Source organism: Oncorhynchus keta, chromosome 12 (assembly GCF_023373465.1).
Source record: "Oncorhynchus keta strain PuntledgeMale-10-30-2019 chromosome 12, Oket_V2, whole genome shotgun sequence".
Classification (NCBI taxonomy): domain Eukaryota; kingdom Metazoa; phylum Chordata; class Actinopteri; order Salmoniformes; family Salmonidae; genus Oncorhynchus; species Oncorhynchus keta.
Genome location: NC_068432.1, coordinates 10,978,009 through 11,101,341, shown reverse-complemented (window position 1 = coordinate 11,101,341; position 123,333 = coordinate 10,978,009). Strand labels below are relative to the sequence as shown.

At 44.1% G+C, this 123,333-nt stretch overlaps 4 protein-coding genes across 4 annotated transcripts; all 4 read right to left on the bottom strand.

Moving 5' to 3' along the window:
- Positions 1-28,123: 28,123 nt before the first annotated feature.
- LOC127906532 (uncharacterized) lies at positions 28,124-29,764 on the bottom strand. Its single transcript, XM_052458754.1, has 2 exons — positions 29,120-29,764; positions 28,124-28,924 (listed from the first exon to the last, which is right to left on the bottom strand). Exon 2 carries the CDS (start codon positions 28,877-28,879, stop codon positions 28,130-28,132), a length of 750 nt encoding a protein of 249 aa, XP_052314714.1. The 5' UTR covers positions 28,880-28,924; positions 29,120-29,764; the 3' UTR covers positions 28,124-28,129.
- A 16,393-nt stretch (positions 29,765-46,157) lies between these two features.
- On the bottom strand, positions 46,158-91,976 carry LOC118390970 (exocyst complex component 3-like). The gene is made up of 13 exons (XM_035781851.2): positions 91,840-91,976; positions 73,900-74,372; positions 72,956-73,176; positions 69,543-70,266; positions 68,989-69,103; positions 68,721-68,831; positions 68,421-68,521; positions 68,199-68,309; positions 67,793-67,928; positions 67,481-67,603; positions 67,166-67,321; positions 50,385-50,506; positions 46,158-47,972 (listed from the first exon to the last, which is right to left on the bottom strand). Exons 2-13 carry the CDS (start codon positions 74,343-74,345, stop codon positions 47,654-47,656), a joined length of 2,685 nt encoding a protein of 894 aa, XP_035637744.1. The 5' UTR covers positions 74,346-74,372; positions 91,840-91,976; the 3' UTR covers positions 46,158-47,653.
- A 4,792-nt stretch (positions 91,977-96,768) lies between these two features.
- On the bottom strand, positions 96,769-102,753 carry LOC118390969 (protein phosphatase 1 regulatory subunit 14A-like). Its single transcript, XM_035781850.2, has 4 exons — positions 102,486-102,753; positions 101,242-101,322; positions 101,083-101,115; positions 96,769-97,304 (listed from the first exon to the last, which is right to left on the bottom strand). Exons 1-4 carry the CDS (start codon positions 102,750-102,752, stop codon positions 97,134-97,136), a joined length of 552 nt encoding a protein of 183 aa, XP_035637743.2. The 5' UTR covers position 102,753; the 3' UTR covers positions 96,769-97,133.
- Positions 102,754-104,886: 2,133 nt separating this feature from the next.
- Positions 104,887-112,166, bottom strand: LOC118390968 (delta-like protein B). The gene is made up of 7 exons (XM_035781849.2): positions 111,551-112,166; positions 111,211-111,450; positions 111,047-111,104; positions 110,669-110,926; positions 109,510-109,871; positions 108,938-109,154; positions 104,887-106,437 (listed from the first exon to the last, which is right to left on the bottom strand). Exons 1-7 carry the CDS (start codon positions 111,599-111,601, stop codon positions 105,716-105,718), a joined length of 1,908 nt encoding a protein of 635 aa, XP_035637742.1. The 5' UTR covers positions 111,602-112,166; the 3' UTR covers positions 104,887-105,715.
- Between the last annotated feature and the right edge of the window lie 11,167 nt (positions 112,167-123,333).

The window sequence follows — 123,333 nt, the reverse complement described above, 5'->3', positions numbered from 1 at the left end:
GTTGTTTATACCTTATGTTACTGATTAGTGTCTTGTAATGAGCAATGATCACTAAAGTGCCCTCCCTCAAATCTACCAAAGACACAGGATGGGAATATGTCTGTATGTAATATTGTATGTGGACAAGTATTATGTCAATACGGAGGGTGGCAATAGCAGCCGGAAGGTTGCTGGTTCTAGCCAGCGATTCAAAAAAAAGGGAATTGAACTGATAGCGGTGCTGATGTCCAGCCTGACCACATTAAACAGACATAGGATATGTTGCGTACATTTGTATCCCTCTATTTAGTATGATATGTTATGTTAAATTACGAATGCATGACTGGTTACTTAAAGTGATGCTCCAGTGATTTTGTATAATTTTAGCCAGTAGTTTTGAAAGTAGTGCTCACGAGTCAAAACGGGTCATAGAAAATTGTGCACAATTGTGTACCACTTTATCCATTTCATATGTTACCTCCTGCACGTTTTTTTTGCAATTCTTATGATATGTTACTAATTCCAATTCATACAAGAATTTGTAAGTGCTTAAAATCCCGGACTGCATCTTTTCTTAATTAAGACATAAACAAAATGATGATATTGTACGATGGATCAGGTAAGAAGTATTTGTATAATATTTTACCACCACTATTCCATTCATAACGTAAGGTAACATATTATACTAAATGAAGGGATACAAATGTACATCCCAAATCCTACGAATTGCCTTGAGGCCAGGTTGTGGTATATGATCCCAGGTACAAACCTATGCCATTGTGCCCTTGAGCAAGGCACTTAAACCTAAATTGCTCTCCATCCAGCGGTGCTGCGCCGCGGCTGACCCTATGCCAGGCTCGAGTCAAAAGTAGTGAACAGGGAATAGGGTACCATTTGGGGAGTAAACCATCTCAAAATGCAGCTTGGTCGATCAGCACATGGTCTGTCAGCATATACTAACCCATAAGTTTGGTGATATTGGTGCTAGAGCAACCAATAGGAAGATTGGGATCCTTTCCTATTCAGGTATGGGCCTTGTTCAAATACTCATAACATGCATCCTTCCTTCCTCCCTTCCTCCCTTGAGCTTATGTGAATTGGTGGAATTAATATAGTGGAAATCTTGATGTTAGATTGGTGATAAGCCATTGCCTGTTAGATCAGTGATTACTTCAAGGAAGGGCGAAAGGATGGAAGGAAGGATGTATTCAAACAGGGCCTTCCTCTAACCAGCAGGTGCCCAAGCCTGTAGTGCTTCACAGTTTCCAGCAGATGGTAGCAGTGTGTTGCTTTTACTTTCTACTGCCAGAGAACCAAGTACCCTCTGACTGGCTGTCCCATCATTTCTGGGCATGTATTCACAAAGCTTCTTAGAGTATGAGTGCTGATCTAGGATACATTTCCCCTTTTAGATCCAAATTAATAAGATTGTATGGGCATGGAGGACCTTCATATTGTGATGTCAGATCTATAGCTTGTGGTGTAAATGGCTCTGTCTGTTGTGTGACCTGTCATCTCTGTCATGTTGTCTGAAAATGTTGATTATAGATGTTTACATCTGGGATTAGGGGAGGGTTTGACCAGAAGGCTTTCCTTGGCTCATCACCCTCTAGCAACTCCTTGTGGTGGGCCGGGCACCTTCAAGCTGACTTCGGGCATAAGTCGAACGATGTTTCCTCCGACACATTCGTGCGGCTGGCTTCCGGGTTAAGCGAGCAGAGTGTTAAGAAGCCATATGGATTGGCGGGTCATGATTTGGAGGATGCATGTCTCGACCTTCACCTCTCCTGAGCCCGTTGGGGAGTTGCAGCGATGAGACAAGATCGTAACTACCAATTGGTATATGAAATTGGGGAGAAAAATGGGGTAAAATCCATTTACATGTAACAGTGTTGCTTCTGTCCTGGGCTTGAACCAGGGACCCTCTGAACACATCGACATCTGCCTCCCATGAAGCATTGTTACCTATGGCTCCACAAAAGTAAAGGCACTTGCAGAGCAAGGGAAACAATTACTTCAAGGTGTCAGTGAGTGAAGTGACCAATTGAAACGCTACTAGCGCGCACCGGTAACTAGCTAGCCATTTCACACCAGTTACATATAGGCTATCATAATTGATCAGCAGGAAATCCTGTGGATTTGTGGCTTTAAGTGACAATAAAAGAGAAACATAATTCTGTTCATTTGGAGGGTCATAAAAATGTTTGTTTTTTTATTAGATTTTAGGTGTATCACACTGCAAACAACTTTGGAAATAATTGATTTAGCATCCTAGCCTTTAATGTTATACTCTGCCTCTTCTAGCCTCTGGGTAGCGACAATGAGCTGTGTAATATCACTACAAGCCAGACTGGTGTAAGCATTCAGCAATGCATGCAGTCCCTCGCTGGATTAACAAATATTCACATAAATACATCTTACCATTCTTAGATAAGAGCGACAGAGAGGAAGACAGAGAGGAAAAAGGGAATGAGAGAGAGAGGGAGAAAAAACACAGAAAGGGGAATATCTTCCAGTTGCGGAGACAAAAGGAGAAGATGAGTAGGCACCCGTCTCAAAGGTCTTGTGGTCTCATTGTAAACTGTGTAAGAGCTTTGCAGTTGTGTGGAATCAGAGTATTCACCCCCAAATGGCTGTTCCGGTGCCATTTGGGACGAGGTACCAGAGGGATGAGGCGGCAGGGCCGTGTGGGGACTGGGGAGGATGTCATGTTAACAAGGTCAAACCACAACTCCCTAATGATGAAAGATGGAAGGGGGTTCACGCAGAGGTGACAGGCGTCACAGAGAAATCATACGGTCCATATCTCTCCAGGGAGAGCATGATGTCCCTGCCACATGTTTGGGACTCATTTAGCAATGAATATTATTCCGTAAAAACACCCTTCCACAGTAAATTAGCCAAATGTTCATGTTGTACGATGTACCCTCTTCTGCCTGGTAGCAACCTGGACACATGCGCTGCTGTATTTGTTTGTTTACAGCAGTAGGTCTACTACGATTCCAAGACAATTTTCCCCCTATACTATCCTAAACCCTATACTTTCCTTTCTTTTCTTATCCCATCCTATCCTTTCATATCCTATTCTATACCCTATACTCTCCTTGCTTATCCTATCCATTTGTGTCCTATCCTATCCTATGATTAGGGACTGTCTTGATGTACTGCATGTTCAACAATAATCATGTTGACTCACAATAGTGAGCTTTATCGATAAACCACAACAATACATGTAGTCTACATTTTGACAACAACAATAAAACCTGATAATGAGTCCCGGCGTTATTCATTAAGCACCAAACTGAAGACAGCGGACTCAAACAAGGAGGGGAGGGGATTATATCTGTCTGTCAATTACAGATTAAAAAGGAATACCCAGCCATGATCTGTCCAACGATGCCTCTCTACCAGACAAACTCAATGCGTGCTTCGACAAAAACAACAATGAGCCGTGCATGAGGGCCCTTGGCGACACAGGGGACTGGGTGATCTTGCTCTCCGAGGCCGACCCGAGGAAAGTTTTAAATCAGGTCAATACTCTCAAGGCCGCGGGACCGGATGTTATTCCAGGGCGCATTCTCAGAGCGTCCCCTCCGGTACTCCCTGTTCACCCATGACTGCGTGGCAGCGCACGACTCCAACACCATCATCAAGTTTGCTGAAGACATGGATGTGATAGGCCTGATCGCCAGTAACCATGAGACAGCCAACAGGGAGGAAGTCAGTGACCTGGCAGTATGGTGTCAGGAAAACAACCTCTCCCTCCACGTCAGTAAGACCAAGGAGCTGATAGTCGGGCTGCAGTGGAGTGGGTCGAGCTGTCAAGTTCCTTGTGTCCAAATCACTAAGGACTTAAAATGGTCCACACACACAGTTCTACAGCTGCACCATTGAGAGCATCTTTACTGACTGCATCACTGCTTTGTATGGCTACAGAGGGTGGTGTGGACAGCCCATTACATCACTGGGCCCAGATCCCTGCCATCTAGGACCTCTATGTCAGTCAGTGTGAAAGAAAGGCCCAGAAAATAGTTTGACTCCAGCCACCCACGCCATAGACTGTACTCTGCTTCCGTACAGCAAGCAACAAGTCTGACACCAGCAGGCTCCTGAACAGCTTCTATCCCCAAGCCATACGACTGATAAATAGCTAAGAAAATGGCTACACAGACTATCTGCATTGACCCTTCTATTTTATTTTTTACTTTTGCACTAACTCTATGCACACTCACAGGACAACACACTCACACTGACACTCCAACACACACACACACTTAATTTGCTCACACACACACACACACATTCATACTGACTCTACACACAAGAACACACACTCACATACAATCATCATATACACTGCTGCTACTCTGTTTATCATATATCTCCTGACGCCTAGTTACTTTACCCCTATACTGTACATATCTACCACTCCAGCATCCCTGCACATAACAAACTACAAATACATCCAATGAGTTTGTAGTCACAAACTTAACATAGTCATTGCATGCTACAAATATGGAACCAATGGTATATTACATATATATATGGTATTGGCACTGACCCTGGAACTGACCCTGTATATAGCTTACTTTTCTTGTGTTCTTCTTCTTTCTGTTTCTCGTGTGTCTTTGTTCTACTTCACTTTTTTTTAAGTACTACTGATATTGATTTCTGCATTGTTGGGATAGAGCTTGCAAGAAAGACGTGTACATGTGACAATAAAACATGAAACTAAGAAACAATCAGTTTTGTTTTCCGTTGTAAAATATTTTGTTAATGAATACAACCAAGTAGTAGTTCCACGTTGGCTGACTTCAGCGAGGATGCCAAAAAGTTCCATAGGTCAGCATGTCTCCACAGGAGGGGGAAGTGGCAAGCTGAGTGCATGGTGCTCTCAGCTCGGGGATCTCCGATAAGGATCACACTGGGGGTCTAATGCTGTGTGTTTACCCTTGATTCTACCTCAGGTTTGGGCTTCCTGCAACGCCTCGAGAGAGCAGGGAGCACAACCTTGCTTACGTAAATAAGGCAGGGGGAGAAAAGCACACAGAGCCAAAGGTGAGACCCTGTTGCTATATTTCAAGACAGCCACCATTGTTTGTGTTCCAGACTTCTTTCTTGTCATGTAAAGTAGCTTCCGTTCCTGGGATCGGATCGCGCCAATAAATGTGTTGTTCTGCAGAAACAGACACATTTTTTGGAGGGAGGTGAACGATAAAAACAAAACACAGTGGGGGAGGCCCCTTAGAGAACAACTGTCTTTATTTTACTCTTTGTCTAGCTATTAGCTCCATTTGTTCACAACTCTGACACTTCACCCAAAGCACCTTTAAAGTAAAAGTCACATTTAGGAGGGGTAAAAAGAGGATATCTTTCACAATACAGACATATTTGCTGTACAAGTGTAGAATATTAATTTGCCCACTATTGTCGTAGCTAAATAATCCTGCAGCAAAAAATATTTTAACGTTTAGTCCACAATGTTGCTCGATCAGCAGTTAGGCTATTAGCTGGACAAAAGTAGCGAACATGAAAAGTGCAATGTTAATATAACCATGTGCTATGATATTTTCTTAACCAAGAGGGAAGGTGGCAATTTTCAGTTGTGAAGTAAAAAATACAAATTGGATAAATGCACATGCTTTGAACTTGGCTAATGGCGATTGGCTAATGGCATACAAGCTGTGTCCACCATAAACTAAAAGTACAGGTATCATGCTCACTAACAAATTACAGTGTTCAAAATCCATATTAATAGATTCAGTTTTTGAAATAACGCTTTGTTGTTGCATTTAAAGGAATAGTCCACTCAAAACCACAAATTCCTATGATTTACATAGTTAAATAATATAAATACAGTACCATTCAACAGTTTGGACAGTTTTCTTTATTTGGACTATTTTCTACATTGTAGAATACTAGTGAAGAAATATGAAAAAACTATGAAATAACACATATGGAATCATGTAGTAACCAAAAATGTGTTAAACATCAAAATATATTTTATATTTGAGATTCTTTAAAGTAGCCACCCTTTGCCTTGATGACAGCTTTGCACACTCTTCGCATACTTGACGGGTACTGTAAATGGATGAATGTGTTCCAGACAAGTATGCCCATACCATCTATTGGCTGATCTGGAGTGCAGGTAATTGTTTTTACAAGCTTTATGAAATGTGATGGTGTGTTATCCCCTATCTCCAGTGACAGAACTATATAGCTATATAGCGTTCCTACACAATTTCCTGATTTCACAGACCGATCACATAGAAGTTAAATCATGGTTAAATCATGGTGAAAATTGTTAACATAGACTTTCACCAAATTGACAGGCGTTTCAAGAGGTCAGCATGTGGGAGAAGTCGGAGGTCAGGGATGATAGACGAGTTTCCCACTAGTAATTACCAGTTGGAGGGGTGTTCAAGTGGACTTTTCCCAGTCATATGTGGCAAATACCACCTTTCCACTTTGTTAGGAACACAGGGTAAGACCAGTTTTCAGTGAATTTATGTAAATCGGGCAGGACAATTCTCAGCAACAAAAGAGTAATCAAATTAAGATCCTACATCTGTAGTAGGAGTGTTAATCAAATGTACAAATGTACAACATTTTTTGACAACGTAATAAACCAGATCACATCAACAAACACAAATCTACTGTCATTAGGTTCCTTAGATTTAGGAAAAGGCTCTCAGACTGCTACTCTTACTTACGACTTGACAGTGACTATCACAATATCACTTTGCTTACAGGCTCACATACTATATCTTTCCTTTTAGTTCACCGTTTCAAATGTTTGGTGTGTGTGTAGAAAAACTCAAATACCCGACTAAGTGTAAAAGTGAGAACTATAGCCCCCTAGCATGGCCCATTGACTTCCCCTTATGATCTGTAATGAAAACACAGCCATTGAGGATGTCAGTTTGTCCACCCTGTTTTCCATTTAAAGGTCTGACAGCACAGTCCCTGGAGTTATAGGCCTACTCGGGCAGATTATAGGCAGACTATCACATTCAACCTGTAAAGGATCCCTTTTAGCCCATCCATCCTATTAAAAATTGACTGAAGACAGAAACAGATAACTGGGATCCATTTAGTTTGTCCAGACAAGCAAAATGCTTGTCTTCCTAGCTCCAACAGTGCAGTAGTATCTAACAATTCACAACAATACACAAATCTAAAAGTAAAAGAATGGAATAAAAAATATATACAAATATTAGGACGAGCATGTCTGAGTGGCATTGACTAAAACACAGTAGAATACAGTATAGACAATGAAATGCGTTAAACAGTATGTAAACACCATTAAAGTGACCAGTGATTCCATGTCTATGTACATAGGGCATCAGCCTCTAAGGTGCAGGGTTGAGTAACCGGGTGGTAGTTGGCTAGTGATGGCAATTTAACAGTCTGATGGTCTTGAGATTGAAGCTGTTTTTTTAGTCTCTCGGTCCCAGCTTTGATGCACCTGTACTGACCTCGCCTTCTGGATGGCCGCAGGGTGAACAGACCGTGGCTCGGGTGAATGATATCCTTAAGGATATTTTTGGCCTTCCTGTGACATTGGGTTCTGTAGGTGTCCTGGAGGGCAGGCAGTGTGCCCCCTGTGATGCGTTTTGCAGGCCGCACCACTCTCTGGAGAGCCCTGCGGTTGCGGGCAGTGCAGTTGCCGTACCAGGCGGTGATACAGCAGGCGGTGATACAGATACAAAAGTTTATTAGGTTATTAGGGGCCAAGCCAAATTTCTTCAGCCTCCTGAGGTTAAAGAGGTGCTGTTGCACCTTCTTCACCTCACTGTCTGTGTGGGTGGACCATTTAAGATTGTCAGTATTGTGTTCAACTTCTCCACTTCGGTCCCATCCATGTGAATAGGGACGTGCTCTCTCTGCTGTTTTCTGAAGTCCACGATCAGCTCCTTTGTTTTGTTGATGTTTTTTTTTGTTGTCGGTCCCTTGATTGGCGACCCTTGCCGCCGACCCAGGCCTACTAACCCCAACAAAGGGCCCACCTGGACTGAGGGGTGCCTCACGACTGAGGAAGATCAGGACCGAGGGAGAGCTCGGGACTGAGGGGAAGCTCGGGACTGAGGGGAAGCTCGGGACTGATGGTAAGCTCGGGACTGAGAGGAAGCTCAGGCAGGTTGATGGATCTGGCAGATCCTGGCTGGCTGGTGGTTCTGGCAGATCCTGGCTGACTGGCAGTTCTGGCAGATCCTGGCTGACTGGCGGATCCTAGCTGAATGGCGGATCCTGGCAGACTGGCGGATCCTGGCTGACTGAAGGATCTGGCAGATCCTGGCTGACTGGCAGTTCTGGCAGATCCTGGCTGACTGGCAGTTCTGGCAGATCCTGGCTGACTGGCGGATCCTGTCTGAATGGAGGATCCTGACTGGCGGATCTAACGGATCCTGGCAGACTGGCGGCTCTGACGGATCCTGGCTGACTGGCGGCACTGGCGGCTCCTGGCTGACTGGCGGCACTGGCGGCTCCTGGCTGACTGGCGGCACTGGCGGCTCCTGGCAGACTGGCGGCACTGGCGGCTCCTTGCAGACTGGCGGCACTGGCGGCTCCTTGTAGACTGGCGGCACTGGCGGCTCCTTGCAGACTGGCGGCACTGGCGGCACTGGCGGCTCCTTGCAGACTGGCGGCACTGGCGGTGCTGGGCAGACTGGCGGCGCTGGGCAGACGGGTGGCTCAGGCGGCGCTGGGCAGACTGGCGGCTCAGGCGGCGCTGGGCAGACAGGTAGCTCAGACGGCGCTGGGCAGACAGGTAGCTCAGACGGCGCTGGGCAGACTGGCGACTCTGATGGCACTGGGCAGAAGGGAAGCTCTGGCAACGCTGGAGAGGAAGGCTCTGGCAGCGCTGGACTGAGGAGCTCTGGCGCCTCTGGACTGAGGGGCTCTGGCGCCTCTGGACTGAGGGGCGGGAGCTCTGGCAGCGCCGGACAGGCGGGAGACTCCGGCTGCGCCGGAGAGGAGGTAGGCTCTGACGGCACTGGACAGACGGACAGCTCAGATGGCGCTGGGCAGACGGACAGCTCAGGCAACGCTGGAGAGGAGGAAGGCTCTGGCAGTGCTGGACAGAGGAGCTCTGGCGCCTTTGGACTGAGGGGCTCTGGCGCCTCAGGACTGAGGGGCGGAAGCTCTGACAGAGCCGGACAGGCGGGAGACTCCGGCTGCGCTGGAGAGGAGGAAGGCTCTGGCAGCGCTGAACAGAGGGGTGGAAACTCTGGTAGTGCCGGACAGGCGGGAGCACCTGTGTTGATGGGACAGAGAGACAGCCTGGTGCGGGGTGCCGGCACTGGTGGTACCGGGCTGGGGACACGCAGCTCAGGGCGAATGCCTTGCATACTACGCCAAATCAACTGCTCTCTTTCTTCACACTCCCCCAATTCTATTAACACCTCCTCGAGTATCTCCTCATCTCCCATCTGTTCACTCTCCTCCATTCTGTCCAATAACTCCTCGACCCTCTCAGACTCAGCCCTCAGCTTCGCCGATAGCTCCGATAACATCCATGGCTCCTTACGGTAAACAGGGGGAGTTGGCTCAGGTCTGGCTCCTGACTCTGCCACACTCTCCCTGTGGCACCGCCCAAGACATTTTTGGGGCTGCCTCTCGGGCTTCCAGCCGCTCTGCCGTGCTAGCTCCTCATAATGCTGCCTCTCTGCTTTCGCTGCCTCCAGCGCGGCTTTGAGGCGGCAATATTCCCCTGGCTCTGCCCAGGGTCCTTTCCCGTCAAGGTTCTCCAAATAGTGCAGCCTCTCCCACTGCTGCTGCCTCTGTTGCTTCTCCTGCTTCTGCTTTTGTTGCTGCTGCTGTTGCTCCTGCTGCACCTTTCGCTTCTCCTGCTGCTGCTGTTGCTGCTGCCTCTGTTTACCACGCCGCTTGGTCCTTGGTTGGTGGGTGATTCTGTAACGGTTTTCTGCCGGTGAAAGAGAGGCGGACCAAAATGCAGCGTGGTTAGTTTTGTACATCTTTAATAAAGATGAAAAAACAACAATCTACAAAACAAGAAAAGTGAAAAAAACGAAACAGTCCTATCTGGTGTCACAAACACAAAGACAGGAACAATCACCCACAAGAGACCTAAAGAATATGGCTGCCTAAATATGGTTCCCAATCAGAGACAACGATTAACACCTGCCTCTGATTGAGAACCACTCTAGGCAACCATAGACTTACCTAGAGTACTACTCTAACCACAATCCCATAACTACAAACAACCCCAGACAAAACAAACCACATAAATCCCCATGTCACACCCTGGCCTAACCAAAATAATAACGAAAACACAGAATACTAAGGCCAGGGCGTGACAGGTTGGTTGTTTGTTGTTTTTGTTCATTCATTAAAAAGAGAATGTATGCATACCACGCTGCGCCTTGGTCCGATCCTTACGACGAACGTGACAACCAGTATGAACGATGTCACAAACTGCTTTTTTTTGTTCAAGCTCTCAAGAACTGTTGTAAATATAATAATCTGTTTGCGTCTGCAAATTTATTGGCTGTCCAGTATCCAGACGACCTGTCCCCAGAGCTTCCAATACAGTTTCTTCCTGTAATGTGTTGAGGAGAGCAAATAAGGAGAATGAGAGGCTAAATTAATTATTGATAAACATGCACCTGTTAAAGAACACCCTCTGTTCTGTTAGACAAGTAACTCTTTAACCACATTATAGCAGGGGGTGTAAAGCCATAACACATAAGTTTTTCCAGTAAAAGACTATGATCAATAATGTCAAAAGCTGCACTGAAGTCAAGACAGCCCCCACAATCATTTTATCATCAATTTCTCTCAGCCAATCATCAGCCATTTGTTTAAGTGCTGTGCGTGTTGAGCGTCCTTCCCTATAAGCCTGCTGAAAGTCTGTTGTCAATTAGTTTATTGTGAAATGGCATTGTATCTGGTCAAACACCAATTCTTCCAGAAGTTGATTGGCTGATTGGTCGGTTATTGGAGCCAGTAAAGGGGACTTTACTATTCTTGAGTAGTGTAATGATTTTAGCTTCCCTCCAGGCCTGAGGGCACACCCTCACCAGTAGGCTAAAATTGAAGGAGTGGCTAATAGGAGTGGCAGTATCATTTGCTATTATCCTCAGTCGTTTTCCTTCCAGATTGTCAGACCCCGATGGCTTGTCATTGTTGATAGACAACAACAACAAAAATGCACCTCTTCCACACAGACTTTACAGAATTCAAAAGTACAATTCTTGTCTTTCATAATTTTGTCCAATATACTTGGATGTGTAGTGTCAGCATTTGTTGCTGGCATGTCATCCCTAAGTTTGCTTTTAATGCCAATGAAAAGTAATTCAAGTAATTGGCAATATCAGTGGGCTTTGTGATGATTGAGCCATCTGATTCAATGAATGATGGAGCCAAGTTGTTTTTTAAATTGAATTTAAGGTGCCCCAAAGCTTTTTACTGTCATTCATTATATAATTGATATTTTTCATAGTATAGTTTATTTTTATTTAGTTTTGTCACATGATTTCTTAATTTGCAGTATGTTTGCGAATCAGTTGGGCTGCCAGTATAACGATGTGCGCTGGGAATCGTGATGGAAATTCAGGGAGTGCATAATTTAATAAAGAAATGAAAAAAATGAGAAACACGAACAACACACAGACAGGAAACTGAAACAGAAACAATGACACCTGGGGAAGGAACCAAAGGGAGTGACATATATAGGGAAGGTAATCAAGGAGATGACGTGCAGTTGTGTGTAACGATGGTGACCGGTGTGCACCATAATGACCAGCCTGGTGACCTAGAGGCCGTAGAGGGAGCAAACGTGACAGTACCCCTTCCCCGATACGCGGCTCCAGCCGGAGGACACCGACCAAAATGACGATCCCAGGGATCAGGAGTGGACCGGTCACCTCTGCTAAGGTGGGGGAAACCTGTCAGTCTGGCTGAGACGCGGGTGCATGACGACCTAGAGCGCCGGAGAGAGAGCATACGTGACGGTACCCCCTCCCCGGCGCGTTCGGCTCCAGCCGCAGGACACCAACCAAAGGGAAGATCCCGGGGATCCAGAGCGGACCAGTCACCTCCGCCGAGGTGCTGAAACCTGACGAACTGGCTGGGGTGTGGGAGTCCGTCGAGCCCGCTGAGGCGTGGCAGCCCGTCGAGGCCGCAGATGCAGGGGAACCCCACAAACCTGTCCAAGGCCTCCCAGGTAGCTCCGGTTCAGACACCCAAACCCGACATCACCTCCAACACAATTTTTGTTTTAAATTAAAAACACCCCCTGATGCTTTCCTTTGGTGAGGCGTCATTCTATAACAATGTGTGCTGGGAGTCGAGAAGAAAGTTTAGGGAGTGTATCATTTAATAACAAATAACAAAATAAAAATAATAATAAAACAAGAAACACGAACAACGCACAGACAGGAAACTGAAACAATGACGCCTGGGGAAGGAACCAAAGGGAGTGACATATAAAGGGAAGGTAATCAAGGAGGTGATGAGTCCAGGTGAGTCTGAAAACGAGCAGGTACGCGTAATGATGGTGACAGGTGTGCGCCATAACGAAAGGGCCTGGTAACATAGAGGCCAGAAATGGAGCACACGTGACAGCCAGACTTATTTCCCATACCTTTCCCATACCTTTCCCATACCATGTGGGGTCAAAAGACATCAGGATGGCTAGCTTGGAACGTTTGAAAATGGATTTTACAGAACTGATTTTAGCATTAAAAGACACAAAAAAACAGCCAATCATTTCAGGTCTAGTACCATCGTTGGGCCACGGGTGTGAAGGATTCAGCAGACGCTGGCATTACACATCTGGATAAAAGACTACTGCAGCTCTGCTAGAGTCACTTTTATAGATAACTTTGACACCTTATAGGAAACAGAAGATACTCTTCAGCAGTGGTCCCCAAACTTTTTATAGTCCCGTACCCCTTCAAACATTCAACCTCCAGCTGCGTACCCCCTCTAGCACCAGGGCCAGCACACCCTCAAATGTTGTTTTTTTGCCATCATTGTATGCCTACCACACACACATTATGCATTTATTAAACATAAGAATGAGTGAGTTTTTGTAACAACCCGGCTCATGGGAAGTGACAAAGAGCTCTTATAGGATCAGGGCACAAATAATAATATAATAATCAATAATTTTGCTCATTATTTAACCATATTACATATAAAACCCTATTTGAAAATGGTGAATAACTCACCACAGGTTAATGAGAAGGGTGTGCTTGAAAGGATGCACATAACTCTGGTTGTATTGTAGAGAGTCTCAGTCGTAAATCATTCCCACACACAGTCTGTGCCTGTATTTAGTTTTCATGCTAGTGAGTACCGAGAATCTACTCTCATATAGGTACTTGGTTGCAAAGGACATCGGTGTCTTAACAGCACAATTTTCCAAGGCAGGATACTCTGAGTGCAGAGCAATCCAGAAATCTGACAGTGGCATCTGATTAAATAAAATGTTTAATTTCCTTTTCACTTGTTGCAATTTCGATGAAGCTCTCTTGTTCAGATATCGGTAAGTGGACTGGAGGCAGGGCATGAAAGGGATAAGGAATACAGTTGTTTGTGTCATCCGTTTTGGGAAAGTACCTGCGTAATTGCGCACCCAACTCATTCAGGTACTTCACTATATCACATTTGATATTGTCCGTAAGCTTGAGTTCATTTGCACACAAAAAAAATATACAATGATGGAAAGACCTGTGTGTTGACCTTGTTAATGCAGACAGAGAAGAGAGCCAACTTCTTAATCATAGCCTCAATTTTGTCCCACACATTGAATATAAATACGGAGAGTCCCTGTAATCCTAGATTCAGATCATTCACCCAGATAGCCCAGTCGTGTGAGAAACTCGCCATCATGCAAGCGGTCAGACAACTGAAAAAGATTGTAAAGAAACATTTAAGCTCGTCTCTCAATTAAAAAAGATGTGTCAATACCTTGCCCCTTGATAACAACCCTCCAGGCAAGCTTCAATGCCATACAACTCTCCTTCCGTGGCCTCCAATTGCTCTTAAATACAAGTAAAACTAAATGCATGCTCTTCAACCGATCGCTGCCTGCACCTGCACTGGAACGAACTACAAAAATCTCTGAAACTGGAAACACTTATCTCCCTCACTAGCTTTAATCACCAACTGTCAGAGCAGCTCACAGATTACTGCACCTGTACATAGCCCACCTATAATTTAGCCCAAACAACTACCTCTATCCCTACTATATTTATTTTATTTATTTATTTATTTTGCTCCTTTGCACCCCATTCTTTTTTATTTCTACTTTGCACATTCTTCCACTGCAAATCTACCATTCCAGTGTTTTACTGGCTATATTGTATTTACTTTGCCACCATGGCCTTTTTTTGCCTTTACCTCCCTTATCTCACCTCATTTGCTCACATCATATATAGACTTGTTTATACTGTATTATTGACTGTATGTTTGTTTTACTCCATGTGTAACTCTGTGTCATTGTATGTGTCGAACTGCTTTGCTTTATCTTGGACATGTCGCAATTGTAAATGAGAACTTGTTCTCAACTTGCCTACCTGGTTAAATAAAGGTGAAATAAATAAATAAATAAAATAACCAGTACACTTCTGTATGTTGTTAAATGGTCGCTGTCCATATCATTGCATACACGAGAGTTCAGGGGCCTTGCTTTAACAAAGTTAACAATTTTCACTGTAGCGTCCAAAACGTCTTTCAAGCTGTCAGGTATTCCCTTGGCAGCAAGAGCCTCTTGGTGGATGCTGCAGTGTACCCAACTGGCGTCGGGAGCAACTGTTTGCATGCACGTTACCATTCCACTATGTCTCCATGTCATGGCATTTGCGCCATCGGTACAGATACCAACATGGGCAGCAGCTACGTTTGGCTACATTCGGACCGTTAGTGCAATTCCTGTGAGAGAGTAATGGTTAATGTGTTTGACATTGTTTGACATTGTGTTGTTATTTCGCTGAACACTAGACGGTTTCATTTTATTTTTGGCAGTGAAACAAGACTACTCAGGCGAGGGAGAGAAAAAACTCACCCAAATATATAGCCCCGTTGGAAAAAATAAATAGACTGAAAATATGAAGGAAAAAAAATATTGAGTTGAAGTCGGAAGTTTACATACACTTAGGTTGGAGTCATTATAACTCGTTTTTCAACCACTCCACAAATTTCTTGAGATGCGTTCTGTCTCCTAGATATGAACGTACTTTGGTGCGAAAAGTGCAACTTAATCCCAGAACAACAACAAAGGACCTTGTGAAGATGCTGGAGGAAACAGGTACAAAAGTATCTATATCCACGATAAAACAAGTCCTATATCGACATAACCTGATAGGCCGCTCAGCAAGGAAGAAGCCAATGCTCCACAACCGCCACAAAAAAGTCAGACTACGCACATGGGGAAAAAGATTGTACCTTTTGGAGAAATGTCCTCTGGTCTGATGAAACCAAAATAGAACTGTTTGGCCATAATGACCATTGTTATGTTTGGAGGAAAAAGGGGGAGGCTTGCAAGACAGAAGAACACCATCCCAACTGTGAAGCATGGGGGTGGCAGCATCATGTTGTGGGGGTGCTTTGCTGCAGGAGGGACTGGTGCACTTGACAAAATAGATGGCTTCATGAGGCAGGAAAATTATGTGGATATATTGAGCAACATCTCAAGACATCAGTCAGGAAGTTAAAGCTTGGTCGCAAATTGGTCTTCCAAATGGACAATGACCCCATGCATACTTCCAAAGTTGTGACAAAATAGTTTAAAGACAACAAAGTCAAGGTATTTGGAGTGGCCATCACAAAGCCCTGACCTCAATCCTGCAGACAATGTGTGGGCAGAACATAAAAAGTGTGTACGAGCAAGGAGGCCTACAAACCTGATTCAGTTACACCAGCTCTGTCAGGAGAAATAGGCCAAAATCCACCCAACTTATTGTGGGAAGCTTGTGGAAGGCTACCCAAAACGTTTGACCCACATTAAACAATTTAAACGCTACAAAATATTAATTGAGTGTATGTACACTTCTGACCCAATGGAAATGTTATGAAAGAAATAAAAGCTGATATAAATCATTCTCTCTACTATTATTCCGACATTTCACATTCTTAAAATAAAGTGGTGATCCTAACTGACCTAAAACAGGGATTTTTACTTGGATTAAATGTCAGGAATTGCGAAAAAGGTTCATTTTATTTGTATTTGGTAAAGGTTTGTGTAAAACTTCTGACTTCAACTGTATATATATTTTTTTAAATGTGAACCACATTTTATTTGGTGTACCTGTCACGCCCTGACCTTAGTTATCTTTGTTTTCTTTATTATTTTGGTTAGGTCAGGGTGTGACAAGGGTGGTTGGTTTCGTTTTTGTATTGTCTAGGTGTTTGTTACTGTAATTTAATTATACCAATATGTTTTCATGAATTGAATTCCCTTAATCTATTTTATGAGAATTTGTAAGATTCTTGTTTGCATAAAATAGACGGAAACCAGTCCTATCAATAATAGGTAACATAATTTATTCTCGGAGCGCGCTGCCACGTTACCACGAGCAACAGTTTATATACAATAACATGACGTCATTTCATTGCTTCTAGAATGAATCTCCTCTCGACTGTGACAAAGGAACTTTAAAAGTTCATTCAAAGTTCATTCTGACCCCCTAGCACATACACAGGACACACAACACAACTAAATTAACTTTTGACCCCTCACCATTATCGATCACCACTTAGCTGACAGTTCTAGTTAACAGAAAACCTAGGAATGCACTCACTGCCTTAAAACACCCCAGAGCTAAGTTTTTGTCGGTTCGACCATAGGTTCTGCTTACTTAACCCACTCCTCTCCAGTCACACAATCCCTTCTTATGATTGTTAATCAGATATAATAAAACAGAGTATAAGTTTACTTAGTTACAGTTTCATTTAAAATGAGAACATTGTTCAGTCATTTATTCATAATATTCCTAACAGTGTTTTTGTTCTGTCTAAGTTTTTTTGTATATCTATGGGGTTTTAGTACGTCTAGGTATATGTAGGTCTATGGTGGCCTGAATTGATTCCCAATCAGAGACAGCTGTTTATTGTTGTCTCTGATTGGGGATCCTATTTAGGTTGCCATTTTCCATTTTGGTTTCGTGGGTTATTGTCTATGTGTAGTTGCCTGTCAGCACTCATGTCGCATAGCGTCATGGTCGTTTTGTTGTTTTGTTTAGTGTTCTTCGTGTAAATATAAGAAGAATGTATTCATATCACGCTGCACCTTGGTCTCCTCGTTATGACGAACGTGAAAGAATAACCCACCAAACCAGGACCAAGCATCGTGAAAAGGAGGAACAGCGCTTAATGGGGAAATGGACCTGGGAGGAGATATTAGATGGAGCAGGACCATGGACACAGCCGGGGGAGTATTGCCGTCCTAAGGAGGAGTTAAAGGCAGCGAAAGCGGAACGGCGATACTATGAGGATAAATACCGGAGAATAGAGGAACAGCGACGATATGAAGGTACACGGCTAGCACGGAAGCCCGAGAGGCAGCCCCAATAATTTTTTCGGGAGGAGCACATGAGGAGATTGGCTGAGTCAGGTAGAGACCTGAGCCAACTCCTCGTGCTTACCGTGGGGAGCGTGTAACTGGTCAGGCACCGTGTTATGCAGAGATGAGCACGGTGTCTCCAATGACGGGCCACATTCCGGAACCTCCAACGTCGGGCCACAGTCCAGAACCTCCAACGACGGGCCACAGTCCGGAACCTCCAACGACGGGCCACAGTCCGGAACCTCCAACGACGGGCCACAGTCCGGAACCTCCAACGACGGGCCACAGTCCGGAACCTCCAACGACGGGCCACAGTCCAGAACCTCCAACGACGGGCCACAGTCCGGAACCTCCAACGACGGGCCACAGTCCGGAACCTCCAACGACGGGCCACAGTCCGGAACCTCCAACGACGGGCCACAGTCCAGAACCTCCAACGACGGGCCACAGTCCAGAACCACAGCTTTCAGTCAGGCAGCTTAATTAAAGAAGATGTGTGTTACCATCCAGGCCCATGTCACAGCATGACAAATTCATTATGTACCTTTCATCACCAAAGCCATATTGGCATTTACCACACATGTTGATGAACAATTCAAACCTTTTGTTAGTGTCATTGACATATGGAAATACATATACAATATTACATTAATAAGCATTGGCTGTAAAACTTTTAGGGCAGGGTTAGGCAACCCTGGTCATGGAGTGCCGCAGAAACTTCATGTTTTTGATTTAACCAACCTGGAAGACCATTTTAAGCAATCACTGAACGAATCAATAAGCTCAGTTGGTCAGGGCTGCTTTCAGTACATAAAACATAATAGAATGTTCAGTTGAACAGAAACGGTACTGTATTGAACTGCCAGTTGAAAAATGGGGAGGGGTTGGGTTGTGGGTTCAAAATGCACCGCTGTCCTAAATATGTCACTGATTCCTTCAAGCCACACCCCCGTGCACCCACCGAATGAAGCAAACGTATCTCAAAGTCTGTTCAAGAACGTACAAGAACATTATTGAAAAACGTGTAGTTTAGTACAAAACATTCCGGAACGTCGCAAACGTTCAAGCGAACTGAAGCAAAATCTGGAGCAAAATCTTGCAGTATTTGCCGGACTCCAGGAACAGGGTTGCCTACCCCTGCTCTAGGGTCCTGTGGTGAAGCTACTGCTGTGCTAGGTATTGGGCAACAGCTTTCTTCCAGGTCCCATATTCACAAAGCGTCTCAGAGTAGGGATAGTGATCTATGTAATTGTACTCAGTGTAAAGGCAAAACTGATCCTAAAATCAGTACTCCTACTCTGGGATTCTTTGTGAATATGGGCCCTGGCCTGTCAGCATGCTGTCCGGTTAGTAATGCCAACAACAAAAACATGAATAAGAATTAGCTTAGTCAGTCAATAACTTGATTTGCCACATAAACTGAAATTAGGCGAACTATTACAATTTTATCAACCAGGAAATGGTGGAGCAATTTCTGCCTATTTTGTATTTATATGGATCCACATCAGCTACTCTTCCTAGGGTCCAGCAAAATGAAGGCAGTTATGCATATTGCACCTTTAATGGAATTTTTATAAACTTTATGAAACAGAAGAATGGCTAGCAAATAAATTATTTCACCTATGTGTCCCTTGTAGCAGCTAACTGACCCATGTTTTCAATGCAAGCCTCCACACCTAGAAGCAGGTAATCTGGAGATGCATCGTTTTCAACAATGGCCAGCACTGCCAGAGCAAGCTAGCCACAATAACAGTTAGCCAAAATAGTGGCATGTGCGGTTCTCCTTCAAAATAAAAGTACTGCATTGAAAATGATGCAAACAGATACAAATAATGGAATCGTGCCATATTTGGGCTAGATAATGCTTAACAAGTTTGGAATGTTGCTATATCAATTCAACAAAAGACATATCAGTTGACATCGCACTGTGGATGTATAAGACTTCATCATTTCATTGGAACATACTGTATGCACTGTACAGCCTAACCCCATTTCATGGACTCAATTTCCATAGGTATCAGCCTATTCAGTGAGACCCACAGAACTGTGAAGAGGTTACACACATATTAGTGTCATAACTCTTATTACAGGACTTTGAATGTGGGAAATTACCTCACTATTCAAGTTCAATTTTAAACTTTACTGTCCCAGAGGGCAAATGGTTTTGCAGAAAAGAAGCATAAAAACAGCATTGACCATATACAATCCACATGGATCACAATGACCCACAGTTATTGTGAATTCAACGATCTAGCTCGTACATCAAGTCATAGGGCTGACAGCCATCAATACAAATATGTGTGATTTTGCAAAGACGGGCCTTTTTGTGTCTCAGGATTAGATTATGTAAATAAAATGTGAATTTAGATTTTATATCATTAAGTAGAGACGAAAATAAGCTTAAAATCAAATCAAATCAAATGTATTTATATAGCCCTTCGTACATCAGCTGATATCTCAAAGTGCTGTACAGAAACCCAGCCTAAAACCCCAAACAGCAAGCAATGCAGGTGTAGAAGCACGGTGGCTAGGAAAAACTCCCTAGAAAGGCCAAAACCTAGGAAGAAACCTAGAGAGGAACCAGGCTATGTGGGGTGGTCCTCTTCTGGCTGTGCCGGGTGGAGATTATAACAGAACATGGCCAAGATGTTCAAATGTTCATAAATGACCAGCATGGTCGAATAATAATAAGGCAGAACAGTTGAAACTGGAGCAGGAATGGGGACAGCAAGGAGTCATCATGTCAGGTAGTCCTGGAGCATGGTCCTAGGGCTCAGGTCCTCCGAGAGAGAGAAAGAAAGAGAGAATTAGAGAGAGCATATGTGGGGTGGCCAGTCCTCTTCTGGCTGTGCCGGGTGGAGATTATAACAGAAAGAAAGAGAGAAGGAGAGAATTAGAGAACGCACACTTAGATTCACACAGGACACCGAATAGGACAGGAGAAGTACTCCAGATATAACAAACTGACCCTAGCCCCCCGACACATAAACTACTGCAGCATAAATACTGGAGGCTGAGACAGGAGGGGTCAGGAGACACTGTGGCCCCATCCGAGGACACCCCCGGACAGGGCCAAACAGGAAGGATATAACCCCACCCACTTTGCCAAAGCACAGCCCCCACACCACTTTTTAAAAAATAATTATTTCAATATTTTTTTATTTTTTTATTAAGCATTTCATGTCTGGATTTAGTTTTTCACTCATCTTCAATGCCCTTGCTGATGGAAGGTTCTCCTTTGTGAAGACTTACAGAAAACTTTTGACCTCTGTCATTGCCAACAAAGGGTATATAACAAAGCATTGAGATAAACTTTTGTTATTGACCAAATACTTATTTTCCACCACAATTAGCAAATAAATCCATTAAAAATCCTACAATGTGATTTTCTGGATTTTTCTCATTTTGTCTGTCATAGTTGAAGTGTACCTATGATGAAAATTACAGGCCTCTCATCTTTTTAAGTGGGAGAACTTGCACAATTGGTGGCTGACTAAATACTTTTTTGCCCCACTGTAGATGTGCATAAGCCACTTGTTACTTTTTTTGCATCTCTAAGTATTGGGTCATTACCACCACGACAAGCAAATGTGTGTTCTTGGTTACCATGGATGTGAATAGTGACAGTGGACCACATGGATGTCATGGAGGGAGATTCACATTTTGATGCCTGGAATGACAGTAAATATGGCTTGAGAAGATAATATTTATATTGTGTCATTACCAAAAAGATAATTATCCCCCCCAAATTTTTTTTTAATTATGTGTATTTAGGATACATTGTATGCTAGCTGTTCAACTGGAGTTAGCATGCTAGAATCCCTTTTATTTATGACCAAATACTGTACAAATGTCATTCACACCACACGTCATTACCACCACATAATGAACTGTGATGTTAAGGACAGAATGTGGTGGTAATGACTAAATGTATTAGATCTTACATTTTGATTTACCTTAACACCCGAAAATACACACAAATTACATATACTGTATGATCGTGGTTAGGTTGAAATTGAACACTTATTTGCTAAATAAGACTATTACATTTTGTATTATGTTAGGATGATTGAGTGATTTTGATGTCTATTTATGTGACTTGCTATGTTTATTACTGACTTGAAATATTATTATTATAGTTGTTTTCTATAAGATGCCCCCTAAATCAACCAAGGAGAGGACAAGGACATACACTATATATACAAATGTATGTGGACACTCCTTCAAATTAGTGGATTTGGCTATTTCAGCCACACCCGTTGCACACAGCCATGCAATCTCCATAGACAAACATTGGCAGTAGAATAGCCAGTACTGAAGAGCTTCAGTGACTTTCAACGTGGCACCGTCATAGGATGCCACCTTTCCATCAAGTCAGTTCATCAAGAGCTGCCCCGGTCAACTGTAAGTGCTATTATTGTGAAGTGGAAACGTCTAGGAGCAACAACGACTCAGCCGCAAAGTGGTAGGCCACACAAGCTCACAGAACGGGACCACCGAGGTAAGATTTGTCTGTCCTCGGTTGCATCACACTACCAATTTCCAAACTGCCTCTGGAAGCAATGTCAGCACAGGAACTGTTAATTTCTTGTTAAGCAATAGAGTGCATTAAGGACAAAACCTAATCTTGAGTGAGCACACACCTGTCTCGTGTGTCTGAATCCATAGAGTGCAGCCGGTGAACAGTAATTTGTTTAATGTCAACCAGTGTTTTCAACCTTGTATATGTATTTATGCCTAATGCATTAAATCCCAAATTGTTCTAAAATATGCTTTAAGTTCTTGAGGCATGTAACCTTTCTTTTTGAGGTTCTAAATGGCCTGTTTTATATCTTCAATAAAATTAAACATGTACAACTGTGACAAAATGTTTAATGGTATTTTATATTAAATGTAATTTCCACCACAATCTGCCATTACCACAACTGTACATATTTTTGAGGAAAATGTGTAATAAATTACAATTGATATTGATGATTTTTCCTATATGTGAACCTTATATGCATGTTCTTAAGATAATTCCTAAAAGAATGTAAAATATTAAGATTTTGATTTGGTAAATACATGTTTGAGTATCATTCCCTTGGAAGCTGCAGTGTACCCAAGTGGCGTCGGGAGCAACTGCTTGCACGAGCGTTACCACGCCATATGTCTCCCTGTCATGGCTTTTGCGCAGGACAGATACAATGTTGAGCAGCAGCTACGTTTGGCTACAGACATAGTGGAATTCCCGCGAGAGAGCAACAGTTAATGTGATTGGATGTTAATTATTTGACTAGGCTACCAGTATTTGAAACTGTTATTTCACTGAACAGTAGATGGTTTAAACGAGGCTGTTCAGGCGGAAAAAAAACCCTCACCCAAACGTATAGCCCCGTTGGAAAATATAAAGAAAATATAACGTTTTTAAAAATTAAATGTGACATTTTCAAAATATGTGAATCACATTTTTATTTGGAGTACCCTCGGCCACATTGCGAGTACCCCTGGTTGGGAATACCTGTTTAAGGGTATCTGTACTTTACTATTTATATTTTGTGACAATTTTTACTTTTACTTCACTGCAATCCTAATCTGGCGGACTGACTAAACACAAATGCTTTGTTTGTAAATTGTTTGAGTGTGCCCCTGATTAAATAAAAAACAAGAAAATTATGCTGTCTGGTTAGCTTAATATAAGGAATTTGAAATGAAATTTGAAACTTTGACTTTTGATACTTATATATATTTTAGCAGTTACATTTTAAACCAAATACTTTTAAACTTTTACTTAAATTGTTTTATTGGGTGACCTTCACATTCACTTGAATAATTTTTCTATTAAGGATGACAATTGGGTGCTTTTTCCACCACTGCAGCACTCAACCTACATAATGCATAGTGCATTTAATATCATTTTTTTATTACTGAAATTGAAAACCATTATTATTTTTCTATAATCAAACCCGAAACTGAACCAAACTCAAGAACGAATCGCTCAGAACTAGTTGCCGTACCATCACATAAAATAAAATGTTAAGACAGACTATATAATATTTATAAAAGAGAGTCATTAATAAGGTCCTGTCTACATGGAACTTTGCCAGTTTCCTGAGACAAAACTGCGCTTTGTCATATATTATCTCAGAATGGACTGTAGTCTGAGGAAAACATAGAAGAACCTGGATCATTTGAAATCCAGTTGGTGACAGATTTTCATGTAAATACTCTAAAATCCGCATAAAAACAATACGTGCATTTTCCCACCAGCGATGTGTTTCCATCAAATTGACTTGTGCAATCAGTTTTTTGGTTAAATGTTAAATGTACCAAATAATACAACTTAAAGAACTCTACTGATGGTTTTCTCGCAAAAAATGTTGGGTTATATAGCGAGTGTGCACTCAAGCACTCAGGGCGCAGACTATATATACACTAAACAAAAATATAAACGCAACATGCAACAATTTAAAAGATTTTACTGAGTTACAGTTCATATAAGAAAATCCATCAATTGAAATAACGTCATTCGGCCCTAATCTATGGGAATACAGATATGCATCCGTTGGTAGGGGTGTGGATTTAAAAAAAGGTAGTGATGTGTATAAGAAAAACAGTCAGTATCTGGTGTAATCACCATTTGCCTCATGCAGCGCGACACATCTCCTGTGGAATGTTGTCCCACACTTCTTCAATGGCTATGCGAAGTTGCTGGATATAGGCAGGAACTGCAACACACCTTCGTACACGTCAATCCAGAGCATCGCAAACAAACTCAATGGGTGGCATGTCTGGTGACTATGCAGGCCACGGAAGACCTGGGACATTTTCAGCTTCAAGGAATTGTGTACAGATCCTTGCAACATACTGAAACATGAGGTGGTGGTGGCGGATGAATGGCATGACAATGGGCCTCAGGATCTCGTGACGGTATCGCTGTGCATTCAAATTGCCATCGATAAAATGCAATTGTGTTCGCTGTCCGTGCCAGCCCAAAACCACTCTGTTCACAACGTTGACATCAGCAAACCACTCGCCCACACAACACCATACATGCTGTCAGCCATCTGCCTGGTACAGTTGAAACCGGGATTCATCCATGAAGAACACTTGTCAGCTGTCATCGAAGCTGACAACGCGGAACTGCAGTCAGGTCAAGACCCTGGTGAGGACAATAAGCACGCAGATGAGCTTCCCAGAGATGGTTTGTAAACAGTTTGCCTGCAAAAATTATTTGGTTGTACAAACTCAGTTTCATCAGCTGGGAGGCTGGTGTCAGACAATCCCGCAGGTGAAGTAGCCGGATGTGGAAGTCCTGGGTTGGTGTGGTTACACATGGTCTGCGGTTGTGAGGCCGGTTGGACGTACTGCCAAATGTTCTAAAACGATGTTGGAGGTTGGCTTATGGTAAATAAATTAACATTAAATTCAACAGCTCTGGTGGACATTTCGGCAGGCAGTATGCCAATTGCTCGCTCCCTCAAACCTTGAGACATCTGTGGCATTGTGTTGTGTGACAAAACTGCACATTTTAGAATGGCCTTTTATTTTCCCCTGTACAAGGTGCACTTGTGTAACGATCAAGCGGTTTAATCAGCTTCTTGATATGCCACACATGTTAGGTGGATTATTTTGGCAAATTAGAAATGCTCACTAACAGGAATGTAACCAAATTTCTGCACAGAATTTGAGAGAAATAAGCTTTTTGTGCGTACGGAAAATGTATTGAATCTATCAGCTCATGAAACATCGGACCAACACTTTACATAATGCGTTTTTATTTTTGTTCATCGTGTGAAGTTCATCATGATTTATTTTATCTGTAGCCTAATAAACCGCATGCTTTCCTGATGAGTTGAAGTGGGAGGACCTAATTCACCTAGATGTGATTCTGATTATATCAATACTTGTGCATAAAAGCATTTCCACCAGCATTTCTCACATAATGTGAATTTTCTCACAAATGAGGAGTTTAAACCAAACTGACTTGTTGCAGATAGAAATCAGTGCGTGATGACGTAGTGCACACAACATTTCTTTTGCTTAAGTTTTCATGTACCAAATAGAAATCTAAAATTCAATGTGTTTCCATCACATTTTCACATTTTCACACAAACTCTACCGATAGTTTGGTAACAAAAACTGTTGCATTAAATAGCAAATGTGCCTACTATGGTCTTGGCAGATGTGCTCTAGCCAATAGTTTGCAGATACAGTGCGGGTAGGCTGTGTGGATAGGCTAGTCTACATGAGGAGCTTTGTATTTGTCAAACAGCATTCCAGCATTGATCATCATGTCACCAGAATTAGACCCTCAATATTTATTGGAAAGGAGCATCAAGATCACTGCACTTTCACCACCCTGTGAATTTTAGCGTAATTTATTTCATCTGTAGCCAAAAAACTGCATGGTTTCCGTAGTCGTATCGATATGGTGGTTGTTATATCACTATTTCGGCATAAAGGCGTTTCCACCACCATTTCTCTCATAATACTGTACATTTTACCGACACAAAAACATCCTACCATGTCGAACGAACTAATTATCTGTTGGCATTTATAAAACTGTACCGAAACTTCCTGTTTCAATCACAACTGACTTGATTTTTAAAAATTAGGTATGACTCACATAAAAACTGTGAATGGAAATGTGGTTCGTGTCATTTAATATTAATGTTAAACATACAAAATTACCATAATTGACATCAGTCCTCATTTAAGTATGCTTACCTACATATAAAAGCCAGGGAGCAGACCTAAAGGCATTTTATGTAATATCATTGAAATGAGTCAAATTGCTATGCAAATTTCCCGTCTAATATTTGCATTGCTGGTATGACTGTTTTGACTTCACAACCGCCTGTTAGTGCTCTGTTATTTCCAAAATAAACATCCGGTAACATTTCTCAAGAAGAGACCGTTAAAGGGTAAAGCTGAAAGTAAAGTGAATTTCTTGGCCAAATTATCCCAAAAGGTATATAATTTGATTGTGTAGCTTAATTAAGTTACTTTAAGATGATTTGTGCAGGTAATTTAAAACCTTCTAATTTTGACTTTGTATTGACTTGCATTGGTGATTGAAATTTGATGACAGCAGCCAGGTAAACTGAACCAAAGCATGGATTTTTGTTTCTTCTTGTCCAAAGACTGCTTACAGGGTAAGGACACAAATATGTAATTGTGTAATTTGGGTGAACTATCCCTTTAAGTTTGTTCAATTGAGATACAATATTTTTCTCAAAAGAGACATGGAAAAGGGATGACATTTACAGTGTTAAGGTTTGGATAGTCTGATGACCTAAAGGAATAGTTAAACTTTCTTACTCATCATTATTCATGATACATAAAGTGCATTCATTTCTAAACGGTATAACAGATATGAATGAAAATACCCTCAAATAAAAGGTGGCATTCTGTATTGTAACCTCATATAAAACATTTGATCTCAAATCCAAAATAATGGTGTTTAGAGCCAAATTAAACGTTTTAGCTTCATTGTCCAAATTAATACGTAGTGGAGTGTATCTCTCCTACCTCCCCTGTCACCTCCATGTCTGTTCAATAAAATATAGGAAATATTCAGAGTTAGACACAACAACAAAAAATATAGACCGTGATGAACCCCAACAGAGTGTTTTGGGCATATAAATAATATCATTGTGCAATAGATTGTATTTCTATAAATTCGAGCTCCTGTTTGCATTATGGAAACGAGGGGAGGTGATCTGTCCTGTGTGTGATGAGTGTAGACAGTGCTCCTGTATCGCAACCAGATCTCTAAGGACAGGGGATGTGGTCGCATAAAGAAAGAAAGCTGCATACGCACGCAGGATGAATAAGGCATCCCTGTGTTTTTCTCGCTATTATTCAAATGTCCAAACAGTTTACTCAAAGGAAAACAAATATCCCAGCCACTTTGGATGTTTACAGTGTCAGTGACATCATGCAACTCAGGCCCAACAAAATATTTATAGGGACATACTTTGGCCAGTCTTGTGATTCGTGGCATTGTATTATTATTTTTGAAATATGGGCGATCTCTCTCACTTTGTCAGAATTATGAATTGCCCTCAAGCCAGAATTAATCTTGTATAGAATTTTTTTAAACACAATTAACTAAGTAAAGAAATGAATGAATGAATAACTTATTATTAAACCCTGAGCTTATTTTTGATAGGGTTGTTTATAGTTCTCCTTATCCTTCTGTACGTTCTCATTTTGAGTTTGATCCATTTTCACAATGAATATGTATTTTTGTGCATGACATGACACATTTTAAAAACACAAGCATGGAACCTTAAATTTGACTTTGTGGAAGACGTCTAAGTCAGATGAGATTTTATCAAGGTTATTTTACGATGCCCTCTGAAGAAAAGTGTACATCTGCTTCTCGTGTGCTGGTCAAGGGTAATAATTTAAGGTGGACATGGATACTGACACAAACAGGGTTGGTGATCCACCAGACAGGAATCCAGAGAAAAATACATTACATTACATTTACATTTAAGTCATTTAGCAGACGCTCTTATCCAGAGCGACTTACAAATTGGTGCATTCACCTTATGACATCCAGTGGAACAGCCACTTTACAATAGTGCATCTAAATCTTTTAAGGGGGGTGAGAAGGATTACTTTATCCTATCCTAGGTATTCCTTAAAGAGGTGGGGTTTCAGGTGTCTCCGGAAGGTGGTGATTGACTCCGCTGTCCTGGCGTCGTGAGGGAGTGTGTTCCACCATTGGGGAGCCAGAGCAGCGAACAGTTTTGACTGGGCTGAGCGGGAACTGTACTTCCTCAGTGGTAGGGAGGCGAGCAGGCCAGAGGTGGATGAACGCAGTGCCCTTGTTTGGGTGTAGGGCCTGATCAGAGCCTGGAGGTACTGAGGTGCCGTTCCCCTCACAGCTCCGTAGGCAAGCACCATGGTCTTGTAGCGGATGCGAGCTTCAACTGGAAGCCAGTGGAGAGAGCGGAGGAGCGGGGTGACGTGAGAGAACTTGTGAAGGTTGAACACCAGACGGGCTGCGGCATTCTGGATGAGTTGTAGGGGTTTAATGGCACAGGCAGGGAGCCCAGCCAACAGCGAGTTGCAGTAATCCAGACGGGAGATGACAAGTGCCTGGATTAGGACCTGCGCCGCTTCCTGTGTGAGGCAGGGTCGTACTCTGCGGATGTTGTAGAGCATGAACCTACAGGAACGGGCCACCGCCTTGATGTTAGTTGAGAACGACAGGGTGTTGTCCAGGATCACGCCAATGTTCTTAGCGCTCTGGGAGGAGGACACAATGGAGTTGTCAACCGTGATGGCGAGATCATGGAACGGGCAGTCCTTCCCCGGGAGGAAGAGCAGCTCCGTCTTGCCGAGGTTCAGCTTGAGGTGGTGATCCGTCATCCACACTGATATGTCTGCCAGACATGCAGAGATGCGATTCGCCACCTGGTCATCAAAAGGGGGAAAGGAGAAGATTAATTGTGTGTCGTCTGCATAGCAATGATAGGAGAGACCATGTGAGGTTATGACAGAGCCAAGTGACTTGGTGTATAGCGAGAATAGGAGAGGGCCTAGAACAGAGCCCTGGGAGACACCAGTGGTGAGAGCGCGTGGTGAGGAGACAGATTCTCGCCACGCCACCTGGTAGGAGCGACCTGTCAGGTAGGACGCAATCCAAGCGTGGGCCGCGCCGGAGATGCCCAACTCGGAGAGGGTGGAGAGGAGGATCTGATGGTTCACAGTATCGAAGGCAGCCGATAGGTCTAGAAGGATGAGAGCAGAGGAGAGAGAGTTAGCTTTAGCAGTGCGGAGCGCCTCCGTGATACAGAGAAGAGCAGTCTCAGTTGAATGACTAGTGTTGAAACCTGACTGATTTGGATCAAGAAGGTCATTCTGAGAGAGATAGCGGGAGAGCTGGCCAAGGACGGCACGTTCAAGAGTTTTGGAGAGAAAAGAAAGAAGGGATACTGGTCTGTAGTTGTTGACATCGGAGGGATCGAGTGTAGGTTTTTTCAGAAGGGGTGCAACTCTCGCTCTCTTGAAGACGGAAGGGACGTAGCCAGCGGTCAGGGATGAGTTGATGAGCGAGGTGAGGTAAGGGAGAAGGTTTCCGGAAATGGTCTGGAGAAGAGAGGAGGGGATAGGGTCGAGCGGGCAGGTTGTTGGGCGGCCGGCCGTCACAAGACGCGAGATTTCATCTGGAGAGAGAGGGGAGAAAGAGGTCAGAGCACAGGGTAGGGCAGTGTGAGCAGAACCAGCGGTGTCGTTTGACTTAGCAAACGAGAATCGGATGTCGCCGACCTTCTTTTCAAAATGGTTGACGAAGTCATCTGCAGAGAGGGAGGGGGGGGGGGGGGAGGAGGAGGATTCAGGAGGGAGGAGAAGGTGGCAAAGAGCTTCCTAGGGTTAGAGGCAGATGCTTGGAATTTAGAGTGGTAGAAAGTGGCTTTAGCAGCAGAGACAGAGGAGGAAAATGTAGAGAGGAGGGAGTGAAAGGATGCCAGGTCCGCAGGGAGGCGAGTTTTCCTCCATTTCCGCTCGGCTGCCCGGAGCCCTGTTCTGTGAGCTCGCAATGAGTCGTCGAGCCACGGAGCGGGAGGGAGGACCGAGCCGGCCTGGAAGATAGGGGACATAGAGAGTCAAAGGATGCAGAAAGGGAGGAGAGGAGGGTTGAGGAGGCAGAATCAGGAGATAGGTTGGAAAAGGTTTGAGCAGAGGGAAGAGATGATAGGATGGAAGAGGAGAGAGTAGCGGGGGAGAGAGAGCGAAGGTTGGGACGGCGCGATACCATCCGAGTAGGGGCAGTGTGGGAAGTGTTGGATGAGAGCTAGAGGGAAAAGGATACAAGGTAGTGGTCGGAGACTTGGAGGGGAGTTGCAATGAGGTTAGTGGAAGAACAGCATCTAGTAAAGATGAGGTCGAGCGTATTGCCTGCCTTGTGAGTAGGGGGGGAAGGTGAGAGGGTGAGGTCAAAAGAGGAGAGGAGTGGAAAGAAGGAGGCAGAGAGGAATGAGTCAAAGGTAGACGTGGGGAGGTTAAAGTCGCCCAGAACTGGGAGAGGTGAGCCGTCCTCAGGAAAGGAGCTTATCAAGACATCAAGCTCATTGATGAACTCTCCGAGGGGACCTGGAGGGCGATAAATGATAAGGATGTTAAGCTTGAAAGGGCTGGTAACTGTGACAGCATGAAATTCAAAGGAGGCGATAGACAGATGGGTAAGGGGAGAAAGAGAGAATGACCACTTGGGAGAGATGAGGATCCCGGTGCCACCACCCCGCTGACCAGAAGCTCGGGGTGTGCGAGAACACGTGGGCGGACGAAGAGAGAGCAGTAGGAGTAGCAGTGTTGTCTGTGGTGATCCATGTTTCCGTCAGTGCCAAGAAGTCGAGGGACTGGAGGGAGGCATAGGCTGAGATGAACTCTGCCTTGTTGGCCGCAGATCGGCAGTTCCAGAGGCTACCGGAGACCTGGAACTCCACGTGGGTCGTGCGCGCTGGGACCACCAGATTAGGGTGGCCGCGGCCACGCGGTGTGGAGCGTTTGTATCGTCTGTGCAGAGAGGAGAGAACAGGGATAGACAGACACATAGTTGACATGCTACAGAAGAGGCTACGCTAATGCAAGGAGATTGGAATGACAAGTGGACTACACGTCTCGAATGTTCAGAAAGTTAAGCTTACATAGCAAGAATCTTATTGACTAAAATGATTAAAATGATACAGTACTGCTGAAGTAGGCTAGCTGGCAGTGGCTGCGTTATTGACTTTGTAGGCTAGCTGGCAGTGGCTGCGTTGTTGACACTACACTAATCAAGTCGTTCCGTTGAGTGTAATAGTTTCTACAGTGCTGCTATTCGGGGGCTAGCTGGCTAGCTAGCAGTGTTGATTACGTTACGTTGCGTTAAAAGAACGACAATAGCTGGCTAGCTAACCTAGAAAATCGCTCTAGACTACACAATTATCTTTGATACACAGACGGCTATGTAGCTAGCTATGTAGCTAGCTACGATCAAACAAATCAAACCGTTGTGCTGTAATGAAATGAAATGAAAATGTGATACTACCTGTGGAGCGAAGCGGAATACGACCGGGTTGTTGAGTGCGCAAGTTCTATTCAGTAGACGTTGGCTAGCTGTTGGCTAGCTAGCAGTGTCTCCTACGTTAAGAACGACAAATAGCTGGCTAGCTAACCTCGGTAAATTAAGATAATCACTCTAAGACTACACGCTCTAAACTACACAATTATCTTTGATACGAAGACAGCAAAGACAACTATGTAGCTAGCTAACACTACACTAATCAAGTCGTTCAGTTGAGTGTAATAGTTTCTACAGTGCTGCTATTCGGTAGACGGTGGACGTTTGCTAGCTGGCTAGCTGCTGGGCAGATAGCAGTGTAGACTACGTTAGGACGACGAAATACGAAGTTGCAATAGAAGTGCTGACTGTTTCACTTTGTTGTCCTCTTTCTTTTCCTTTTTCTTCTGTCCTTCTTTTTGTCCTTATTTTGTCTTCCTTTCTTCTGTTAACTAGATATTTTTTGTTGTTATTCTTTGTAAGCTAGCTAGCTTCTTCCAGGAGAGTCCCTAGCAACTGCTTAGCAACAAGTAAACAATTCTGCTAGCAATTCAGCTAGCTAAGATAACTGTACAATTTTATGAAAAATAGTTAATTTTTCAAAAGCCTGTCTTTTTTGGTTTGTTCCTTGTTTTGTCTTCTATTGAGTCTTGCAGTTTTCTCTTGATTTTTTTCGATGTACTTCACTCTAAAAAAACATTTAAATCTCAATATATACAGGAGCTCATTTTTCAGCAGCTGCTCAAATACGGAGGCCTCTGCATCCCAAATGGCACCCTATTCCACTTATAGTACACTACTTTTGACCAGGGAGCCCAGAGGTCCTGTATAGGGAATAGGGAGCCCTTTGGGATGCATACTAAGTCTTATTCTCAGTTCACAGGTTACGGAACCATATGTCTCCTACAGGGCTAAATAAAGAGTAACCTGATGGATACACTGTGATAACATAAATCAGGATATCCCATCGGGTTTGACGAAGTGCCCTATTGTTTTGATTCAAGTGGGTAGCCATCCTGACAGACGCAGAGCAGACGTATACAGTAGTGGAAGAGGACATGGGGTTCTATTGAGTCTTCCTCTGTCGGCCTGCGGCGTGTTATGGCGGGCGGCATTGTGATGTGTTGTTTATAGGAACGTTGGTAAGCAAGCTATAGGCAGTCGATGCCACAACCCTGCCTTGCTGGGTCGTCACCCACTAGGAGAGAAAGAGTGCCCACTGGGCACACACTGGTTGAATCAACGTTGTTTCAACGTAATGTGATGTGGAATCAACGTGAAAAATACATTGTATTTGAAAAACATAATCAACCAGTACTGTTTTCCTTCTCAATTCAACCAGCGTTGTAAACAATGTCTTGAACAGGATGAAAAATATTTTTTACGTTTCTATGTGGAATTTTTGATGCAATTTCAACTTAGTTGAATGATTATGTTTAAATTAGATTGATGTAACAACCAGTTAGTCAGGTTAAGTCAATGTATTTACGGGGATGTTTTACCCTAATTTCAATGTTGACAATGCTGGTTGAAAATAGTACTGGTTGATTACTTTTTTCAAATCCAATGTATTTTCCAAGTTGATTCCACATCACAATACTTTGACAAATAATGTTGAAACAATGTTGATTCAACCAGTATGTGCCCACGTGGGTGGACACAACTCAACCTTGAGGCACACTCAGGCCAGAACCTTGTATTTATAATCAAAGGGAATAGATGGTTGCTGTGCTCCAGACTGGGCCGACCCCTTCTCTCCCTCCCTCCTCAACAGAGCCAGGCAAATCCAGAGCAAACAACAACAACAAAAATGTAGGAACCAAACCATGAAAATTTGTATTCATTGAGCGGAAAAAGAGAGGGGGAGGCGGTTGAGGCTTTGTTCCGAAAACAAACAGTGGATTGTTGGTGATTAAGTCAGATGTGTTTTCCAGTGCTGGCCAGTATTAATTAGGAGGAAGCTGGGTGGTTCTTCCCAGGGACTTCATTGTGATGTTCTGTTGCTGTTGCACCATTAAAGGACCTGATCAGTGGGAACCTCCATGTACATGAGCTCATTTGGTTCCTGCCCCTACCTGCCTGCCTCTGCCAAAAAGGTTGGTCCTTGCCTGGAATACACACCGATGGCATCCGTGTCCGTAGTGTTCTAGGTATATGAAAGGATTTCTGATGATGCCGTTAGATATTCATATAAATTTGAGTCAGCCAGCCAAGCTCAACATTCAAAGCAATGCCAAACTTAAATTGACTTACTTCCTGTCCTTTACAAGACTTGCCTAAATGGACAAAACATTGTGCTTTTCTAGGTCAAATAGCCTAGTCTCACAGTGTTCTGTACACTTTGGATGTTTCAACAGGGTTAGCATTGGAGCTAACATGGCTACAGCTAAAGGGTTAGCTCCAATCAACCGATGGTTTAAAGTACTTAAGTAAAAATACTTGAAAGTACTACTTAAGTAGGATTTTTTTTGGTACCTGTACTTTACTGTATTTATATTTTTGACAACTTGTACTTTCACTCCGCTACATTCCTATAGAAATAATGTATTTTTTACTCTTTATATTTTCCCTGACACCAAAAAGTAGTCATTACATTTGGAAAGCTTAGCAGGGCAGGACAATTGTCTAATTCACGCACTTATCAAGAGAACATCCCTAGTCATTCCTACTGCCTCTGTAACCAATGTGAAATGGCTAGCTAGTTAGCGGTGGTGCGCACTAATAGCGTTTCAATCAGTGACGTAATTTGCTCTGAGACCTTGAAGTAGTGGTTCCCCTTGCTCTGCAAGGGCCGTGGCTTTTGTGGAGCGATGGTTAACGATGCTTCTTGAGTGACTGGTTGATGTGTGCAGAGGGTCCCTGGTTCGAGCCCAGCTTGGGGCGAGGAGAGGGAACTACTGAAGTTATACTGTTACACCTCTGATCTGGCAGACTCACTAAACACACATGGTTTGTTTGTAAATTATGTATGAGCATAACTGTGTCCCTGTGTCACGCCCTGGCCTTAGTATTTTGTGTTTTCTTTATTATTTTGGTCAAGCCAGGGTGTGACATGGGTATTTATGTGGTGTGTTTTGTCTAGGTTTTTTTTGTAGGTCATGGGATTGTGGTTTAGTGAAGTAGTCTAGGTAAGTCTATGGGTGCCTAGAGTGGTTCTCAATCAGAGGCAGGTGTTTATCGTTGTCTCTGATTGGGAACCATATTTAGGCAGCCATATTCTTTGTGTTTCGTGGGTGATTGTTCCTGTCTCTGTGTAGTTTCACCAGATAGGTTCGGTCACTTTGGTTTTAATTTTTTACTTGTTTTGGAAGAAAAGAACGAGCGCCATTCTCCTTGCGGAGATGGTGCAAAATACATCAACACGGTCGGTCCCTGGGATTGGGCTGGCCAACACGATTCGGTTTGCTTGGAAGGAAAAGGAGTTGGAGCCTTTAGGACGGGAATCTTTTGGAAGGATAATATTGATGGGGATTCTAAAGCTGACGGTGAAGGACGTGTTTTGTTTCCAAGGCAACTCGTTGGAGGGAGCATACGACGTGGCACTTTTTACAGCGGAAAAACACGATGATATCCTGAGAAGGGCAAGAGCAGTGGGAGGTGAGAGGCCGATGTGCCACTACGATATAACAAGCCTGGCGAAGAATAACTTTAGGGTTGTGACTGTCAACATTTACAACCCTTACGTTAAGGACGAAGAGGTGAGGGCTTTTCTGGGGAGATACATGGATAACGTCTCCTCAGCAAGGCACCTCAAAGACTCCCTTGGGTTTTGGAATGGGAGGAGAGGCTTCCAGGCCCTCCTCAGAGAGGACCCAAAGGGACATGGTGGTTACCTCCATCCTCCTGCTATGTTCTCCCTAGGGGCTGACAGGGGGACGTTGTTTTATGCACGTCAGCTCCCATTTTGCAGGCGCTGTATGGCCTACGGTCACATATTCGCCTCGTGCAGTACAAGAAAATGCAGATTTTGTGCATCTGAGGATCACGCGGCGAGGATTGTGACAAGCCTAAGACGTGCCATGGGTGTGGCTCGTCAGCACACCTGTGGCGGGGGGTGCCCGGCCCGTCAGAGGTCATATGCGTCTGCGGCTGGGGGGAGCAGGGGCGGGGGATGGAGGAAGAAGAGGAGGGGAAGGAAGCACGCCTCATGACCAGAGTACAGGTCCAGAGGGGAAGGCCACAAGGAAGGAGGAGGAGCAAGAAGCGGCGGATGGAAGAGAGAAGGAAACGGAAGGCACGGGAGTAGGAGAACCAGGAAAAGCGGCGGAAGAAGGCAACCGAGTGGAGGAGCATGAGAGAGAAGAAAGCGAGGGAGGAGTGGTGGAGAAGGAGACGGTGGAAGAGCAAGTGGACTGGGGGGAAAGTGCCCTGGTGGAGGAGCTGGCGGGGGGGGAGGGTGGTATCTCTCCACTGCCGCCATCAACAAAAAAGAGAATGAAGAGGAGGGTGCGATTGGCCGACAGTGAGAGGGAGGGGATGGCCAAGAGAGTGATGGGGGTGGGAGAAACCTCTGGGATGCTGCTGGTTTCCCCAGGCCCTCAACTTCTGTTGGGTGGGGACACACCTAACAAGACTCATGACTGGGTACAGGAGGAGGTGGGGAGCCTTTTTTTCCAAACCAGCTGCAACACTGGGGAGGGGGAGGATCGTGGGGGTAGACCCAGGGTGCAGGGCACCCCGGAGCCAAACACTATTCCTGCATCCTGGGATGGTGTGATGGAGGAAGAGGGGGGGGATGTCGGGATTACGGATGGTTTTCTCACCGGTAGATATGGAGCAGGGGAGCATCGGGTGAGTCTCCTGTTTTTGTTTTGTTTTTCTGTCTGGGTTTATAATTTGAGTGTATTACATGTTTTTATTTTTTCATGGGGTCTCATTTTACTTTTGTTAGTTTAAATGTAAGGGGTTTAAGGGATTTTGTTAAGAGGAGGGCGGTTTTTAGTTATTTGGAGGGTGTGGGGTTTGATTTTTGTTTTTTACAGGAGGTTCACCTGAGGGATGGAGGGGATGTTAGTAGGTTTAAGAGGGAGTGGGACAAGGGGGAGTCGGTTTGGGGTGTTGGGGGGTGCACTCATCGGGGGTAGGGATTTTGTGTGGGCACAGGGAGGTAAAAGTGGAGGATTCTTTTGTGGTAATGCAGGGGAGGGTTATAGGGGTGGATGTCACGATAAGGGATTGTAAATTTAGATTAGTGGTGGTGTATGGGCCACAGGTGGTGGCAGACAGGAGGGAGATGGTGGACTGTCTGACGCCCCTGTGTGTCACAAATAGGAAATTAGTGATAGGGGGGGATTTTAATACAGATTTAGGAAGAGGGGGGATAGCAGTGCAGGCGTCACTGCCAGGCTAATGGCTTGCCATGGTCTGGTAGATGGTGGTCGGCACACTACTCCGAAAATGGACGGTCCTACATGGCGCAACTCCAGGGGGGTTGAGCGGAGGCTCGACTATATTTTTGTACCCAGGTCTTTGGGTAAGTTGTCTGGGCGGCTGTTGCCTGTTTTCTTTTCGGATCACGACGGGGTGCTCCTGCAGGTGGGGTCGCCAGTCTGCCTCTTTGGTAGGGGGTACTGGAAGTTAGATCGGGATTTGCTGGAGGAGCAGGCTTTTGTTGATGGGTTTTATGGTTTCTTTTGGAGGCTTGAGGGCCTCCGGTCCATGTGCGAGGGGGTGTTAGAGTGGTGGGAATTAGTTAAGGTGAGGATTAGGGCTTTTATAATAGGGTATTGCAAGAGGAAAAAAAGGGAGGAGAGGAGGGAGGTGGATCGTATCCAAAGGTTAATTGAACTTGAATACGAGGCAGGCAACCTCGGCGGGTCGTTTGACTGGGAGAGATCCGCAACCCTAAAGGCGCAGCTCAGGGAGTTGCAGGAGCGGAAGGCTCGAGCTTTCCTGGAGCGTGCACATAGTGGCTTTCTAGAACATAATGAGACTTGTTCTTTAAGTTGGTTAGGGCCAGACAGAGTAGAAAGGTAATGCATGGTGTTAGGGAAGAAAATGGTAGTATAGTTTGAGAACCAGAGGATATGGTCAGGGTGACAATTGATCATTTCCAAGGTTTATTTAAGGAAAGGGAAATAGATGTAGAGCAGGGAAATGTGTTTTTAGAACACTTGTCCAGGCGGTTGCCGGAGGACATTAGAGAAGTGATGGAGGCCCAGATCTCACTAGAAGAGGTTGAGAGCGCTCTTAGGAGGATGGGAAAAGGGAAGGTGCCTGGGATGGATGGGCTGCCGGCTGAGTTTTATCTCAAGTTTTGGGGTATACTTGGACCAGTGGTCCTCGAAGTCTTGAAGGCCATCCTTGAGACGGGGTCCCGGGGGATCAATGGCTGTTGGTGTGCTGTCACTTTTATATAAGAAGGGGAAGTAACAGACCTTGGCAACTGGCGTCCGTTGACCATGCTGTGTGTAGATTACAAGCTACTTGCAAAGGTTTTAGCAGACCGGTTGCGCACAGCCCTTCCCTACGTTGTTCATGAGGATCAGACGTGCGGGGTAGAGGGCCGCTCTATTAGATGGAACCTACAGTTAATCAGGGACTCCATCGCTTGGGTTGAAGATAGAGGACTGCCTTTAATGGGAGCAGCGCTAGATCAGGCGAAAGCCTTTGATCGCGTGAATAGATCCATTTTATTCAGAGTGTTAGGTCGATTAGGATTTGGGGAGAGGTTTATAGGATGGATTCGTACATTATATGTCGGAGCGGGGTGCCGAGTTAGTGTAAATAGTCACTTGGGTGACGTTTTTGACCTCTCGTCTGGGGTCAGGCAGGGGTGCCCACTCTCGGCTCTCCTCTGCGTTCTGTACATGGAGCCTCTGGGGGCTGCCATTAGGGCAGACACAGGGGTGGAAGGCTTGCTGATCCTTGGAAGTGGTGGGCTGTGTGTTAAGATGACGCAGTACGCCGACGACACTTCCTTGCTGTTGTGCAAGGACTCGTGCCTGACAAGGTCCCTTGCCATCTTTGGGGATTTCACCCGAGCGTCGGGAGCAGTTCTGAACCATGCAAAGTCTTCCGTCAAGTTTTTCAGAAGATGGCGCGGTAGAACGGATGTGCCTGGGGGGTTATCTCTCTGTGAGGGGGCCCTGAGGATTCTCGGGGTCCATTTTGAGACCTCCGGCTCAGCGACGCTAAACTGGAACATGCGTATCGCAGTGGTACAGAGGAAGCTAGCAATGTGGAAAGCTCGGTATTTGTCTTTTATGGGCAAAGTCCTGGTCCTAAAGGTGGATGTGTTGCCGTCTCTTTTGTATTTGGCATACATCTACCCTTTGCCGGCTTGTCTGAGGACGCCTTTAGTGAGGCTTGTGTTTCAGTTTATGTGGAGTGGCAGGTGCGAGTGGGTCGCCAGGGCACGCATGATCTGTCCCACCGGGGAGGGAGGTAGGGGGGTACCACATTTCCCCCTCAAGCTGGACACAATTTTTGTTTCTTTCTTGTTAACGGAGCTTGCTCAGCCAGTGATACACCCGTCCGGTTACCTCCTGCGGGTGTTTTTCTCGTATCAGGCGAGAAGCATAATGGTGTGGTCTAACACGGGTCCTTGGGCGGAACAGCTGCCGTGGCACTTTGGTCATGCGGCCAAGTGGCTGCGTGCGCACCCTGAGGTTGAAGTTGCCCGAGTAGGTTTAGATCACAGGCACCTGTACGAGGAGGTCAGAAAGGCAGGGAGTCCGGTGCCTGTAGTGGGCATCTCGGAAGTGGTCTGGGAGGGAGTACAGGCGCGGGGTCTGGACAACAGGCTCAAGGACCTGAATTGGTTGAGCCTTCATAAATGTTTGCCGGTACGTTCCATCTTGTACCGGTATAGTTTGGTGCAATCCTCCACCTATCCAAGATCCTCTTGTGGCAGGGAGGAGACTGTGCTCCATGTCTTTTGGGACTGTTCCTTTGCCGGAGTAGTATGGGCTAGGGCCCGGGTGTTGTTAGGTTTGGTAAAGGGGGATTTTGTATTGACGTGGGCCAGGTTAGAGAGGGGTGTAGGGAGAGCGAGAGGGACGGATAGGGACAGGTTTCTGCTCTGGCTTCTCATAAGTCTCTTTAAACGGGGGCTGTGGGAAGCAAGGCAGAACATGGTGAAGACAGGGAGAGATTGGGGGGTGGAAGGGATAGTGAGGAGGGTGGAAGGAGATTTGAGGGGGAGGATGAAGAGGGAGGAGAGGAAGTGGGGGCAGCATGCTGCTCGGGAGAGGTGAAAGGGGGGTTTAGGGCTGGGTGTCATTTAGATTTGTAAGAGGATAGATTAGGGACGGGGAGATAGGGAAAGGTATTTTGTAGGGTGACGGGGAGGGAAGATGCTCCTCTGAGGTTTTGTTTGGGGTTTATGTTTAGTTTAATTAGTTTAATTAAAATACCATTATTTGAGTATGTATGTAAATTATGAGTTGTAAAGAATGAATGGTATTGAAGATAATAAATGATTTTTTATAAAAATAAAAAAAGGGCTGTTTTGGTTTTTCACGTTTATTGTTTTTGTATACTGGTCGTATTTTCATCTTTCATTAAAGATGTTTATGAATAACCACGCTGCATTTTGGTCCTGGCTATCCGTAAATTTAAAACACAAGAACATCTGGTTTGCTTAATATAAGAAATGAAAAATGATTTATACTTTTAATTTTGATACTTAAGTACATTTAAAACCAAATAATTTTAGACTTTTACTCAAGTAGTATTTTACTGGGTGACTTTCAGTTTTACTTGAGTCATTTTCTTTTGAGGTATCTTTACACTTACTCAAGTATGAAAATTGTGTACTTTCTCCACCATTGCAATCAATTTGTATATTGACTGGATAAGTTTAAGCTTTGATCAAAGCTTAAAATTGTTTTATTGTGAGCGAAAGTCGCACCTATTATTTATCTTAGGTCAATATATGAGGACATTTCTTGATCTAAACGTACCCTCGCAGTGATGCTGCAAGTGCAAGCCAAGTATTAGTAACTTGTTTTGATTATTTTCTGAGTCCTGTCTGTTTCAAATGTTTAGGTTACTTTGCACACTTTGTTTGTGCGTTTACAAGAGGAAATGTCAACCAGTGTTTACTTAGCATAGTGACAGGAGGCAAGATGCAATAACCATTGGCAGGAAGAAACTGCAGGTTAGGCAAAAATTAAATCGTAGTACAATTTGCGTTTTTCTACCAAGTATTGCTCCCAACTTGTTTAGGCCTGTATTACAGATATATTCCACGTTATGGCTGACTCCTCTCAGAATCGGCTTCCTATCGCATCACTGGCCTGGGGAGACTACAGTATGTAGCAAACCTGATACACAAACATAAGAGTACCTCGAAACTGTTAAAGGGGGAGAGAGAGAGAGAGGAGAAGAGGGAGGATTAGGAACGGATTGATGACAACCCCAGTCAGAGGAAGAGCGAGGAGATACATGACAGACAAAGTGAGCTGACAGGGGAGATAAGAATGCTATGGACGGAAACTTTCATGTCTGGTAATCTAACCATGGGGAATGAAGTCTGTAGACTAACCTTTCCTCTTTGTTTCAGATGACAGAGCAGCCTGGCACCAGGGACAGTCAACCATCAACTTTGGTTGTCTGACAACTGAAGACTTCCTAACTCTATTGTTTACCCATAGGGTTGCAAAATTTGAGTAACTTTCCCAAAATCCCAACCTTTTTCAGAATGACATGTTGGAGGATTCCTGCTTATTCCCTCTTGATTCCAGGAAACTTCCAGACAGGACATTGTGGAAGTTAACAGAATTTTGCAAACCTACCCTGGTAGTTCAGTGTCCTTGTGGTTAGTATACGCCCTGAGATTGGAAGGTTGGGAATCCAATCACCGTCATACCAATGATGCATCTCCGCTTGGCAGAGGAGAAACAGTGCCTTACAAAAGTATTCATCCCCCTTGGTGTTTTTCCTATTTTGTTGCATTACAACCTGTAATTAAAACTTTTATTTGTATTTAATGTAATGGACATACACAAAATACTGAAATGAAAAAAATTACTTGTTTCAAAAAATTCCAAGAAAAAAGAAAAGTGATGCGTGCATATGTATTCACCCCTTTGCTATGAAGCCCCTAAATAAGATCTGGTGCAACCAATTACCTTCAGAAGTCACATAATTAGTTAAATAAAGTCCACCTGTGTGCAATCTAAGTGTCACATGATCTCAGTATATATACTCCTGTTCTGAAAGGCCCCAGAGTCTGCAACACACTAAGCAAGGGGCAACATCAAGCAAAGACCAAGGAGCTCTCCAAACAGGTCAGGGACAAAGTGGGGGAGAAGTACAGATCAGAGTCGGGTTATAAAAAAATATCAGAAACGTTGAACATCCCACGGAGCACCAATAAATCCATTATTAAAAAATGGAAAGAATATGGCACCACAACAAACCTGCCAAGATAGTGCCGCCCACCACAACTCACAGACCAGGCAAGGAGGGCATTAATCAGAGAGACAACAAAGACACCAAAGATAAGGAGGAGGGAGCTGTGAAGATCCACAGCAAAGATTGGTCTGTCCATAGGACCACTTTAAGCTGCACACTCCACAGAGCTGGGCTTTAGGGAAGAGTGGCCAGAAAAAAGCCATTGCTTAAAGAAAAAAAATAGGCAATCACGTTTGGTGTTCAACCAAATGTCATGTGGGAGACTCCCCAAACATATTGGAAGAAGGTACTCTGGTCAGATGAGACTAAAATTGAGCTTTTTGGCCATCAAGGAAAACGCTATGTCTGGAGAAAACTAAACTCCTCACATCACCCCGAGATTACCATCCCCACAGTGAAGCATGTTGGTGGCAGCATCATGCTGTGAGGATGTTTTTCATCGACAGGGACTGGGAGACTGGTCAGAATTGAAGGAATGATGGATAGCTCTAAATACAGGGAAATTCTGGAGGGAAACCTGTTTCAGTCTTCCAGAGTTTTGAGACTAGGACGGAGGGTCCCCTTCCAGCAGGACAATGACCCTAAGAATACTGCAAAAGTAACACTCGAGTGGTTTAAGGGGAAACATTTAAATGTCTTGGAATGGCCTAGTCAAAACCCAGACCTCAATCCAATTGAGAATCTGTGGTATGACTTAAAGATTGCTGTACACCAGCGGAAACCCATCCAACTCGAAGGAGCTGGAGCGGTTTTGCCTTGAAGAACGGGCAAAAATCCCAGTGGCTAGATGTGCCAAGCTTATAGAGACATACCCCATGAGACTTGCAGCTGTAATTGCTGCAAAAGGTGGCTCTACAAAGTATTGACTTTGGGGGGGGGTGGATAGTTATGCAAGCTCAAGTTTTCTGATATTTTGTCTTATTTCTTGTTTGTTTCAAAGTAAAAAAATATTTGTATCTTCAAAGTGGTAGGAATGTTGTGTAAATCAAATGATACAAACCACCAAAAATCTATTTTAATTCCAGGCTTTAAGGCAACAAAATAGAAAAAACGCCAAGGTGGGTGAATACTTCCGCAAGCCACTGTACACTATACTATACCTTCAGAAAGTATTCATGATTAAGACCCCCTTCCACATTTTGTTACATTACAGCCTCATTCTAAAATGTATTTCTTTCTTCATCAATAGTGACAAAGCAAAAACAGGTTTTTAGACATTTTTGCTAATTAATTAAACACAAATAACTGAAATATCACATTTAGATAAGTATTCAGACCATTTACTCAGTACTTTGTTGAAGCACTTTTGCCAGCGATTACAGCATCAAGTCTTCTTGGGTATGACTCTACGAGCTTGGCACAGCTATATTTGGGGAGTTTCTCCCAATATTCTCTGCAGATCCTCTCAAGCTTTGTCAGGATGGATGGGGAGCGTTGCTGCACAGCTATTTTCAGGTCTTTCCAGAGATGTTTATCAGGTTCAAGTCCGGCCTTTGGCTGGGCCACTCAAGAACATTCAGGGGCACGTTTTTTATTTTTAATACATTTGCAAAAATGTCTCAACCTGTTTTAGCTTTGTCATTATGGGGTATTGTGTTTAGATTGCTGAAGATTTTTTTGTATTTTTAAATCCATTTTAGAATAAGGCTGTAATGTAACAAAATGTGGAAGATGTCATGGGTCTGAATAATTCCAAAGGTGCTGTATATAGAAAAGTATGAGGACACCATTTCAAATGGGTGGATTTGGCTATTTCAGCCACACCCGTTGCTGACAGGTGTATAAATATGAGCATGCAGCCATGCAATCTCCATATAGAAACATTGCCAGTAGAAATGCCTTACTGAAGAGCTCAGTGACTTTCAACGTGGCACCGTCATAGGATGCCACCTTTCTAACAGGTCAGTTCGTAAAATTTCTGCCCTGCTAGAGCTGCCCCAGTCAACTGAAAGTGCTGTTATTGTGAAATTGAAACATATAGGACCGACAACGTCTCAGCCGCAAAGTGGTAGGCCACACAAGCTTACAGAACAGAACCGCCGAGTGCTGAAGCGCATAGCGCATAGAAATCGTCTATCCTTGGTTGCAGCCCTCACTACCAAGTTCCAAACTGCCTCTGGAAGCAACTTCAGCACAATAACTGTTCGTCAGGAAATGAAATGGCTTCCCATGGCCAAGCAGTCGTACACAAGCCTGCGATCAGCATGCGCAATGCCAAGCATTGGCTAGAGTGGTGTAAAGCTCACTGCCATTGGACTCTGAAGCAGTGGAAACACAAATCTGGGTTTGGTGGATGCCAGAAGAACGCAATCTGCCCCAATGCATAGTGCTAACTGTAAAGTTTTGTGGAGGAGGAATAATGGTCTGAGGCTGTTATTCATGGTTCGGACTATCCCCTTAGTTCCAGTGAAGGGAAATCTTAACGCTACAGCATACAATGACATTCTAGACGATTCTGTGCTTCCAGCTTTGCGGCAACAGTTTGGGAAGACCCTTTCCTGTTTCAGCACAACAATGCCCCCATGCATAAAGCGAGGTCCATACAGAAATGGTTTGTGTGGAAGAACTTGACTGGCCTGCACAGAGCCCTGACCTCAACCCCATCGAACACCTTTGGGATGAATTGGAACGCCGACTGCGAGCCAGGCCTAATTGCCCAACATCAGTGCCCGACCTCACTAATGCTCTTGTGGCTGAATGGAAGCAAGTCCCCACAGCAATGGCCCAACATCTAGTGGAAAGCCTTTCTCAGAACGGTGGAGGCTGTTATAGCAGCAAAGGGGGGACAAACTCCATATTAATGCCCATGATTATGGAATGAGATGTTCGATAAGAAGATGTCCACATACTTTTGACCATGTAGTGTAGATTGGGGGTAGGGCCCTGTGATAGACTAGAATCCTGTCCAGAAACAGACTCCTGCTCCTACTGTATGCACCGTTCAGACTCGTGCAAGGCTTTTTTTACTTACCCTGGTTGGTCTGCTGCAACCCTCCAGGACCATGCGGGCTGGTGCAGGTGAGTCATGAATACTCACAGTAGGTAAATGGGACACTGTGTGCTATTGGTCACCATTGAAAAACAAGGATGTTCAAGTGGTCAATGTGAACCATCTGCTCTGAGTATAGAATTTTCTGCCATGTGTTGTAATTTTCCCATGGAAAAGGGTAAGAAAGCTACACATAGACATATAGTGACATAGGCTTTTAGAGATACAGGCCAATTTAGGGAGTGTGTGAAGCGAATACACGGCACATAACCCATACTGAGGTTGTCTGACAGCCCATGAGTGTTTATAAAGCATGAAAAAGATCCAGCGTGGCTGAACCCACACTCCGACCAGCAAAAAGGAAGTTCCCTCCTAGTGCGTGGCGTAAACTTGGCTCCAATAAAAGCATCCGTTTGCCACCTTGGCGGTAGACAACACGTAGCCTTTGTTTACCACAAAACATCCCCTCGGACGAGTCTGGAGGTACGACCCTTTAGTTTCGCTTTGCAATCAAGCACCATATTGGAGCCACGGTGGAACCCAAATGGACATACAGTAGCTGCCATAACACATGGTGGAGTATTCTTGATACACACAGGAAACTGTTTAGTGTGAAAAACCCAGTAGCGTTGCAGTTCTTGACACAAGCTTATGCGACTGGCACCTACTAGGCACTTAAATATTTTGTCTTGCCAATACACCCTCTGAATGGCACACGTACACAATCCATGTCTCAATTGTCTCGAGGCTTAAAAATCCTTCTTTAACCTGTCTCCTCCCCTTCAGCTACACCAATTGAAGTGGATTTAACAAGTGACATCAATAAGGGATCACAGCTCTCAACTGGATTCACCTGGTCAGTCTGTCATGGAAAGAGTATGTGTCCTTAATGTTTTGTACAGTCAGTGTATACCCTTCCTCATACAGTATCTGTTTGTCAGACTGCCCTTTGGTTTGTATTGTTCACCACTGCTGTTTTCAAGATGTTCAGCATTCCTCCCTTGGGCAGGAAACCACCTTTCTGTCATCAAACATATGCTTCTCAGCACATTACATTTAGTATTTTAAAGATGAGTTTGCTCCCAAACGTGACCAAATATACAGTATGTACTTCTATATATGGCAAAATATATGCCCCTATCAAATGAGAAGTTAGTTCAATCCACCCAATCAATGGGGGTTTATTTACTCTTTGGCAACATAATAGATCATATTCATTCACAGTTGAGTGTTCAAAACATTTACAAACCATGTCATATATATATATATATATTTCCATACATATGTGTATCAAACAACAATACAAAGTTAGAGCAGAGAAAAGCTGTGCGGTATCCAAGACAAGGTTAGGATTAGGTTAAATTACCCATAGAATAAAGAGATATTGAACAACATATATATCCATAGGTCATACATTGCATTGGAATCTACAAAGCATTCAACTGGACAATAATTAGTTGGAATATGATGATATGAATATATGATAACAGTTTGAATAGTTTTGGTAACACTTTTACCTTAAGGTGTACATTAAGGGGTGGCAGGGTAGCCTAGTGGTTAGAGCGTTGGACTAGTTAGTAACCGGAAGGTTGTGAGTTCAAACCCCCGAGCTGACAAGGTACAAATCTGTCGTTCTGCCCCTGAACAGGCAGTTAACTCACTGTTCCCAGGCCGTCATTGAAAATAAGAATGTGTTCTTAACTGACTTGCCTGGTTAAATAAAGGTAAACATTTTTTTTTTTTTAATTAAACTTTAAATTATTCTTAAATTCAGAGTTCTCTGACACAGAGTGGTTGGGTTGAATGTGGAAGACACATTTCGGTGGAATCCATTCAGGTGTGTTGACTAAGTATCCCCTTTGTTAGTTATAAAAGTTAAACAGTTATAACACATTAGTTAGCTCTAAGTTATTGTTAAATGAATAATTAACAGTTTATTAACCACTTATTTATGTATAAACATATACCTTAATACAGTATTTCTCAATCCTGGTCCTGGGGACCCAAAGGGGTGAACATGTCTGTTTTTGCCCCAACACTAACACACCTGATTCACATCGAAAAGCTTGATGATGAGTTGATTAGTCGAATCAAGTGCTAGGGCAAGAACAAAAATGTACACCCCTTTGTGTCCCCAGGAACATCATTAAGAAACACTGCCTTAATGTAAAGTGTTACCCAATAAGGTTTACAAAACCATTGAAGTGATACATTCATAGATGATACAAAATCTGTGTTTCAAGTATGCCTTAAAATCAATCCAAGCAATGCAACTGTGTACTGGTTCACATTCCAAACATGAAGAAATGTCTGAGCTCGAGGTGCAGTAGATGAGCTTGTATGTGCTATACCTGAGGTCAAGTCATTTTTTATCACATTCCTTTGAAATGTCTGTAAATGAGTGAGAAGTCAATTTACAGATGAATTAAAAACGGCGTTTGATAGTTTCACGTTTCTTTGGAGACTTGGATTTCTTTTTAGTAGTATGTTTCACAGTATTCGGCCCCACAGTAGTAGTCGCAGCACAGTAGTCGCAGCACATAATATGACAGATATTAGGATTGAGTGCTCGTCAAATTGTTGTCAACAACAAACCTCTACCTATGTTATTTACAGCAGAAAGCCAAACAATTACATTATGCACCATCAGTATTAGTTAGTCATACAAATGAACACATTGATACAGAATTATGAGTGTTACGGGTGAGCCTCTGTTCTACCAATGTGCTCCATATAATTTTCCTTGAAGTCAATCATCATCCATATCCTTCTCCTCGGTCAGGCGTTCCAGTGGCAGCGTGGTTCTGTTCCTGGGGTTTTTCTTGCGGTGTCGTCGAGGCCGGGCCTCTGAGAACCAGTTGGCGAGGGTCATGGCGACGCGGATGAGGCCCAGGTTGATGCAGTGCACCTCGGAGGTGACAGGGATGTCTGAGAAAAGGGCGTGATCCCGGCATAGCAGGGCAGAGCTGCCACTGCTCTCGAAGTCTCGGACTATGTTCAAGATCTCCTCACGCTCCACCTGACGCATCATGCCTCGCACGTTCAGCAGGGTGGAGACGTGCTTCTTCCTGCAGGGATGATGGAGGGAGAGAAGGGGAGGAAAGGGAGGGAGATAGAGACTGGAGTTAGGGCGTTTCAGTGGTTTTGATGCTGATTCATGATTCAATTATGCAGAGCAAAGGGCCATAACTTATTATGTTCAGTTGATCTATTGATAGAAAATTATGTGTATTTCACGTCAATTAGACATGATTCAAAAAAGATGCGACAAAACCTTAATTGTTTTACATTTCTTCACCCGGTACATCTACCAGACTTTCCAAGTAAATTGAATTTAAAGTGTGTTGCGATTTTAAATTCACTTTAACTTCAGTTTGATTTGATTTGCTGATTGTTTCAATATGAACAAGAGGAAGGGTTTGTTCACAAAGCAATCAAGGGTGGGGTGAAACTGACTGAGCCTGTAAACAAAGGTGTTAAACAGTGGTTGGGGGGGACATATGGGACAAATGGGGGAGTCCCAGTGGTGGACTGCAGACTTTGATCTCTGAAAATACCAACGGCGAGTTGCGAGCAAGAAAACAAAAGGCACTCCTTGTGCCTGAATGAGTTAACATCGCATCGACCTGCTTTTGCTCCATCCTTTGATTCCAGAGAGTGGCACCAGACTGTCTCCCGTGGGGTGGCAGGAAAAGGAAATACTCCGCAGCAGCTTCCTGTCTGCCGGGCCACGGGTCATGCGTCACATATTGGGTACGCTGCCAGCTAGCAGTCCAGTGGCTGACCCCATGAAACACACAAACAACGAGGGGCCAGGGACAGTACCTTATGGGGCTAACCAGCCTCTTCCACTCAAAACAGCCCCTCGGTCCTCTCCAAGAATAGCAGGGTTAATATAAGTATGTTTCCGTGCTTCTTTTCCTTATGTTGACCCATTGTGTCAATAGAAAGTCTACAATGAGTGCACAAAACTTTAGGTGCCTTTGAACGGGGTATGGTAGTATGCCAGGTGCATCGGTTTGAGTGTGTCAACAACTATGACGCTGCTGCATTTTTCACGCTCAACAGTTTCCCGTGTGTATTAAGAATGGTCCACGAAGGTGAACGGAAAGGCTCTGGAGCAACGAACCGCCCTTGCTGTCTCTGCCTGGCCGGTTCCCCTCTTTCCACTGGGATTCTCTGCCTCTAACCCTATTACAGGGGCTGAGTCACTGGCTTACTAGGGCTCTTTCATACCGTCCCTAGGAGGGGTGCGTCACTTGAGTGGGTTGAGTCACTGATGTGATCTTCCTGTCTGGGTTGGCGCCCCCCCTTGGGTTGTGCCGTGGCGGAGATCTTTGTGGGCTATACTCGGCCTTGTCTCAGGATGGTAAGTTGGTGGTTAAAGATATCCCTCTAGTGGTGTGGGGACTGTGCTTTGGCAAAGTGGGTGGGGTTATATCCTTCCTGTTTGGCCCTGTCCGGGGGTGTCATCGGATGGGGCCACAGTGTCTCCTGACCCCTCCTGTCTCAGCCTCCAGTATTTATGTTGCAGTAGTTTATGTGTCGGGGGGCTAGGGTCTGTCTGTTATATCTGGAGTACTTCTCCTGTCCTATCCGGTGTCCTGTGTGAATTTAAGTATGCTCTCTCTAATTCTCTCTCTCTTTCTCTCTTTCTTTCTCTCTCTCGGAGGACCTGAGCCCTAGGACCGTGCCTCAGGACTACCTGACATGATGACTCCTTGCTTTCCCCAGTCCACCTGGCCGTGCTGCTGCTCCAGTTTCAACTGTTCTGCCTGTGATTATTATTATTTGACCATGCTGGTCATTTATGAACATTTGAACATCTTGGCCATGTTCTGTTATAATCTCCACCCGGCACAGGCTGAAGAGGACTGGCCACCCCACATAGCCTGGTTCCTCTATAGGTTTCTTCCTAGGTTTTGGCCTTTCTAGGGAGTTTTTCCTAGCCACCGTGCTTCTACACCTGCATTGCTTGCTGTTTGGGGTTTTAGGCTGGGTTTCTATACAGCACTTTGAGATATCAGCTGATGTACGAAGGGCTATATAAATACATTTTATTTGATTTCGATTTGATTTTAACCAAAGGACATCCAGCCAACTTGACAACTGCGGGAAGCACTGGAGTCAACATGGTCCAGCATCCCTGTGGAACGCTTTCAACACCTTGTAGAGTCCCCAACAAATGCCCCAACAAATTGAATCTGTTCCGAGGGGAAAAGGTGGTGCAATTCAATAGTAGGAAGGTGTTCCTAATGTTTATACACTCAGTGTAAATGTGGACTTAAATTGTGCTACCTTTGTCCACATGCCAAAAACAGCACTTATGAAACTGCACTGTGGAATGTAGGTTCTGTGTACTGTGGCATTGCGTATATAGGAAATGGGGACCGATGAATGACACTTGGCAAATTAGTTCACTGTACAACGTTTCTAAACAGTGCACTATACTGCATTCCCCAAATGATTGAAACCTTTACCGTATGTCTGGAAACTCCTTCACCAGAACAGCAACCTCCATCTGGATGGACGGAGTGTCATCCAGTAGAATGATGTCAGCTAGATGAGCGAGGACACTGTCCAGCCAAGAGGATCCTGACTCCTGAGAGAAGAGATATAAGATAAGTAATCATAAAAATGTGTAACACGAATGACCACCCAGAGACATATAAAAGCATTTGAAAACGCATATGCATTCATCATTGTCTGTTTTTGTCCTTAAAAGGTTTAGCTAATTTCATTGTTCTGGAAGAGTTGCGTACTGTAAGTACAAAGGTCAATCATCTCCGTTGTCCATCAGCCATCAACAGATTGAAAAACCATTGTCTCAATCCATGATTGTTGGACAAAGAATCCACCAAAACCACTCATTCCTTTTAATGTAGTGTTAAATATCACTAATATGTGACAATAATGATTTTTGTGAACAAATGTTTCATTTTGGCGTTAAAATAAGATTGGTAGCAACATGGAAAATCATTGTGGAAATCTGTGTCAGCTCGACTACAAAATCCACTAATCAATTCTCTATCTATGGGCTGACTGGCTAGCTAGCTAGGTAGCTAGCTAACATTAGCAAATGTAGCTACACACAATAATACCAAAGACAATATTAGCATGTAACATAACATGTAGCTAGTTAGCTGTAAAATCGCCTAAACAAACTGCACTATCAATTTAGGAGTCTACAATCTTTGGTGAACACCAAACGGGATTGCTTATTTTTTTCTTTAAGCAATGTCTTTTTTCTGGCCACTCTTCTATGTTCAACCTGCAGATGATTGTGCCTCATAGTGGAGTCTAACAGGCTGACCACACCGACGCAAGCGTTGCAAAATAAAATTTGAAATCTATGTTATTAAAATTATAAAATTATTGCACCCACACTGCTCGCGCGCGCCAACGAGCATCTGCGTTGCCACGGGCTAAAATAGAAATCAGTTCTATATCTGATGCAGATCACGCTGCAAGTCCTGCCTCTCCTATCTCCTCATTGGTTTATAGAAGCAGATACCCACATGCCATCTCCTCATCGGTTATACCCACATGGGTGACTGAAAGACGAACAAGGTCAGTGGCGGTAATGCACCTAATTTATGAAAGTCGCCAATCGCAATATAAAGTCAGGAGACGAAAAAGCCTGGAGGGAAGAGAGATGACTAGAAACGATTCGGTTGACCGTTTTATGTGTGGATTAATTGTTGCAGTAGAGGACCATGTGCATTTCAGGTTAGCAACAGCAAGCTAGCTAAATAGGACAAATTAGCGAGCCAGTGCAAGCTAACTAGCTAAATTGCCATAAATGTTTAATCCTTTTCGACCTTTCCCCAAAGTAATATAATTGGTTTAGAGTTTGTTTTGATATTTTAACCTGCGTGTCGTGATCGCATTTGGTGTGTGGGGACAAAATACATTTATGCACGATGGCGCACGATGGCGCACGATGGCGCACACGCGCAGCCGATTTGGGTCAACATTCGCAACGGCAGACACACTTTTGATGAGATGGAAAATGTTGCCCATGGCACGTCAATGGTCCATGCAGTGCATTATGGGCGATTCAGAGACAAGGAGCGCTCTCCTACAAGGACTGAATGGGAGTCTTTTGGGCGCCAGCTCAAAAACTCAACATTAGCACAAGCTTAATCAACAAGAAGTACAACATTACAAATATTTTCTGATATGGCAAGATAATTAACTTTCTATCCGTAGGATCATATAGCTTTGGAATCATGACACTAAATACTTGAGGAAAATAGCCATGTTTCTCAACATATTTTTAAACACATACTTTGAGAAGGAATTGCATGACGATTAGCTTAGCAACCTCGTCACACAACAAATCAAATCAAATTGTATTTGTCACATGCGCCGTGTATCCCTTACCGTGAAATACTTACTTACAAGCCCTTAACCAACAATGCAGTTCAAGAAATAGAGTTAAGAAAATATTTACTAAATAAACTAAAGTAAAAAATAAATGGTAACACAATAAAATGACATAACAATAAAAAAGGCTATATACCGGGATACCGGTAACGAGTCAATGTGCCTGGGGTACAGATTAGTTGAGGTCGTTTGTACATGTAGGATGCCGAGCAGTTGCCATACCAGGCGGTGATGCAACCGGTCAGGATGCTCTAGATGGCGTAGCTTTAGAACCTTTTGAGGATCTAGGGACCCATGCCAAATCTTTTCAGTCTCCTCATGGGGAAAAGGTGTAACCATACCCTCTTCACGACTGCCTTGGTGTGTTTGGACCATGATAGTTCGTTGGTGATGTGCACACCAAGGAACTTGAAACTCTCGACCCGCTCCACTACAGCCCCATCGATGTTAATGGGGGCCTGTTTGGCCCTCCTTTTCCTATAGTCCACGATCAGCTCCTTTGTCTTGCTCACCTTGAGGGAGAGGTTGTTGTCCTGGCACTACACTGCCAGGTCTCTGACCTCCTCCCTATAGTCTGTATCATCGTTGTCGGTGATCAGTGTTGTGTCTTTAGCAATCCTAATGATGGTGTTGGAGTCGTGATTGCCCCATCTACATTTTGATCCATTATTAACGTTTAAAAATACCTAACGTTGTATTACAAAAGTAAATAATAATATAATATTTGCAATTTAGCAGACGCTTTTATCCAAAGCGACTTACAGTCATGTGTGCATACATTCTACGTATGGGTGGTCCCGGGGATCGAACCCACTACCCTGGCGTTACAAGCGCCATGCTCTACCAACTGAGCTACAGTAGTTTGAAATATTTTGCCAAGGTTTATAGGCAACTTTTGAAATATTTTGTAGTGACGTTGCGTTTTTGTAAGCTGTTTTTTTCTGGATAAAATGCGCTTTATAAATTGACATTTTGGATATATATGGACGGAATTGATCGAACAGAAGGACCAATTGTGATGTTTATGGGACATATTGGAGTGCCAACAAAAGAAGCTTGTCAAAGGTAATGCATGTTTTATACACTGCTCAAAAAAATAAAGGGAACACTAAAATAACACATCCTAGATCTGAATGAATGAAATATTCTTATTAAATACTTTTTTCTTTACATAGTTGAATGTGCTGACAACAAAATCACAAAAATGATCAATGGAAATCAAATGTATCAACCCATGGAGGTCAAAATTAAAGTGAAAACCTCACTACAGGCTGATCCAACTTTGATGTAAAGTCCTTAAAACAAGTCAAAATGAGGCTCAGTAGTGTGTGTGGCCTCCACGTGCCTGTATGACCTCCCTACAACGCCTGGGCATGCTTCTGATGAGGTGGCGGATGGTCTCCTGAGGGATCTCCTCCCAGACCTGGACTAAAGCATCCGCCAACTCCTGGACAGTCTGTGGTGCAACGTGGCGTTGGTGGATGGAGCGAGACATGATGTCCCAGATGTGCTCAAATGAATTCAGGTCTGCGGAATGGGTGGGCCAGTCCATAGCATCAATGCCTTCCTCTTGCAGGAACTGCTGACACACTCCAGCCACATGAGGTCTAGCATTGTCTTCCATTAGGAGGAACCCAGGGCCAACTGCACCAGCATATGGTCTCACAAGGGGTCTGAGGATCTCATCTCGGTACCTAATGGCAGTCAGGCTACCGCTGGCGAGCACATGGAGGCTGTTCGGCCCCCCCAAAGAAATGCCACCCCACACCATGACTGACCCACCGCCAAACCGGTCATGCTGGAGGATGTTGCAGGCAGCAGAACGTTCTCCACGGCGTCACCAGACTCTCACGTCTGTCACATGCTCAGTGTGAACCTGCTTTCATCTGTGAAGAGCACAGGGCGCCAGTGGCGAATTTGCCAATCTTGGTGTTCTCTGGCAAACGCCAAACGTCCTGCACGGTGTTGGGCTGTATAAGTACAACCCCCACCTGTGGACATCGGGCCCTCATACCACCCTCATGGAGTCTGTTTCTGACCGTTTGAGCAGACAAATGCACATTTGTGGCCTGCTGGAGGTCATTTTGCGGGGCTCTGGCAGTGCTCCTCCTTGCACAAAGGCGGAGGTAGCGGTCCTGCTGCTGGGTTGTTGCCCTCCTACGGCCTCCTCCACGTCTCCTGATGTACTGGCCTGTCTCCTGGTAGCGCCTCCATGCTTTGGACACTACGCTGACAGACACAGCAAACCTTCTTGCCACAGCTCGCATTGATGCGCCATCCTGGGTGAGCTGCACTACCTGAGCCACTTGTGTGGGTTGTAGACTCCGCCCCATGCTACCACTAGAGTGAAGGCACCGCCAGCATTCAAAAGTGACCAAAACATCAGCCAGGAAGCATAGGAACTGAGAAGTGGTCTGTGGTCCCCACCTGCAGAACCACTCCTTTATTGGGGGTGTCTTGCTAATTGCCTATAATTTCCACCTGTTGTCTATTCCATTTGCACAACAGCATGTGAAATTTATTGTCAATCAGTGTTGCTTCCCAAGTGGACAGTTTGATTTCACAGAAGTGTGATTGACTTGGAGTTACATTGTGTTGTTTAAGTGTTCCCTTTATTATTTTGAGCAGTGTATTTTATTTCAGCGTTTTTTGTAGCGCCTGCAGTGTTGTAATATGCTAGCTCCTTTGTTCACTGCTGGTGCAGATGGTGCAGGCTATCAGATAATAGCTTCTTGTGCTTTCGCCGAAAAGCATTTTAGAAATCTGACATCTTGGCTGGATTCACAACGAGTGTAGCTTTAATTGAGTATCTTACATGTGTTATTTAATGAAAGTTTGAATTTTATAGCATTTTATTTGAATCTGGTGCTCTGCATTTCCCCTGGCAATTGGCCAGTTGAGACATTTGCGTCCTGCCTATCCTTAAGAGGTTTTAAAGGCCCCATGCAGTCAAAAATGGGATTTCCTGTGTTTTATATATACAGAACAAAAATACAAACGTAACATGTAGTGTTGGTCCCATGTTTCATGAGCTGATATAAAAGATCCCAGAAATTTTCCATACGCACAAAAAGCGTATTTCTCTCAAATGTTGAGCACAAATGTTTTTACATCCCTGTTAGTGAGCATTTCTCCTTTGCCAAGATAATCCATCCACCTGACAGGTGTGGCATATCAAGAAGCTGGTTAAACAGCATGATCATTACACAGGTGCACCTTGTGCTGGGGACTATAAAAGGCCACTCTAAAATCTGCACAATGCCATAGATGGAACGCTGACTGTAGGAATGTCCACCAGATCTGTTGCTAGAGAAATTCAATTCTCTACCACATCTGGCTTCTTCACCTGCGGGATTGTCTAAGACCAGCCACCCAGACAGCTGATGAAACTGATGAGTATTTCTGTCTGTAATAAAGCCTTTTCGTGGGGAAAAATGTAATAAAACGAGCATCAGCGCCGGTGTAGTACGATTCGATCTTAGTCCTGTATTGAAGCTTTGCCTGTTTGATGGCTCATTGGAGGGCATCGCTGAATTTCTTATAAGCTTCCGGGTTAGAGTCCCGCTCCTTGAAAGCGGTACCTCTACCCTTTAGCTCAGTGTGAATGTTGCCTGTAATCCATGGTTTCTGGTTGGTGTATGTACGTACAGTTACTGCGGGGATGTTGTCCTTGATGCACTTATTGATAAAGCCCGTGACTGATGTGGTGTACTCTTCAATGCCACCGGAAGAATCCCGGAACATATTCCAGTCTGTGCTAGCAAATCATTCCTGTAGTTTAGCATCTCCTTCATCTGATCACTTTTATATAGACCGTGTCACTGGTGCTTCCTGCTTTAATTTTAAGCTTGTAAGCAGGAATCAGGAGGATAGAGTTATGGTCAGATTTGCCAAATGGAGGCAGAGGGAGAGCTCGGTAGGCATCTCTGTGTGTGGAGTAAAGGTGGTCCAGAATGTTTTCCCTCTGGTTGTACATTTAACAAGCAGATAGAAAATAGGTCAAACTGATTTAAGTTTCCCTGCATTAATGTCCCTGGCCAATAGGAGCGCCACCTCTGGATGAACGTTTTCCTGTTTCCTTATTGCGGAATACAGCTCATTAAGTGTGGTTTTAGTGCCAGCCTCGGTCTGTGGTGGTATGTAGACAGCTATGAAAAATACAGATTAAAACTCTCTAGGTAGATAGTGTGGTCTGCAGCTTATCATGAGCTACTCTACCTCAGGCAGGCAAAACCTTGAGACTTCCTTAGATATCGTGCACCAGCTATTGTTTACAAATATGCATGGGCCCCCGCCCCGTGTCTTACCAGAGGCTGCTGTTCTATCCTGCCAATGAAGTGTATTATCCGTCAGCTGTATGTTATTTAATGTCGGTGAAACACAAGTTATTACAGCTTTTAATGTAGGTAGGATATACGTGCTTTCAGTTCATCCCATTTATTAGGTTAGCTAGCAAATCAAATCCAATTTATTTGTCACATACACATGGTTAGCAGATGTTAATGTGAGTGTAGCGAAATGTTTGTGCTTCTAGTTCCGACAATGCAGCAATAACCAACGAGTAATCTAACCTAACAATTCCCCAACTACTACCTTATACACACAAGTGTAAAGGGATAAAGAATACAGTATGTACCGTAATTGCTGGACTATAAACCGCTACTTTATTCCCACGCTTTGAACCTCACGGTTTATACAATGACGCGGCTCATTTATGGATTTTCCCCGCTTTCACAAGATTCATGCCGCCAAAAAACTGAGCATCGTCACATAATGTGACGTAAAATCGAGCGCGCTCAAACCTCCCATTATTCTGATTACGGTAGTAATTTTGTCACCCTCATCATGGCAAAGACACAGAGAAATGCATATGATGCAGCTTTCAAGTGGAAGGCGATCAATCTGGCTGTTGGAAAAGGAAAGAGAGCTGCTGCACGGGAGCTTGGCCTTAATGAGTCGACGATAAGACGTTGGAAACAGCAGCGTGAGGAACTGACTCAGTGCCAAAAGACAACAAAGGCTTTCAGAGGGAAGAAAAGCAGATGGCCCAAAGTATTTGCAGCCACTCGACATCAGTGTAAATCGTGCATTTAAGGTGGCGCTCCTTGTTCAGTGGGAATCTTGAATGACAAGTGGGGAGAAATCCTTCACTAAAACGGGCTGCTTGCGAAGAGCAATTTATGGTCAAGTCTGCCAGTGGGTCCTGACAGCGTGGAGCATTGTCAAAAAATCCACTATCATCAACGGGTTTCGAAAGGCTGGACAGCTGCGTGTTGAAGGGGCAGCATGAGCTCAGCGGGGTATTTGCCTCCGGATGAAAGTGACGAGAGCGACAATGAAAACGATCCAACATCGGAAGAAGCAATTCTGAGGCTATTCAACTCCGACACCGAAGGAGCTGACTTCAGTGGTTTCAGTGCACAGGAGGAGGAAGATAGTGACCAAGTTCATTTGTTTCAATGTACCGGTAGGCACCTGCGGCTTATAGACATGTGTGGCGTATTTATGTACAAAATACATATTTTTTAATAATTCAGTGGGTGCGGTTTATATTCAGGTGCGCTTAATAGTCCAGCAATTACGGTACATAAAGATATGAAAGATATGAATGAGTGATGGTACAGAAGGGCATAGGCAAGATGCAGTAGACGGTATTTAGTACAGTATATACATATGAGATGAGTAATGTAGGGTATGTAAACATTATATTAAGTGGCGTTGTTTAAAGTGGCTAGTGATACAATTTTTTTCAGCAATTTCCATTATTAAAGTGGCTGGAGTTGAGTCAGTATGTTGGCAGCAGCCACTGAATGTTAGTGGTGGCTGTTTAACATTCTGATGGCCTTGAGATAGAAGCTGTTTTTCAGTCTCTTGGTCCCTGCTTTGATGCATCTGTACTGAACTCGTCTTCTGGATGATAGTGGGGTGAACAGGCAGTGGCTCAGGTGGTTGTTGTCCTTGACGATCTGTATGGCCTTCCTGTGACACCGGGTGGTGTAGGTGTCCTGGAGGGCAGGTAGTTTGCCCCCGGTGATGCGTTGTGCAGACCTCACTACCCACTGGAGAGCATTACGGTTGTGGGCGGAGCAGTTGCCGTACCAGGCAGTGATACAGCCGACAGGATGCTCTTGATTGTGCATCTGTAGAAGTTTGTGAGTGCTTTTGGTGACACGCCGAATTTCTTCAGTCTCCTGAGGTTGAAGAGGCGCTGCTGCGCCTTCTTCACAACGCTGTCTGTGTGGGTGGACCAATTCAGTTTGTCCGTGATGTATATGCAGAGGAACTTAAAACTTACTACCCTCTCCACTACTGTCGATGTGGATAGGGGGGTGCTCCCTCTGCTGTTTCCTGAAGTCCACAATCTTCTCCTTTGTTTTGTTGACGTTGAGTGTGAGGTTATTTTCCTGACACCACACTCTGAGGGCCCTCACCTCCTCCCTGTAGGCCGTCTCGTCGTTGTTGGTAATCAAGCCTACCACTGTAGTGTCGTCTGCAAACTTGATGATTGAGTTGGAGGCGTGCATGGCCACACAGTCGTGGGTGAACAGGGAGTACAGGAGAGGGTCTCAGAACGCAACCTAGTGGGGCCCCAGTGTTGAGGATCAGCAGGGTGGAGATGTTGTTACCTACCCTCACCACCTGGGGGCGGCCCATCAGGAAGTCCAGTATCCAGTTGCATAGGGCGGGTTCAAGACCCAGGGTCTCTTGCTTGATGACGAGTTTGGAGGGTCCTATGGTGTTAACTGCTGAGCTGTAGTCGATGAACAACATTCTCACATATGTATTCCTCTTGTCCAGATGAGTTAGGGCAGTGTGCAGTGTGGTTACGATTGCGTCGTCTGTGGACCTATTGGGGCGGTAAGCAAATTGGAGTGGGTCTAGAGTGTCAGGTAGGGTGGAGGTGATATGGTCCTTGACTAGTCTCTCAAAGCACTTCATGATGACGGAAGTGAGTGCTACGGGGTGATAGTCGTTTAACTCAGTTACCTTAGCTTTCCTGGGAACAGGAACAATGGTGGCCTTCTTGAAGCATGTGGGAACAGCAGACTGGGATAAGGATTGATTGAATATGTCTGTAAACATACCAGCCAGCTGGTGTGCGCATGCTCTGAGGACGCGGCTGGGGATGCCATCTGGGCCTACAGCCTTGCGAGGGTTAACATGTTTAAATGTTTTACTCACGTCGGCTGCAGTGAACAGACCTGAGCGCGGGAGCTTCTTGTTTTAGCCTCTGTCTGTAGGCTGGAAGCAACAAAATGGAGTCGTGGTCAAATCTTCCGAAAGGAGGGCGGCAGAGGGCCTTATATGCATCGCGGAAGTTAGAATAACAATGATCCAGGGTTTTACCAGCCCTGGTTGCGCAATCGATATGCTGATAGAATTTAGGGAGTCTTGTTTTCAGATTAGCCTTGTTAAAATCCCCAGCTACAATGAATGCAGCCTCAGGATATGTGGTTTCCAGTTTCCAGTTTCGTTCAGGGCCATCGATATGTCTGCTTGGGGGGGAATATATACGGCTGTGATTATAATCGAAGAGAATTCCCTTGGTAGATAATGCGGTCGACATTTGATTGACTTAAATGTAAATTGTGATGAATTGTAAGTCAGATGAACAGAAGGACTTGAGTTCCTGTATGTTGTTATGATCACACCACGTCTCGTTAATCATAAGGCATACCCCCCCACCCCACTTCTTACCAGAAAGATGCGTGTTTCCTCCTCGTCCAATTTGAGGTGAGTAATCCCAGTTCTGATATCAAGCTCTTTCGGTCGTAAGAGACGGTAGCAGCAACATTATGTACAAAACAAGTTACGAACGTTGCGAAAAAACAAACGAAATAGCATGGTTGTTTAAGAACCGATAAGACAGCAGCCCTCCCCTCCGGCGCCATCTTGATCCACAGAGTGATAACGCTGGCATGCGGGACCAAGGACTTGACTTTGACTGGAATACAAGTAATACATAAAAGATGATAAGGCTGCACTGAGACACAGGGCTTCTGCCTCAGCTCATTGTGTGTGTGTGTGTGTGTGTGTGTGTGTGTGTGTGTGTGTGTGTGTGTGTGTGTGTGTGTGTGTGTGTGTGTGTGTGTGTGTGTGTGTGTGTGTGTGTGTGTGTGTGTGTGTGTGTGTGGTTTGTGTAGTTTGTGTAGTGTGTGTAGTTTGTGTGTGTAGTTTGTGTGTGTGTGCTGAGACACAGATTTGTGTTTGATTATGGCCATGTGTCTTGTTTATGTCACACTACTTTAATGAGAGAAACAGATCATGCTCTACTGACTTCCTGGTTTAAGTCAAGTTGTAACAGATCTGTTCAGTAGACACTTTTTTTTATAACCACCGAAGGAAGACTTTGCTCTTGCTTGTCAAGCTATGGCTCTGATTTCTTGTACATTCAAGCCTTTTAAATACCCTTCAGTTAACAAACCATCTAGCTCTTTATTGAAGCACAACTTCAACTAATATTGGATCATTAATTAGACAAATAAATCAGAGGAGCACTGCTGTTCTGTATTTAAGGCCGTCTACCGATGGGATACGCACATCACTATCTGGAGTCGGTCGGTGTGGTGATTGTCTCACTGAACTGTAGCAAAGCTTTCATCCAACTGATATTCACAAGCATCATAACAATTGACTTAAATGGGGAAAAAGTCTGGAGCTTCTCGCACCTTTTGTAAATAAAATAACTGTCAGGGACTGTATGGGGAAAATGATTCTAGTGTTAAAGGATCTTTGTTGAAAGGGTTCTCCCTGGAACCAATAAATGTGTCTCCTACAGGGACAGCCAAAGAACCCTTTATGAATCCTCTTTTTTTGTAAGCTATATGTTTTTTCAGACATACTTTCTCAGAAAGAAAGACAACAGGGTACAGTGTGCTAACACAGCTTAAGCTCTCAATCCACTAAAAATATCCTCTTCCCTTTTAGACAGTGATTAAAAATGTATTCAACCCCCAGTTTCCACAGATGTCTCGTTTTGCTTCTCAAGCGAAAGGCAATCTAGGCTACCTAGAAACACATCAAAGTCGTCCAGCTGACAGGAACAGGAAGTTCCTCAAAACACAGAGACTTCCTGTTGTCAGCCGAGGTGACAGACATTTGTTTCAACTGGCTCATGGAGAGGGGCAAATGCCATGCTGGCAGAACCAGTTCCTCACAATCTCCCACCCACTGGCTAACACTAACATAGACCTGCACTAATTCCTCTCCATCTCGCTGACAGCGGCCATTCTTCAGCCTTCTACCCCGTATCAACACTGTCTGAGTTACGCCTGACCTGGCAACCCCCAGGGTCACGGGACCATTCGTAACAGACAGGCCTCTGCATTCCAAAGCCGAAGTCCTTTTGTTTCGTCTTTTAAAAAACTTTTTTATTTTATTTTTTAGAATCTGCTTCAAAGTGATTTTTCAGAACAAGGTCAATGAAGAGTATAGGGAAGTCAGTGTCTCAGTGGAAAGACTGACAGGGTCTGCCCTATGTTCCCTCAGCCTTATCTTTTCTGAGCCCTATGTTCCCTCAGCATGTCAGCCCTATGTTCTCGCAGCATCTCAGCATTCACCAATTTCAAACAAAATTGGCACGTGTATCGTATTTTATTAGAGGTTTGTTATAAATGTACGCTTAGGGTTTACCAAATAATTGTTGCGAGTGTTAAGCTTAATCGTCTTATTTCATTCAGACAGTTGTTCCCTTTCAGTTGGTCACTTGGTATAATATACTACGGCAAGTCAACGACCAATCCTATTCACCTGAAGAAAAATTAAAATGAAACGGGCCAATGGATGCTGGGGCTCGAGATTCAGCTCCGACTTAGGTGTCTTTTAGTGGGGGGAGCGTACTTTGAGTTTTTTTCTGTTTGCTGAAAGCTAAGCACTTTCTGCTCTGCTTGTGTAGCTAATGCTTCCTTGCTTGGGTAAGAGGACCAGTGGTAAGAGTTCAAAAAGGCTAACCAGACAAATTTGAACCTGCAACCTCATGCATGGAGTTTCACAATGAAAAGTAAGTGCTGTCCTGTTTGTCTGGAGTGGAACCACACTCGGGAGGCTTGCTGGGAGAGAGCAGCAGCAGTGGTTAGAGTTGGAGTGAGAGTGAGGCTCATTCCGGTTTCTCTGGCAGTGTTCAGAGTCTGGATTCCAGGAATGATATACTATCCCTGCTTGGCTCTGGACGGTTTTCAGAGTGTGAATCGGATGGCATCTGTACAGGGAGCCTAAAGCCCCGGTTTTGGATTCGGTGGGGGAGTGTGAACCATTGGTGGTTAATGCACCTTTGATGGAGCTGTGTCATAGGCTGGCAGATCACCTGGGGTGGATTGGCCATCTTCTCATCCACAGCGGAGGATGGTTTGGGTGAAGTTATTTACCTCCTGTCCATGCAGCGCTCACCCATGTTTAAAGATTTCGCTGATGACCTGGGATTCCCCTCATTCAACCAGGCTGGTGCTACCAAGTTATGGTGAGCTCAATAATGTAGAGGGTACGGAGGAGGCGGGTTCATTTACACACTGCCGATGGATGGAAAGCTGACAGGTTACTTAGCTCCAAAGGCTAACAAGGGGGCTTATTCTAGCATTGTGATTCCAAATACACAGTGCCGGTTCTCGGCGGATCAGTTGGACAAAATGTATCAGGCTGAGGGTGTGGCGGCCCTTTCGTTGAATGTGGTCCAGTGCTGCAGATGTATCATATCGATTTGCTGCAGAAGCAAAATAAGACCATGGAGACGGGAAGCCGGTTTCAGAGCTTCACGACGAAATCCGTGCTATGGTTGATTTTGTGCTGCGTCTGTCCTGCTGTACTATCCTGGCTGTGGGGGAAAGTATGGGGACAATGGTGGTGGCTTAGCGGGGCTCTCCTCCCCAAGAATTTGCTTTGGCAACAGTGCCTTTAAGTGGCTCAGTCAATGGGGCCAAATTACTGGTTGCCGAAGTCCCTGAACCCGGTGTGGGCCGGGCATCAGAACAGAGGTAATACAAAAGCATATTGTTTCTACCCAAGGATCCTTGGTGAGGGGTATCAAGACTGTGTTATTGTCCAGGTGTGGGCATAACAAAAACCGAGTTCCTTCCCCACATTCAGACACACGGTTGTCAAGAGTGGTGGATATGAAAACAAGCACAATAAAAAAACGAATTATCCCAGTCCTCAGGGCGGCGCTTGACCTTTTCAAGAGATAAGGTATGGAAGACTGGCGGCATACTCCAGTCCAGTGGGGGGCAAGCAGTTTCACCATGGGTGATGAGGACGGTGACAGGGGCTCTGCAGTTCACCTCTGTAGTGCCTCTGGGACTTCTATTGATGCTTTTGTTTTAGTGCTGGGTGACTGCTACGTGTCTGGACGTATCTCCATATCAGTATGCCAGCAGCATACCACCCTGCAAACCACTGCTGGCTTGTTTCTGAAGCTAAGCAGGGTTGGTCTTGGTCAGTCCCTGGATGGGAGACCAGATGCTGCTGGAAGTGGTGTTGGAGGGCCAGTAGGAGGCACTCATTCCTCTGGTCTAAAGAATATCACAATACCCCAGGGCAGTGTGTAGGATGCCGTCTTTCGGATGGGATGTTAAATGGGTGTCCTGACTCTCTGAGGTCATTACAGATCCCATGGCACTTACTGTAAGAGTAGATGTGTTAACCCCAGTGTCCTGGCTAAATTCCCAATCTGGCTCTCAAACCTTCACTGTCACCTAATAATCCCCAGTTTACAATTGGCTCATTCATTTCTCCCCTGTAACCATTCCCCATGTTGTTGCTGTAAATGAGAATGTGTTCTCAGTCAACTTACCTGGTAAAATAATGGATAAATAAAAATGTTGCCACTGCCATCAGCTGCTTATGGTATCCCAGTCATGTCTAAGGGTGTTAATTCCTTGGAGGGACCTGCAACTATTGTTGCAGGGGGTTCTCATGGACTGGGTACTGTCCTGCAGGGTGATCACGACATATGCATCCTTACTGGGATGGGGAGCTCTGTGTGTGGGCTACTCAGGAAGAGGGATTTGGTAACTCAATCAATTACCTAGAGCTACTGGCTGTTTTCTATGGCTGAGCCGCTTTCTTCCGATGTTGGAGGGCCAGTATGTGTTGGTAAGGTCTGACAACAGGACGGTGGTGGCATACATCAACAGGCAGGAGGGGATGTGGTCTCTCTCTCTCATAAACCAGTCCCGTCATCTGCTCGTATGGAGCAGTATACATTTCCTGCCGCTTAGGGTGAAGTATCTTCCCGGATCTCTCGGCGTAGGTTTGGACCTGCTTTCCAGGGGGTGGTCCTATCTCTACGGAGTGGAGACTGCACCCCTCGATGGTTGCCCAGAATGGGACCGGTGTGCAGGGCTGGAGTAGATCTTATGCATCGTGAGAGAACACGTATTCCATTCTGTTCTTGTCGATGATGGATCTGGATCCTCCATTGGGAACTGATTCTTTTGAGTATCAGTGGCCTTGGATCCTGCTCTATGTGATGGTTGGGGATCCCTACCTGCTACCAGTACACCCTTCCGGGCTTTCGAGCAGTTCCCTTTCTCACATCCTCTGTTTGCTTCCAATGAACAACCAAGGTTGTATGCCCTGTGTCTGGTGCACGCACGTGCTGTATATGAATAGGACCGTGGATATGCCCTTGTATGCCCTGTGTCTGGTGCACGCACGTGCTGTATATGAATAGGACCGTGGATATCTGTGTTTGTGACCAGCTTTTTGTATTTTTTGCTAATCCAGCTCAGGGTAGGGCACTTTCTCCCTGGCATATGACAAAAAAGGACAAGGATTGCCTAGCGGTGTGCATGCTCACACCACTAAGGGTGAGGTGGCTGCTTGGGCATTGTTCAGGGGCATGAGGTTTTATCGAGGTTTTATCGCTTGGATGTAACTGCTGCCGGTGTGGCTCACAGTGTTCTTATGGCTGGGACCAGGAGTGGGTGTTAGGCAGCGTGCAGGTTGTGCATTTTTCCAGGTTACAGCAAGTTTCCAGTGGGATGGAGCCTTGGGCTGCCGTGGTTAATCAACTCTGGTCGATGCTATACCAAGTCACAACAGGTGGTCTGATATTTTGGACTTTTGGTTCCTTGTACGAGTTCTGATATTTCAAGATCGCAAGGTAAGTATTGTTTTTGGAACCATGGGGTCTATGGACTTTGGCTGCAGTGGCAGCATGTCAGTGCGCATAGCCAAGTTGCAGCAGGTTCTGGTTCCCTATATGGGGCTCTGACAGTTCAGGCCTCATGAGGCTCTGACAGTTCAGACTTCTCAAGTAAGTATTAGGGAAAAATGTGGCTTCTATACCCCCTTTTAGAGGTGGTGGAACCTTTCTGTGCTTGAGCTGCCCTGGGCATCCTAATTTGGTACCCTCTGAGACGGCTTGAGTCGTTGCTGCTCTTAGACATTTCCACTTCACAATAACAGCACTTACAGTTGACCAGGCCAGCTCTAGCAGTGCAGAAATTTGATGAACTTACTTGATGGAAAGGTGGCATCCTATGACGATTCCACATTCAAAGTCAATGAGCTCTTCAGTAACATTCTACTGTCATTGTTTGTCTATGGAGATTGCATGGCTGTGTGCAACAAACCTGCCAAGAGAGGGCCACCCACTAAAACTCACATGCCAGGCAAGGAGGGCATTAATCAGAGAGGTAACAAAGAGACCAAAGATAACCCTGAAGGAGCTGCAAAGCTCCGCAGTGGAGATTGGAGTATCTGTCCATAGGACCACTTTAAGCCGTACACTCCACAGAGCTGGGCTTTACAGAAGAGTGGCCAGAAAAAAGCCATGGCTTAAAGAGAAAAATAAGCAAACACGTGTGGTGTTCGCCAAAAGGCATGTGGGAGAGTCCTCAAACATATGGAAGAAGGTACTCTGGTCAGATGAGACTAAAATGTAGCTTTTTGGCCATCAAGGAAAAAGCTATGTCTGGAGAAAACCCAACACTTTTTGAAGAGTCTCATCACCCCGAAACACCATGTTTTTCATTGACAGGGACTGGTCAGAATTGAAGGAATGATGGATGGTGCCAAATACAGGGACATTTTTGAGGGAAACCTGTTTCAGTCATCCAGAGATTTGAGACTGGGATGGAGGTTCCCCTTCCAGCAGGACAATGACCCTAAGAATACTGCAAAAGCAACACTCAAGTGGTTTAAGGGGAACATTTAAATGTCTTGGAATGGCCTAGTCAAAGCCCAGACCTCAATCCAATTGAGAATCTGTGGTATGACTTAAAGATTGCTGTACACCAGCGGAACCCATCCAACATGAAAGAGCTGGAGCAGTTTTACCTTGAAGAATGGGCAGAAATCCCAGTGGCTAGATGTGCCAAGCTTATAGAGACATACCCCAAGAGACAAAGTGGTAGGCATGTTGTGTAAATCAAATGATAAAATCCCCCCCAAAATCTATATTAATTCCAGGTTGTAAAGCAATAATATAGGAAAAATGCCAAGGGGGTGAATAATTTTGCAAGCCACTGTATAGTGTATGTTATACCAAGTGACTGACTGAATGGGAACATAAAGTTATGAATAAAACTATTATTCGCTGAAGGAGGGAACAAAGTATAACATATATTATTATTATATTATTATTATTATTATATTATCGCCCTGTGCCGTCAGGGGATTTGAGCTCGATGAAGAGAGGCACCAAATTGAGGAAATGAATGCGAGCACTGGTAATATAGCGAGAAAGGCAGGGCTTCCAAGGGCGGGCGTGGCATCCATTGGCCAATATGGTAGGAGTTCAGTTTTCAGGTGAATAGGATTGGTCGTTGACTCCCCATAGTATGTTGTACCTTGTTCCCTCCCTTTGGGAACAGTAGTTATATTAATAAGTGTACATTTGTGGTCATTATGACCATAAATCAGAGGGATGACTGACCAGGTCTTTGAAAAGTCCTTTGAGCTGTTTGGCCTCGTCCTGAAGTCGGAACGCCATCCTCTTTCTCATCTTCGATGATGTGCAGATGACCCGTCCTCGCATGATCGCACGCACATACTCCACCAGGATCCGCCTGTGTACCTCCCCCACCAGTATCTGTCAATCAAATAATCAACCAGTCAATCATTCAGTCAGTCAATTGCAATATAAGTGTTGATAAACAAAAAATATTGGGATAGAAAGGGCAAATATTTATTATTTTATTTATTTCGCACAACATGTTATCGTGTCAGGTATGTGGTCATTGGTGGATACCTGATAAGGTGGGCAGTCCATTCTTCTGAACTTCTTAAAGTGTTGCTTGATGCTTGCTTCGATGTCCTCAAATGCCTCAGTGTTGTTTAGCCACTTTCTCTTCACCAGCTTGTCACAGAACGGCTGGAATAGAAATACACAGCTTTCATTCACATGAAGTTGATGAACAGCTTCTCCTATATCAAAACATTTGTGCTAACGTTAGAGCATGTTTGTTTGTATTTGATCAGTCATGAATAAGTGTGGAATTGGTGAGTTGTGTATTGAGGAAGTTTTACCGCCCTAAAAAAAGAAAAAAACACATTGCCTCACCCTGATGTGCTCAAATAGTTTTTCCGTCAGAACCCTCACTGATTGGTTAATGATCCTATTGAGGGAGGAGTTAGCTCTCTGTGTGGACTCCTCACTGCCCTGTGGGTCACACTGCCTGCAGCGCTGTACAAAGGACCTACACAAAAATTGGAATGCAAACACTGTTGGTCTCGGAATTATCATATTTCTGACTTTAGCAAGATAGTTAACTTATTATTCGCAATGCTAGCAAGCTTATCTATCGGGCTGGATTATCTAGCTAACTTATTTGTCTATGCACTTGAATGCTCTCTTGTCGCATTTACGACTTCACCAACTTGAAAATATACGTTTTCGATGAGCATTTGAATGGAGCATCAGTCAACACAGTTGCCACAAGAGATGTCTTCTCTGTCTGGGTATCCACCTTAGAGGAGGACAACAGTTGACCAGAGCGATGGTCCTGGAGATGTATCCATCACCGCGGTCCCCAAACTCAGCCTGGGTCTCATGGAACATCTCCACTTTCCTCTGGAAACTGGACACACAGTAAAATCGTGAAATTAAATCCATATATATTGATTTACATACAGGTTATTGATTGAATATACTCATTGTCCATGTCTCTATAAGTACATCTTCTCGTCACCTGTACAGGAAGTCAGACAGCCCATTAAGACTGCAGCGGGCCACCCTGGCCCCCAGAAACGAGCTTACAGCTGTGGATCTGTCTAGGTCCACCGTCAGTCTCTGTTACAGCCACACACATACACACTAATAAGGGTAGGAACTTCAAAATCGAACCAGCCAAAATAGGTCATTCCTGAATATGCATAAAAGATTTACAAATGTCTTAGAGTTCTTTGCCACAATGTCAACAGACTGCCATGGTAATAGTGACCTACATATATACTGTACGGTAGTGTCCCTGAGTGACAGTGTGACAGACCTGGATGATGGAGCGGGCCAGATTGGATTGGTACTCCTCTATGTGCAGCATTTGGGCCCACCGCCTCTCCTCCTCGTCCAGAACCTGAGTGAGCTCTGTGGTCACCTTCTCCTGAGATAAACAACAGAACCCACACAACCATGAAGTCCATTGTCTATCCAAGCATGGGCAGTTCCACTACCATTAGATTAGTGCCAGAAACATTACCTCTGTCAGTGGGCAAGTTTTCACCTGACAGTGTTCAGTATTAAAGGAAGTGTGATTTTACCCTGACTGTGTTCAGGCAGTCCTGTTCCAGTCGGTCCACTGTATCTTGGTGCAGTAGGGGTTCCAGTGGGGAGTAGTTAATGGGGGTTTTCATGCCAACGGTGCCCAGGACATCCCTTAAAAAGACCAGCGGAAAAGGGAGGAAGTGCTACTGTCTGTAACTATTCATTCAAGTCTCAGTTTGAATACCTGTAAAGATCTATATGTTCATATACACGTACATGAACTTACTAACTCTCATAAAATAAAAAGGTTTCTTTGTTTGTTCCCATAGGAGAACCCCTTTTTGTTCCAAGTAGAACCCTCTGTTTGTGAAAAAGGTTATACAAATAACCTTTTAGAGGTGAAACGGTTTCAGGTAGAACCTTGAGTTAGTAAAAAGGGTTCCACTTGGAACCAAAAACAGTTATTTTCAGAGGGTTTTCCTATGTGGACAATTGAATAACCTTTTATGGTTCTAGGTAGTACCTTGTTTTCTAAAAGTGTATACGTCTAACCTGTTGTACATGTCATAGATTTTCTTAATGTTGTTATGTTATGAGTTCTGACACTGACCTGTTGTAGATGTTATAGAACCAGTCCAGCAGGGAGTAGACATCAGTGATCTGCAGCTGGGAGCTGGTGATGATGTTCAGGCGTCGGGCCACTGCCCGGTGGTAGCTCTGCACGTACACCTGGAAGGCCTGGAACTCCTCCGGGTAGACCGACACAACGTTCCTCCGCGCCGCTTCCAGGTCGTCCACCATGCGGCCCCTCAGCCTCTCCAGGTACGAGGCTAGCTGCCCTGCCGGAGTTCTCACCTGCTGGGGAAGGCTCCAGTCAGACGCCTCCCCCACTGCCTGCCGCCATTTCAGCTTGAGCTGACGGGGCCGCTGGCTAGGATGGGGCTGGAGGCCCTCCCTCAGGGGCTGGGTCTCCTCTTTCTGTGCCTGGGCGGTGTCGGCCTGCTCCTCCTGCTGGATGACCAGCACCACCAGTCCCAGGTTGGGCCCGGCCGTTGGCTGTCGGAGTGACTCCCTCACCACGTCCCACATCTCCTTCTGCAGGGCCTCGTACAGCAACTCCACATCCTTGGCCTTGCGACGGCTGGCGTCTCTTGACACATTGGGGCTGGAGGGGTCATCGAAGGACCCGAGAGGGTTCACTCCGGGAGGCGTGAATGAGGGTGTGGGGGGGTGGGGCAGGAGGGCCATCAGCTCGCACTCACGCTCCAGCTCCTGGATGTGTGTGTCTGCCAGGAGGAGGTCCCTCTGGTTGACCAGCTGTAGGATCTCCAGTACTGAGGGAAGGAGAGAGTTAGGAGTCAATGTCATACTGTTTAGTCTATTGGTTTGTACAGAGTATTCATGTATGGGTAGGAACGGGTGGGGTAAGTGAAGAGAAAAAGTACATGTTTTCATCAGGCTATATTCTGTGTGAAATATCAACATTGACATATTGAAGGGTGCTGATATGTGTGATATTGAGTATATAAATGATCCAAGCCCAGCAAATGTACATTATACCGGGGTGTCGGTAGACACAATGTAAGTAACCTAATTTATGTCCCTCTAACTTCCCAGAATGCCTCTGCTGATCCTACAGCTATTGTATGCAGTAAGCATGTGCCTATGAACCAGATTTATACTGTTAGCACTGAGGTGGTGTGCCCTAGCAGGAAGTCCACTGGGTGCAGCTCAACCCGCACTAACCTAAATAACATGAGCATATCTACTTCTTCCAAGCTTCCCAGTAAAGCAACAAAAACAAGTAAGCATCCCAAAAGAAATGTGCTCAAAATAGACCACGTTAACATATGTAGCTTAAGAAACAAGTTTCATGAAATCAATCATTTGCTAGTAACAGATGACATTCATATTCTGACTATCTATGAAACTCACTTAGATAATACTTTTGATGATACAGTGGTAGCAATACAAGGTTATAACATTTACAGACAAGACAGAAATGTCAATGGTAGAGGTGTATCTGGATAGCACGTGTGAAATGCTTGATAATGTATGTGATATCAAAAGAGAGGTATATTTTCTGGGTGATTTAAATATTGACTGGCTTTCACCAAGCTGCCCACTCATGAAAAATCTTCAAAACTGTAATCAGTCCCTGTAACCTGGTTCAGGTTATCAGTCAATCGACCAGGGTAGTTACAAACAGCACAGGAATGAAATCCTCAACATGTATTGATCACATCTTTACTAATACTGCAGAAATGAGCTTGAAAGCAGTATCTGGATACATCGGATGTAGTGATCACAGTATAGTGGCCATATCTATGAAAACCAAAGTTCCAAAGACTGGGCCTAATATAGTGTATAAGAGGTCATACAATAAGTTTTGTAGTGATTCATATGTTGTTGATGTAAATCATATATGGTGGTCCGTGGTGTGTAATGAGGAGCAAACAGACGCTGCACTTGACACATTTATGAAATAGCTTATTCCACTTACTAATAAGCATGCCCCCAAATAAAATTACTGTAAAAATGGATATATCCCAGTGGATTGAGGAGGAATTTAAAAGTGTTATGGTTAAGAGGGATGAGGCAAAATTAATGGTAAATAAGTCTGGCTGCACAACCGATTGGCAAAAATATTGCAAATTGAGAAATCATGTGACCTAAACTGAATAAAAAGAAGAAGAAACTAAACTATGAAACAAAGACAACATAAAGAGCGATAGTAAAAAGCATTGGTGCATCTTAAATTACATTTTGGCTGAAAAGGCAAACTCAGCTCCATCATTCTTGAATCAGATGGCTCATTCATCACAAAACCAACTGACAATGCCAACTACTTGAATAGTTTTTTATTAGCAGCCTTTTTTCCCCCCCTTTATTTTACTAGGCAAGTCAGTTAAGAACAAATTCTTATTTTCAATGACAGCCTAGGAACAGTGGGTTTAACTGCCTGTTCAGAACGACAGATTTGTACCTTGTCAGCTCGGGGGTTTGAACTTGCAACCTTCCGGTTACTAGTCCAACACTCTAACCACTAGGCTACCCTGCCGGCACTTAGGCATGACATGCCAGCAACAAATGCTGACACTACACATCCAAATATAGCTGACCAAATTATGAAAGACAAGCATTATAATTTTGAGTTCCGTAATATGAGTTTGGAAGAGGTGAAAAAGTTATTGTTGTCTATCAACAATGACAAGCCTCCGGGGTCTGACAACTTGAATGGAAAATGACTGAGGATAATAGCGGACGATATTGCCACTCCTATTTGCCATATGGAACAGCAGGGACTGTGAAGTAACGTAAACATAGGCACAGACACATGCATACACACACATGAAAACATACGCACTATACATACATGTACACATGGATTTAGTACTGTAGATGTGGAGTAGGGGCCTGAGGGCACACAGTGTGTTGTGAAATCTGTGAATGTATTGTAATGTTTTTAAAATTGTATAACTGCCTTAATTTTGCTGTACCCCAGGAAGAGTAATGGGGATCCAGAAAAAAATATAAATCTCTTGACCTGGCATTTTGGATTGTTGTGAACAAGCAATGTACTACACTGTCCTTTGATTGTCCCTTGTCTGTTTTGGTCCCTATTGAGCTCTGCCGAACAGTAGCTCTGGATGAAGTTCTATCTAAAGGAATCTGCAGTGGGAGGAAGTCAGTCATTTCCGGCTTTCATAGTCTGGTGCTGATTGAACCTGATGACTCAGGGGGTCCGGGGACCGCACACAGCTCATCAGAAACCAGCATGGGATTGGAGGAGGAAATACTGCAGGACCTGACCAGGAAGTTCCTGACTCGTAAAGTAAACACTGAAACTTACAAACACTGACTGTAGGAGGTCTAAGGTGCTCATGCCACAGACAGAAGTAACCTGCACTGACCCTTCCATGATTCAGATGTTTCGATTAGGTCATCTGTGATTGGTTGGCCCTGCAGGAAACATACCATATCTCCCCTCCTGATTGGTTTGTTTTGGAGCGCCATGTATACCTGAGAGAGGTTCCCTGGGTTTGACCACTAGTGGCTCCTCCTCCAGCTCCTCCTCATCCTCCTGGGAGTTGTGGTCCGACAGGGACTCCCTCTTCAGCTTGCCAAGGCTGACCATCCTGAGGAAGGAGGGCCGGCGGCAGGACTCAGCCTCGCTGTCGGCGCTCAGGTTACCACAGGGCAGGCTCTCTCTGCGTTGCGTCTGCTTCCTCCGCCCTGCAAATCTACAAGCAGAAGAGAACCATTAGGAGAGGGTCAGAACTATATTATGCCACAGTATGATTTTGAAAGGCAAGAATGGCTATGTGTGGATTTACAGAGTCTGAAATATTGTGTGGAAATAAAGGTACCATCTAAAATAGAAATGGGATACATAATTATTACCAAGTGTTCAATGTTAAAGTGTGACCACCACATCTAGACTAGGCTTCATATGCTATAAATAAGCAGGTATTTAAATGCTTGAGAGGTGATTGTGGCTTTCCCTGACTGGAGGTGTCAAAGTGAAAACTGTTTATAAATAGTGCTTAGGTACACAACATCGTATTAGCAAACAAAGCAGTTCTGATCATAAACATAGTAACTCATGGAACATTTTTATATTACATAACCAAATAGGAAATGATTATGCTATATGCTGTGAGTATTTCCGTCATTTTGTTACAGCTTGATAGGGGGTCTCAGTCCTACCAGGTAACAGGAAAATCAGTAATTAATTGACCACAACGAAAGCTCTTTGGTCGAGACATTACGAATGAAAATAGTTACTGAGTCATATTATATATAGACATGACATGTATGTTAATCTGTGTCTCTGAGCCCGTATTTATAAAGCATCTCAGAGTGGGAATGCTGATCTAGGATCAGGTCCTCCCTGTCCATGCAATCTTCATTGTGTTCTAAAAGGCGTAACTGATCCTAGAACAGCAACCCTCCCTCCCCGTTACCGGAGCAGGGTCATGATCTCCTCTGAGCTCCTGCGGAGGCCCTTCCTCTTCTCTTTCTCAAGCTGGGGTGAGTGGGGGTCTGTGGGGCATCGCTGGGATGGGAATGTCCCCCATACGCTGCACCCCGACATACGCAGCCCCTTCCCCAGCTTCCCCAGGGTCTTCAGGGGCGAAGAGCCGCACAGCCGCTCAAGGGTACCCCTCAGGGGCCTCCCCCCTCCTCCTTTAGGGGCCTCAGGGCCATGCCTCTCCGCGTTCACCTCATTCTCCTCCTCTTCCCCATCATGTGACGACCTGCCCAAATTGGGGGGCTCACCCTCGTTCCTCTCCTCCTCAAGGTCCTCCTCCTCGAAGGGGTTCAGGTCCAAGTTTAACCTGGGCAGGATGAGCTCACCATTCCCATGGTTACTCTTGATCCTCCCTGGGAGGTTCTTAAGGATTGGCATTAAAATGCTGTGCTCAAGAATCAGATACTGCAAAGACACAAGGCAAGTTAGTTAGAAGAGAGAATGAGATCACAGATCATTTGTACAAGCTAGTTAGGCTACCAATACCAAAAGCTCACCCGGAGTGTGCTGGAGAAGGTTGAACAGATAATGAAAGCTAAAACCAGAATGAATGGTAGAGTAATGTTGTACTTGAGGATCTACAGAATATTGTAATAGCATAGGAACTGTTGTAATTATACTATTCATTACGGACTTAACTCAGAGCTAAAATACCAACACAGATGATTAGCCAACAGCTCTTTTAAGTAATGACAGGACAACTTGCTATAGTAATGTCCAGGTAAGTGCCAGAATAAAGGAAACACCAACATAGAGTGTCTTAATAGGTCATTGGACAGTGGTGTGGGGGCTGTGCTTTGGCAAAGTGGGTGGGGTTATATCCTGCCCGTTTGGCCCTGTCCGGGGGTATCATCGGATGGGGCCACAGTGTCTCCTGACCCCTCCTGTCACAGCCTCCAGTACTTATGCTGCAGTAGGTTATGTGTCGGGGGTCTAGGGTCAGTCTGTTATATCTGGAGTACTTATCCTGTCTTATCCGGTGTCCTGTGTGAATTAAGTATGCTCTCTCTAATTCTCTCTTTCTCTCTTTCTTTCTCTCGGAGGACCAGAGCCCTAGGACCATGCCTCAGGACTACCTATGACTCCTTGCTGTCCCCAGTCCTCCTGGCCGTGCTGCTGCTCCAGTTCCAACTGTTCTGCCTGCGGCTATGGAACCCTGACCTGTTCACCGGACGTGCTACCTGTCCCAGACCTGCTGTTTTCAACTCTCTAGAGACAGTAGGAGTGGTAGAGATACTCTTAATAATCGGCTATGAAAAGCCAACTGACATTTACTCCTGAGGTGCTGAATTGCTGCACCCTCGACAACTACTATGATTATTATTATTTGACCATGCTGGTCAATTATGAACATTTGAACATCTTGGCCATGTTCTGTTAAAATCTCCACCCGGCACGGCCAGAAGAGGACTGGCTAACCCTCATAGCCTGGTTCCTCTCTAGGTTTCTTCCTAGGTTTTGGCCTTTCTAGGGAGTTTTTCCTAGCCACCGTGCTTCTACACCTGCATTGCTTGCTGTTTGGGGTTTTAGGCTGGGTTTCTGTACAGCACTTTGAGATATCGGCCGATGTAAGAAGGGCTTTATAAATATATTTGATTTGATTTGGACCACCACTAGTCAGAATAGCTTCAATGCACCTTGTCTGGAACTCTATTGGAGTGATGTGACACCAATCTTCCACAAGAAATGTTATAATTTGGTGTTTTGTTAATGTTGGTTGAAAGCGCTGTCTCTGGCATCGCTCCAGAATCTCCCACGAGCATTCAATTGGGTTGAGATCTGGTGATAAGATGGCCACAGCGTAGTGTTTCCATTGTTTTCATGCTCAACAAACCATTCAGTGACCACTCATGCGGGTCATATACTTGACCCGAAGCATGATGGGATGTTAATTGCTTAATTCAATGTACTTTGTTTCCATAAATTTCTCAAGTGTTTCCATTATTTTGGCAGTTACCTGTAGATAATCCATACAGTACATAATGACTTTCACCTGTACAGTACATTTACAACCACCTGTTTATCCCATGTACATTATGTAGGACCTAATGCTCTAAGATCTTAAATTGTTTTAGGTTCCTGTACGTCTTCAGAGAGAAGTAGTTCAAAGTTACATACAGGGCATTGGGAAAGTATTCAGACCCCTTGACTTTTTCCAGATCTTCTTAGGTCACAGCTTTATTCTCATCAATCTACACACAATATCCCATAATGACAGAGCAAAAACAGGTTTTTAGAAATGTTTGCGAAAGTACTGAAAATAAAAAACAGAAATATCACATTTACATAAGTATTCAGACCATTTACTCAGTACTTTGTTGAAGAACCTTTGGTAGCGATTACAACCTTGAGTCTTGGGTATGACGCTACAAGCATGGCACACCCGTATTTGGGGACTTTCTCCCATTCTTCTCTGCAGATCCTCTCAAGCTCTGTCAGGTTAGATGGGGAGCGTCGCCGCACAGCTAGTTTCAGGTCTCTCCAGAGATGTTTGATCAGGTTCATGTCCGGGCTCTGGCTGGGCCACTCAAGGACATTCAGAGACTTGTCCTGAAGCCACTCCTTCATTGTCTTGGCTGTTTGCTTAGTGTCGATGGCCTGTTCGAAGGTAAATCTTCGCCCCCAGTCTGAGGTCCTGATCGCTCTGGAGCAGGATTTCATCAAGGATCTCTCTGTACTTTGCTCCATTCATCTTTCCCTCAATCCTGACTAGTCTCCCAGTCCCTGCCTCTGAAAAACATCCCCACAGCATGAACTTGCCACCACCATGCTTCATCATAGGGATGGTGCCAGGTTTCTTCCAGATTTGACGCTTTGCATTGAGGCCAAAGAGTTCAATATTGGTTTCATCAGACCAGAGAATCTTGTTTCTCATGGTACCTTTTGGCAAACTCCAATCTGGCTGTCAAGTGCCTTTTACTGAGGAGTGGCTTCCATCTGGCCATAATGGCCTGATTAGTCAAGTGCTGCATAGATGGTTGTCCTTCTGGAAGGTTCTCCCATCTCCACAGAGGAACTTTGGAGCCCTGTCAAGTGTCACCTTTGGCTGGGCAGCCAGCTCTAAGAAGAGTCTTGGTGATTCCAAACTTCTTCCATTTCAGATTGATGGAGGCCACTGTGGTCTTGTAGACCTTCAACATTGCACACATTCTTTGGTACCCTTCCCCAGATGTGTGCCTCGACACAATCTTGTCTCGGAGCTCTACGGACAATTCCTTCGACCTCAAGGCTCGGTTTTTGCTCTGACATGCACTGTCAACTATGGGACTTAATATAGGCAAGTGTGCGCCTTTCCAAATCACGTCCAATCAATATAATTTACCATAGGTGGACTGCAATCAAGTTGTAGAAACATCTCAAGGGTGATCAATGGAAACATGACGCACCTCTGCTCATTTTAGAGTCTCATAGCAAAGGGTCTGGTTACTTATGTAAATAAGGTATACATTTGCAAAAATGTATAAAAAACTGTTTTTGCTTTGGCATTATTGATTATTGTGTGTAAATAAATGGGTTAAAAAACGTATTTAATCCATTTTATACTGTAAAATAACAAAATGGGGAAAAATGGAAGGGGTCTGAATACTTTCCGAATGTACTGTATAATTCTCATAATCAGTGTTTACTGTTTGAACTCACCTGCCCTCCACCAACATTTATATTATAAAACATTTTTGGGGTGTAGATCAGCTTTAAATTCCAGAAAGATTTAGGCTTCTATCATTGTAATTGTCTCCATCATTTCCAATCCCCCATATCTTTTCTTTGTAAATATATACAGTACCAGTTTAGACACCCCGACTCATTCCAGGGGTTTTCTTTATTTTTACTATTTTCTACATTGTAGAATAATAGTGAAGAAATCAAAACTATGAAATAACACATATGGAATCATGTAGTAATCAAAAAAGTGTTAAACAAATCAAAATATATGTTAGATTTTCGATTCTTCAAAGTAGCCACCCTTTGCATTGATGACAGCTTACTTTCTATTTTTTGTAAATTTTTTTAACTTTAGTTTTAGTAGACATCTTTTTTGTCAATTCTATTTTCTTAAAACTGTATTGTTGGTTAAGGGCTTGTACGTAAGCATTTCACGGTAAGGTTCACACCTTTTGTATTCGGCACATTTGACAAATAAACTTTGATTTGATTTTAGTAGACTACTAGTGTAAAGCAGGACATTCAACCCTATAGGGCCACAAGTGCCCATGTTGGCCCATTCCAGATCTCAGCTAAGCATTAGATCTGTTAAACAATAATGTCACCAACTATCATTTTAGGATATGCCCTTGAGAGAATTTTAATGGACATTATGACTGTAAAATCCAGCCACCAGAACGTTGAACAGGTACCAGGCCAACACCAGTCTTAACGTCAACATGGAAGAGGCAACTCCGGGATGCTGGCCTTCGAGGCAGAGTCGCAAAGAAAAAGTAATATCTCAGACTGGCCAATAAAAATAAAAGATTAAGATGGGAAAAAAACACATACACTGGACAGAAGAACTCTGTCTAGAACGCCAGCATCCCGGGGGAGCCTCTTCACTGTTGACCTTGACACTGGTGTTTTGCGGGTACTATTTAATGAAGCTGCCAGTTGAGGACTTGTGAGGCATCTGTTTCTCAAACTAGACACTCTAATGTACTTGTCTTCTTGCGCAGATGTGCACCGGGGCCTCCCACTCATCTTTCTATTCTGGTTAGGGCCAGTTTGTGCTGTTCTGTGAAGGGAGTGGTACACAGCATTGTACAAGATCTCCAGTTTCTTGGCAATTTCTTGCATGGAATAGCCTTAATTTCCCTTTCAGAAGAAACGTCTTTGTTTCTGGCCATTTTGAGCCTGTAATCGAACCCACAAATGCTGATGCTCCAGATACTCAACTAGTCTAAGGAAGGCCAGTTTTATTGCTTCTTTAATCAGACCAACAGTTTTCAGCTGTGCTAACATAATTCCAAAAGGGTTTTCTAATGATCAATTAGCCTTTTAAAATTATAAACTTGGATTAGCTAACACAACGTGCCATTGGAACACAGGAGTGGCGGTTGCTGATAATGGGCCTCAGTACGCCTATGTAGATGTTCCATTAAAAATCAGCCATTTCCACCTACAATAGTCATTTACAACATTAACAATGTCTACACTGTATTTTTTATCAATTTTATGTTATTTTAATGGACAAAAAGTGAGTGACCCCAAACTTTTGAATGGTAGTGTGTATATACACTGGCAAGAAAAAGTTTATGAACCCTTTAGAATTACCTGGATTTCTGCATAAATTGGTCGTAACATTTGATCTGATCTTCATCTGAGTCACAACAATAGACAGTCTGCTTAAACTAATAACACACAAACAATTATAATTGTTCATGTCTTTATTGAACACACCGTGTAAACATTCACAGTGCAGGTGAATGTAAGAAAGTCTATATACAGTGTGTGTAAATGGCATGAGGAGGTAAGGCAATAAATAGGCCATAGTAGCAAAATAATTACAATTTAACAGATTAACACTGGTTCACCAACTACTTCGCAGACAGAGTTCCGTGTGTAAAATCGGAGGGCCTGTTGTCCGGTCCTCTGGCAAAAAAAATGTTTGTTTTTTTAAATGTACAGCTGCAGCGATCGGTTAGCTGCTCAGATAGCTGATGTTTAAAGATAGTGAGGGAAATGTAAGTCTCCAGCTTCAGTGATTTTTGCAATTCGTTCCAGTCACTGGCAGCAGGGAACTGGAAGGAAAGGCGGCCAAAGGAGATGTTGGCTTTAGGGATGATCAGTGAGATACACCTGCTGGAGCGCGTGCTACGGCTGGGTGTTGTTATTGTGACCAGTGAGCTGAGATAAAGCAGAGCTTTTGTTAGCATAGACTTATAGATGACCTGGAGCCAGTGGGTCTGGGGACAAATATGTAGCGGGGGCCAGCCGACTACAGCATACAGTTCGCAGTGGTGGGTGGTATAAGGATCTTTGCTAACAAAATGGATGGCACTGTGTTAGACTACATCCAATTTGCTGAGTAGAGTATTGGAAGCTATTGTGTAGATGACGTCGCCGAAGTAGAGGATCCGTAGGATAGTCAGTTTTACTAGGATATGTTTGGCGCCATGAGTGAAGGAGGCTTGTTGCGAAATAGAAAGCCGATTCTAGATTTGATTTTGGATTGGAGATGTTTGATATGAGTCTGGAAGGAGAGTTTACAGTCTAGCCAGATACCTAGGTATTTGTAGCTGTCCACGTATTCTAGGTCAGAACCGTCCAGAGTACGATGCTAGTCGGGCGGGCAGGTGCGGGCAGCGAATGGTTGAAAAGCATGCATTTGGTTTTGCTAGCGTTTAAGAGCAGTTGGAGGCCACAGAAGGAGTGTTGTATAGCTTTGAAGCTCGTTTGGAGGTTAGTTAACACAGTGTCCAAAGAAGGGCCAGATGTATACAGAATGGTGTTGTCTGCGTATAGGTGGATCAGGGAATCACCCGCAGCAAGAGCGACATCGTTGATATATACAGAGAAAAGAGTCGGCCCGAGAATTTAAACCTGTGGCACCCCCATAGAGACTGCCAGAGGTCCGGACAACAGGCCCTCCGATTTTACACACTGAACTCTGTCTGCCAAGTAGTTGGTGAACCAGGTGAGGCAGTTATTTGAGAAACCAAGGCTATTCAAATCAAATCTATTGAGTCTGCCGATAAGAATACGGTGATTGACAGAGTCGAAAGCCTTTGCCAGGTTGACGAAGACGGCTGCACAGTACTGTCTTTTATCGATGGCAGTTATGATATCGTTTAGTACCTTGAGAGTGGCTGAGGTGCACCCATGACCAGCTCGGAAACCGGCTTGCACAGCGGAGAAGGTACGGTGGGATTCGAACTGGCCAGTAATCTGTTTATTAACTTAGCTTTCAAAGACGTTAGAAAGGCAGGGCAGGGTGGATATAGGTCTGTAACAGTTTGGGTCTAGAGTGTCACCCACTTTGAAGAGGGGGATGACCGCGGCAGCTTTCCAATCTTTAGGGATCTCGGACAAAACGAAAGACAGGTTGAACAGACTGGTAATAGGGGTTGCAACAATGGCGGCAGATAATTTTAGAAAGAGAGGGTCCAGATTGTCTTGCCCAACTGATTTGTATGGGTCCAAGTCTTTCAGAACATCTGGGATCTGGATTTGGGTGAAGGAGAAGATGGGGAGGCTCGGACAAATAGCTGCGAGGGGTGCGGAGCTGTTGGCTGGGGTTGGGGTAGCCAGGAGGAAAGCATGGCCAGCCATAGAGAAATGCTTATTGAAATTTTTGATTATCATGGATTTATCGGTGGTGACCGTGTCGCCTAGCCTCAGTGCAGTTGGCAGCTGGGAGGAGGTGCTCTTGTTCTCCATGGACTTTACAGTGTCCTAAAACTTTTTGGAGTTAGAGCAACAGGATGCAAATTTCTGTTTGAAAAAGCTAGCCTTAGCTTTCCTGACTGACTGTGTGTATTGGTTCCGGACTTCCCTGAACAGTTGCATATCGCGGGGACTATTCGATGCTATTGCAGACCGCCACAGGATGTTTTTGTGCTGGTCAAGGGCAATCAGGTATGGAGTGAACCAAGGGCTATATCTGTTCTTAGTTCTTCATTTTTTGAAAGTGGCATGCTTATTTAAAATGGTGTTGAAATTACTTTTAAAGAACGACCAGGCATCCTCGACTGATGGGATGAGGTCAATATCCTTCCAGGATACCTGGGCCAGGTCGATTAGAAAGGCCTGCTCGCAGAAGTGTTTTAGGGAGCTTTTGACAGTGATGAGGGGTGGTCGTTTAACCGTGGACCCATAGCGGAGGCAGGCAATGAGGCAGTGATCTCTGAGATCCTGATTGAAAACAGCAGAGGTGTATTTGGGGTACAGGGGTATGGTGGGGTATGGTGGGGTGCAGGGGTATGGTGGGGTGCAGGTACAGTGGATGTAAGCCCAGGCACTGAGTGATCATAAGAGAGGTTGCATCTCTGGACATGTTGATTATACTGGATGAGGTCACGGCATGTGTGGGAGGTGGGACAAAGGAGGCATGTACAGTGGGACTAGGGGCTCCGCAATAAACTAAAACAATGATAATTATCCTAAACAACAGTATACAAAGCATATTGACATTTGAGAGAGACATAATGCGAGGCATAAAGCAATCACAGGTGTTGATTGGGAGAGCTAGCTAAGTCAACAACGGGTAAGACAACAGCTAATTAGCTAAGACAACAACAACAGGTAAAATGGCGATGAATGGGCAGAGAGGGTCGGTTAACTACACACAGGGCCTGAGTTCGGGGCTAGGGCCGACAGATAAACAAAGATAAACAAAGTGGAGTACTGTGATAAATGAACAGTCCAGCAGGCATCAGCTATGTAGCCAAGTGTTCATAGGGTCCAGTGTACAGCAATAGATGGAATAGGAAAGCCGCGGAGTAGTCGTTGCTACGCTAGCACGCGAGAGACACAGCGTTTAAAGTTAGCAGTCAGGGGTAAGTAGAAGTGTCTGCTCCATTGTCCGGCAAAGGCCGGTTGAAGGCACAGCTGTTGGAATTACGTCTGTGGACCAGTTGTGGTGGTACGGCGGGGCACCATGTCGACGAAGGGACCGGGCCAGATGGTGAAAGAGGTATTGTAATTTTGTTTGCTAGCTGGAGATGCGCCTGGCTCAGGGCTAGCTTCGGGGCTGGTTCACTCAGTGGCAGCTAGCTAGCTGTGATGATCAATGGTCCAGGTTTTACGACAGGAATCTGGTGTTGTAGTGGAGAAAGACAGTCTGAGGCTGGCAGGTATTATCCAAGCTAAAAAAAATGGCTGGTGCCTGAGCAGACTAAATAGCTAGTAACTTAGGTTGGAAAAAGTATGTGAGCCTTTGGATTTAATAACAGGTTGACCCTCCTTTGGCAACAATAACCTCTACCAAACATTTTCTGTAGTTGCGGATCAGACCTGCACCAAGGTCAGGAGGAATTTTGGACTATTCCCCTTTACAAAACTGTTTCAGTTCTGCAATATTCTTGGGATGTCTGGTGTGAACCCCTCTCTTGAGGTCATGCCACAGCATCTCAATCGGGTTGAGGTCAGGACTCTGACTGAGACACTTCAGGAAGATGTATTTTCTTCTCTTGATGCCATTCTGTTGAAGATTTACTTCTGTGTTTTGGGTCGTTGTCATGTTGCATCACCCAACTTCTGTTGAGCTTCAATTAGCAGACAAATATACTTACATTCTCCTGCAAAATGTCTTGATAAACTTGGGAATTTATTTTTCCGTCAATGATAGCAAGCTGTCCAGGCCATGAGGCAACAAAGCAGCTCCAAACCATGATGCTTCCTTCACCATACTTTACAGTTGGGATGAGGTTTTGATGTTGGTGTGCTGTGCCTTTTTTCTCCACACATAGTGTTGTGTGTTCCTTCAAAACAACTCAACTTTAGTTTAATCTGTCCACAGAATATTTGACCATCTGGAACATTCAGATGCTCTTTCGTGAACTTCAGACGTGCAGCAATGTTTTATTGGACAGCAGTGGCTTCTTCCGTGGGGTCCTCCCATGAATACCATTCTCGTTTAGTGTTTTACGTATCGTAGACTCGTCAACAGAGATGTTAGCATGTTCGAGAGATTTCTGTAAGGCTTTAGCTGACTCTCTAAGATTCTTCTTAACCTCATTGAGAATTCTGCGCTGTGCTCTTGCAGTCATCTTTGCAGGACGGCCACTCCTAGGGAGAGGAGCAACAGTGCTGAACTTTCTCCATTTATAGACAATTTGTCTTACGTGGACTGATGTACATCACGGCTTGTAGGTATACTTTTGTAACCCTTTCCAGCTTTATGCAAGTCAACAATTCAAACGTTGGAAGTGTTTTTTATAGGGTAGGGCAGCTCTAACCAACATCTCCAATCTCGTCTCAATGATTGTACTCCAGGTTAACTCACTCCTGACTCCAATTAGCTTTTGGAGGAGTCATTAGCCTAGGGGTTAACATACTTTTCCCAACCTACACTGTGAATGTTGAAATGATGTATTCAATATAGACAAGAAAAATACAATCATTTGTGTGTTATTGGTTTAAGCAGACTGTGTTTGTCTGTTGTTGCGACTTAGAGGAAGATCAGATCTAATTTTATGACCAATTTATACAGAAATCCAGATAATTCCAAAGGGTTCACAAACTTTTTCTTGCCACTGTAGGGCTACTTCCGGGTTGGAGCGAGCGGTCGCATCCCACTTCGCTCCGCAGGTAGTATAACTTTTTCATCACATTTCATTACATTTCATTACATTTCATTATAGTACAACGGTTGATTTGTCTAATCTTAGCAATTTCTTCTTAGCTAGCTACATAGCCGTCCTTGTATCAGAGATAATTGCATAATTATCGTATTTCGTCGCCCTAACGTAGCCTTCACTGCTATTCGCCCAGCAGCTAGCCAGCTAGCAAACGCTAGCAAACGCCCACAGATTAGCAGCACTAGTGCTATTACACTATTACACTCAACTGAACGACTTGATTAGTTTAGTGTTAGCTAGCTACATAGCTGTCTTTGTATCCAAGATAATTGTGTAGTTTAGAGTGTGTAGTCTTGGAGTGATTATCTTAATTTACCGAGGTTAGCTAGCCAGCTATTTGTCGTCCTTAACGTAGGAGACTCTGCTAGCTAGCCAACAGCTAACAGCTAACAGCTAGCCAACGTCTACTGAATAGTACTCAACAACCCGGTCGCATTCACAGGTAGTATCACATTTTAATTTCATTACAGTACAACGGTTTGATTTGTTTGATCGTAGCTAGCTACATAGCTAGCTACATAGCCGTCTTTGTATCAAAGATAATTGTGTAGTCTAGAGCGATTTTCTAGGTTAGCTAGCCAGCTATTGTCATTCTTTTAACGCAACGTAACGTAAACAACACTGCTAGCTAGCCAGCTAGCCCCGAATAGCAGCACTGCAGAAACTATTACACTCAACGGAACGACTTGATTAGTGTAGTGTCAACAACGCAGCTACTGCCAGCTAGCCTACTTCAGCAGTACTGTATCATTCTAATCATTTTAGTCAATAAGATTCTTGCTACGTAAGCTTAACTTTCTGAACATTCGAGACGTGTAGTCCACTTGTCATTCCAATCTCCTTTGCATTAGCGTAGCCTCTTCTGTAGCCTGTCAACTATGTGTCTGTCTATCCCTGTTCTCTCCTCTCTGCACAGACCATACAAACGCTCCACACCGCGTGGCCACGGCCACCCTAATCTGGTGGTCCCAGCGCGCACGACCCACGTGGAGTTCCAGGTCTCCGGTAGCCTCTGGAACTGCCGATCTGCGGCCAACAAGGCAGAGTTCATCTCAGCCTATGCCTCCCTCCAGTCCCTCGACTTCTTGGCACTGACGGAAACATGGATCACCACAGACAACACTGCTACTCCTACTGCTCTCTCTTCGTCCGCCCACGTGTTCTCGCACACCCCGAGAGCTTCTGGTCAACGGGGTGGTGGCACCGGGATCCTCATCTCTCCCAAGTGGTCATTCTCTCTTTCTCCCCTCACCCATCTGTCTATCGCCTCCTTTGAATTCCATGCTGTCACAGTTACCAGCCCTTTCAAGCTTAACATCCTTATCATTTATCGCCCTCCAGGTTCCCTCGGAGAGTTCATCAATGAGCTTGATACCTTGATAAGCTCCTTTCCTGAGGACGGCTCACCTCTCACAGTGCTGGGCGACTTTAACCTCCCCACGTCTACCTTTGACTCATTCCTCTCTGCCTCCTTCTTTCCACTCCTCTCCTCTTTTGACCTCACCCTCTCACCTTCCCCCCCTACTCACAAGGCAGGCAATACGCTCGACCTCATCTTTACTAGATGCTGTTCTTCCACTAACCTCATTGCAACTCCCCTCCAAGTCTCCGACCACTACCTTGTATCCTTTTCCCTCTCGCTCTCATCTAACACCTCCCACACTGCCCCTACTCGGATGGTATCGCGCCGTCCCAACCTTCGCTCTCTCTCCCCCGCTACTCTCTCCTCTTCCATCCTATCATCTCTTCCCTCTGCTCATACCTTCTCCAACCTATCTCCTGATTCTGCCTCCTCAACCCTCCTCTCCTCCCTTTCTGCATCCTTTGACTCTCTATGTCCCCTATCCTCCAGGCCGGCGCGGTCCTCCCCTCCCGCCCCGTGGCTCGACGACTCATTGCGAGCTCACAGAACAGGGCTCCGGGCAGCTGAGCGGAAATGGAGGAAAACTCGCCTCCCTGCGGACCTGGCATCCTTTCACTCCCTCCTCTCTACATTTTCCTCCTCTGTCTCTGCTGCTAAAGCCATTTTCTACCACTCTAAATTCCAAGCATCTGCCTCTAACCCTAGGAAGCTCTTTGCCACCTTCTCCTCACTCCTGAATCCTCCTCCCCCCCCCCCCCTCCTCCCTCTCTGCAGATGACTTCGTCAACCATTTTGAAAAGAAGGTCGACGACATCCGATCCTCGTTTGCTAAGTCAAACGGCACCGCTGGTTCTGCTCACACTGCCCTACCCTGTGCTCTGACCTCTTTCTCCCCTCTCTCTCCAGATGAAATCTTGCGTCTTGTGTGACGGCCGGCCGCCCAACAACCTGCCCGCTTGACCCTATCCCCTCCTCTCTTCTCCAGACCATTTCCGGAGACCTTCTCCCCTACCTCACCTCGCTCATCAACTCATCCCTGACCGCTGGCTACGTCCCTTCCGTCCTCAAGAGAGCGAGAGTTGCACCCCTTCTGAAAAAACCTACACTCAATCCCTCCGATGTCAACAACTACAGACCAGTATCCCTTCTTTCTTTTCTCTCCAAAAGAACGTCCTTGGCCAGTATCTCTCTGAATTTCTTGATCCAAATCAGTCAGGTTTCAAGACTAGTCATTCAAAACTGCTCTTCTCTGTATCACGGAGGCGCTCCGCACTAAAGCTAACTCTCTCTCCTCTGCTCTCATCCTTCTAGACCTATCGGCTGCCTTCGATACTGTGAACCATCAGATCCTCCTCTCCACCCTCTCCAGTTGGGCATCTCCGGCGCGGCCCACGCTTGGATTGCGTCCTACCTGACAGGTCGCTCCTACCAGGTGGCGTGGCGAGAATCTGTCTCCTCACCACGCGCTCTCACCACTGGTGTCCCCCAGGGCTCTGTTCTAGGCCCTCTCCTATTCTCGCTATACACCAAGTCACTTGGCTCTGTCATAACCTCACATGTTCTCTCCTATCATTGCTATGCAGACGACACACAATTAATCTTCTCCTTTCCCCCTTCTGATGACCAGGTGGCGAATCGCATCTCTGCATGTCTGGCAGACATATCAGTGTGGATGACGGATCACCACCTCAAGCTGAACCTCGGCAAGACGGAGCTGCTCTTCCTCCCGGGGAAGGACTGCCCGTTCCATGATCTCGCCATCACGGTTGACAACTCCATTGTGTCCTCCTCCCAGAGCGCCTTGGCGTGATCCTGGACAACACCCTGTCGTTCTCAACTAACATCAAGGCGGTGGCCCGTTCCTGTAGGTTCATGCTCTACAACACGACCCTGCCTCACACAGGAAGCGGTGCAGGTCCTAATCCAGGCACTTGTCATCTCCCGTCTGGACTACTGCAACTCGCTGTTGGCTGGGCTCCCTGCCTGTGCCATTAAACCCCTACAACTCATCCAGAACGCCGCAGCCCGTCTGGTGTTCAACCTTCCCAAGTTCTCTCACGTCACCCCGCTCCTCCGCTCTCTCCACTGGCTTCCAGTTGAAGCTCACATCTGCTACAAGACCATGGTGCTTGCCTACGGAGCTGTGAGGGGAACGGCACCTCAGTACCTCCAGGCTCTGATCAGGCCCTACACCCAAACAAGGGCACTGCGTTCATCCACCTCTGGCCTGCTCGCCTCCCTACCACTGAGGAAGTACAGTTCCCACTCAGCCCAGTCTAAACTGTTCGCTGCTCTGGCCCCCAATGGTGGAACAAACTCCCTCACGACGCCAGGACAGCGGAGTCAATCACCACCTTCCGGAGACACCTGAAACCCCACCTCTTTAAGGAATACGTAGGATAGGATAAGTAATCCTTCTCACCCCCCTTTAAGATTTAGATGCACTATTGTAAAGTGACTATTCTACTGGATGTCATAAGGTGAATGCACCAATTTGTAAGTCGCTCTGGATAAGAGCGTCTGCTAAATGACTTAAATGTTAAAGATCAGTAAGGGATCATCAAAGGAAAATATCTACAATTATATTTATTTAAACGAATATATGTTGTAAGTTGTATATATATATATATATATATATATATATATATATATGTATATTTATGTATATTTATGTTGGATAGATACAGTGCCTTGCAAAAGTATTCGGCCCCCTTGAACTTTGCGACCTTTTGCAACATTTCAGGCTTCAAACATAAAGATATAAAACTGTATTTTTTTGTGAAGAATCAACAACAAGTGGGACACAATCATGAAGTGGAACAACATTTATTGGATATTTCAAACTTTTTTAACAAATCAAAAACTGAAAAATTGGGCGTGCATAGCAAAAGGTTGCAAAGTTCAAGGGGGCCGAATACTTTCGCAAGGCACTGTATATATATATATATATATATATATTTTTTTTTTTTTTTTTTAAAAATATGTATAGTGTTATATATTTTCCTTTATTAATTTCCCTAACCCTGCTACCCTTCCCCTAATTGGAGTACACTAATGGACAACAACACTTAGGCTTCCACTTCCAGCATATATATACTATATACATTTTATGTTTTTCATTAGGTATCTTTTTTTGTTTGTTTTTTTGTCCCTCCCCTCAACCCCTCCCATCTATTTCTGAACACCATCCAGTTTTGATTTCTATTCGCCATATATTTTTCAACAATGATGTGGTGTTTCACAAAAGTTCTGAACCTTTCTATTCTAAAAGTTTAATTTAACTAGGCAAGTCAGTTAAGAACAAATTCTTATTTTCAATGATGGCCTAGGAACTGCCTGTTCAGGGGTAGAAGGACAGATATGTATCTTGTCAGCTCGGGGGCTTGAACTTGCAACGTTCCAATTACTAGTCCAACGCTCTAACCACTAGGCTACCCTGCCGCCCCGGCAGATTGTACAGATTGTAAAGGAAAGATTTTTGCTAAGAGTATTATTATATTATTGATCGATTGACAATGACTTTTCAAATCCTCCAGCAGTGCTATTTAGAGAGTTAGCTCCAGGTAAATGTTGCAATTATTTAGCCATTCCTGAACCTGCGACCAAAAACAAGCTCAATACTGAATGGACAGTACCACAACAAATTATCTAATGATTTGGTCTCTTTGCAGCAAAATCTGCAGAGCTGGGTTGGTTGTATCCCCCATATATATATATATATTTGAGTTGTTTTTGGTATCTTTAGTTGTCACTGTATTAGACTAAGCATAGGTGATTAGATGATGATTAGATGAAGAGCGGAGGCAGCTCCTCTTTACTTTGCGACTTGCGGTAACTCTGCGGTTCTAAATTAATAGTTGTTTAGTAATATGAAAATGTCAGAAACATTACCTTGCTTGACCATGCTGTAGGTCATGTAACTGTTTGTTACATGCAATATGTTTTGTGGACTTCACAGGACAGATGTTGCTCTCCGGTTTCGTAATGAAACAAATGTGTGGTTGAACATATTCTGCCACTGTGTCCTCTCATTGTCTCGGCCTTAGGCCTATATATCACAGTGTCAAGGCATATGAACTAACAGGTTCTAGAGTAAGCAACACAATTATCACAACACATAGGTTGTAATGTGGATTTTTGCTCACAGTTTAGAGATAATTGGGATTGATCCCATTTTGAATGAGTTAAAACTACAGTTTGTGAACATTAGGAACAAATGCTGTGAAATATTTCAGCTTATTTGAACAATAAGTGAGTTTGGATTGAACTATTTGCACATTTTTATTTGTCGGATTCCAAAATGTTATTTTCAAATGTAATTTTACAATGCTGAGCTCAAATCTTAACAGTGATTGTTTCCTTAACTATTAGTGTGTTTCAGAGGAACACTGTGAATCCATGTGTTAAACCACTGATTAACATCTCAGTTCAGAATCCCAAAAATATGTACAGTGTATGAATATTGGATTGTGTTGAGGCCAATGTTCAGCTGGTGCAGACACATTGAACAGCAACACTGGGAGCAGGAGGTTGGTTTCTAAACAAACACTGGACATTCTGCTCCCTAATAGTTTAGAAAATAACAGGAAATATAAGTAGTGTCTGTCTGTAGCTGGCTCCATTATTTTATTTTACTAAAACACTTAACTATTTTAACAACTTGGTTTAACATCCAATTATGTCTATGATTTAATCACTTAAAATTCCTCCCTAAGTTCAGAGTGAAATAATTGATGGGGTCAAATGGTTTTAGTGCCTGGTTGCCTGGGACACTAGCTTGCTGACACTGCATGTAAATTACATTTAGTACTGCAACCTACTATATAAACATGTGTAACCATACACTACATATACACTACAGGTATAGGTAATGTGGGACACAGAGGTTCTGACCAAAAATAACATAATAATGAAAATATACACTGTGTACAAAACATTATGAACACCTAATCTTTCCATAACATAGACTGATCAGCTGAATCCAGGTGAAAGCTACGATCCCTTACTGATGTCACTTGTTAAATCCACTTCAATCAGTGTAGATTAAAGGTTAAAGATGGATGGTTAAGCCATGAGACACAATATCGAAGTGCCTTTGAACAGGATATGGTAGTAGGTGCCAGGCACATCGGTTTGTGTCAAGAACTGCAACAATCCTGGGTTTTTCACACTCAACAATTTCCGGTGTGTATCAAGAATGGTCCACCACCAAAGGACATCCAGCCAACTTGACACAACTGTGGGAAGCATTGGAGTCAACATGGGCCAGCATCCCTGTTGAACGCTTTCAACACCTTGTAGAGTCAACATGGGCCAGCATCCCTGTTGAACGCTTTCAACACCTTGTAGAGTCAACATGGGCCAGCATCCCTGTTGAACGCTTTCAACACCTTGTAGAGTCAACATGGGCCAGCATCCCTGTTGAACGCTTTCAACACCTTGTAGAGTCAACATGGGCCAGCATCCCTGTTGAACGCTTTCAACACCTTGTAGAGTCAACATGGGCCAGCATCCCTGTTGAACGCTTTCAACACCTTGTAGAGTCAACATGGGCCAGCATCCCTGTTGAACGCTTTCAACACCTTATAGAGTCAACATGGGCCAGCATCCCTGTTGAACGCTTTCAACACCTTGTAGAGTCAACATGGGCCAGCATCCCTGTTGAATGCTTTCAACACCTTGTAGAGTCAACATGGGCCAGCATCCCTGTTGAACGCTTTCAACACCTTGTAGAGTCAACATGGGCCAGCATCCCTGTTGAACGCTTTCAACACCTTGTAGAGTCCGTGCCCCAACGAACTGAGGTTGTTCTGAGGTTGCAACTCAATATTGGGAAGGTATTCTTAATATTTTGTACACTCGATGTATAAATGCCGTTTAGCAGATGTATTTATCCAAAGCTTGTATACATTTTACGTAACAGAGTAAGTAAAATATAAAGTAGTTCTTAAAGTCTTGGGAGATGGAAACATGAAATGTATATGGAAATAATTGAATTATCAGCCAAGTCTAGAAATATGTCATCTTCATTTTTTTTCCAGAGAAAATCAGAACATGCACACAGACCATCACACCATGGTACAACAAAGCTAACCTGAACATATGATGATTGTATAGCCGTTTAGAGAATTTGAGAAAGGACAGCAAGAGGTTCAGAAATCAGAAGTACAGCGTACGTCCCGCTTTTTCATAACATGAGAAATATCTGGATTCCTCTTACCTTGTGTAGTTAATGCACAGTGTCTCAGTGGAATGTCATCCCAATGTGTGTTTTATATATGTGTGGCAGAGTGTGTGTGTGTGTGTGAGAGAGAGAGAGAATGTGTGTGTATCTCCTCTGTGGCTCAGCAGAGCACTGTGCTCACCCGGCTTCCTGACTCTGGCTGTATTGTAGCTGTAGATGATGCGTTTTCCTGAGGAAATCCCCCCCCCACACACACACACACATACACTCACAAGCATGTTCTGGGAGATTGCAAATTATACTAATTGCATGACTACTGGCAGCACATTCTTCTACAATGGCTCCTTCTTTTTTAATTCAGCACGTTTCTTTGTGTGTGTGCACGCGTGCGTGCGTGTGTGTGTGTGTGTGTGTGTGTGTGTGTGTGTGTGTGTGTGTGTGTGTGTGTGTGTGTGTGTGTGTGTGTGTGTGTGTGTGTGTGTGTGTGTGTGTGTGTGTGTGTGTGTGTGTGTGTGTGTGTGTGTGTAGATTCATCTCTGTCTGAGGGTCAGTTGATGTTGTCCGTGTTGTGCTTCTACATTCTGAGTTGACCTGAGTAACAGAGAATATTTCCAAGGGCTTCAAAGCTAATTTACTATGTGAAGCTTTTCAACAATTGCCTTCACTACTCTGACATGAGGTCAGTCTAACATACAATACACCATTTTTTTTTTTTACTGTTTGTAATATAGACCTTGAAGAGAGCATGTGAACAGATTAATGTCTGGTGTGTTTGATATCTTACATGACCAATCAAAAGTAGTTTGAGGCCCACAGTATGTCATGAATCAGACATCTGGAACTAACATTTAGTTAATATTCAAAGATGCTCGGTACATTTCATAAGATGGTTGCTTTGCTTAGAAACCTTTACAGTGGAAAGAAGTTTATTTTAGTTTGTACTTACAATTTAGCATGACAAGACTATTAGGTTGATTCCATGGCAACTTGAACAGCAGTAAGCTTCAAACTCTTGCACCTCCAGTGATCAATTGTGTCCTCCTGCGCCCACTAGTGGTAGAATTGTGGACCATCTGGATAATTTTCTATATCCAACACAAGGGGGATGGATGTCTTGAGGAAGGTGACGTCTGTTAGTTCAGGATGTTGATACACTACATGAACAAAAGTATGTGGACACCAGCTCGTCGAAGATCTCATTTCAAAATCACGGGCATTAATATGGAGTTGGTCTATGGAGCCAGATACCTGCCAAAAGGTTGAGCGTACAACAGTGAAGTTTCAGTTCGCTTGGTGTATCTCTACAGCATGGGCATATCTCTGGGTGACGTGGACATCGCTATGCATGCACCTTATCAAAATATGACAAATTCAATATTACACATCCCATTCTCTGGGCTCTGTCAGTAGTACATACCAGGAATAATGAAACATTGAACAATAATTATAGATGTTTGGTGAATCTATGCATTACCTCATATATTTTCCCTGATACTCAAAAGTACTCGTTACATTTTGAACGTTTAGCAGGACAGGGAAATTGTCTAATTCACACACTTATCAAGGGAACATACCTGGTCATCCCTACTGCCTCTGATCTGGTGGACTGGAAAACACATGCTACGTTTGTAAATGATTTCTGAGTGTTGGAGCTTGCCCCTTGCTAGCTGTAAATAAAAAACAAGAAAATGGTGCAATATGGTTTGCTTTATATAAAGATTTTTTAAAATTATTTATACTTTTACTTTTGATACTTAAGTATATTTGAGCAATTACATTTACTTTTGATACTTAAGTATATTTTAAACCAAATACTTTTGACTTTTACTCAAGTAGTATTTTACTGGGTGACTTTCACTTTTACTTCAGTCATTTTCTATTGAGGTATCTTTACTTTTACTCAAGTATGACAATTGGGTACCTTTCCACCACTGAGGAGGGGTTAATATGAATTTGAAACAATTTGACATGATTTGCATGAATCGGGTCATGAGCATATGAACTTGAAAAGAACACGGGAGAGGGCTCCCGAGTGGCGCAGTGGTCTAAGGCACTGCATTTCAGTGCTAGAGGTGTAACTACAGACCCTGGTTAGATCCCAGGCTGTATCACAACCGGACGTGATTGGGAGTCCCATAGGTCAGCGCACAATTGGCCCAGTGTCGACCGAGTCAGGGTTTGGCCGGGGTAGGCCGTCATTGTAAATAACAATTTGTTCTTAACTGACTTGCCCAGTTAAATAAAGGTTTAAAATAAAAAGGTTAAATGTAGGCTAAGTCTGGCTTATTCCCACAATTTACAGTAACTCTGTTGCAGTGGTTTTTAGGAAGTCTCCGTATAGGCTATTCCCTCCATCATTACACTGCTGCCCAGTTGAAGAGCTTGTGATCTCCATGCAGCACCATGCGTCTTCAGAAAAGCACCCCTCAGCCTGAGAACATGTCCTTCTGGGGGCATGCAGTCATAGAGTTATATACCCTAATGGAGGCCTATTTGCCTATTTGCCAAATAAAGTGCAGAACATGCTTGATGTGTGCAACTTGTCATTCCAACATATTTGAACATTTAATTAATCCTTCATTCAGTATGTCATCCATTCAGTTGTTTGTCTGAGTTCAAATCAAATCTTAATGGTCACACACCCATTTTTCTTTACTAGGCAAGTCAGTCAAGAGCTAATTCTTATTTACAATGACAGCCTAGGAACAGTGAGTTAACTGTCAACAACAGATTTTTACCTTGTCAGCTCAGGGATTTGAACTAGCAACCTTTCTGTTCCTGGCCCAATGCTCTAAGCACTAGGCCACTTGCCGCCCAGATGTTATTGCAGGTGTAGCGAAATGTTCCATCTCCAACAGTGCAGGGTAGGACAGTCTTATCCATTTGTTTATTGAAATTCATGTGTATTCAAAATGATCTAACATGTAATAATTCAATGTTTAATTTAGGCCTATCCAAAACTAAATAGGCCTTCAACTTGTAGGCATTGCAATCATGTTGGCTACTGGTGTCTTGTGGAATAATTTTAGAACTCTATTTGTGTTTTATAACTGTTTCTATTCATACAGCTCCAGTTAAAAAGAGACCCTAACTCACAGGCCTCTAAATATAGTCTCTAAATAAATGTTAGACAAAAATAGTTGACGAAGCACATGCAGTGGCTGATAGGCAAAACAGATCTGCCAATAAGAATAGGCTATAGATATTCTTGACCATTTGGGACCCATTGGCTATTTTGCTCAGGACAGGTTATAGCCAACACTTAATAAATGTTTAGTTTTGTCTCATTCATTGAAATTAATTTAGCCTCTGTGTAATGGGATTGTGCAACACAAATTACTATAACAAGCCTACATACAGAGTGGAATTCGCAAACACAACAGTCAAATATACCGAATATAAGGCCTACAGTCCATGCTCCCAAATACTGGAAAAAGTGTGATTCATTAGGTTACACTAGGTATAATGACTCCATGGATGCATGCCTCCAGAAGAGCATCTTCTGAGGCTGAGGGGTGCTTTTCCAAAGGCGCATGGTGCTGCATGGAGATCACAAGCTCTTCAACTGGGCAGCAGTGTCGCGATGGAGGGAATAGCCTATACGGAGAATACCCAAGACCACTGCAACATAATTATTATTAATTATTAAAGTGTGGGAATAAACTCATGCCAGACTTAGCCTACGTTTAACCTCTCCCTACATTAAGTTCATATGTTCATGACTCGATTCATAGAAATCATGTCAAATTATGTTTCCCACAGAATACGTTTTGACTCGATTTTGAGTGATGAAATACATTTCAAAATATTCTATAAAAGATTGACTGTCAAAGACTCCAGTGGTCATACATAATTCATAGATTTACCAAATATTATTCTATGTTTCATTATTCCTGGTATATACTACTGGTTATGATTGCAGACAGAGCCCAGAGAATGGATTGTGCAATATTGAATTCGTCATATTTTGATTAAGTGCATGCATGGGGATGTCCACGTCACTCAAAAATATGCCCATGCTGTAGAGATACACCTAACAGATTGAAACTTCACTGTTGTAGGCATAATACAGTTAGTGCTATCTAGACCTGCGCTGGCAAACAAATCCATTACATTAGCGACCTACATGTAAACTCAACTGAGGAGTAATAGAGAATGGAGACTTTTAACTTGAATACGTGCAGGATACCTCTTTCCGTTTTCCCTGACTTCCGTCTTTTTCAAATACTGTGTTATGCTTGTTGAGTAACATTCCTCACAGACCGTTTCGCGTACGTTCTTTTTTGTTGATGAGATTAAAACTGATAAAACTCTGAAAGGTGTTAAGGTACGTCAGAATTGCAACACAAGATTTGCCTAAAATGTTAGTCCGTAATCGTAACATGGTGATTATCTGTTCAAAGATAAAAATGTCATGTTTACGTTTAATGTTTCACACATGACTTTTCTTACGACCCTGACAATAAGTACGTTCAACCTTTTGGCGGCTATCTGTCTCCATAGGAACCCCCTTCTAAAAGAGGACATGCCTGACCCAGCCCTGGCCTGTCATGCAGACAAACCTGTACAAAAGAAGGACGGACGTACTGTAGGCTACGTCACATGCAAGAGCCCAGAGTAGTAACTCTGTCGCCTCTTTTTGAACTAGAGCCAAAGATAAACTACCTAGAACAGTGCATGTAAAGCATGACAACCATAGAAAGAGGAGTTGCCTAAAGCACATACAGATCTCCAGGCCCATATTCATAAAGCGTCCCAGAGAAAGAGTGTTGATCTAGGATTAAGTCCCTCTCTCTATTTAATCTTCTTCATTATGATCTAAATGGCAAAACGATATCCAAGATCAGCAATGCTACTGAATTCAGGACCTGGGACCAGGCTAGACATGCTGTTCTGTTAAAACCTTGTCGAAGCAGCCTATCTACAGCGTCTTTTTGAATGAAAACAACGACAATACAGGCCCTATAGTGATTGACATATGTTTTATTTACCTCCATTTTAATATGATTAATTCATTTAAATTCATTCAAAAATAAAGTTGACAATACAAACAAGAGAGCAAACTGGCTGGGGGCCATCACTGCCAAGATGACTGGGATGAAATGGAATGACAGGGAAACAAATTTACAGAAACATTCCCAAAATTCCCAGGTTTTCTAGAAATCCCGACTGTAGGATTCCCGGGAATACTTGGTTACTTGGTACCTGCTTATTCCCTCCTGATTCCAGAAATTCTCCAACCAGAATTTATGGAAAATGTGGGAATTTTGGGAACATTTTCAGAGTTTTACGATTCCAGTCAGAGGTCATATGTCAGGGGTTTGGTGAGCTCAGGGGGTCTGGTGGGTCTGGGTTCGGGGCCAGTGGGGTCTGTTAAAGTGGTAGGGCTGATGGTGGTGCTGGGCGTGGTTGTAGTGGGAGGGGTGTTCGATGCCCTCGGTAGCCAGCTCCTCCTGCTTGTGAAGGCCCTCCAGCTTGACCAACAGCTCTCCGATGAAGGCCTGGCATGGAGGGACATATAGTAGCATCATGTACAGTACTAGTCAAAAGTTTGGACACACCTACTCATTCAAGGGTTTTTCTTTATTTTTACGATTTTCTACATTGTAGAATAATAGTGAAGACATCATAATATGAAAGAATCCATATGGAATCGTGTTGTAACCAAAAAAGTGTTAAACAAATCAAAATATATTTTAGATTCTTCATAGTAGCCACCTTTTGCCTTGATGACAGCTTTATACACTCATGGCATTCTCTCAACCAGCTTTATGAGAAATTATTTTCCATATGCTGAGCACTTGTTGGGAGCTTTTCCTTTTTTTTGCGGTGCAATCTGAGATGCAGTTAACTCTAATGAACTTAGAGTTAACTAAAGCAGAGGTAACTCTGGGTCTTCCTTTTCTGTGGCGGTCCTCATGAGTGCCAGTTTCATCACAGCACTTGATGGTTTTTGTGACTGCACTTACCAAGTTCTTCAAATTTTCCGGATTGGCTGACCTTCATGTCTTAAAGTAATGATGGACTGTTTTTCTCTTTGCTTATTTGAGCTGTTCTTGCCATAATATGGACTTTTACCAAATAGGGCTATCTTCTGTATACCACCCCTACCTTGACACAACACAATTGATTGGCTCAAACGCATTAAGAAGGAAAGAAATTCCCCAAATTAACTTTTAACAAGGCACACCTGTTAATTGAAATGCATTCCAGGTGATTACCTCATAAAGCTGGTTGAAAGAATGCCAAGAGTGTGCAAAGCTGTCATCAAGGCAAATGGTGGCTACTTTGAAGAATCTAAAATATATTTTGATTTGTTTAACACTTTCTTGGTTACTACATGATTCCATATGTGTTATTTCAAAGTTTTGATGTTATCACTATTATTCTACAATGAATCAGTAGGTGTGTCCAAACTTTTGACTGGTACTGCATCTACCAGTGGAGGCTGCTGAGGGGAGGATGGTTCATAATAATGTTGGGAAAGGAGCTAATGGAATGGCATCAAACATGTGTTTGATGTATTTGATACCATTCCACCTATTCCACTCCAGCTATTACCATAAGCCTGTCCTGCCCAATCAAGGTGCCACCAACCTCCTGTAATTTGTATTTTTCCCTTTCACATTAGATACATACACTGTGTCACACCTTGATCTGTTTCACCTGTCTTTGTGCTCGTCTCCACCCCCCTCCAGGTGTCACCCATCTTCCTCATTATCCCCAGTGTATTTATACGTGTTCTCTGTTTGTCTGTTGCCAGTTCGTCTTGTCAGGTCTTACAAGCGTGTTTCCCATCTCCCTGCTTTCTAAAGTTCTGTTTCCTAGTTTCCCCGGTTCTGACCATTCTGCCTGCCCTGTTCCCGAGAATGCCTACCGTTCTGTACCTGTCTGACTCTGACCCGTTACAAACCTCTGCCTGTCATAAACCCTGAGTCTGCTTGCTGTTCTGTACCTGTCTGACTCTGACCCATTTACAAACCTCTGCCCGTCATAAACCCAGAGTCTGCTTGCTGTTCTGTACCTGTCTGACTCTGACCCGTTTACAAACCTCTGCCTGTCATAAACCCAGAGTCTGCTTGCTGTTCTGTACCTTACTGACTCTGACCCGTTTACAAACCTCTGCCTGTCATAAACCCAGAGTCTGCTTGCTGTTCTGTACCTGTCTGACTCTGACCCGTTTACAAACCTCTGCCTGTCATAAACCCAGAGTCTGCTTGCTGTTCTGTACCTGTCTGACTCTGACCCGTTTACAAACCTCTGCCTGTCATAAACCCAGAGTCTGCTTGCTGTTCTGTACCTGTCTGACTCTGACCCGTTTACAAACCTCTGCCTGTCATAAACCCAGAGTCGGCTTGCTGTTCTGTACCTGTCTGACTCTGACCCGTTTACAAACCTCTGCCTGTCATAAACCCAGAGTCTGTGTGTGTGTGTTTGGAAGCGTGTGTGTGGAAGCATGTGTGCATGCATGCCAGAGTATGAGAGCGGAGCGGACTTGGAGCGATCCCAAATTGACTGGGGTGGGGAGCGAGATTCCCAAAGGCTGGAGCATCGGCCTTCTCGCCTGCTCCAATTTCGCTCCATTAGCACTCACTTCATGAAGTCAGGGCATGCCCGCCCCAGCTTGTATTTGTAGTCTGCTTGTCGTAGACTACAAATGCATGTGCTAAATCAAGGTGCTAAATCAAGGTGACTTACAAAAAGGAGACCAAGAGCAAGAGAGGGAGTACAGTGATGTAGTGTCCACAGCTAAAGAATCATTGTGGAATCTGAAAAGACACTTATCCCAAAAGCACGATTGTGTACTTACTATGAACTTACATGCTAAAAGAAAGGAACGAGGTGGATAGATAACTAGGTGTGTCATTGTAGCAAAGTATTTATAAACAAAACTCTGATCTCTTAAATGTTGAATTCATTTTTGTTCTATTATCTATATAATAGACCATAATTGATTTTGGCCCATTAAGCCTGATATGCTAACCCTTACCCTACTTTCAAGGAGCTTTCAGTTTTGATTGGGATATTTTGCCTAAAAAACATTTAGGCCTGCCAATAGAAAAACAACAAAAAAACAACTCTGCCTCTCTGCCCAACCTGGCAAGAGTGGCCAAAGGAGTGTTAGCATCCCCAGTGGTTCTGCAAGTGTGGAGAGGATATTCTCTGCTACTGGCCGGCTGTCCAGTCACCATCGCATGAGCCTGACTCTTGTTTCTAAAAACGAATTTTCAAAAAAATTCTAAGGCACTAATAAGGCATTTTTCATTTAATTTGTATTTAAGTCACAGCGTATATACCTCATTTATAGACTATAATGATTTTATACAACAAAATGTTGTTCAAATGCTGAGGGTTTTATGTCCTTACCAGCCTATTGTGTCGCACTTGCAAATGCTTCACAATGTATTTCTTTGTAGGCTATAGCCTTGAAAACATTTAAATAATATAGCCTAAATAATTCATCTTCGTTCCTTCTTAGGCTCCCTGTCTGGCTCCTGACCTATTTAGTGTTTATATGCTGTTTAATATGACATGTAGCCTATTTGAAACTATGTTCGCTTCTTACATTCAGTTTTCATGTTTATTCAAATACTTTTCATTCAAATCCATATGGTTTGGTTTCAATACTTTAAAAACCAATTGGTCAGTCCAGGTAGTCACACAAATAGATGGGTGTTGGTTCAATTGTGATTTAAATGAATGTAGTGATTTTGGAGCGGGAGTTTTTTCTCCTGTGAGTGTGGAGCGGTTTTTAGCTGAGCGGTAGGAAAGGACAAGGAGCACCAGAAGCACCACTCCATGAGTGATGAGCGGGATTTCCAACAGCTCAACTGTGCTCACATGCTCTGGTGCATGCGCATGCGTGTTTGGGCCTGAGCGGGCCAGTTTGGGCCCTGTCCTTTGTCAAAATAGGTCCTTTGTTCCAACAGAGAAGAGGGGGCAAAACAGAAGAGAAGAAATAGGGAAGAGAGAGAGAGAAGGCTAGGACAGACGGTCATTGTAAGGCATGTGGAGTGACAGTGGAAGGAGGTGTCAGACACTGCTGCCTCCTATCTGAGGCCTATACAGTGTGTGTGTGTGTGTGTGTGTGTGTGTGTGTGTGTGTGTGTGTGTGTGTGTGTGTGTGTGTGTGTGTGTGTGTGTGTGTGTGTGTGTGTGTGTGTGTGTGTGTGTGTGTGTGTGTGCGTGTGCGTGTGCGCGTGCGCGTGCGTGTGTGTGTACAGACTAAATAAAAGGTATGACTTAATATGCATGATTATTCCATATCATAAAACATACCTCTGTGTTGTTGCTGCACGTCTGAAGGATCTCCTGATGGTGAACAGAGTTTAAAGAAGAGAAAATTCTTTGTATCAAAATTCCGGCAGTTAACTTATCTGTCAAAGTCTGGTTGGTCTGAGTCCATGATCAGAACAACTTTGGGTGGGCGGGGCCTACCTTTAACTTTTTCACTCGCTCTTCATTGCTAGCCAGGTCTAACAGATGATCAATGTTTACCTCATCTGGCATGTCATCCTCCTGCAAAACATAAGTCGGAAGTTTACATACACTTAGGTTGGAGTCATTAAAACTCGTTTTTCAAGCACTCCACAAATGTATTGTTAACAAACTATCGTTTTGGCAAGTCAGTTAGGACATCTACTTTGAGCATAGGCTCCCTGCCACTAGGACACCTGTATCCCCAAACCATCACAGCAGAGCAAAACATCTGGCTAGTGATGTCACATGGCCAGCTGCCGTATGTTTACCCTACCTCAAGGAGTATTAACCCCATCCTCTGTACGTTCTCTTCCTGTTTCTCATCCTTCATCCCTCATTTCCTCTCTGTTCCTTTCCCTTTTCCCAAGTGGCCATGTAAGGCAGCGAGTTAGCATCCCCCAGCCACCATGTATACATGTGTCTCTGTCAGGAGGCGGCTGCTACAGTGGTGGCTCAAGACTTAGGCTACATCTGACATGGCACGTTATTCCCTAGTGCACTACCCATAGATCCCTGGTCAAAAGTAGTGAACTATAGAGAATATGGTGCCATTTTGGACAGAGCCTGAGTCCACAGTGCACCTTGCATCTTCTCCGGTCCTTTTATGGACACTGTGCCCTCTCATAACATACATATTGTATACGCCTTGTATATACATCTCAAATACCACGCCCACAACAATGTGCAAGTCTGCTTAGTGCTGTTAAGGACGACGCAGAACAGCTGGTTTAGAAATGCCTCTGTAAGTACAAGTTATTGTGTTGGAATATATTACAGTAGTTATTCTACATTGTTTGTGTCTCAGAGGAGTGTTCATTTGTCTGCCTGTTAGACATGGGTTATAAAGCCCTGTAATACCCTCAGTGCTGCGAAAAGTACAAGTTTAAATGTTGAGATCCATGTGTTATCTACAGTGTGTCTATACAGAGCACAAACCCTGCCCTTTTTATATGAATATCCAACTCAAAGCCTTGTTTTTAAACAACTTTTTTAAATCAAATTCTAATGATTTTGTCAAAGGTGAAAGAGCAAAGTTCTCATTCTTAAAGGATGGAAACTTTCAGATAATATTGCCTGATTCGAAAGTTAACTTGCCATGATACCCCAAATCTCTTAACAGTCTGAAACCTATTGCCTGAGCACTTACAAGACACTTTGTGTGGTGACCATTATTATGATCCATAGGCTATGACGGCACTCACTTTGCTCAAGTACAGCTCATCCAAGCAGTCATCGATCCATTTCTCCACGTCTAGTCGTCTTTGTAGCTCTTTTCTGTTGTATTTCACAGTCACTCGAGCTTGTCTCTTCTGTAGTTTGACTCCGTGTTCTCGAGACGTTTCCAAATCTGATGAGTGGACTTCCTCTGCTCGCATCCGTCCGACCCTGTCGGCTGCCATGTCTGGTCTGACTGGTTCCCAAGCAAATGGGAGCTTGAAACACTGTGTGGGTTCAAGCGAGAATGTCATTGTGGATTCGACAACATTATATGTAGCAAACCAAAAACAGTCTTCGGGTTCTAGTTTCAACTCTTTCTTGCGGAAGCGCACAGAAAAAAAGCGCACAGTAAAAAGTGACCGAAAGATTGTAGGTTGTTAAACCAATACAGACAGAAATTGGGACAGATTCTGGGAAGAAAAAAATAAATATTATAGAAACATGTGTTTAAGCAAGCGTTCGAATAATTTTGCTAATTGGGTAGGCCTACCTTGCGTACATTATGCAATGGCAGGTTACTTCTCACATTATATGCCAATCGTTTTACATAGAACCCTCATTATAGGCTTATTTTCAACCCAGACAAATATGCATGTGTAAACAACATTTGAATTGAATGACATTTATACCTTTGTCTATCATAGGGCCAACTTGCTCTATGTTGATACTCAATCGATAGGTGACAAAAGCTGATGATTTTATAGTTTTTATTCAACACAAACACTCACAGCAACAAAAAACTTAAAACATGTTTTTTTTAACAAATGCCTGACAAACTAACTTTGGCATGAACATACATTTACACTGGCTGTTCTTCAGAAACAGCAATACTCATAATCCGTGTATCAAAGTCACATGTTCATTGATTTCAGGTCATAAATAATTTCCCTGGAATATTCCTGGTGTATTTAGATTACACAGAATAATCAAAGATGTAGAACAAGTTGTTTATTTAGGATCACATAAATATATCTCTGAATTTGTGACAAAAGGAAAACATTGTACATATAAACTCAGCAAAAAAAAGAAACATCCTCTCACTGTCAACTGTGTTTGTCAGCAAACTTAACGTGTAAATATTTGTAGGAACATAAGATTCAACAACTGAGACAAACTGAACAAGTTCCACAGACATATGACTAACAGAAATGGAATAATGTGGCCCTGAACAAAGGGGCGGGGACAAAATCAAACATAACAGTCAGTATCTGGTGTGGCCACCAGTTGCATTAAGTACTGCAGTGCATCTCCTCCTCATGGACTGCACCAGATTTGCCAGTTCTTGCTGTGAGATGTTACCCCACTCTTCCAAGGCACCTGTAAGTTCCTGGACATTTCTGGGGGGGAATGGCCCTAGCTCTCACTCTCCGATCCAACAGGTCCCAGACGTGCTCAATGGGATTGATATCCGGGCTCTTCACTGGCCATGGCAGAACACTGACATTCCTGTCTTGCAGGAAATCACGCACAGAATGAGCAGTATGGCTGGTGGCATTGTCATGCTGGAGGGTCATGTCAGGATGAGCCTGCAGGAAGGGTACCACATGAGGGAGGAGGATGTCTTCCCTATAACGCATAGCGTTGAGATTGCCTACAATGACAACAAGCTCAGTCCGATGATGCTGTGATACACCGCCCCAGACTATGACGGACCCTCCACCACCAAATTGATCCCACTCCAGAGTACAGACCTCGGTGTAACGCTCATTGCATCGACGATAAACGCGAATCCAACCATCACCCCCAGTGAGACAAAACAGTGACTTGTCAGTGAAGAGCACTTTTTGCCAGTCCTGTCTGGTTCAGCGACGGTGGGTTTGTGCCCATAGGCGACGTTGTTGCCGGTGATGTCTGGTGAGGACTTGCCTTACAACAGGCCTACAAGCTGCCATACCAGCCTCTCTCAGTCTATTGCGGACAGTCTGAGCATTGATGGAGGGATTGTGCGTTCCTGGTGTAATTCGGGCAGTTGTTGTTGCCATCCTGTACCCCTCCAGCAGGTGTGGTGTTCGGATGTACCGATCCTGTGCAGATGTTGTTACACGTGGTTTGCTACTGCGAGGATGATCAGCTGTCTGTCCTGTCTCAATGTAGCGCTGTTTTAGGCGTCTCACAGTACGGACATTGCAATTTATTGCCCTGGCCACATCTGCAGTCCTCATGCCTGCTTGCAGCACGCCTTAGACACATTCACGCAGATGAGCAGGGAACCTGGGCATCTTTCTTTTGGTGTTTTTCAGAGTCAGTAGAAAGGCCTCTTTAGTGTCCTAAGTTTTCATAACTGTGACCTTAATTGCCTACTGTCTGTAAGCTGTTAGTGTCTTAATGACCGTTCCACAGGTGCATGTTCATTAATGATTTATGGTTAATTGAACAGGCATGGGAAACAGTGTTTAAACCCCTTTACAATGAAGAGCTGTGAAGTTATTTGGATTTTTACAAATGATCTTTGAAAGACAGGGTCCTGAAAAAGGGACATTTCTTTTTTTGCTGAGTTTAATAAATAACATAAATAAAATGGTATAACGACTGATAGTTTCATCTTAGGAAATGGTATGTTGACAAAATAATAGTTAATTTCAAAATGAAAAATATATATGTTTTATCTTTTGGAATTGCTAATATCAGAGTTCTGGTGAAATGAGCTTACAAACAAAAACAGTGGAAAAAGTTGAATATATTTGCTGTATTCATCTCCTTGAAGGTCATTGATAACAGTCTATTGTCTTCCAAAAAAAGTACAGATCAGAGAATCAGGTCTTCCTGTATTTGGTTTAAATGGTTCTTCCAGAGTCATTTTGTCAATATCACTGTGTTGGAGCAAGTGCATTGATAGGTCAGTGTCCATTGTAAGTAGTTATGTGGAATTGGTAGTCATCTCTTTGGGTTATTTGACATGGAAGACCTTTCTCTGAGAAGATTTCCTAAAGTTCCCATACTTCAAGAGGTCATTTACTATTCTTCTTCATGACACAAGGTTGTTTTCCAACAATTGTTTTTGTCAAAATGTGTAGCAAACATTTTTAGAATGAGGGGAATAATTTCCAAACATTCAAGCAGTTTGTCTTTTTCTTCATTAACTTAACATTTCAAAAAGAGAGAAAAACAAGTGCTAATGATCCCCTGTTCTTCCTCCCAGTTTTTGTCTCTCCCTCCCCAGGTGTTTGGCTGTCCAGTCTCCTTTTTCTGTCCATCTTGGGTCCAGACCAGTGGCTCACCTCAGCCCAGCCCCGGTGTCCCCCCTCCAGAGGTAGTCCTGTCCAGGGGAGAATGAGTGGCGCTCCCCCCCAAGTCCCCGGCCCGTCCTGTCATCTGTGGGTCTAAGCGATGCAAGTGATGCAATGCTGTGGCGCGGGTCGCTGTTGCTGATCTTGAACAGGCCACTAGCCGCCATGAAAGCCTCTCTCTCGCTGGGGAAGCGGTTGATCCCCGTCTTCAGGTCGTTGAACACCGCCGTGTCGTTCAGCTGCTTCCTGCCACTCAGCCGGCGCCGCCGCAGCACCACAATGCCCATTGCCAGGCCAAGGGCGAGTAACGCCAGGACAAAGGAGGCTGTCAGGGCGGTGGAGGAAGGTTTATTGGTCAGTCGGGGGGCAGGATGGAAGCTGGGCTGCAGCGTGAACTCGCAGCTGGGTCCCATGAAACCCGGCGGGCACTGGCACACGGGCCCCGTGAAGTGGGTGAAGCAAGTGCCGCCATTCTGGCAGGGCTGGGCCCTGGCACCGCGGCCACAGGCATCTGAGCGCAGGCTACAGTTCTTGCCGGCGTAGCCCAGCGTGCATGAGCAGGTGTAGTCGTCCACACCGTCCTGGCAGGTGCCAGCGTTCTGGCACGGCGCTGAAGCACAGTCGTCGATGTTGAACTGGCAGTTGGCGCCGGTAAAGCCAGAGTGGCAGCGGCACAGCACGCTTTGACCCAGGTCTAGACACTCACCACCTAGAAGACAACATATCACACGGCGCCAATTAGTACACTGAAGCCTACCACATTCTGAAGTAGCACAAGATGTGATATCACACTGTTGGCACTTCATGACATCATGAATACATATACCCTGAAAACATGTATTAATTCATTGTTCTACCAGCCAAGTGAAGTACTTCATTATCAAGTACTTCAAGCAAGTGCAGGTGCGTACTTCAACCACTAGATGTTGCCAGAACCAAGGTAAGCTCCTCTCCATCCACTTTCACCTGTTTCCAGTTATTTGGGGAGCTGGTGGACTGTTTTAAATTCCTTGGCATAACCATCTCATTCGATCTGATATTAGCCAACACAAACGCTGTGATCAGGATGGTACAGCAGCGGCTCTATTTCCTGAGGCTACTGAAGAAGTTTGGCATGAGTACCAGCACTCAAGTCAACTTCTACCAATGCACAGTAGAGAGCATCCTGACTGGATCCATCAATGTGTTGTATGGTAACAACAGTGCATAAGACTGCAAAAGGTTTCAGAGGGTAGCACACACTGCAGAGAGAATCATTGGCACTACCCTCCGTGTCATTGAGGCCATCTATGCAGACAGATCCCTTCCTAAGGCCCAAAAGACCCCAGCCACCCTGCGAGAGCACTATTCTCACAGGAGCATCAAGACCTCCGCTACCAGGTTCAAGAATAGTTTTAATCAGAGTGTAATCCTCCGTTTAAACCAAGCAACCTGGCTGCTGTTTTTCTCCTACTTTTGGAAGTTTACATAAACAAGTTTTAATGACATCAACCTAAGTGTTTCAACCACTCCACATATTTCTTGTTAACAAACTATAGTTTTGACAAGTCGGTTAGGACATCTACTTTGTGCATGACATGTAATTTTTCCAACAATTGTTTACAGACAGATTATTTCACTGTATCACAATTCCAGTTGGTCAGAAGTTTACATACACTAAGTTGACTGTGCCTTTAAACAGCTTGAAAAATTCCAGAAAATTATGTAATGGCTTTAGAAGCTTCTGATAGGCTAATTGACATCATTTGAGTCAAATGGAGGTGTACCTGTGGATGTATTTCAAGGCCTATCTTCAAACTCTGTGCCTCTTTGCTTGACATCATGGAAAAATTAAAAGAAATCAGCCAAGACCTCAGAAAAATAATTTAGACTTCCACAAGTCTGGTTCATCCTTGCGAGCCATTTCCAAACGGCTGAAGGTACCACGTTCAACTGTACAAACAATAGTGTGCAAGTATAAACACCATGGGACAACACAGTCATAATACCGCTCAGGAAAGAAACGCGTTCTGAGATGAATGTACTTTGGTGCAGAAAGTGCAAATCAATCCCAGAACAACAGCAAAGGACCTTGTGAAGATGCTGGAGGAAACAGGTACAAAAGTATCTATATTCACAGTAAAATGAGTCCTATATCGATAAAACCTGAAAAGCTGCTCAGTAAGGAAGAAGCCACTGCTCCAAAACCGCCAAAACAAAGCCAGACTACGGTTTGCAACTGAACATGGGGACAAAGATTGTACTCTATGGAGAAATGTCCTCTGGTCTGATGAAACAAAAATAGAACTGTTTGGCCATAATGACCATCGTTATGTTCGGAGGAAAAAGAGGAAGGCTTGCAAGCCAAAGAATACCATCCCAACCGTGAAGCACGGGGGTGGCAGCATCATGTTGTGGGGATGCGTTGCTACAGGAGGGACTGGTGCACTTCACAAAATAGATGGCATCATGAGGAAAATGATGTGGATATATTGACGCAACATCTCAAGACATCAGTCAGGAAGTTAAAGCTTGGTCACAAATGTGTCTTCCAAATGGACAATGACCCCAAGCATACTTCCAAAGTTGTGGCAAAATGCCTTAAGGACATCAAAGTCAAGGTATTGGAGTGGCCATCACAAAGCCCTGACCTCTGTCTTATAGAAAATTATTCGGCATAACTGAAAAAGCATGTGTGAGCAAGGAGGCCTATACAACCCTGACTCAGTTACACCAGCTCTGTCAGGAGTTACGGGACAAAATTCACCCAACTTATTGTGGGAAGCTTGTGGAAGGCTACCCAAAATGTTTGACCAAAGTTAAACAATTTAAAGGCAATGCTACCAAATACTAATTGAGTGTATGTAAACTTCTGAACCACTAGAAATGTGATGAAATAAATAAAAGCTGAAATAAAATCACTCTACTATTATTCTGACATTTCACATTGTTAAAATTAAGTGGTGCTCCTAACTGACCCAAGACAAGGAATTTTTACTTGGATTAAATGTCAGGAATTGTGAAAAACTGAGTTTATTGTATTTGGCTAAGATGTATGTAAACATCCTACTTCAAAACATACTGTATGACTGAAAACATTTAAAATCTTTTTACTGTACATGTCTATGTACTGTACTATATGTGCGAGCCCTCCAACAAACAACTACTTTAATACCTGCAAATAAACTATAAACTTAAATTTGAGCTTGATCCATTGTAGTCAGACTCACCATTCAGACAGGGGCTGTTGCTGCAGCGGTCCAGTTTCTTTTCGCAGTTGGAGCCAGTGTAGGTGGGAGGGCAACGGCAGGAATAGCCCCCCGTCAGCATCTCCATGCAGGTGCCTCCATTGAAACAGGGCCCATCGGCACACGTCATGGCGATGATCTCACAGTTCTTCCCATAGAAGCCCTGGGGGCAGGTGCATGAGTAGTCGTTCTCCAGGTCCTAAAGAGAGAGATGATTGTCATTAGAGTATTTTTGATCATGTCGAGAGAATTGTCATTAGACAGACACCTTGACCGAGCTTTGGCTTTCTTACAATCCATGATTACTGATCATGTTTCTGACATAGTGTCTTATTTAAACATGTTTATTACTGTGTTATGTTACACTGTGTTTGTACCTTGGACACATTTCCATTTTACCTTGAAATGGAAGATTAAGAAAAAAACAATATAACATGGAATGCCAAATTAACTGAAATACAAAATTGTTTAATTAACACCCAATTGAACATATAAAAAAAATCTGAGCCAATATTTAACTATCCCTAATTCCTGTAAACTGTAATATTACTCACATTGCAGCTGCCTCCGTTCTTGCAGGGGTTGCTGTCACACTCGTTGGTCTCCAGCTCACAGTTGGTGCCACCGTAGCCCGGGCGGCAGATACAGGTGAAGCTGCCCTGGCCTGTGTTGGTACAGGTGGCACCGTTGGCACACGGCCGATGGTTGGTGCAGTAGTTTAGGTCCTGGTCGCAGAAGAGGCCGCCCCAGCCCTCCTTGCAGTCACACTGCCACGGCTGGACGCAGGTGCCATGGAGGCAGCCCGGGTAGCGCACACACTCGTTGCACGAAGGCCCCTGCCAACCCATTCTGCACTTGCAGTCCCCAGGGGCCTCGCAGTAGCCATGCCTCGCGCTGCAGTCTGCCGAACAGATGGCTGGTGGGAGGAGGAGGGGGGGTGATTACAATGAATGGGCAGATTGGGCACGCATGCACCCACCCACCAACTCTGTCTGAGCCCCCCCACTGCCGGCCCTCCCAACTGTTTGTTAAGTATTAAACCAAGCAGCTGGTGAGCACTCAACCGTAGGAACAGAAGCAAGGACTTTCTTTTCGCCCTCTGCCTCACACACACACACACACACACACTCACAGCATCTCCAACATGTGTCCCTGGTGAGGCATGGTTCTTTCTCCCTTTGTTATAGGGGAACAAAGGGCATATCGAACTCCACAAGCCTTCCTTACTATAAAGTCTACAAAGCAACAACAGGAGGCTTTCTGAGATAAAAGTACATACTTAAGGCTCATGCAATTATGCCTGTCTAAAATAATAGAGTGGCTGGTTATGGGATTAAATTGAAATCCTTGAGGCAGAAGATTAATCTTAGATTAGAAATAACTTGGCAAGAAAAATATTTTCATAAAATGTACAATTAAAATGTGTTGCACATGCTTAATTATATGTGATTATATGTAAGTAAGCCTGTATTGTACACATTTTGCCAGCAATCATTCAGGTCTATATACTGCCCTTGTGACACCTTCAAAGAGCATTAATTGTTTTCACTAAGGAGAATGCCAAAATTAACATTTGCCTCATTTATCAATGAATCCTTGTGTGCACTGTGCGGTCTATTTACAATAGACTGAGACAACCTGGTTGACCGAATCTGAGTCTGGACAGTAATGTAGCCTAAAGTCATTCACGTTAACCAACTAGATTGAACTTACGATCAGAACAGTAGTTGCCCTTCCAGCCCTCCAGACATTGTTTGTTTCCCTCCACGTCACAGTTGTAGTGGCCCAGAGTGTCATCGCGGGGTCTGCAGTATTCGGCGCAGCTGTCGCCAAAGTAGTACTCGTCACAGAATGCGTGATATGAGTAGCGCAGCTCGCTCTGCTCTCCGAAGTGAACGTCTTGAGACCAGTCCTCGCCTATGGCCAGTCTTCTTCTGGTAGCCAAGCGGCTGACCAGGTTATTTTGATTGTCTGAAAAAATATAAGAAAAGTAGTATTGTAGTAGCCTATTGGCATACTGATTTGTTTTTAAGTAACAGGACGGCTGTAAAAAAAAAGTGCTATAATAAGCCTACTGCAACAACACCTTACCTGTGTATTCTGTAGGGATTTCTGCGTTCCATGCTTCAATGATCAGCGAAAATGTTCCCTGTAAGAGGTAAATTCTGTATTAAAACGTTTATGCAAGAATAATAGAGTAACATAACATTTATATTTCCTTGTGTAACAGTATTTATGAATAACATATTATTTACCGGCCACTTAAAATGGAACGGTATTCTAATAGGAGCGCTGCTGGAAATTGAGGTCTGATCTGCGCTTATGACGTTGGTGTGTCCTGTTCCAAAAGTGCATGGTGGCTCCGCATGGATGACGTCCTCCGAGTGTTTGAGACAAATTCTGAAAAAGATGTGACAGTCCCTATGCCTTCTGCATATGCGCTGAGCAGTGTTGAACGAATGGACTTTCAGCTCGAACACACCAGAAGATGATACCTGCCAAGAGAAGAGCGAATTGGACATTAGAGATATGCTGTGCATAAAGCACGGCAATATTGATGGTTGATGGTTCCTTATTGTTACACTTCGTACTTACCACTTGCACTACAGCCAAAGCAAAGACACATCTAAGAGGTAGCGAGGCCATTTCCGCCAGGTGTTTGGTTGGTAGCTATAAAACAATCCGCAGGTGTTTGCATTCGTTGTGTCCAATAGAAATGTGACAGGAGCGTATTCCCCAAAAACAGGTACAGCAGTCCAAGCAAAGTCCTCGCTCTTCCCTATGTCCTGGTCGGTGGTCTTCACTTGTTTTGGTTCTGGTGGTTAATGAGAGTGAATGAATTTTATACCCCTGATGCGCGCCCCTGTCACGCGTCAGGAGGCGGGGCACGGTAAGACCCAAGGGACAACCACGACGCGTCGGAACATGTGTGTGGATTTGGTGCTGATTAAATTTATCAGCAAAAATAACATAAGGCCTATACTTAGAGCATAATCATATTTGAAGTGTGATTGGCACAATACATATTTTATACGGTTATACAGCTGCAACAAGCTGCAACAAACACTCAAACGGGACAGTTTTATTTCAATCTCGTCATTTAAAAACTCAATCATGGACACTCTTACTGACAGCTGTGGCTGCTTTGTGTGATGCATTGTTGTCTCTACCTTCTTGCCCTTTGTGCTGTTGTCTGTGCCCATTAATCTTTGTACCATGTTTTGTGCTGCTACCATGTTGTGTTGCTACCATGTTGTTATGTTGTGTTGCTACCATGCTGTGTTGTCATGTGTTTCTGCCTTCCTATGTTGTTGTCTTAGGTCTCTCTTTATGTAGTGTTGTGTTGTGTCTCTTGTCGTGATGTGTGTTTTGTCATATATTTATATTTAATGTATGCATTATTTTTAATTCCAGCCCCCGTCCCCGCAGGAGGCCTTTTGCCTTTTGGTAGGCCATCATTGTAAATAAGAATGTGTTCTTAATTGCCTTGCCTAGTTAAATAACGGTTAAATAAATAAATAAAACATAACTAGCCAAATGTCCACGATTTTGGAGTCGAGCTAGGAACTGTGACACAAGCATCGAAAACTGAATTGTTAGGCCTACATATTTAATTATCCAACTTCAATCAGACAAATAATAATATAGGCCTACAAAAGCATGCGATTTTTAACCAGTATAATGAATAGGCTTCACAGCCTAACAGCTCTACAGTATCTATACCTACTGGAAACATGTAACAGAAAAAAAGTTGTTAATTTATTAAGCACTTTAGCCTACCGGCACAATGATGGTAAATGAAGTGTTAGACAGCATCACATGATAATAAACATTTGGGTTGTTATAACCTAGGCCACTATTCGATATCACCCATTCTTAGGTCTTTCAATTCTATTCCAAATAAGTTGTTTTCACAAAACGTTGGCATAAGAACATGTATTGTTCAGTATCAATTCATTGTTCCGTATTCATTAATTTGTGGTAAATATCGATCTGAAGGAAGTTGAGAAGAATAGCATGATCCGCCCTTTCTTCAGTCACAAAAGTGTAATTGCTCAGACGCGTGCGGGCAGGTTATGGATGAGACCTTTCATTGTGCGTTTCAGGGATATTCGGGGGTCTATTGTTGAGGTTGAGTCAGGGGAGGGGCACTCTCTCTGGACCCTGCAGCGGGCTAGAGTTTTTGCCTTTGTGTGAACAGCTGTATGGTAATCAATGGCACATGATCTACCGTGCGGTCCTTCTCAATTTGTCCTTCCCAACTGCACACAACTTTCTTAATGCACATTGATTTAGGGGGCATCAACAGGGGTATTTCCAGCATATGTCGTGCTTATTGCAATTATAGCCTATACACTTTTAGAAAAAAAAGTGCTATCTAGAAGTAGTTTAGTTATAGGACTAGGCTACCTTACACCATGCACTTTAAGATCTTTGACCACTTTCAGATCATATGTCTTTTCTGTATTATTAAAATTAACTATAATTAACCCAAACAATTACTATTGGATATATGGACTACAGTCAATTTAAAATATTACTATACAATCCAACCAATCAAGTCTTAACAATATGGGTAGCCTGCTGAGTGCACTGTCGTTTTACGCAGAGTAGACTCATTATTCATGGTTTTAAAGTGCGAAGAGATGTAGAAGTCTCCTGATTATTGAGAACAAAACTTTCTATCAAGCAGCACCACTTGAAAAAAAAGTGCTTCACGCGAAAGTGTGTGTCTGAGAGAGATTTAGAGGGGAAGGGCCACCACTACTTCTCGTTCGTGCATTGATATTCTAATGAGTGAGGGGCGCGTGCCGTCACTGACCCACACATCATTCCTGGCACACTTCTCTGCTACAACAGTAAATCAAGTAATTCCATGAAGTTGCGCACAAATAAGTCACAAGTAAAGCATAATGAAAGAAGTCCTCAATGGCAAAGAAATATAGAGAAATGTTCAACTGAACTATGTAAAATATAAAGGACACCATGTAAACTTGACACAACTGTTCAAAAGCATTGGAGTCAATATTGGGCAACTCAATAGTAGGAAGGTTTTCCCAATGTTTGGTATACTCAGTGTATATCTATTTATTATGCATGGGAATAGTTTGGAACAGATTTCGAAAATTAAAATCACTTGGAGCTAATTTGCATGGTGTATTTACATTATTTGTTAAATTTGACTAGGCAAGTCAGTTTAGAACAAATTCTTATTTTCAATCACGGTCTAGGAACAGTGGGTTAACTGCCTTGTTCAGGAGCAGAACGGCAGATTTTTACCGTGTCAGCTCTGGGATTCAATCTTGCAACTTTTCGGTTACAAGTCCAATGCTCTAATCACTCGTCTACCTGCCGCCCCATTTTATGTCAAAAAAGAAAACAAATGTATACAAAAACACTACCATTCAAATGTTTTGGTCAATGAGAAATGTCCTTGTTTTTGAAAGAAAAACATTTTTTTGTCCATTAAAATTACATCAAATTTATCAGAAATACAGTGTAGACATTGTTGATGTTGTAAATGACTATTGTAGCTGGAAACGGCAGATTTTTTATTCAATATCTACATAGGCGTACAGAGGCCCATTATCAGCAACCATCACTCCTGTGTTCCAATGGCACGTTGTGTTAGCTAATCCAAGTTTATAATTTTAAAAGGCTAATTGATCATTAGAAAACCCTTTTGCAATTATTAAACTTCCGACTTCAACTGTACATGTGTAGTGGGGTGCACAGTGTGTTATTTTACATGATCTTCACAGAAAATGAGCTAAGACCAATGAGTCTCAGGATGAAAAAATATTTCATTGTATCATTTTTCTTTTAGCAAAAATTGAAAATGGGTCCCACAACCCGGACATCACACAAGGGTTAATCTAACACTGCATTTAATGTCAAAATAAATTGGCAGTTGTAGTGTAATGTGTCTAGGTGAAGCAGGTAAGGCGGAGTCAGGCGCAGGACACAGAGATGAGTAGTATTCGTAACTTTTCCTCAAACAAAACAACAAAATATTCCAAGAAGGAAAATATACCAGCTCACAATACAATACTTCTGACAACGAACAAACACGCACAAAAGCATGGGGGAGCCAGAGGGTTAAATAGGGAACATATAATTAAGGAATGGAAACCAGGTGTGTGCAATGAAGACAAAACAAATGGAAAATGAAAAGTGGATCGGTGGTGACTAGAAAACCGGTGACGTCTACCGACGAATGCCGCCCGAACAAGGAAAGGGACTAACTTCGGCGGAAGTCGTGACGTGTAGCCTACCATCCAATGAGGCCTATGCACTGTCATGACGTTGGCCTGGGGGTTGGTTTATGCCAGTCATAAATACCTCTTCCCATATTTTTCCTCTCTACCCTACTGAGGTTACATTTGCAAAACCCTTGGTTAACATAGAGATTCTGGGAACATCAGAAGGGGGGGGGGGGACTATATTCTGGCAATCCGATCAATTGAACATATCAGATGGTACTTAATGAACATGATGTCAGTTCGGTTGTCATCTGAGACATTCGCATCAATGATAAGATGACATAAACTCTCAATTGGAAAGTCTACACATCAGAGCTATCTGATTCATATGGAATTGTTGTTCAATTTAAATGTTTGAATATGAAATTATTCGTGGTGGGATGAAATGTGATTTTAGCTTCTAAAATGTGAGATTTGGGTTTTCATAAGATAGGCTCTGCTCAATCAGTGGCCCGCCCCTGTGAAGGGACATGGACTATAAAACTTTTCAAACACACCCTCCTCTCCCTTCCTATATAAGCCCTTGACGACAATATAACCTCCTGTTCCGAGGACTTGAGGACGACGGTCCTATGTCAGAATGGTTCAGATAATAACTACAGAACGAAGCCAACATCAGCGTGAGCTTTGGTTGCGAATGGTATGAACTTTGAACTCTTATTCACTACAGAAGTGATACCTCCTAGCCGTTGAGTTAGCAACAGCAGATGCAAACGAGGGTTAGGAAGGAACAGACAGAGTATCCCGTCTATCACCCAACGACGTTACTACAACGTACCCAATTGACAACCTGAGACACTCTTCAAAGGACTCGGTTGGGCAACACGGCCTTCCATCTACCACCAACCTACCGAAGCGCAGCTCAGAGTAAATATTTATTGCATTTTCCTTTTCCAAATGGGCGGTAATTTAGAATGCATAAGATACTGTATTTACGATATCACAGCTTCTTCCCTTTGTTCCTCAGTCTTCCTGCTCTTTCACTCAAACCCAGCCCCTTTTCTTTTGTGTAACCAGCTGTCATATCTGTTCCGCCCGCTAGGGACGTTTTCCTTTATGACGTAATGTATAATCAAGTTATGATTTAATTATGTGTATGTGTAATTCTGTGTGATTAGTTAGGTATTTAGTAAATAAATAATTAAAACCAATTTTGTATTGCTGATTCAAATTGTTAGCCAGGGTTCGTGCAGATAACCAAGAATTTACAACTTTCAGATGACACTGAATGAAGATGACGATTAATATTGACTGCTATTGATGTAAAATATTACTAGGTCTTTAAGAGTTTATTCGGAAGATAACAGCTCTATAAATATTATTTTGTGGTGCCCGACTCTCTAGTAATTACATTTACATGATTAGCTCAATCAGGTGAAAAAAATAAATGATTGTATAGAATAGCATGTCATATCACTTAATCCGGCATAGCCAACGACACGACAGCACTCACAATGGCCAATGTGCATATTAGCTCGCTCAACACAGCAGCAGGCCCCAGAGAAACAGGTACGGGGCAGGCGGGAAGACATTTACATTTACATTTAAGTCATTTAGCAGACGCTCTTATCCAGAGCGACTTACAAATTGGTGCATTCACCTTATGACATCCAGTGGAACAGCCACTTTACAATAGTGCATCTAAATCTTTTAAGGGGGGTGAGAAGGATTACTTTATCCTATCCTAGGTATTCCTTAAAGAGGTGGGGTTTCAGGTGTCTCCGGAAGGTGGTGATTGACTCCGCTGTCCTGGCGTCGTGGGGGAGTTTGTTCCACCATTGGGGGGCCAGAGCAGCGAACAGTTTTGACTGGGCTGAGCGGGAACTGTACTTCCTCAGTGGTAGGGAGGCGAGCAGGCCAGAGCAGGGAAGACACTTTCATTACAGGAATCATAAGCATAATGTACTTTACTGTTTGACCAAATCATGGTTTTAGCCTTATAAAAATAGGATGTTTTTATTGAGGTGAATATATGTGCAGACCGCACCGATGCAACCGATTTTTTTTTTACTCCCACATCTAGGTGTCAAAGAGTCGCAAAATGTAACTAAATGTGACTCTTTTGATGAAAATAGGTGTATGTCGCTCGTCACTACTTACTGGAGAGGCATTTGAATATTTCATTTTTTTTAAATCAAAATGCGTTTTTTGACAGAAATGCATTCTGGAACATGTGAATTTTCATGTGCCTTAATAACAAACTTGTATGCCATCTGTCAATACAGATACAATTATTAAATTATGAGCATAGTTGTTTTATCCACATAAAAAGTTAGGAGCCTTCCCACTAGCCATGATTGGCTGAGATAATGGATGGGCTGGACAAGCAGAGAAATTTGTTCAGATTGGTCACGCTTATGTCTATAACATGAGCTGCTCAGTATGTGTATGTAATCGTTTCTTACACTGACATTTTGAAAGATATCAAAAAGAACTGCATAAGTGTTGCTAAGGCTCTCCACCTTCTGGAGGACAGTGTTTTGAAATCAGAAGAATGCCCGGTGGAAGCAGAGTATGAGAGCTAAGGAGATGGGAAAAAATATGCTGTTTGATTGCAAATAATGCAGAGGGAGTTGAAAAGAGAACACACAGAAGAAGGCTGTTGTAAGGAAGTTTGGATGAATGAGGTGCCCAATGTAAACTGCCTGTTACTCAGGCCCAAAAGTTAGGATATGCATATAATTGGTAGTATTGGATAGAAAACACTCTAAAGTTTCCAGAACTATTAAAATAATGTCTGTGAGTATAACACAACTGATATAACAGGCAACACCATTTAAAATGTCTGTCTATGGGGAAATCAAATCAAATCAAATTGATTTATATATCCCTTTGTACATTAGCTGATATCTCAAAGTGCTGTACAGAAACCCAGCCTAAAACCCCAAACAGCAAGCAATGCAGGTGTTGAAGCACGTTGGCTAGGAACAACTCCCTAGAAAGGTCAAAACCTAGGAAGAAACCTAGAGAGGAACCAGGCTATGAGGGGTGGCCAGTCCTCTTCTGGCCGTGCCGGGTGGAGATTATAACAGAACATGGCCAAGATGTTCAAATGTTCATAAATGACCAGCATGGTCAAATAATAGGTCTGGGACAGGTAGCACGTCCGGTGAACAGGTCAGGATTCCATAGCCGCAGGCAGAACAGTTGAAACTGGAGCAGCAGCAGGGCCAGGTGAACTGGGGACAGCAAGGAGTCATCATGCCAGGTAGTCCTGAGGCATGGTCCTAGGGCTCTGGTCCTCCGAGAGAGAGAAAGAAAGAGAGAAAGAGAGAATTAGAGAAAGCATACTTAAGTTCACACAGGACACCGGATGAGACAGGAGACCGGTTCCGGTTGGAGCGAGCGGTCGCATTCGCACTTCGCTCTGCAGGTTGTATAACTTTTTATAACTTTTTCATTACATTTCATTATAGTACAACGGTTGATTTGTCTAATCTTAGCAATTCTTCTTAGCTAGCTACATAGCCGTCCTTGTATCAGAGATAATTGCATAATTATCGTATTTCGTCGCCCTAACGTAGCCTTCACTGCTATTCGCCCAGGAGCTAGCTAACAGATTAGCATCACTGTAGTGCTATTCACTCAACTGTACGACTTGATTAGTTCAGTGTTAACTAGCTACATAGCTGTCTTTGTTTCCAAGATAATTGTGTAGTTTAGTGTGTGTAGCCTTGGAGTGATTATCTTAATTCACTGAGGTTCGCTAGCCAGCTATTTGTCGTCCTTAACGTAGGAGACTCTGCTAGCTAGCCAACAGCTAACTGCTAACAGCTAGCCAACGTCTGCTGTTTTGAATTCAACAACCCGGTCAGGTGGTTTCACATTTTCGTTTCATTGCAGTGCAGCGGTTTGATTTGTTTGATCGTGGCTAGCTGCATAGCCGTCTTTGTTTCAAAGATAATTGTGTAGTCTAGACCGATTCCCTAGGTTAGCTAGCCAGCTATTGTCGTTCTTTTAACTCAACGTAACGTAAACAACACTGCTAGCTAGCCAGCTAGCCCCGAATAGCAGCACTGTAGAATTATTACACTCAACGGAACGACTTGATTAGTGTAGTGTCAACAACGCAGCTACTGCCAGCTAGCCTACTTTAGCAGTACTGTATCATTTTAATCATTTTAGTCAATAAGATTCTTGCTACGTAAGCTTAACTTTCTGAACATTCGAGACGTGTAGTCCGCTTGTCATTCCAATTTCCTTGCATTAGCGTAGCCTTTTCTGTAGCCTGTCAACTATGTGTCTGTCTATCCCTGTTCTCTCCTCTCTGCACAGACCATACAAACGCTCCACACCGCGTGGCCGCGACCACCCTAACCTGGTGGTCCCAGCGCGTACGACCCACGTGGAGTTCCAGGTCTCTGGTAGCCTCTGGAACTGCCAATCTGCGGCCAACAAGGCAGAGTTCATCTCAGCCTATGCCTCCCTCCAGTCCCTTGACTTCTTGGCACTGACGGAAACATGGATCACCACAGATAACACTGCTACTCCTACTGCTCTCTCCTCGTCCGCCCACGTGTTCTCGCACACCCCGAGAGCTTCTGGTCAGCGGGGTGGTGGCACCGGGATCCTCATCTCTCCCAAGTGGTCTTTCTCTCTTTCTCCCCTTACCCATCTGTCTATTGCCTCCTTTGAATTCCATGCTGTCACAGTTACCAGCCCTTTCAAGCTTAACATCCTTATCATTTATCGCCCTCCAGGTTCCCTCGGAGAGTTCATCAATGAGCTTGATGCCTTGATAAGCTCCTTTCCTGAGGACGGCTCACCTCTCACAGTTCTGGGCGACTTTAACCTCCCCACGTCTACCTTTGACTCATTCCTCTCTGCCTCCTTCTTTCCACTCCTCTCCTCTTTTGACCTCACCCTCTCACCCTCCCCCTACTCACAAGGCAGGCAATACGCTTGACCTCATCTTTACTAGATGCTGTTCTTCCACTAACCTCATTGCAACTCCCCTCCAAGTCTCCGACCACTACCTTGTATCCTTTTCCCTCTCGCTCTCATCCAACACTTCCCACACTGCCCCTACTCGGATGGTATCGCGCCGTCCCAATCTTCGCTCTCTCTCCCCGCTACTCTCTCCTCTTCCATCCTATCTTCTCTTCCCTCTGCTCAAACTTTCTCCAACCTATCTCCTGATTCTGCCTCCTCAACCCTCCTCTCCTCCCTTACTGCATCCTTTGACTCCCTATGTCCCCTATCCTCCAGGCCGGCTCGGTCCTCCCCTCCCGCTCCGTGGCTCGACGACTCATTGCGAGCTCACAGAACAGGGCTCCGGGCAGCCGAGCGGAAATGGAGGAAAACTCGCCTCCCTGCGGACCTGGCATCCTTTCACTCCCTCCTCTCTACATTTTCCTCCTCTGTCTCTGCTGCTAAAGCCACTTTCTACCATTCTAAATTCCAAGCATCTGCCTCTAACCCTAGGAAGCTCTTTGCCACCTTCTCCTCCCTCCTGAATCCTCCCCCCTCCCTCCTCCCTCTCTGCAGATGACTTCGTCAACCATTTTGAAAAGAAGGTCGATGACATCCGATCCTCGTTTGCTAAGTCAAACGACACCGCTGGTTCTGCTCACACTGCCCTACCCTATGCTCTGACCTCTTTCTCCCCTCTCTCTCCAGATGAAATCTCGCGTCTTGTGACGGCCGGCCGCCCAACAACCTGCCCGCTTGACCCTATCCCCTCCTCTCTTCTCCAGACCATTTCCGGAGACCTTCTCCCTTACCTTACCTCGCTCATCAACTCATCCCTGACCGCTGGCTACGTCCCTCCCGTCTTCAAGAGAGCGAGAGTTGCACCCTTCTGAAAAAACCTACACTCGATCCCTCCGATGTCAACAACTACAGACCAGTATCCCTTCTCTCTTTTCTCTCCAAAACTCTTGAGCGTGCCGTCCTTGGCCAGCTCTACCGCTATCTCTCTCAGAATGACCTTCTTGATCCAAATCAGTCAGGTTTCAAGACTAGTCATTCAACTGAGACTGCTCTTCTCTGTATCACGGAGGCGCTCCGCACTGCTAAAGCTAACTCTCTCTCCTCTGCTCTCATCCTTCTAGACCTATCGGCTGCCTTCGATACTGTGAACCATCAGATCCTCCTCTCCACCCTCTCCGAGTTGGGCATCTCCGGCGCGGCCCACGCTTGGATTGCGTCCTACCTGACAGGTCGCTCCTACCAGGTGGCGTGGCGAGAATCTGTCTCCTCACCACGCGCTCTCACCACTGGTGTCCCCCAGGGCTCTGTTCTAGGCCCTCTCTTATTCTCGCTATACACCAAGTCACTTGGCTCTGTCATAACCTCACATGGTCTCTCCTATCATTGCTATGCAGACGACACACAATTAATCTTCTCCTTTCCCCCTTCTGATGACCAGGTGGCGAATCGCATCTCTGCATGTCTGGCAGACATATCAGTGTGGATGACGGATCACCACCTCAAGCTGAACCTCAGCAAGACGGAGCTCCTCTTCCTCCCGGGGAAGGACTGCCCGTTCCATGATCTCGCCATCACGGTTGACAACTCCATTGTGTCCTCCTCCCAGAGCGCTAAGAACCTTGGCGTGATCCTGGACAACACCCTGACGTTCTCAACTAACATCAAGGCGGTGTCCCGTTCCTGTAGGTTCATGCTCTACAACATCCGCAGAGTACGACCCTGCCTCACACAGGAAGCGGCGCAGGTCCTAATCCAGGCACTTGTCATCTCCCGTCTTGATTACTGCAACTCGCTGTTGGCTGGGCTCCCTGCCTGTGCCATTAAACCCCTACAACTCATCCAGAACGCCGCAGCCCGTCTGGTGTTCAACCTTCCCAAGTTCTCTCACGTCACCCCGCTCCTCCGCTCTCTCCACTGGCTTCCAGTTGAAGCTCGCATCCGCTACAAGACCATGGTGCTCGCCACGGAGCTGTGAGGGGAACGGCACCTCAGTACCTCCAGGCTCTGATCAGGCCCTACACCCAAACAAGGGCACTGCGTTCATCCACCTCTGGCCTGCTCGCCTCCCTACCACTGAGGAAGTACAGTTCCCGCTCAGCCCAGTCAAAACTGTTCGCTGCTCTGGCCCCCAATGGTGGAACAAACTCCCTCACGACGCCAGGACAGCGGAGTCAATCACCACCTTCCGGAGACACCTGAAACCCCACCTCTTCAAGGAATACCTAGGATAGGGTAAGTAAGGGTAAGTAATCCTTCTCACCCCCCCATTCTCCCCCCAACAAGATTTAGATGCAAGTGGCTGTTCCACTGGTTGTCATAAGGTGTATGCACCAATTTGTAAGTCGCTCTGGATAAGAGCGTCTGCTAAATGACTTAAATGTAAATGTAAATGTAAGTACTCCAGATATAACAAACTGACCCTAGCACCCCGACACAAAACCTACTGCAGCATAAATACTGGAGGCTGAGACAGGAGGGGTCCTGTGGCCCCATCCGAAGATACCCCTGGACAGGGCCAAACAGGAAGCATATAACCCCACCCACTTTGCCAAAGCACAGCCCCCACATCTGGAATACATCCCAGATTGCAGTTCCTAGAACTTCCAGTAGATGTCAAAAGTCTTTAGAAAGAGTTTCAGGCTTGTTTTTTGAAAAATTAGCTTGAATTTGTAGTTTTTCTAAGTGGCTCCCATTTTTGCTGTAGCGTCGGTGAGGCGCGCACTTCGTTATTTATCTCCGATAATGAACATACTATTCTCTGTCTTAAATTTGATTGTTTATTTACATATATAAAACAAAAACCTACACTCGATCCCTCCGATGTCATCAATTACAGACCAGTATCCCTTCTTTCTTTTCTCTCCAAAACTCTTGAACGTGCCGTCCTTGGCCAGCTCTCCCGCTATCTCTCTCAGAATGACCTTCTTGATCCAAATCAGTCAGGTTTCAAGACTAGTCATTCAACTGAGACTGCTCTTCTCTGTATCACGGAGGCGCTCCGCACTGCTAAAGCTAACTCTCTCTCCTCTGCTCTCATCCTTCTAGACCTATCGGCTGCCTTCGATACTGTGAACCATCAGATCCTCCTCTCCACCCTCTCCGAGTTGGGCATCTCCGGCGCGGCCCACGCTTGGATTGCGTCCTACCTGACAGGTCGCTCCTACCAGGTGGCATGGCGAGAAT

Coding starts and splice junctions, on each gene's coding strand:
- LOC127906532 (XM_052458754.1), bottom strand. CDS start 28,879: ATGACGGATCACCACCTCAAGCTGAACCTCGGCAAGACGGAGCTGCTC.
- LOC118390970 (XM_035781851.2), bottom strand. CDS start 74,345: ATGCCAATCCTTAAGAACCTCCCAGGGAGGATCAAGAGTAACCATGGG. Junction 68,832..68,988: donor ACTGCCTGAACACAGTCAGG/GTAAAATCACAC, acceptor TGTTTATCTCAG/GAGAAGGTGACCACAGAGCT. Junction 67,929..68,198: donor AACTGTTGTCCTCCTCTAAG/GTGGATACCCAG, acceptor ATTTTTGTGTAG/GTCCTTTGTACAGCGCTGCA.
- LOC118390968 (XM_035781849.2), bottom strand. CDS start 111,601: ATGGCCTCGCTACCTCTTAGATGTGTCTTTGCTTTGGCTGTAGTGCAA. Junction 109,872..110,668: donor GGGCAACTACTGTTCTGATC/GTAAGTTCAATC, acceptor TCCTCCCACCAG/CCATCTGTTCGGCAGACTGC. Junction 106,438..108,937: donor CAACAGCCCCTGTCTGAATG/GTGAGTCTGACT, acceptor GTTGTCTTCTAG/GTGGTGAGTGTCTAGACCTG.
- LOC118390969 (XM_035781850.2), bottom strand. CDS start 102,752: ATGACATTCTCGCTTGAACCCACACAGTGTTTCAAGCTCCCATTTGCT. Junction 101,116..101,241: donor AGCGAGTGAAAAAGTTAAAG/GTAGGCCCCGCC, acceptor GTTCACCATCAG/GAGATCCTTCAGACGTGCAG. Junction 97,305..101,082: donor CGTGCAGCAACAACACAGAG/GTATGTTTTATG, acceptor CCTCCATGCCAG/GCCTTCATCGGAGAGCTGTT.